Source organism: Dendrobates tinctorius, unplaced genomic scaffold (assembly GCF_039654945.1).
Source record: "Dendrobates tinctorius isolate UK_male_01 unplaced genomic scaffold, ASM3965494v1 ptg000129l, whole genome shotgun sequence".
Taxonomy (NCBI): Eukaryota; Metazoa; Chordata; class Amphibia; order Anura; family Dendrobatidae; genus Dendrobates; species Dendrobates tinctorius.
The window spans coordinates 34,891,532-35,035,710 of NW_027361797.1; the positions used below are offsets into that span (position 1 = coordinate 34,891,532).

The 144,179-nt window shown below is 45.6% G+C and overlaps 3 protein-coding genes across 3 annotated transcripts; 1 reads left to right on the plus strand and 2 right to left on the minus strand.

The window, feature by feature from the left end:
* Positions 1-13,086: 13,086 nt before the first annotated feature.
* Positions 13,087-25,262, minus strand: COQ7 (coenzyme Q7, hydroxylase). Its single transcript, XM_073542952.1, has 6 exons — positions 25,076-25,262; positions 17,874-18,070; positions 17,078-17,192; positions 15,824-15,963; positions 15,580-15,648; positions 13,087-13,503 (listed from the first exon to the last, which is right to left on the minus strand). The coding sequence occupies exons 1-6, from the start codon at positions 25,137-25,139 to the stop codon at positions 13,426-13,428; spliced, it is 663 nt and encodes a 220-aa protein (XP_073399053.1). The 5' UTR covers positions 25,140-25,262; the 3' UTR covers positions 13,087-13,425.
* A 158-nt stretch (positions 25,263-25,420) lies between these two features.
* Positions 25,421-60,390, plus strand: LOC141047855 (uncharacterized). Its single transcript, XM_073543183.1, has 13 exons — positions 25,421-25,473; positions 25,706-25,796; positions 27,165-27,347; positions 31,087-31,139; positions 38,527-38,635; positions 40,519-40,558; positions 41,090-41,244; positions 47,492-47,570; positions 48,480-48,626; positions 49,676-50,814; positions 55,966-56,114; positions 56,726-56,795; positions 60,055-60,390. Exons 1-13 carry the CDS (start codon positions 25,421-25,423, stop codon positions 60,253-60,255), a joined length of 2,469 nt encoding a protein of 822 aa, XP_073399284.1. The 3' UTR covers positions 60,256-60,390.
* Positions 60,391-61,239: 849 nt separating this feature from the next.
* TMC7 (transmembrane channel like 7) lies at positions 61,240-116,260 on the minus strand. Its single transcript, XM_073542953.1, has 16 exons — positions 116,090-116,260; positions 95,859-96,096; positions 82,653-82,801; positions 81,615-81,776; positions 80,115-80,197; positions 77,709-77,854; positions 75,957-76,104; positions 74,854-75,027; positions 70,600-70,754; positions 69,890-70,007; positions 68,912-69,009; positions 66,912-67,095; positions 65,567-65,697; positions 65,316-65,471; positions 64,722-64,800; positions 61,240-64,170 (listed from the first exon to the last, which is right to left on the minus strand). Exons 1-16 carry the CDS (start codon positions 116,232-116,234, stop codon positions 64,090-64,092), a joined length of 2,247 nt encoding a protein of 748 aa, XP_073399054.1. The 5' UTR covers positions 116,235-116,260; the 3' UTR covers positions 61,240-64,089.
* Between the last annotated feature and the right edge of the window lie 27,919 nt (positions 116,261-144,179).

Below are 144,179 nucleotides of genomic sequence, written 5' to 3' on the forward strand. Positions count from 1 at the left end.
CTTGATACATTCCTTGAGGGGTCTATGTCACGCCGCGCTCACCTGGGGGCGGGACCTCGGTCCCGACGTCATCTCTTCCGGAGCCACGGTCACTCCGGGGGTCCCGCCGGGTGTGCACGCGCACCTCTCGTACCTAGGTCCCTGTCTCCTCCATGTTATGTCTGCGCTTGCGCGCTTTTCTCAGTTCGGTCTCCAGGTCAGTCCTCTCTATGGTACTGGAGGACTTGACCCAGGAAGCTCTCGTGATCATGTGCTATATCAGGCTACCTCTTCCTAGGGGAGGTGCCTGATTATTGTTGTGCTTCCTGGCTTGGTCTGCCGTGTCCCTGCCTGGCTGTGCGCTGTATTCAGGTCCCCTGCCTTGCACTCTGTTGTGCCTCTTGGCACACACTCTGAACCTGCACTCTGCCTTGTACTTGGTTGTGCCTCCTGGCACATGCTCTGACCCTGTAATCTGTCGCATACTCAGTTGTGCCTCCTGGCACACACTCTGATTCCGTGCTCTGTCTTATACTCAGTTGTGCATCCTGGCACACACTCTAATTCCGTGCTCTGTCTTATACTCAGTTGTGCCTCCTGGCACACACTCGGACCCTGTGCTTTGTCTCATACTCAGTTGTGCCTCCTGGCACATGCTCTGATCCTGTACTCAGTCTCTTACTCTGTTGTGCCTCCTGGCACACGTACCAATCCTGCGCTCTGTCTTATGCTCAGTTGTGCCCTCTGGCACACACCCTGCTCCTGTACTCTGTTACACCTCCTGGCACACCTGCTGCCTGACTCAGTGCTCTGACGTGCTCCTTGCACGCATCCTGCTTCACTCACACCCGGACGAACGAAGTCTCTGTATACCACGTGTTCCCGTGTCCACGCTTTACACGTTCCTGCAGACACACTCACCCACTCGTGTCTCCTGTGAGCCGGCCGCCTGGTGCCAGCAGTCGTGGTGCCTCACCCCCTGGGGCTTGCCCTTGACACTCCCTGTATAGGGGGTGGTCTTCACTAGGTCAGCTCGCCCTGGGAGGGTTGGTGTCACGACCCAGAGGGTCCACTCCAGGAGTCGTCACAGTCTAGTTTCGAAAATGGGGTCAATTGTGGGGGGTTCCATTTGTTTCGGTACATCAGGGGCTCTCCAAACATGACATGGTGTCCGCTAATGATTACGGCCAATTTTGCGCTCCAAAAGTCAAATGGAGGTCCTTCCTTCCGAGCCCTGCAATGTGCCCAAACAGCAGTTTTCTCCCATATTTGGGGCATTTGCATACTAAGGAGAAATTGCACAACAAAGTTTGGAGTCCATTTACTCCTGTTACATTTGTGAAAAAAATAAATTGGGGCTAAAAGAACATTTTTATGGGACCCTTATAAACTTCTGTGAAGCACATTGGAGTTCAAAATGCTAACCACACATCTAGATACATTCCTTAAGTTTCCAAAATGGGGTAAATTGTGAGGGGTTTCCACTGTTTAGGCACATCATGGGCTCTCCAAACAAAACATGGTGTCCGCTCTTGATTCCAGCCATTTTGCATTCAAAAAGTCAAACGATTCTCCTTCCCTTCTGAGCCTTGCCATGCACCCAAACAGTAGTTTTTCCCCACATATTGGGTATCAGCATACTCAGGTGATATTGCACAACAAATTTTAGGGTCTATTTGTTCCTGTTGCACTTGTCAAAATCAACAATTGTGGGCTAAAAATACATTTTTGTGGGAAAATGTGATTCTTTTTTTTTTGCACCTTTTTCTGTGAAGCACCTAGAGGTTCAAGGTGCTCACCACACATCTTGATACATTCCTTGAGGGGTCTATGTCACGCCGCGCTCACCTGGGGGCGGGACCTCGGTCCCGACGTCATCTCTTCCGGAGCCACGGTCACTCCGGGGGTCCCGCCGGGTGTGCACGCGCACCTCTCGTACCTAGGTCCCTGTCTCCTCCATGTTATGTCTGCGCTTGCGCGCTTTTCTCAGTTCGGTCTCCAGGTCAGTCCTCTCTATGGTACTGGAGGACTTGACCCAGGAAGCTCTCGTGATCATGTGCTATATCAGGCTACCTCTTCCTAGGGGAGGTGCCTGATTATTGTTGTGCTTCCTGGCTTGGTCTGCCGTGTCCCTGCCTGGCTGTGCGCTGTATTCAGGTCCCCTGCCTTGCACTCTGTTGTGCCTCTTGGCACACACTCTGAACCTGCACTCTGCCTTGTACTTGGTTGTGCCTCCTGGCACATGCTCTGACCCTGTAATCTGTCTCATACTCAGTTGTGCCTCCTGGCACACACTCTGATTCCGTGCTCTGTCTTATACTCAGTTGTGCATCCTGGCACACACTCTAATTCCGTGCTCTGTCTTATACTCAGTTGTGCCTCCTGGCACACACTCAGACCCTGTGCTTTGTCTCATACTCAGTTGTGCCTCCTGGCACATGCTCTGATCCTGTACTCAGTCTCTTACTCTGTTGTGCCTCCTGGCACACGTACCAATCCTGCACTCTGTCTTATGCTCAGTTGTGCCCTCTGGCACACACCCTGCTCCTGTACTCTGTTACACCTCCTGGCACACCTGCTGCCTGACTCAGTGCTCTGACGTGCTCCTTGCACGCATCCTGCTTCACTCACACCCGGACGAACGAAGTCTCTGTATACCACGTGTTCCCGTGTCCACGCTTTACACGTTCCTGCAGACACACTCACCCACTCGTGTCTCCTGTGAGCCGGCCGCCTGGTGCCAGCAGTCGTGGTGCCTCACCCCCTGGGGCTTGCCCTTGACACTCCCTGTATAGGGGGTGGTCTTCACTAGGTCAGCTCGCCCTGGGAGGGTTGGTGTCACGACCCAGAGGGTCCACTCCAGGAGTCGTCACAGTCTAGTTTCGAAAATGGGGTCAATTGTGGGGGGTTCCATTTGTTTAGGTACATCAGGGGCTCTCCAAACATGACATGGTGTCCGCTAATGATTACGGCCAATTTTGCGCTCCAAAAGTCAAATGGAGGTCCTTCCTTCCGAGCCCTTCAATGTGCCCAAACAGCAGTTTTCTCCCATATTTGGGGCATTTGCATACTAAGGAGAAATTGCACAACAAAGTTTGGAGTCCATTTACTCCTGTTACATTTGTGAAAAAAATAAATTGGGGCTAAAAGAACATTTTTATGGGACCCTTATAAACTTCTGTGAAGCACATTGGAGTTCAAAATGCTAACCACACATCGAGATACATTCCTTAAGTTTCCAAAATGGGGTAAATTGTGAGGGGTTTCCACTGTTTAGACACATCAGGGGCTCTCCAAGTGCGACATGGCGTCCACTCACGTTTCCAGTCATTTTTGCATTCAAAAAGTCAAATGGCGCTCCTTCCCTTCCAAGTTCTGCTGTGCGCCCAAACAGTGGTTTTCCCCCACATATGTGGTATCAGCATACTCAGAAGAAATTGCAAAACAAATTTTGAGGTTCATTTGCTCTTGCTACCCTTGTGAAAATAAAAAAAAAAATTGAGGGCTAAAGTAAAATTTTTGTGAAAAAAATAAAACTGTTCATTTTTTTCCTTCCACATTGCATTAATTCCTGTGAAGCATCTGAAGGGTTAGAATTAAACTTTTTGAATGTGGTTTTGAGAACTTTTAAGGGTGCATTTTTTAGAATGGTGTCACTTTTGGGTATTTTCTGTCACGTAGGACCCCTGGGGTGCATGGGAGGGGGGTTATGGTATAACGAAAGGCTTTCTTCCAGGCACCATATGCCCCAGAGCCTGGAAGAAATCATTAGCATAAAGAAATAAAAGTCTATTTCTCGACAGCAACTATGAGGCATACAGGTAAGACTAGATTAACAATTCTATTACCTGTATGCCCATAGTAATAGCTGAAAGTGTCCCAGGGGGTGATAGATTCCCTTTAACCTACTAAATTGGCTTGTTTCTTAAGGGGTTAGTAGACCTTTAACTATCTAAACACATTTCAAATAGTGAGAAAGATGAAAGTAGAATCTGGAGCCGTTCTGTACCTATATAAAACATAAAAGGCATGTTCCTTTGTACCATACACTCTCGCTTGCTGATACATCTGCTGTAATGGATACATTCACATCAAAGTGCTCTTTGTAAATCTTTTTCGCAATCCAGGTAATCTTCAACTTATACCGTGAATGTGTTTGATGCTTGGCAGCCGGATCACTTGTATTGTAAACAAATGGGCAGACAACTGGCACATTCTTCCGCCATTATAATGATCACTTCAAGGGAGTCTATTTATAAAATGATAGCGGCCGTGCATGAGAACACAGCGGGGTAGGGCTAAAATACAGAAACAAGTGCAATGGCTTCATCGTGACATGTATGTGGCTGGTGAATGTGGCTGACGCTGTAAAGCTGTCATCGCTGCGATAATCTGACTTTCAACTGTGATATCGGGATTTTCACCTCTACTGGAAGGCTTGACAACATGCTAAATGTTTCTCATTGCAGAATCCACTACAAAGTGCTAAGTGCAGCGCCGGTCAGGTCCGTAAACAGACTGCAGGTGATGATCATTTTAAGTGGATATTTTACAACTATATACAGTCATGGTCGAAAGTGTTGTGCAATATAGCGTGGCACTACTGTAGGGTGCACAAGTACAGTTGTGGCCAAAAGTATTGACACCCCTGCAATTCTGTCACATAATACTCAATTTCTTCCTGAAAATGATTGCAAACACAAATTCTTTGGTATTATTATCTTCATTTAATTTGTCTTAAATGAAAAAAACACAAAAGAGAATGAAGCAAAAAATTGATCATTTCACACAAAACTCCAAAAATGGGCCAGACAAAAGTATTGGCACCCTCAGCCTAATACTTGGTGGCACAACCTTTAGGCAAAATAACTGCGACCAACCGCTTCCGGTAACCATCAATGAGTTTCTTACAATGTTCTGCTGGAATTTTAGACCATTCTTCTTTGGCAAACTACTCCAGGTCCCTGATATTTGAAGGGTGCCTTCTCCAAACTGCCATTTTTAGATCTCTCCACAGGTGTTCTATGGGATTCAGGTCTGGACTCATTGCTGGCCACCTTAGAAGTCTCCAGTGCTTTCTCTCAAACCATTTTCTAGTGCTTTTTGAAGTGTGTTTTGGGTCATTGTCCTGCTGGAAGACCCATGACCTCTGAGGGAGACCCAGCTTTCTCACACTGGGCCCTACATTATGCTGCAAAATTTGTTGGTAGTCTTCAGACTTCATAATGCCATGCACATGGTCAAGCAGTCCAGTGCCAGAGGCAGCAAAGCAACCCCAAAACATCAGGGAACCTCCGCCATGTTTGACTGTAGGGACCGTGTTCTTTTCTTTGAATGCCTCTTTTTTTCTCCTGTAAACTCTATGTTGATGCCTTTGCCCAAAAAGCTCTACTTTTGTCTCATCTGACCAGAGAACATTCTTCCAAAACGTTTTAGGCTTTTTCAGGTAAGTTTTGGCAAACTCCAGCCTGGCTTTTTTATGTCTCGGGGTAAGAAGTGGGGTCTTCCTGGGTCTCCTATCATAGTCCCTTTTCATTCAGACGCCGACAGATAGTACGGGTTGACACTGTTGTACCCTCGGACTGCAGGGCAGCTTGAACTTCTTTGGATGTTAGTCAAGGTTCTTTATCCAACATCCGCCCAATCTTGCGTTGAAATCTCTTGTCAATTTTTCTTTTCCGTCCACATCTAGGGAGGTTAGCCACAGTGCCATGGGCTTTAAACTTCTTGATGACACTGCGCACGGTAGACACAGGAACATTCTGGTCTTTGGAGATGGACTTGTAGCCTTGAGATTGCTCATGCTTCCTCACAATTTGGTTTCTCAAGTCCTCAGACAGTTCTTTGGTCTTCTTTCTTTTCTCCATGCTCAATGTGGTACACACAAGGACACAGGACATAGGATGAGTCAACTTTAATCCATGTCAACTGGCTGCAAGTGTGATTTAGTTATTGCCAACACCTGTTAGGTGCCACAGGTAAGTTACAGGTGCTGATAATTACACAAATTAGAGAAGCATCACATGATTTTTCGAAAAGTGCCAATACTTTTGTCCACCCTCTTTTTTAAGTTTGGTGTGGAATTATATCCAATTTGGCTTTAGGACAATTCTTTTTGTGTTTTTTCATTTAAGACAAATTAAATGAAGATAATAATAACAAAGAATTTGTGTTTGCAATCATTTTCAGGAAGAAACTGAGTATTATCTGACAGAATTGCAGGGGTGTCAATACTTTTGGCCACAACTGTAGGTTACCCAAACCATTGTGAATCAATAAAGAAACTTGGCACTCAACTTATAGGGTCCTTATTCAGGTGAAATTTATTATGGCAGTCTGTAAATGTTTCGGTCCATTTAGGGACCTTCATCAGTCCGACTTTTGTAGGTGTGGTGGAAATGTAGAGAATAAAAGCACTACTTAGGCGCCTATTGTAATGCTGTTTCCAAACAATAATAATGGAAGGACTGTGTAGTATAGCTCCTTAACAGGTGAATCTGTTATTAATGGTCCCAGAGCCCATATGATAGGGTCCAATTAAGGCATTGGGACCACTAATAATATGGGGTTAATCTGCAGGTTAATAGCGTTACTAACCTGTCCTGCGCAGGCACTTAGCTGAACACTGAGAGGAGAAAAGTAGCTTTATTCCCCCTGGCAGCATTCAGGTTTCAGTCACCCGGGCGGCGTGGGTTTAGTCATTACTCTGAGAATACAACTGCGCCCCCAACCCTGACTGACAGCAGAGCCCCAGTGAAAACAGAACGCTGAGGGAGAAGTAAAGTTCATTTTCTTCCTGCAGCGTTCGGGTAAGTGCAGGTGACGGGAAGGTTAGTAAGGCTATTAACCTGCAGATTAACCTCATAACTACAAGTTAAGAGCGTTTTTTCTAGTGACTTGTTCTGTTTAAATAGCAAAAGGGGAATGATATAAACATTTATATTTTTTCAAAACTTTTAAAAAATAAAGGAAAAATAATTTTAATTCCCCTTTAAGCTGCGACTGTCTTAACAGTTTATACTATTGTAGTGCATTAAATAGCTAAACTGCCATGAAACCCAGCCATAGACTAAACATTCAAAAGGGGGATCCCCCCCCCCTGAGTGCCATGGTAACCTATCGGTGCCCTCATGTATGGTAGAGGGTGTTGGTGCATGCGCAAACTGGCATGTTAACCATTTCAACATCAGTTATCAGAAGCGATAGGAGCAAGCGCTGGTCACTGCTGTTGAAGACAGATGCAGGCTGTGTAACAGTCATCATCATCATTATTATTATTATACATTTTTATTCCATGGCGCTTTACATGTGAAAGGGGCAAATATAGACAAGTACAATAAACATGGGCAAAACAGGCACACACAAGTACAGGAGAGAGGACCCTACCCTCGAGGGCTCAGTCTACAGGGGAGGGGTGAGGATACACTAGGAGAGGGTAGAGTTGGTCGTGCGGCGGTTCAGCAGACTGAGGATCACTGCAGGTTGTAGGCTTGTCGAAAGAGATGGGTCTTCAGGTTCCTTTTGAAGTTTTCCGTGGTAGGTGAAAGTCTGATGTGTTGGGGTAGAGAGTTCCAGAGTATAGGGGAAGCACAGGAGAGGTCCTGTATGCGGTTGTGGGAAGAAGAGGTAAGAGGGGAGTAGAGAAGGAAGTCTTGAGAGAATCGAAGGTTGCGTGTAGGTAAGTATCGGGAGACCATGTCACAGAAGTATGGAGGAGACAGGTTGTGGATGGCTTTGTATGTCATAGTTAGGGTTTTGAACTGGAGTCTCTGGACATTAGGAAGCCAGTGAAGGGCCTGGCAGAGAGTAGAGGCTAGGGAATAACGGGGAGACAGGTGGATTAGTCGGGCAGAGTGTAGGATGGATTGGAGTAGGGCAAGAGTGCTAGAGGGGAAGCCAGAGAGTAGAAGGTTGCAATAGTCGAGGCAGGAGATGATGAGGGCATGCACTAGTGTTTTTGCGGTTTCTTGGTCAAGGAATGCACGGATCCAGGAAATATTTTTGAGTTGGAGTCGGCAGGAGGAGGCAAGGGCTTGGATATGTGGCTTGAAAGAAAGGGCAGAGTCAAGGATCACCCAGAGGAACCGAGCATGCGGGACTGGGGAAAATGAGCAGCCATTGACATTGATGGATAGGTCTGGTGGAGGGGTAGAGTGAGATGGGGGAAAGATGATGAATTGTTTTGTCCATGTTCAGTTTTAGAAAGAGAGCAGAAAAGAAAGCTGAAATAGCAGGCAGACATTTTGGGATTTTGATCAGTAGGGAGGTGAAGTCAGGTCCAGATAGGTAGATCTGTGTGTCATCGTTGTAGAGAGGATATTGGAAACCGTGGGATTCTATGAGTTGTCCCAGGCCGAAGGTGTAGATAGAGAAGAGTAGTAGTCCTAGAACTGAGCCTTGGGGAACATCGACAGACAGGGGGTGAGGTGAGGAGGTGGTGTGGAAGAGGGAGACACTGAATGTTCGGTCTGTTAGATAAGACAAGATCCAAGATAGGGTCAAGTCTGTGATGCCAAGAGATGAGAGAATCTGTAAAGGAGGGAATGGTCCACAGTTTCAAAGGCAGAAGACAGGTCCAGGAGAAGGACAGAGTAGTGTTGCTTGCTCTTGGTGGTTAGTAGATCATTGGTGACTTTAGTTAGGGCAGTTTCAGTTGAGTGATGCGGTCCGAAGCCAGATTGTAACCGGTCAAAGAGGAGCAGGAGGAGAGGTGGGAGGACAGTTCAAGATGGACATGCTGATCCAGTAGTTTTGAGGCATAGGGGAGAAGTGATATCGGGCAATAGCTAGACACAGAGGATGGGTCGAGGGAGGGTTTTTTGAGGATGAGTGTGATTCAGGCATGTTTGAAGGATGAGGGGAAGGCACCATTTGTGAGATTGAAGAGGTGTGTTAAGGTTGGGATGAAGACTGTGGTGGGGTTAGGGATGAGGTGGGATGGGAGCGGGCCAAGCGTGCAAGTGGTAAGATGTGATCTTGACAGGAGGGTGGTGAGCTGATCTTCTGTCATGGTGGAAGCTGGGTTTGGAAGAACAGGGCAGAGCAGTTCAGAGGAGGGGCATTTGGGGCTGCGGGCCAAAGCTTCCTCTGATCTTATCGATCTTGAACTTAAAGAAAGAGGCAAATCTCCGTTCGGCAACCCTGGAAGCCCGTCTCAGTTCTTTGGTCAGGCTGGTTGGCCAGGGTTGCCTGTTGATTGTACGAGTTTTGCTGTGCATGAGGGGGGCAGCCGAATCAAGTGTTGCTGTTATTGTGGTGTTATAAAAAGTGGCAGCAGCATCTGTGTCATGAAGGGTAGCTATGTCTGTAAGAGGTAGAAGCGACTCAGAGTGAGTGTAAATTGATGTTTGAGATTCCTGCGAGGGTGAGTTTTTGGAGTGGGAGTTGCACACTAGGAGAGGGAAGAGAATGTCAGTAGGTTGTGGTGAGACAAGGGGAGGGGTTAGTGAAATAAGGGAACAGAGGCGGGTGAAGACGAGGTCCAACATATGGCCATCTTTGTGACTGGCCGCGGAGGACCATTGAATGAGGCCAAAGGAGGCAGTCAGCGATAAAAGTTTAGAGGCAGCTGAGCTGGGAGTGTCAATGGGGATGTTGAAGTCACCCATGATGATAGTGGGGATGTCAGCAGAAAGGAAATGAAGTAGCCAGGTGGTGAAGTGGTCGAGAAAAAAAAGTAGGGATGACTAGTACTGGGGGGCGGTAGATGACAGTCAGCTGGAGGTTGGAGGGGGTGTAGATGCGGACGGAGCGCACCTCAAACAAGGGAAGAGTAGCGGAGGGTGGTAGCGGAATTGGGGTAAAGGAGCAGGTATTGGACAGGAGCAAGTAAACTCCTCCACCACGTTTGATGCTGGGGCGAGGGGTGTGAGAGAGATTGAGTCCACCATAAGAAAGTGCAGCTGGAGAGGCTGAGTCATAGGGGGTGAGCCAGGTTTCAGTGATGCCAAGGAAGGAGAGTTTGTTGGTGATAAAGAGGTCATGGATAAATGACAGCTTGTTGCAGACAGAGCGTGCTTTCCATAGTGCTCCAGTTAGGGGGACCAGGGGGGTGGTGGCTGGTTGAATGGGTATGAGGTTATCATGGTTGCAAAAACGTGTAGAGTATCATGGCAGGGTGTTAAAAATGTGTGGGAATGTGTTGAGAGCCAGGATTTGGGGATATGTTGCCAGCAATGAGGAGTAGCAGACAGAGCATTAGCAGGTGGGAGCCGGATAGGACATGATGCGACCATGTGTGTTTGGAGAAAAAGGAATGTATGTGGAGGAACAGTTCTGAGGAGGTGGTGAGATGGCTGGGGAGGATGGAGGGACAAATTACTACTTTCTTACTAGGTGAAGGGATTACAGGAGTTAGGAAGAAAGTAGCATGGGGGTGAAAGTGAAAAGAAACAAACATTGTAGTTGTTTTCTATCCTATTACCTTACAGTCAATTCCAGTCCAATTCTAGTCTAATTCAAAGTAGTGTAATTAGGAGTCTGTAATTTGAAAAATGGAATTTGAAAGATGCCTGGATCAGACAACATCTGGTCAGACTCATGGCCCTGAATATATCTGCAACAGTCAGTCAGGTGTGAGTGAGAGGTGTCATCTGCCAGGTATGGTGCTGGTTGTTTTGAGCCGGCTTCATAATTCCCCTGCGACAATAGATGTAATTTATATAGTTTGGAAGAACTTACTTTGGCATGTGCTGCAATGCCAAGTGTCCAGTGGGTGTTTCCCAGCAGTAAAATGTCCAGGACTCTTTGCTGTTGAGTGGCAGCTGCAGCATCCACCCAGCAGACCCCTAAAACTGGACCTTTTCCTGTCCTGGTAATGCTAAGACCATCCATAGTTATGTTCACACAGGTCAGTGCCATGGACATTCATACACTTTGTACACACTGGACCAAGTCTAATGTGTGAGCTTAAATGCTGACCGGGCCCCCTGGGTACTGGGTATCGGGCACCATTTCTTATAGGACTGCCAATACCATATACTCTGTGTCCTGACCATGTAAAGTCCTGCAGTTAGTCTGTCCTATAAGTCAAATCGCATTATACATAGAGAAACATGTAGCCGAATTCGAGTGGTGGGAGAAGACGTCCAGTCTGATCACTCACGTGTTTCTGCTGCTTAAAACCGGAAGAATCTATTTACATCCTTCCTTATGATAAGTTATTTCCACAGGGCACAGAACATTCCCGAAAGTCGTTTACATGTCTGTCTAATGCTCCTGATGTGGATATGACACGGCACAGGGACGTCCCGAGGACATAAATCATACATGGCCTCCCTGAATGTAGCATCACACAACCCTTCCATTATGCCCTCTGTAGGAGCTGGACTGCTTTTAGTCTTTCCCCATATAATAAATGCTATTTGGTTGGTACAGGTTCTCATAATTTTTCTTGCTGTGGTAATGGTCAGCCGATCACTGATGAGCACAGGTCATCCTGGGGGTGACTGGATCGAGTTAATACGAAAGAATTGCCTACATGTCCTAATCACACATTAGATCTCAGGCTGCCGACCTGCTGAGTTCGGCCAACTATCTTATGTGTATGGCGGCCTCCCGACTCTCTCCTGCCAGGAGATATAGAAGGAAAGATATAAAGACACACATGTATGGGGAGTCTTTATCAATCGGCTCCCAGAATGCTGATACGCAATGTGCTACATTGTCACCTTAAAAAGAAAAAAAAAAAATTATATATAATTGTTAAACTGCTCTGAGTGAAAGAATAAGTGATGGTGAAAATCCATTTGAAACTTAAACTCCCGATATGGCTGTGGTGCGCGTGCGCTCACTTGCTCCCCGGCCTCATCGCGTCCTCGGCACCCAACTGGGAGCTATCGCAACTGCCTCGCATGCGCTTGGATACCCCTGCCGGGTCATGTGTGAGTGGTGCGGCTGGCCGTGAGCGCATGCGCCAATCTAACTCAGCCAGAGAGAAATACGATCATGTGATCCTCAGTGACCGGTTGCTCGGGGTACAAAAGGTCCTGTTTGGGAGCACTACATCACCTCCCTCTTGAAAAAGCATGGTGCATTAACAAGCAAAACGCGCGTCGGGGGTTGTTAAAAGGTGATCTGTCCTAAGCATTTGGTAAGATGATTTATGTCTATATTGCTATGATAACTCTGTCTAGAATAAAATGTTTGACTCTTCTAACGTTTAACCATGTGACTAGGCCGCTGTACATTACTGCAAACATTTAATGAGAGGCATTGCTTCACATTGTGTTTAAAATGTATATGGCACATCTTACCAGTATAATTAATTATGCACTGTAATAAGTGAGGATTACAAACCTATATATTGCCGGGCGTCACTACTGTGTGTCCTTATCTGCACTTTTTATGTATGTTATATTGTCTGTTGTCCAATTGCGTTAATAAAATGTTGTACAAAAAAAACTCCATTCTTCTCCTTTTTTTAATATACTATTTTTGGAGTGGTTTTGTCTTTGTGGCCAAGAGAACTTTTTGTACTTCGCTCACAAATTACTATGAGACTAGGTTTTAGTTTAATCGATGGTATACACTCATATAGACTCGCATCGCCTACGTGAGATGTGTCTGCGCTGAATCATAACATTTTATTGGCCGTCACATTCCTTGCACCTTCCGGGGAATGTGATGCCATCTTTTTTTTCTTCTGTCCCTTATCCGATGTAGCGAGAGTAAAAGTTAAAGTCCCAGGATGCGACCTCAAAGATGGCTCTGAGCCTGAAGAAGCCGAAAGGGAACCTCTCATTCCATTCAGGTTGCCCGACTCACAGCCTTCCTGCACCAAGGAGCCACATCGGTTTCACACTGAAAGTGGGAAGAAGAAATGATCTGTTCAGTTATGGCAAAGGTGCTTGGTTTGAACAGTTATATGTGCAGATAAGATTCCTTTAGAGAAAGAGTGCAAGTATAAAATCAGATTATTCATTCGATACACTGACCGTCACTGCAAACTTCACCATTACTGGTTGTACCATAGCATCTGGTGCACGTTCTTTCTGTGGGTTCCCTCCAACACTACCAAGACATGGCTGACTAGATAGATACGAGTGGTACAGCGCTGTGGAATATGTCGGTGTTATATAACCAATAACTAATAATGAAACCAATAACTTAAGTAGGATATTTTAATGGCACCATAAGGATTAAATACGTTCATATTAAAACACGACGTGCCTCGTTGTCCTCTAATAAACTGAGAAGCTCCAGTATATTCCGATGAATCCTCCAGAAGTGGTCGCCTCTATCATGAGGAGGTCGGGATCCTCCGGAATACGACGTGTTTTCTGGATCTCTCGCTTATATCCAGAAAGCCACACTGCCACCTAGTGGCCATTTAGAAAATACTATGGCGTTTCATCTCGAGAAAGCGGTATAAACCGGCTCTCCCGTTATAAGACAGTAAAAATCCTTCTTACATTTAAGGAAAAAAAAAATAAAAATCTGCTTTCCTTATATTCGTTCTGATAAATACACCGCGGCTCGACATCCCATTTGTATGGCGTTCTTCAGCAGGAAATAAGCGGGAGCCTGCAAACAAGACAGACGCGTTTTACTACTCCAGATTAATACTCGCTGGGCCATCAAGAGCTCGCTGATAGACCTTGACTCATCCAGAAAAAAAGCAGTTGTGTTACGGCCATGTTTCTGGCTACCAATCTGGCGGCACTTACAGACCTCACATGGGTCGTACACGGCTTTTCGAACACTGTACAATTTTTTTAACCCCTTCCCAAACGGGCGATTTCCTGGTTTTTGTTTTTCTGCGCTTTTTTTTCCCCCGCCCTTTCATTTCTCCAGAGAGCCAGAACTTTTTTTTTATCTTTTCGTTGACGTCACCGTATGAGGGCTTATTTTTACATGATTCTCCAGGTCAGCCTCTTATTGCATTTTATCATTTTTTGTAAAGTTGGGGCTGACCAACCCCCCGCCCCCCCCCCCACCCACCCCCCAATTTCTAGAGTTTTGATTCTAGTTTTCTGTTACGGTATTTGGTGGCCAGGTTAAACAATTTAATTTTTTGATAGACTGAATTTTTATAGACTCAGCGATACCAACTGTGTTATATTGTATTCACCTATGGAAGGTCCGGTCCGATGGGCATCTCTGGTCTTGATTCGACGCCTCCTCTCTCCTTGGTTCATGTGGATGACGTGTCCTACATCATCCACACAATGTCCTCCATTGAGTCCTTGTGCAAGCATACTCCTCTCTGTCATGTCGAGGGCAGAGAAAAAGCACTGCAGTGCGCATGCGCAGGAAAAGGTCAAAGAGCATCGACGCATGCGCACTGCAGTACTTTACTCTGCGCCCTCGACAGGGAAGAGAGAAGTACGCCTGCGCAGGGGATCGATGGAGGACACGGTGTGGATGATGTAGGACACGTCATCCACACGATGCAAGAAGGAGGACAGCGACTGCAAGAAGCTTTAGAGGCGCCAGATCGAGACCAGAGATGCCCATCAGACCAGACCGCCCAGTAGGCAAGTATAGTAAAAGGTATTTTTCTTGTCTTGTGGCCGTATCTCATATGGGACAAGCCTGGTGACAGGTTCCCTTTAAGAAAAAAAAAAAAAGCAAAACTCATATAGACCCATATGTTTTTATAGTAACAGACTACAAGCAAAGTCTAAACCCAACAACAAAAAAAAAAAACCGCGCATGTACACTGTTGTAAGTACTGATGTTGTAAGTTTGCCCACTGACAAAGACATGAACAGTCTATAATTTTAAGGGGAGGTTAATTTTAATATTGAGCTAGAATATCAAAAATAAAATCCAGAAAATCACATTGTATAAATTTTATACATTTATTTGCATTTTGCAGTGAGAAATAAGTATTTGATCCCTCTGGCAAACAAGACTTAATACTTGGTGGCAAAACCCTTGTTGGCAAGCACAGTAGTCAGACGCTGGTGGCAAAACCCTTGTTGGCAAGCACAGCAGTCAGATGTTTTTGTAGATACTTAGTAAACTTGATCAACACTGATTTTGATCAAAAAAGTGTAAAGCCATCCCACAGCAAAAAGGTGACCCAATCGGGACGGGCCTAACCTCTAGCATTAAAACCTCAAGGTGTGTCAGCCGACCTTAATATAAGGGCACGGCAGGACAGGGGCTGACTGTTCAGACACCTGCCCATGGGAAGCTACATAGATGACTAATGCCTAGCTCAAAATGGGGGCCACACCCCTGTTTATACAAAGTACAAGAAACTACAGCAAAACCCGAAAAAAAAATGAGCCGGAGCATAAGTTGGTATACATGCAATGTGTAAGAGCACGTTCACACTGTGGCCAATTCACAGACAAAACCCAAGTCTGTAGTCAAATATCTCCATATGTGTCCCCAAATTCCAGCTAAGCTACCAGATAGCCAAAAAAAATAGACAGGTGATGACAAGTTTAACTTTTAGACTACACGGGATTTGTTTGTGGTCTGTAACCATGGAAACGCATGGGTCTGTTCGGAAGCTGTGGACATGAAAGGGGATTTTTACTGAATATTCTGTGTGTAGCTTCTTCACTGAAACAATTAGATGTATCAGGGAAAAAAAACGGGGAAGATTTCAACAAAACGTTTCAGCTCCTGTTTCCAGTGTTTTACCTTTTCGGCATCATGCTCCAGTCCTGTATCGTGGTGCTCCATCTCATCGTCCCGAAATGTCTTTATTGTCTATAGAGAAAAGGACTACGAGTTACATACGGGAGGATATTCTATATATATATATATATATATATATATATATATATATTCTACATTACACTTTATCCCGAAGTGGAGAACAATAGAAAACAGGTTACAATGTGGGGATTTCCATGGAGCCCCGGCCGGACGTCTGTAGGGATACCTGCATTAACTCCTTGTGCTTTTCAGGATCCGTCTCCATCAGGGTTCTGATCTGGTTGTTGTAATGATTAGATATGGTCTCTTCTACAGCCACAGTACAGGCCATGGCAGCTTTTCTTCCCAGTAGCGCAGTCCCAAAACCTGTGGGAAAAAAAAAGCGCATTGTCTGGGTTAAAGGTTAGTAATGAGCGGACGTGCTGGGATAAGGTGTTATCTGAGCATGCTCCGGTGCTAACCGAGTGACTTCTGCATGCTCGGATAATATGGTCGAGGCCCCGCAACTGCTCGACAGCAGAAACACATGCAGGGATTGCCTGTTTGTTAGACAATCCATACATGTGTTGCAGCTCCGGGGACTCAAACATATTATTTAAGCACACAGAAGGCACTCGGTTAGCACCGGAGCATGCTCAGATAACACCTTATCCCAACAAGGTTGCTCATCACCATTAAAGGTCTAAACCTGACAAAGAAGCAAAAATCAGCCTCAACCATAAAGGGAAAAATTCCTTCCTGCGCCTACTGCTATTCATATGGATCCCTGGACAGGGAGAGTCTTGTCACCATGCTGAGCTGGGCACAAGGATGCCGCCCAGACACATCTCCCTGTTATAATACCTAGAACTTATCTAAAAAGAGTAAAAAATATAGTTCAATAGAATCAGGGCACTGCAGTTAGGGCATCGTGGTCCTACTAACTGTTTTCCAGTAAAGTCCCACTAAAGGCCTCATTTAAAGGGCATCTGAGAGCAGGTTTTTGCTATGTAATCTGAGAGCAGCAGGAGGCAGGGGCTGAGATGCCGATTCCAGTGATGTGTCACTTATTAGGCTGTGCGTTCCTGTTTCAATAAAATCAGTGTTTTATCAGCAGGAGATCATCACTACAGAGGACTAGGTGTCTTGTGCCTCCTGGTCCAACCCCGCCCCCAGCACTGCACACAGGAAGCTGCCAAACAGTGGTGTGGGCGGAGTTATACACATCTTGGTATTTGAGCACTGCTAGAGCTGCAGCAGGGAAAACAGGGATTGTATCAAAAAGACAGGAAGCAGCCCAGTAAGTGATACATCGCCGGAATGAGGGTCTCTGCTCCTACATCATACTGCGCTCAGATTACAAAGCAAAAACCCGCTGACAGATTCCCTTTAAGAAATGGCATTAGATTAGCTGCCTTTCCCTGTACTTTCACCAGCTATATGATGTCCTTTTTAGAAACGAGGCGATACCTGGGCCTTATAAGGTGGCAACAGAGCTCACCCAAAGCAAATCCAGCCACGTTCCAGAAGGGCAGCAGAGCCGTGGGCCGCACTCTGTTCGATATCATTAACTCATTAAACTTCTTCAAATGATCCTTCTCCTGATCCCACATGTGCTGCAACAAGAAGGCACAAGTATCATCATACAAGGGAAGTTGGAACGTCGTTTTATTTTTAAAAAAAATGACATTTTTTCAAGCAGAAATCAAATTGGGAAACGCTCTGTCGCTGTGGACTATTTGGACAAGTTTTTCCTTTTCCTGAAGACATTTTTTAAGTATTTCGGAAGCTTTCCCCCCCCTCCTTGAAGTGTTCTTTGCAGAATATTAATTGGACAGTGCCCAGTTAAAAGAGGCTTCTTTCAGGATCCGCTTCAAAAGAAGCCTTAAGAAAAAAAAAAAAAAAAAAATCACTCCAAAGTGCTGCCACTAGGTGTCTCCCTTCTATCTACCCACTGTTACCAAAGTGGGAAGAAAGTGATTGGTGAATGGCAGTAGTGAAGGATTGTGTCAAGAAAGGAGGAATGCTCCAGCACATATAGTGCTGGCAGAATGCTGACGAAGAGGAACTGACCCTTAAAACAAAAGAGTCATTGGCAGGTTTCAACTACTTGAATCTATTAAATAAGATTTTTTTTATACAAATATGGGTTTCATCTTCAGCCCCAATACATAACTATATGATTCCATGCTTACTAACCAGCGTCAGTAAAGTAATAGAACATCCAGAAATATAAAGCATTGGGATATGTGACTCTCATCATCAACTAATATTAAAAAAGGAAAGGAACGAGTTACCTGAATGATGGGTCCTACTGACGTTCTACCCAACACGACCATCTGTCCAGCATAAATACGATTTGCCCCATATTCTCCGGCGTGGTCCACTCGTATTATTCTACCCAACAAGGCTTTCTCTTCATCTGAGTAAAGCCCTGAGCTGTGATGTCTGACGGCACCGGCATAGACCGTGGCGCAGCACCGTCCCCTTATTCCTGATAATGAGGAGAGAATGCACAATGTACGTATTATAAGGTGTAAAAAGAAAAGAAGGCTACGTACCGCGTGAGCGGCCGTAAGGAGACTGACAAAGAGGGTGATCATCTACTAGGCCCCCCTCCCACAAATATCACTTTTTCATTATTTGCATCATAAAAAAAATAATCGTTATCAATTCCACAGTAAGTGAATGGAGTTCCCAAAAGGCCTCCACTAAATCGTACCCTCCCCGACACCACACCGCATGGAGCCGCGTCATGGCAAAAACATAACAGTTATGGCTCCTGAAATGGAGAGAGAAAAATAAGAGGTCGGGTCGTTAAGGCCTCTTTAGAATTGGGTCATTAAAAGGTTAAAGGGTTTGTACCAAAGTTTATCAGTTGTACATAGAAGAGATCTGAAAAGAACAGGAGCAGAGCTGCAGCAGTGAGTGTGAAGCTCTACTACGAGGGGCGAAGCTGCAATAATGGGAGCTGAGCTGCACTATGGCGAGCAGCAGTAGTGGGTACGGAGCTGCACAAGCAGGTGTGGAGTTGCACTAAGGAGAGCTGCAGTAGTGGGTATGGAGCTGCACAAATGGGTTTGTAGCTAAGCTGCACTATGGGGAGCTGCAGAAGCGGGTGTGGAGTTGCAGTAGCGAAGCTGCACTATGGCAAGCTACATTAGTGGGTGTGGAGCTGCAGTACATCTGCTCACTCTTTCTATCCTCCTTCTCCTAGTCGCAGGAGACATTGCTCCCAACCCTGGTCCCCCATGTTATAGAAAGTCAAACCCCCCAACTGCTACACTCAGAAACCCCTCTAATCTTATTAATATTCCCTGCATGCCATCTGTCAACCTCCTGGCTCTTACTGAAACCTGGATCCAGCAGTCAGACGCTACGGCTGCTGCTGCTCTTTCATACGGGGGACTACACTTCTCTCATACCCCAAGATCAGACAATAGAGCAGGTGGAGGCGTTGGTCTGCCCCTATCACCAAAATGTACCTTTCAGGTTATCCCTGAACTACCCTCACTAGTCTTCCCTTCTATTGAGGTCCATGCCGTCAGACTCTACACCCCCTTCTCCATGGAGTGGCGGTGGTGTATCGTCCTCCCGGTCCCTCCCATCTGTTCCTGGATCATTTTACCATTTGGCTTCCACATTTTCTCTCCTGTGACATCCCTACCCTCATCATGGGAGATTTCAACATCCCCATTACTCTTCCCATCTGCTACTCACCTTTTATCTCTAACCTCCTCGTTTGGCCTTTCGCAGCTCACTAATTCTCCAATGCATGAAGACGGAAACTCCCTCGACTTGGTCTTCTCTCGGCTTTGTGAAGTGGATGATTTTGCAAACTCAACTCTCCCGCTCTCTGACCACAATCTTCTTTCATTCTATATCAAGAACTGCCAGGCTGCTCAGGTCACCCCCACTGTCCAGACTTATAGAAACATACAGGCCATTAACACCCAGAAACTTATGAAGAACTTGCAGTCTTCATTGGCCCCTATCTCCTCCCTCTCATGTCCTGATTCTGCATTGAAGCATTACAATGAAACACTTCAAACTGCCCTGGATGAATTTGCACCCGCTATAAATAGAACACCACAACGCAGACGGCGACAACCCTGGCACACGGTGCAAACACGTTTCCTGCAGCGGTGCTCCGGGTGCGCCAAACGTCTGTGGAGAAAATCCAACCTACCCGAAGATTTCATCCATTATAAGTTTATGCTTAGAACATACAACACTGTCCTTCACCTCTCCAAACAAACCTTTCAACATCCCATCACTTCACTGTCCAATAACTCGATACGTCTCTTTGACACTTTTCATTCTCTACTCAACCCAAGAGTGCAGGCCCCAACCACGGAGCTCCGAGCTGACGATCTGGCCCATTACTTCAAAGAAAAAATTGACCAGATCCGACAGGAAATTATCTCCCAATCACCTCATACCATGCACTGTCCTCCCTCCCCCACTGCATCTAGCTCACTCTCTGATTTTGAACAAGTCACAGAAGAAGTAAGCAGGCTCCTTGCATCTTCTCGCCCAACCACTTGCACCAGTGACCCATTTCCGTCACATCTCCTCCAGTCCCTTTCCCCTGCTGTCACCACTCACCTAACTAAAATATTTAACCTCTCTCTTCTGGTATCTTTCCCTCCTCATTTAAGCATGCGTCATACATCCACTACTTAAAAAACCATCCCTCGACCAAAACTGTGCCGCTAACTATAGACCTGTCTCTAATCTTCCCTTCATCTCTAAACTCCTGGAACGCCTGGTCCACTCCCGTCTTATCCGCTATCTCTTTGATAACTCTCTTCTCGACCCTCTCCAATCCGGTTTCCGCTCTCTACACTCTACTGAAACTGCCCTCACTAAAGTCTCTAATGATCTACTAACAGCTAAATCAAATGGTCATTACTCCATGCTAATTCTCTTGGATCTCTCTGCAGCATTCAACACTGTGGATCATCAACTCCTCCTCACTATGCTCCGTTCCATTGGCCTCAAGGACACCGTTCTCTCCTGGTTCTCCTCCTATCTCTCTGACGGCTCCTTTACTGTATCTTTTGCCGGTTCCTCCTCTTCTCATCTTCCCCGTACTGTTGGGGTTCCTCAAGGATCAGTCCTAGGCCCCCTCCACTTCTTTGTTTACTGCCCTATTGGTCAAACAATCAGTAGATTTGGTTTCCAGAACCATATCTATGCTGATGACACCCAATTATACGCTTCTTCTCCTGACATCACGCCAGCCTTTCTAGAAAACACCGGCGATTGTCTAAACGCTGTGTCTAATATCATGTCCTCACTATATCTGAAACTGAACCTGTCAAAGACTGAACTCCTTGTGTTTCCTCCCTCTACTAATGTACCTATACCCGACTTTGCCATTTCCGTGTGTGGTTCCACTATTACTCCCCAGCAACAGGCCCGCTGTCTTGGAGTCATACTTGACTCTGAGCTTTCATTCACCCCCCACATCCGATCACTGGCTCGCTCTTGTTATCTGCACCTCAAAAACATTTCTAGAATTCGACCTTTTTTTTGACACCGCAAAAATTCTTACTGTTTCTCTTATTCATTCTCGTCTCGACTATTGTAACTCCCTTCTAATCGGTCTCCCTCTTACCAAACTTTCCCCCCTCCAATCTGTCTTGAATGCTGCAGCCAGGATCATATTCCTCGCCAATCGTTACACCGATGCCTATACCTTGTGCCAGTCATTACACTGGCTACCCATCCACTCCAGAATCCAGTACAAACTTATTGCCCTCACCCACAAAGCCCTCCATGGCTCAGCACCACCCTACATCTCCTCCCTTGTTTCAATATACCATCCTACCCGCGCCCTCCGTTCTGCTGATGACCTGAGGTTAGCATCCTCAATAATCAGAACCTCCCACTCCCGTCTCCAAGACTATACACGTGCTGCGCCAATTCTTTGGAATGCACTTCCCAGGTCAATACGATTTGTCCCCAATTCCCACAATTTTAAGCGTGCCCTGAAAACGCATTTATTCAGACTGGCCTGCTGCCTCAACACATTAACCTAATCTATCCCTGTGTGGCAGAGCCAAAAGTTTTTACCAAAACCAGGTTCCCCGCATCATGTTCCCACATGCTTTATGCATCCATTATCCCTCTGTGTCTGTACTGTTACACACTTAACATTATGGCTGGTCCATACAATCAGGGCAACTGTTACCACCCACCTTTCGTGTCTACCTCTTTCCTCATAGACTGTAAGCTTGCGAGCAGGGCCCTCATTCCTCTTGGTATCTGTTATGATCTATGTGATTATTGTTATGCTGTAATGTCTATTGTCTGTACAAATCCCCTCTGAAATGTAAAGTGCTGCGGAATATGTCGGCGCTATAAAAATAAAATGTATTATTATTATTGCAGTAGTGAAGCTGCACTATGGGGAGCTGCAGAAGCGGGTGGGGAGCTGCAGAAGCAGAGCTGCACTCCGGCAAACTGAGCTTCAGTAACGGAGCTGCACTATGGGGAGCTGCAGTAGTGGGTGTGGAGCTACAGTAGCGAAGCTGCACTATGGGGAGCTGCGGTAGTGGGTGTGGAGCTGCAGTAGCGAAGCTGCACTACGGCAAGCTGAGCTGCAGTAACGGAGATGCACCATGGGGAGCTGCACTAGTGGGTACGAAGCTGCAGAAATGGGTGTGGAGCTGCAGTAGTGGGAGCTGAGCTGCACTATTGGGAGCTGCAGTAGTGGGTGTGGAGCTGCAGTAGCGGGTGTGGAGCTGCAGTAGCGGGTGTGGAGCTGCAGTAGCGGAGCTGCACTGTGGCGAGCTGAGGGGAGCTGCAGAAGCAGGTGTGGAGCTGCAGTAGCAGAGCTGCACTATGGCGAGCAGAGCTGCAGTAGCGGGAGCTGCACTATGGCGAGCTGCAGTAGTTGGAGCTGCACTGTGGGGAGCTGCATAGGTGGGAGGAGCTGCAGTAGTGTGTGCAGAGCTGCACTATGGGGACCTGTAGTGGGTGCGGAGCTGCAGTAGCGGGGCAGAGATGCACTATGGGGAGCTGCAGTAGTGGGTGTGGAGCTGCAGTAGTGGGTACGGAGCTGCACTATGGGGAGCTGCAGTAGCAGAGCTACACTATGGCGTGCTGAACTGGAGTAATGGAAGCTGCACTATGGGAGCTGCAGTAGTGAGAACTGAGCTGCAGTAGCAGAGCTGCACTATGGGGAGCTGCAGTAGTTGGAGAGGAGCTGCAGTAGTGGGTGCGGAGCTGCACTATGGGGACCTGCAGTAGTTGGAGCTGCACTGTGGAGAGCTGCAGTAGTTGGAGCTGCAGTAGTGGGTGCGGAGCTGCAGTAGCGGGTGCGGAGCTGCAGTAGCGCGAGTGGAGCTGCAGTAGTGGGTGCGGAGCTGCAGTAGCGGGAGTGGAGCTGCAGTAGCGGGAGCGGAGCTGCAGTAGCGGGAGCGGAGCTGCAGTAGCGGGTGCGGAGATGCAGTAGCGTGAGTGGAGCTGCAGTAGTGGGTGCGGAGCTGCAGTAGCGGGAGCGGAGCTGCAGTAGCGGGAGCGGAGCTGCAGTAGCGGGTGCGGAGCTGCAGTAGCGGGTGCGGAGCTGCAGTAGCGGGTGCGGAGCTGCAGTAGTGGGAGTGGAGCTGCAGTAGCGGGAGTGGAGCTGCAGTAGCGGGAGCGGAGCTGCAGTAGCGGGTGCAGAGCTGCAGTAGCGGAGCTGCAGTAGCGGGTGCGGAGCTGCAGTAGCGGAGCTGCAGTAGTGGGAGTGGAGCTGCAGTAGTGGGAGCGGAGCTGCAGTAGCGGGTGCGGAGCTGCAGTAGCGGGTGCGGAGCTGCAGTAGCGGGTGCGGAGCTGCAGTAGCGGGTGCGGAGCTGCAGTAGCGGGTGCGGAGCTGCAGTAGCGGGTGCGGAGCTGCAGTAGCGGGTGCGGAGCTGCAGTAGCGGGTGCGGAGCTGCAGTAGCGGGTGCGGAGCTGCAGTAGCGGGTGCGGAGCTGCAGTAGCGGAGCTGCAGTAGCGGAGCTGCAGTAGCGGGTGCGGAGCTGCAGTAGCGGAGCTGCAGTAGTGGGAGCGGAGCTGCAGTAGTGGGAGTGGAGCTGCAGTAGCGGGAGCGGAGCTGCAGTAGCGGGTGCGGAGCTGCAGTAGCGGGTGCGGAGCTGCAGTAGCGGGTGCGGAGCTGCAGTAGCGGGTGCGGAGCTGCAGTAGCGGGTGCGGAGCTGCAGTAGCGGGTGCGGAGCTGCAGTAGCGGGTGCGGAGCTGCAGTAGCGGGTGCGGAGCTGCAGTAGCGGGAGTGGAGCTGCAGTAGCGGGTGCGGAGCTGCTTTAGCGGAGCTGCAGTAGCGGGTGCGGAGCTGCAGTAGCGGGTGCGGAGCTGCAGTAGCGGAGCTGCAGTAGTGGGAGTGGAGCTGCAGTAGTGGGAGTGGAGCTGCAGTAGCGGGAGCGGAGCTGCAGTAGCGGGTGCGGAGCTGCAGTAGCGGGTGCGGAGCTGCAGTAGCGGGAGTGGAGCTGCAGTAGCGGGTGCGGAGCTGCAGTAGCGGGTGCGGAGCTGCAGTAGCGGGAGTGGAGCTGCAGTAGCGGGTGCGGAGCTGCAGTAGCGGGTGCGGAGCTGCAGTAGCGGGTGCGGAGCTGCAGTAGCGGGTGCGGAGCTGCTTTAGCGGAGCTGCAGTAGCGGGTGCGGAGCTGCAGTAGCGGGTGCGGAGCTGCAGTAGCGGAGCTGCAGTAGTGGGAGTGGAGCTGCAGTAGTGGGAGTGGAGCTGCAGTAGCGGGAGCGGAGCTGCAGTAGCGGGTGCGGAGCTGCAGTAGCGGGTGCGGAGCTGCAGTAGCGGGTGCGGAGCTGCAGTAGCGGGAGTGGAGCTGCAGTAGCGGGTGCGGAGCTGCAGTAGCGGAGCTGCAGTAGCGGGTGCGGAGCTGCAGTAGCGGGTGCGGAGCTGCAGTAGCGGAGCTGCAGTAGTGGGAGTGGAGCTGCAGTAGTGGGAGTGGAGCTGCAGTAGCGGGTGCGGAGCTGCAGTAGCGGAGCTGCAGTAGTGGGAGTGGAGCTGCAGTAGTGGGAGTGGAGCTGCAGTAGCGGGTGCGGAGCTGCAGTAGCGGGTGCGGAGCTGCAGTAGCGGGAGTGGCCACTCCGCGGTGTATGGAGCTGAGCGGCCCCTCCAGTGTTTACTGCTGGTCAGCGCCGGGTGTCAGATCTCCACTAACCATGATGATCTGTGTGAAGGATCGTTACCACAGTGTCGGGGACAAGCCTTCTAATATCAGTGCCCCCTCCCTGGTCTTGGGGAGCACAGATATGGGGCGGGCAGGGTCTGCTACTTGCAATGCTCATAAACACGTGTGTGAACACCGCCCTGCACCGCCTCATTTTCCAGGAATCAGAAGCACTACAATGCCCAGAAGACCCAGTCACCTGTCCCCACATACTCGTCCTTACACCCATCTTCCCCTGCTGAGAAACTACAATTTCCACCAAACACTTGGAGTCTGAGGATAGTGGGGGTCGTGATCAGAGCCGTGAAGCCGCACGGGCGGGGAGTTACCTGTCCTCCCGGAGAGGCCGCAGTACAGAGGCCGCAGCCTCCACAGCCCCGCAGCCTTCTCCATTCCACTTTCTGACCTTCTTGCTGTCACAGTCACAGATCTGTCGCTCTCACATAAAATTCGCCGCTCCCTTCTGACGTCATCAGATCTGCGGCCGTTGCTAGGAAACCGCCGACGCTTGTCGCTGTGTTTTAAATTGTAGAGATAAAATAGTGCTGAATATAAATGTCCGCAGTACAGGCGCCATTTTGTCGAAGAGTAACAGCTTCATGGTCCACACCCTGTGTTGCTATGACTACAGACAACATCCATGTGCAGAGAACTGGAGGCAGCGAGTGAGGAGCATGGACTGCACTGTCCCCAGTAGTGTCATCATCCCGGCAGTGGCTGCAAGGCTGTGAGTGCGGCTGAGATGGATGGATGGATGATAGATAGATAGATAGATAGATAGATAGATAGATAGATAGATAGACTCCCACATATGAGCTAATAAGGTCCGCTCTGTTCTGGAGCGCTGTCTGCTTTCAGATTGTAGACAGATGTGCAGATTTTGCAGATTTCTGATCTTTGTAACTTTATCAGATTTTACATGATTGTAATTGGTGACACATTACTGTATTTAATTGCAGGAAATATTATCTTGATGTAGAGAGAAAAGAAGCCGGCTTTGATTTATCTTTGAATGAACAAGACTCCCATGAAAAGCATCGCTTGTATCAGGTAAGTGGAGCGACACTGTAATAACGGGGAATCTCAGTACCCTACTGTACATCACTCAATGTCAGGTTGGGATTTTTTAAATCTGTTTTTTAACTCTTTCTTTCATGGTGAAGTCCAGGTGCTCCATGGTGCCCCCACAGTTTCCGGCAGGAGGGAGACTGTGATTGACAACCCTACGCTACTGACACCCAACCATGTAGTTTCCTAAATGTACATTAAGGAGGTTCCTCATAAGCAGACATTGGACCTGTCACTTTTACTAGGAACGGCAAACTGAGTTTTTAGCTGCCCAAGGATGCAGGAGCAATGGTGCAAAGCAAGAGGTGCTAGTCAGTCTATAAATGATGCAATGCTTGACCCGCTCCTGCAGTAAGTCACTGAGTAGGTTTAGTAAGATTTGTTACGTAGTTGGATGTATGATCATGGTCGGTCTGCCCTAGTGTGAGCCGCTGCACCCGTAGAGAGTCTCTCCATTTTAACAAGCCTTGGGTATTGGCCCTCCTCGGTCAGTGCAAACCATGAGATCTGATTGCATTGCATGGCCTATAAGTCTCCTTACCCTGGCATGTCACTCCCCACGAGAAATGTTATCCCTTAGACTCCAATCAGAGGCCAAATCAGGTCTCGTGCTTTGCACTTAGGAGTGGTAACACCCTGAAACATGTCTGCATTTCGAGATTCTGGTTTGTGCTTTTATTCTAAGTCATGTGACAAGGCTCGGTAAAGGGTCAATATTGACTCTCAGGATTCCTGCTTCCAATAGGTGGCGCTAGAGTTCAAGTCCAATCTGTCTCCTTACTCTGGCATGTCAGGCATGTCATTCTCCACAAGGGAAACGTTAGCCCTTAAATCCTAGCTTCATTACACTACATCTCTTTGCATTACCGGGGGAGTCCATGTAAATGTATGAGATCTGAACAATTCTGACATTGCTTTTTTTATTATTATTATTATTATTTAGTTTTTTACATCTTTCATTTTTCTTAATGATGTCCTGACATTGTGATTCTTCAGGTCAGTACAATTATGGCGATGCCAAAACTTATAAGAATTTTCATATATTTTACTGGTTAAAAAAAAATTTTGAACAACCTTTTTATTACTATTTAGTGAAATTGCCCGTTTCTTGTGGTTGGTAGGAGGATAGGAGCACCAAGATGGCGCTGGCTGTGCTGATACAGACTCACCCTATTAATTATGGAGATGATGGGGCACACTTATCAGTTTCCATGAGGATTTACAGGGGAATGTCCTATACATAGAGGGGGATATGGTTATTATCACTGCTTTTCCTATTATTTTATGGGGGAAGCCTGTAGTTACTGAAGCAGACGTGTCAGGAGAGATGACAGCTTCTCTTTCTTTCAGTTTGCAGAGCGTCACAAACGATCTCAGAGACAGAAGGAAAACTTCTTGGATAATAAATTGGAAGCTTCCCTCAGATCGTACACGAGGGAATCTGGATGGAACAGGAAAGTGGAAATAAATCCGGATCACAAGCAGCAAGTGCAGAGGAGAATCAGAGAGAACATGTCGTCGTTCACCGTCCCTGTAGGTCACAGCCCCATACGCTTCATACAGTAATTAACAGGAGATTCCGTAGCAAATACTAGTAACGGTTCAATATATCACAGTCCTGAGGCTGCGCTCAGGATTTACCCCACCAGACTCATCACTCACAATATTAGCTCTGGGGGTATCATAGAACAAGATTCATTTTTACTTAACGGCCTTCGGCTCGATCTCGAGCCATGGTGACTTGATAGATGAACGCTCTGTAGGAAGATCGATCTTGTGCAAGTCTATATAGATCCACCATGGTCTTATCTTGATTGAATCAAGCCATCGGGTCCTGGTCTTTCTCTTCACCTTGTTCCTTCTATTCGTCTGACCTTGATGTCCTTCTCTAGTGATTTCTCTCTTCGTATTATATGCCCAAAGTAGGCAAGTCGTAGCTTGGTGGTCCTTGCTTCGAGTGACATGGTTGGCTTGATTAATTCCAAGATAGATTTGTCTGTTCTTCTTCTCATCCATGGTATTGATGGTATTGATAGCATCCATTTCCAGCACCACATTTCGAAGATGTCGATTCTTCTTCTGTCTTGTTTCTTTATTGTTCAGGTTTCGCATCCATATGTTACTAGATATAATGAAAAAATGAAAAAGCAGCACAAAAGAAAAAAGTGGGTGCGCGCTTCCAGGCATATACCAAACCTCAGAAATATCCATCAGAAATGAAAGCAGCACGCCTTGGAGGATTCAGTTTGATTTTTATTAGCCCATCCGGCTGTGTGCCCATATAGTGCGACGTTTCGGTCCAAAAAGGGTGCTTGAGAAAGGTCTGCACAGTCACTTTATGTATTGAGGGATATTACCCTCATACAGGGATCTACCTCTGGGTCATTTACTTGCGGTCAGCCACATTCAGTACCCCTTTTATGGGCCCCTTTGCTCTATATTTGCCCCTTATCCCTGATTCATACCAGAATTTAGCTGATGTATTACTTGAATATATCTGCAGGGTGAGGGTTTGACTATGAGCAATAGTACATTTAGGCTTGTGGTTTGCGGTATTACATACATTTTTCTCCCTTTGGAGGTCTTTTCTGCGGTGCACATTACTGTATCTAAGCTCTGATTGGTTCCGGGGAATTCTGTTTGTTTCCTATAACCAACCATTGCATCTATTACTATGTTTATTGTGTTTTTATGCAATGTTGAATAAAAAATATTTTTAGCACTATATATTTTTGTGCTATGGCTTATGTAGGGCTGGATGCTCCTTACATGTGTGAATTTTTACTCACCAGATAGAGCCCAAACACAGGCTCATAGAAATATTAGCTGCTGCAGATCCACTGGTCTCCTCGTGACCAGCCAGAGTAAAAAAAAATGGGATAAAAAGGTGGATTAACTCCGCGCTGCTTGAAAGATAGAAGTCCAAATGGAAATTCAAATAAATAAAGCCACTTTTTCATCTGAATTTCCATTTGGACTTCTATCTTTCAAGCAGCGTGGAGTTAATCCACCTTTTTATCCCTTTTTTTTTTTTTCGATTTGTCCGGCAAGCAGACAGAGCGGTTGTTTCTGCAGAGCACTCCCTGTGTAAGGCAACACAGGGCCAAGTGGAGCCAAAGGGTCTGGCACCCCTGCATACACGACAGCGCGGTCGCTCACGGCAACTGGTCCCGGACTGTTTTGTGTTTTTTCCCGTCGGTGATCCGGAGGATACAGCGGTCGCTCACGGCAACTGGTCCCGGACTGTTTTGTGTTTCTTCCCGTCGGTGATCCGGAGGATACAGCGGTCTCTCTCGGCAACTAGTCCCGGACTGTCTTGTGTTTTTTCCCGGCGGCGATCCGGAGGATACAGCGGTCGCTCGCGGCAACTAGTCCCGGACTGTTTTGTGTTTTTTCCCGGCGGCGATCCGGAGTGTACAGCGGTCGCTCACGGCAACTAGTCCCGGACTATCTTGTGTTTTTTCCCGGCGGCGATCCGGAGTGTACAGCGGTCGCTCATGACAACTAGTCCCGGACTGTCTTGTGTTTTTTCCCGGCGGCGATCCGGAGTGTACAGCGGTCACTCAGGACAACTAGTCCCGGACTGTTTTGTGTTTTTTCCCGGCGGCGATCCGGAGTGTACAGCGGTCGCTCACGGCAACTAGTCCCGGACTGTCTTGTGTTTTTTCCCGGCGGCGATCCGGAGTGTACAGCGGTCGCTCACGACAACTAGTCCCGGACTGTCTTGTGTTTTTTCCCGGCGGCGATCCGGAGGATACAGCGGTCGCTCACGGCAACTAGTCCCGGACTGTCTTGTGTTTTTTCCCGGCGGCGATCCGGAGGATACAGCGGTCGCTCGCGGCAACTAGTCCCGGACTGTTTTGTGTTTTTTCCCGGCGGCGATCCGGAGTGTACAGCGGTCGCTCATGACAACTAGTCCCGGACTGTCTTGTGTTTTTCCCGGCGGCGATCCGGAGTGTACAGCGGTCACTCATGACAACTAGTCCCGGACTGTCTTGTGTTTTTCCCGGCGGCGATCCGGAGTGTACAGCGGTCACTCATGACAACTAGTCCCGGACTGTTTTGTGATTTTTCCCGGCGGCGATCCGGAGTGTACAGCGGTCGCTCACGGCAACTAGTCCCGGACTGTCTTGTGTTTTTTCCCGGCGGCGATCCGGAGTGTACAGCGGTCGCTCATGACAACTAGTCCCGGACTGTCTTGTGTTTTTTCCCGGCGGCGATCCGGAGTGTACAGCGGTCACTCAGGACAACTAGTCCCGGACTGTTTTGTGTTTTTTCCCGGCGGCGATCCGGAGTGTACAGCGGTCGCTCACGGCAACTAGTCCCGGACTGTCTTGTGTTTTTTCCCGGCGGCGATCCGGAGTGTACAGCGGTCGCTCATGACAACTAGTCCCGGACTGTCTTGTGTTTTTTCCCGGCGGCGATCCGGAGTGTACAGCGGTCGCTCATGACAACTAGTCCCGGACTGTCTTGTGTTTTTTCCCGGCGGCGATCCGGAGGATACAGCGTGCCGAACACTGTGTGAGTTTTGGACATTAAACCCGTTTTGTTTTGAACTTGCTTGGGTCACTGCCTCATAACTGCACAGCGTGGACACCGCTGCACTACAATATATATATATATACACACACACATATAGAACTAAACATGACAGATGATCTCAGCAGGTGGCCACTGCTTATAGTTACAAGCTCGGCCGTCTATAGCAGAGCCAGATACCAAAGATGTGCGCTGCCTTATAAAATATAAGGAGTAGCTCCAACATGGACATCATGGTGCTCCTTAGAAATCCCTTCCCTCTGCTCTTAATTGACAGCTTTGCTATCATCCAACATGGCAGCCACCTGAAAATGAAGTTAAAGGGATTGTCTGCTGAGCAACTTACTGATGGTTATACGGCCACTGGGACCCGTACCGATCGGTAGATCAGTGAATTTGTATCACAAAGGAGAACTTATATGACCGTTAAAAAAAAAAAAAAATGCTGCAGGTCCGACACCTGACCACAGGTTCAGTCATTCTCTATAGGGCTGGCGTTAAACGCCAAGCAAAGCGCTCATCCGCCCCATAGGGAGTGAACAGAGCGGAGGTCAAGCATGCGCATTATTACAATAGCAAACATGGAGATATAAGATCTTGTTTTTCTAAGACCTGCTGAACGGTCGTAAGAGCTTATATGGGGGAGGAATCTAGTGACAGATTGTTAGATCTCTCTAGAACTGTTGTTTTCTTATGATATTTACAATATATGTTTATAATCTATTTTTTACAGAAGCGTTTTGATAGAAATTATGTTTTCCTGAGAGGCCTAAACTGGAAAGACAGGTAGATAAAATCCCTTCTAGATATCGGTCTTCTTGTTGTTCTGTGGAGATTGAAATGTAATGTCTTAATAAAGGTAAACTCTCTTTTATATACTTTTTATCAGGAATATTTTGACCTTTGGATCCATATTAGTCCGGTCTTTTGCACATTGTAGAAGGGGTTGTCCGACCTCGCGATATTGATGACCTATAATATAAGTCATCGGTATCAGATAGGGGAGCAGGAGCAGAGCTGCAGTTTTCGGCAATGGCCATTGCACTGTGATCGGAGCTCTGTTCACGGATTATATCCCACCGGAGCTTAAAAGAGCTGATTGGTCTCTGTGCCGGGTGGAATAGTGGCAGTGACGGAATAATGAAGGATCCAAGTATACTTTTGGACAATTTATCATTGTAAAGTTCTGTTTTATCCCCATGTAACACTTGCTCTTCCATGTTAATGAATATCTCAATTTCTGCTCATTTTGGGAAAAAATTAGAAATCGGATAGTCCAATATTACCAGCGTCCAAGGATAGGATCCCCGTGTATATTAGATCTATGAGGAATCATGAGGTCAGTGGTTACATGAGAGATTAGCCGTTCATATATAAATGATGATCTTTAGACAGAATATTATAGGATGGCGCATGGTCTGGTTCATTTAATCCTGAATGCTATCTATGTGTTTTCAACTATGCAAGCATAGTCTGGTTCATGAATGGAGACACAGGAGTGGATTCAGAGCAGAGATTGGAAAAGCTGGTTACCAGATATAAGCTTGCATAGTTGAAAACACATAGCTAGCATTCAGGATTAACTGCTTGCTGACATTGAATGGAGACACAGGAGTGGATTCAGAGCAGAGATTGACCACATGGTCTGGTTCAGTTAATCCTGAATGCTATCTATGTGTTTTCAACTATGCAAGCTTATATCTGGTAACCAGCTTTTCCAATCTCTGCTCTGAATCCACTCCTGTGTCTCCATTCAATGTCAGCAAGCAGTTAATCCTGAATGCTATCTATGTGTTTTCAACTATGCAAGCCTATATCTGGTATATAGTTTTTTTTTAAACTTACTCGGCTTGTCCCCTTATGTTGTGAGGTCAAGAAACTTTTCAAAGTGCTTTATGATCCATGTAGTGCAGGACATGTGTTTATTTGACCACAACACTTTATTGAGTCCTGGTGTCTCAATTTAGTGTGATTGATTAACGAGAAGAGAGAGAGCAAAAAAAAAAAATCTTAGCCTTAACCTCCTATATATTCAGACCTAGCTAGGGGGAGCATTTATGCACATGTAATCGAAGTACATGTGTCAAAGTACTACTGGCAGTTATAACATGGCAGTTAGACAGGGCAGGTAAGACATTTATATACATCTACTCCCTGTACATTAGGAGTACAACAAATACAGTCATATGTTAAAGTTTGGGCACCCCTATTAATGTTAACCTTTTTTCTTTATAACAATTTTGGTTTTTGCAATAGCTATTTCAGTTTCATATATCTAATAACTGATGGACTCAGTTATATTTCTGGATTCAAATGAGGTTTATTGTACTAACAGAAAATGTGCAATCTGCATTTAAACAAAATTTGACCGGTGCAAAAGTATGGGCACCCTTATCATTTTCTTGATTTGAACACTCCTAACTACTTTTTACTGACTTCCTGAAGCACTAAATTGGCTTTGTAACCTCATTGAGCTTTGAACTTCATAGCCAGGTGTATCAAATCATGAGAAAAGGTATTTAAGGTGGCCACTTGCAAGGAGTTCTCCTATTTGATTCTCCTATGAAGAGTGGCATCATGGGCTCCTCAAAACAACTCTCAAATGATCTGAAAACAAAGATTATTCAACATAGCTTTTCAGGGGAAGGATACAAAAAGTTGTCTCAGAGATTTAACCTGTCAGTTTCCACTGTGATCCAGGAAGTATCATTTCTCCTTGCGGAGAATAACATGCTAAGCATGTCGAGGTGAGGAGACTTAAAGCCGCAATGCTCCTCTGGGAAATATGCTAATTATGCAAATTGTCTCTTCAGAGAGGAAGAGGACTAGAACTCTAGTTCTGGCTTGGCTTTTATCCTAAGTCATGTAACTAGGCTCGTTAAAGGGTCAACATTGACTTTTAGGATTGCTACCTCCAATAGGTGGCACTAGAGTTCTAGTCCTCTTCCTCTCTGAAGAGACAATTTCCACTGTGAGGAACATAGTAAGGAAATGGAAGAACACAGGTACAGTTCTTATTAAGCCCAGAAGTGGCAGGCCAAGAAAAATATCAGAAAGGCAGAGAAGAATCATAGAATCATAGAATCGTAGAGTTGGAAGGGACCTCCTGGGCCATCTGGTCCAACCCCCTGCTCAAAGCAGGATTCGCTAAATCATCCCAGTCAGATGTCTGTCCAGCCTCTGTTTGAAGACTTCCATTGAAGGAGAACTCACCACTTCTCGTGGCAGCCTGTTCCACTCATTGATCACTCTAACTGTCAAAAAGTTTTTTCTAATATCTAATCTGTGTCTCCTCCCATTCAGTTTCATCCCATTGCTTCTAGTCTTTCCTTGTGCAAATGAGAATAAAGTTGATCCTTCTACAATGTGACAGAAGAAGAATGGTGAGAACAGTCAAGGACAATCCACAGACCACCTCCAAAGACCTGCAGCATCATCTTGCTGCAGATGGTGTCACTGTGCATCGGTCAACAATACAGCACACTTTGCACAAGGAGAAGCTGTATGGGAGAGTGATGCGAAAGAAGCCGTTTCTGCAAGCACGCCACAAACAGAGTCGCCTGAGGTATGCAAAAGCACATTTGGACAAACCAGTTACATTTCGGAAGAAGGTCCTGTCGACTGATGAAACAAAGATTTAGTTGTTTGGTCATACAAAAAGGCGTTATGCATGGAGGCTAAAAAACACAGTATTCCAAGAAAAACACTTGCTACCCACAGTAAAATTTGGTGGAGGTTCCATCATGCTTTGGGGCTGTGTGGCCAATGCTGGCACCAGGAATCTTGTTAAAGTTGAGGGTCGCATGGATTCAACTCAGTATCAGCAGATTCTTGACAATAATGTGCAAGAATCAGTGACGAAGTTGAAGTTACGCAGGGGATGGATATTTCAGCAAGACAATGATCCAAAACACTGCTCAAAATATACTCAGGCATTCATGCAGAGGAACAACTGCAATGTTCTGGAATGGCCATCCCAGTCCCCAGACCTGAATATCATTGAACATCTGTGGGATGATTTGAAGCGGGCTGTCCATGCTCGGCGACCATCAAACTTAACTGGACTGGAATTGTTTTGTAAACAGGAATGGTCACAAATACCTTCATCCAGGATCCAGGAACTAATTAATAGCTACAGGAAGCGACTAGAGGCTGTTATTTTTGCAAAAGGAGGATCTACGAAATATTAATGTCACTTTTATGTTGAGGTGCCCATACTTTTGCACCGGTCAAATTTTGTTTAAATGCAGATTGCACATTTTCTGTTAGTACAATAAACCTCATTTGAATCCAGAAATATAACTGAGTCCATCAGTTATTAGATATATGAAACTGAAATAGCTGTTGCAAAAACCAAAATTGTTATAAAGAAAAAAGGTTAACATTAATAGGGGTGCCCAAACTTTAACATATGACTGTATATACCATATGCATTTGTGTAATTTTTATTCTGGCCGCTGCATTCACACACGTCCACCGCCCTGGCATTAACTCTCTACACTCCATCCATATCGGCCCCTCGCTCCTTTCCTGTCCTATGTATAGCACTCACGCTCTTTTCACATTGTTAAATTGCACAGATCCAGGCAGTCCCACCATTCAACATCAGAGACGCTCTCACAAATCACTTAACCATCTGCTCACTCTTTCTATCCTCCTCCTCCTAGTCGCAGGAGACATTGCTCCCAACCCTGGTCCCCCATGTTATAGAAAGTCAACCCCCCCGACTGCTACACTTAGAAACCCCTCTAATCTTATTAATATTTCCTGCATGCCATCCGTCTCTCTTAATTGTGCACTTTGGAATTCTCGCTCAGTGTGTAACAAACTCTCCTTCATCCATGACTTCTTCCTTTCTAATTCTCTTAACCTCCTGGCTCTTACTGAATCCTGGATCCAGCAGTCAGACACTACTGCTGCTGCTGCTCTTTCATACGGGGGGCTACACTTCTCTCATACCCCAAGATCAGACAATAGAGCAGGTGGAGGCGTTGGTCTGCTCCTATCACCAAAATGTACCTTTCAGGTTATCCCTCAAGTACCCTCACTTATCTTCCCTTCTTTTGAGGTCCATGCCGTCAGACTCTACACCCCCTTCTCCATGCGAGTGGCGGTGGTGTATCGTCCTCCCGGCCCCTCCCATCAGTTCCTGGATCATTTTGCCACTTGGCTTCCACATTTTCTCTCCTGTGACATCCCTACCCTCATCATGGGAGATTTCAACATCCCCATTGCTCTTCCCCTCTTCCCATCTGCTACTCACCTTTTATCTCTAACCTCCTCATTTTGGCCTTTCGCAGCTTACTAATTCTCCAACGCATGAAGACGGTAACTCCCTCGACTTGGTCTTCTCTCGGCTTTGTGAAGTGGATGATTTTGCAAACTCCCCTCTCCCGCTCTCTGACCACAATCTTCTTTCATTCTCTATCAAGAACTGCCAGGCTGCTCAGGTCACCCCCACTGTCCAGACTTATAGAAACATACAGGCCATTAACACCCAGAAACTTAAGAAGAACTTAGTCTTCATTGGCCCCTATCTCCTCCCTCTCATGTCCTGATTCTGCATTGAAGCATTACAATGAAACACTTCCCTGGATGAATTTGCACCCCCTATAAATAGAACACCACAACGCAGACGGCGACAACCCTGGCACACGGTGCAAACACGTTTCCTGCAGCGGTGCTCCAGGTGCGCCGAACGTCTGTGGAGAAAATCCAATCTACACGAAGATTTCATCCAATATAAGTTTATGCTTAGAACATACAACACTGCCCTTCACCTCTCCAAACAAACCTATTTCAACACCCTCATCACCTCACTGTCCAATAACCCGAAACGTCTCTTTGACACTTTTAATTCTCTACTCAACCCAAGAGTACAGGCCCCAACCACGGAGCTCCGAGCTGACGATCTGGCCAATTACTTCAAAGAAAAAATTGACCAGATCCAACAGGAAATTATCTCCCAATCACCTCATACCATGCACTATCCTCCCTCCCCCACTGCATCTAGCTCACTCTCTGATTTTGAACCAGTCACAGAAGAAGAAGTAAGCAGGCTCCTTGCATCTTCTCGCCCAACTACTTGCACCAGTGACCCATTTCCGTCACATCTCCTCCAGTCCCTTTCCCCTGCTGTCACCCCTCACCTAACTAAAATATTTAACCTCTCTCTCTCTTCTGGCATCTTTCCCTCCTCATTTAAGCATGTCATCATACATCCACTACTTAAAAAACCATCCCTCGACCAAAACTGTGCTGCTAACTATAGACCTGTCTCTAATCTTCCCTTCATCTCTAAACTCCTGGAACGCCTGGTCCACTCCCGTCTTATCCACTATCTCTCAGAAAACTCTGTTCTCGACCCTCTCCAATCCGGTTTCTGCTCTTTACACTCCACTGAAACTGCCCTCACTAAAGTCTCTAATGATCTGCTAACAGCTAAATCAAATGGTCATTACTCCATGCTAATTCTCTTGGCTCTCTCTGCAGCATTCGACACTGTGAATCATCAGCTCCTCCTCACTATGCTCCGTTCCATTGGCCTCAAGGACACCGTTCTCTCCTGGTTCTCCTCCTATCTCTCCGACCGCTCCTTTACTGTATCTTTTGCCGGTTCCTCCTCCTCTCACCTTCCCCTTACTGTTGGGGTCCCCCAAGGATCGGTTCTAGGCCCCCTCCTCTTCTCCTTGTACACTGCCCCTATTGGTCAAACTATCAGTAGATTTGGTTTCCAGTACCATCTCTATGCTGATGACACCCAATTATTCGCTTCTTCTCCTGACATCACGCCAGCCTTTCTAGAAAACACCGGAGATTGTCTAAACGCTGTGTCTAATATCATGTCCTCACTATATCTGAAACTGAACCTGTCAAAGACTGAACTCCTGGTGTTTCCTCCCGCTACTAATGTACCTATACCCGACATTGCCATTTCCATGTGTGGTTCCACTATTACTCCCCAGCTACATGCCCGCTGTCTTGGGGTCATACTTGATTCCGAGCTTTCCTTTGCCCCCCACATTCGATCACTGGCTCGCTCTTGTCATCTGCACCTCAAAAACATTTCTAGAATTCGACCTTTTCTTACTTTTGACTCTGCAAAAACTCTTACTGTTTCTCTTATTCATTCTCGTCTCGACTATTGTAACTCTCTTCTAATCGGTCTCCCTCTTACCAAACTCTCCCCCCTCCAATCTGTCTTGAATGCTGCAGCCAGGATCATATTCCTCACCAATCGTTACACTGATGCCTCTACCTTGTGCCAGTCATTACACTGGCTACCCATCCACTCCAGAATCCAGTACAAACTTATTACCCTCACCCACAAAGCCCTCCATGGCTCAGCACCACCCTACATCTCCTCCCTTGTTTCAGTATACCACCCTACCCGCTTCCTCCGTTCTGCTGATGACCTGAGGTTAGCATCCTCAATAGTCAGAACCTCCCACTCCCGTCTCCAAGACTTTACACGTGCCGCGCCAATATTTTGGAATGCACTTCCCAGGTCAATACGATTAGTCCCCAATCCCCACAATTTTAAGCGTGCCCTGAAAACGCTTTTATTCAGACTGGCCTACCGCCTCAACACATTAACCTAATCTATCCCTGTGTGGCACAGCCAAAAGTTTTACCATAACCAGATTTCCCGCATCATGTTCCCACATGCTTTATGCATCCATTAGCCCTCTGTGTCCGTACTGTTACACACCTAACATTATGGCTGGTCCATACAATCAGGGCAACTGTTACCACCCACCTTTCGTGTCTACCTCTTTTTTCATAGACTGTAAGCTTGCGAGCAGGGCCCTCACTCCTCTTGGTATTTGTTATAATCTACTGTATGTGATTATTGTTATGCTGTAATGTCTATTGTCTGTACAAGTCCCCTCCGAAATGTAAAGTGCTGCGGAATATGTCGGCGCTATAAAAATAAAATGTATTATTATTATTATTATGGTAGTTGTATAGGGTCCATCCAGCAGGTCAGTCTATGGGATAGACTGGATCCATAGCTGTGGGCTCATTCACCACATTCATGATAGCTCGGAGTCATCTGCTAAATGTTATTTGATTATATGCAGTATTTCAGTTATCTGCTGAAAGTGTCTGGTGTAGCTGAAGAAAACAAAAGTCTGTGCTCCTTTTTTTTTTTTTTTTTTTTTTTTTTTAGTGACTGGACAGTCCATTCTTCCGGCATCGGCCAAAGCTCCAGACAAGACGTGTCGCACAGGGAATTCAAAAGGCTCATATCATCTGCTGCAAACTTAATTGTGGCCACTGTAAGAAACAAATAGTTCCTCAGGGGCGGGGCTATTTATGAAAATGTGTCATTGCAGATACCGTATTGGTGAAGTAACGGGGGACGGGAATCTTCCATTTTGGACCCTTATCTCTTAGCAATGTTCCTAGCTACGGAGGATTCAACATAGATAGCGATGGACTTTATGGAACGGTGCTTCTCTTCTGTTGTGGTAGTGCAGTCAAAATGATCACTTAATTTTAGATACCTGCAAAAATGACAGTACAGCTGATCAGTGGGACTGTATGGTCACTTTAATGGGATTTCAAGCTTCAGAAAACCCTTGTTCCCCGGCTGCAGTTTGTTGTTAAATAAAAGAAGAAAAAAAACATGCTGTGCTTTACTCACTCTTCCCTGGTCCAGCACCAAGTCTCCATTGTTCCTTTCAGTGTCGATAGAGCCGACATCACATTGACAGTGCTGCAGTCAATATCTGAGCTCAGTGGCTCTTCCTGAGTTGATGGCGCAAGGTGCTCAAAGCCACCTAGCTCATTGATTGGCTGCAGCGCCATAGATGTGACATCTGCACTGGGCAGACAATAGCACGCAGTGGCAGAAACTCAGCGCTGGACCTGGGGAGGATGAGTAAAGCTCTTTTTTTTTTTTTTTTTTTTTTTTTTTTTACAACACACTGCAGTCATGGGTCAGTGATTTTCCAAAATCTTACAGAAACTAATATTAGAAACAGATCAGCCAAAATTAATAACATAAGAGATAAGATTTTCTAAGTTTCCCATTGTATGTATTAATTTCTTCAGGTTTGCTAGATATTATTGTTAGTAACTGCAAGCAACATAGTGACAAACCTTATCAAAAAGACTTCACCCTGTGACCAGAAGTAACCACCCATGATCGGCATGTCACGGGCACCATTACTTTTAGATTTTTCAGGAGAGGATGACTGCTCGCCCCCAGGTGTGGTACCTGGAGTAATAGAGGGGGTCTGTTCATACAGGTAGACGATGCAATCAGTTCTGTAGGGAATGCAAGTCACGTTCATTTTCCTAAATCAGTAGGCCAGCGTGATGTAGTTGGCTACACAGTTCCCTATAGAAATCTCTATTTGTTAGCTGCAGGGGGCGCCTCTCTATGACTCTATTTGAGCTATTTACAAGGATTGGCTGATGAAATAGCCCCTTTTAAAGGGGTTTTCCATCACTAAACCAGCTCATGTTATTAGGTCCAGAGCAGTGTAAGAAAACAAAAATCCTGTATTCACCTCCAACATCTGGTGGAAGGGCCATTACTTGGCTGTAGTGGCCACAATATAGAAGATGGAGAAGCAGCACCATTCCAGGCGGTGAGATGTCTGGCTTCCTTACACCACCCTGGGCCCCTTAAAGGGAATCAATCAGCAGGTTTTTGCTATGTAATCTGAAGACAGCAGAAGATGAGGTTTAAACACAGATTTCAGGGATGCCTCCCTTATCGAGCTCCTAGGTTTCGTTTGCTTGCTAGGATTGTTTTAGCACCGGGAAGTTATTATTGCTGGGACACAGCAGCAGGTGACTCCTGGTCTGGCCACACCCCCTGCTGTGATGAGCAGCTGAGAGTCTATGGATTTTTTTGCATAGAGAGCGTGGTGTGGGCGGGGTTATCTTCCACAGCTCTGCTGTATTGCTAAATCTAAAAACTCTGATTGTGTCACAATGGCTGCACCCAGTAAACTAAGTGATACATCGCTGGAATCAGGGTCTCTGTCCCTATATTATGTTGCTCTCAGACGAGGTAGCAGAAACCTGTTGACAGATTCCCTTTAAGATTAACTTATTTAGTAGTGGAGAATCCCTTTTTCGAATCCCTGTGTATCATTGCCATAGGTAATATATAATAGATTGTGTTTTTGTTTTTTTTAAATCATAGACTTCAGAACATCATACACATCGTCTTCATCTACACAAAAGTAAGTATCTCTGGAGAAACAGTAACCGGATATAAAAAGACATAAAATATCAGGGCAGATTTATCCAGACTGGCGTGGCTTTTAATAAACTTGGCACAGTTTTACATTGTCTTAGCGTCTGAAAATTAAATCTGATGTATCCGTCTAAGGCCACGTTCACACTATCAGTATTTGATCAGTATTTTACTTTAGTATTTGTGAAGCAAAGCCAGGAGTGGGTGATAAATACAGAAGTGGGGACGTGTTTCTTTTATACTTTTCCTCTGATTGTTCCTCTCCTGGCTTTGGCTTACAGATACTAATGTAAAATACTGACCAAATACTGAACATGAGAACGTGGTCTAAAGATTGTTGTGTGTCCCCTCCTGCGTAATCCACTTTACTTTTTTTTAACTTTTGGAAAAATTTGAAAAATGTGAGACATTTGCAATTTTTTAAAAAGTTTGTATGATATTATTTGTAACTTTTTGAGACCCCCAAACTGTTTTGTAAGCTAATAAATGTGGCCTAATGTATTCCTCCTCTTTATAGGAGAAGCAGCTTTGAAATCAAGTGGGAGGCGATCACCTATCTCAGTAAGTGTGACTATTCCAACAGCTTGTGAGGAACCTTCCCCTAATACAAAGACGTCAAGTCTGGATGAAGACGGTCAAAGTGTGAATCTGGACTTACGGAAGAATCAAACAGTATGTTACTGCTGTCTGTATGTCACTGCATAGTGTAAATGTGCCAGCCGCCAACATGACAGAGATAGTGAAGTGTGCTGCACTCTCTGTGTAGAATGGACTGAGATCGAACCCACTGAGCTGAACTTATATAGCTCATTTGCTTGAAAGGGTTGTCCGGCCTTAGAGTACAAATCTGCAGTCACTGCAGACTTGTGATTCCTCACATCACGTGTTCTACATATTGTGAGGAGTCTCAGGTGCCAGTCATGTGACTTCAAGTATGCTTCCGGTCACATTCCAACTAGATGTGTCGTGTGCACGTCTAGTCTTCACATAACTGCATGTATGCAAATCACATACTTTCACGTCCCTGCCTCTTCAAGTGCCGGCACTAGAGGATCCTCACAGTGTGCAGTGCGTGCGCTGTGAGGATTCACAAGTCTGCAGTCACATAGTGCAGACTTGTACCTTAAGGCCGGACAACACCTTTAATGCAAAGGTGGTGACTGATGGTAAAAGACAACTGATCATCCATTGTGTATGGGGTGTCCTATCTTTTCCCTGAATGGTCGGGCTTGTTGGATTTTAAGGTATTTGGCAAAAGTTTACTCCTTCCTCCCTGTTGAGAACATATGGGGGGAGTCCAAAGGAAATAGCTGCCGAATGAGCGTGCAGCCGACAGTGATCTAACCTGTGTGGCCACCTTTAGAAGTGCTAAGGCCCATTGTCTATTAGCCAGTGTGGAGAGTGGCCACAGAAAATGTCCCCATCTCTGGAGGAGGATTCCACATCCAATTCTAAAGATGGCCATATGCAATAAATCTTGAACCTCTTTGTATAAAATGTCTTTCGCAACCATAAAGAGATTGAAAAAAAAAATCTTTTTTTTCCCAGAATCGGCACCACTTTTGTTCATGGCTGTGGCTGATATTACATATTACAGCACAACTTCATTTACCGTAACTGAATGAGAAGGAAATAAAAAGTAGACCCCCTAATATTTCCTGCAACCCCTCTTTAACTGTGAATCTGTCTACAAATTGACCAAAAATTAACTTATATTAGGGAATTTCATAATCTGTAATTTTAGGCCAGAAAAAAAAATCAGACGATTAGGCATGGAATCAATGAGTACCTGCTATTAAGTCAGCCAAGCCATATACATACATAGTATATGGTGTATATACGTATATAAATGCACAGCATTCTGCAAAAGTTTTAGGCAGGTGTGGAAAAACGCTGAAGAGTAAAAATGCTTTAAAAAAAAAAAAATAGAAGGGTTAATCCATTAACAAAATGCAAAGTGAATGAACAAATGAAATACCTAAATCAAATCAATATTTGGTGTGACCAACCTTTGCCTTCAAAACAGCATCAATTCTTCTAGATACATTTATATAACGTTTTTGAAGGAACTCGGCCTAGAGGTTGTTCCAAACATCTTGGAGAACTAACCACAGATCTTCTATGGATGCCGCTTGTGCAAATCCTTCTGTCTCTTAGCCCCAGACAGATTTGATGATATTGAGATCAGGGCCCTGTTGGGGCTGTATCTTCACTTCCAGGACTACTTGTTCTTCTTATCGTGAAAATAGCTCTTAGTGGCGTTGTCTGTATGTTTGGGGTCATTTTCCAGGTACAGAATAAATTTGGGGTCATTAAGAACCAACCCTGATGGTTAAGCATCTTCCTGTTTTTCTCAGTTTCGAGGACACCATTATTCCAGGCTGAATTCTCAACTCCGTTTGCTGAAAGACAGCCACAAACTTGTAGGAGCCTCCACCATACTTCACTATTACGTGCACACCCTCATTATTGTACTGCTTTCCAGAACAAATTTCCTTCTGTTACAGCCAATTATTTTACATTTTGACTCATCAGTCCAGAGCACCTGCTGCCATTTTTCTGCACCCCAGTTCCTATGTTTTCATGCATAGTTGACTTAGTGTGCATTGTTTCCATGTTCCTTAAAGATCTGTAGCTTTGTCCCACTTGTTGCTGCCAGTTCTGAGCTGATGGCACTGCTGGACATCTTCTGATTTTGAAGGGAAGTAAACACCAAGTTTCATTGGTCGACCACTGCATCTATGATCCTCTACATTGCCCATTTTTGTTGGTACTTCTTCAAAAGAGCTAAACCAGCACTCACTGAAACCCAAATCTGTTTTGAAAACTTTGTTCCAGAGAGACCTTGCTGATTTAACATAACTACCGTACATTGTGTCTTGTTGCTCTGCTCAATCTTGCCATGGTGTATGATCCTGTGACATGAAACTGTCCTCCACAACCTCACCTTTGTAGCATAGCTTGGCTTTTCCTTCTCACCCAGATTTAAGCCTCCTACACCGCTGTTTTTTTTTAATGACTGTGTTTCAACCTAAATATGAAATGCTGCTTCTTTATCACCTGTTTGATATAATTGTTTACTCATACACCTGACTGTAATCCTACTGTGCGTCTTTGGCTTTCTGCAAGTGTACCTAGAAGAATTTATGCTATTTTTGAAGGCAAAAGGTGGTCACACCAAATATTGATTTGATGTAGCTTTCTCTTTTCTTCATTCACTTTACAGTTTGTTTATTTTTATCAATTAACTATTAACATTTCTAAGTAGGCAGTGTACAGCTTGTATAACAGTAAATTTGGCATCCCCTCTAAATAACTCAATACACAGCCATTAATGTCTAAATCGCTGGCACCAAAAGTGAGTACACCCCTAAGTGAAAATGGCCAACTGGTTCCCAATTATCCATCTCCTCCCCGGTGTCATGTGACTTATTAGTGCTACAAGGTCTCAGGTGTGAAGGTGGAGCAATTGTGTTACATTTGATGTTATCATGCTCACACTCTCTCATACTGTTCACTGGAAGTTCAATATGGCGCCTCATGGCAAAAATCTCTCTGAGATTCTGAAAAACAAAAGTATTGCTTTACATAAAGATGACCTAGGCTATAAGAAGATTGCCAACACCTGACACTGACCTGAAGCGCAGTGGCCAAGACCATACAGCGGTTTAACATGACAGGTTTCACTCAGAACAGGCCTCGCCATGGTCGACCACAAAAGTTGAGTACAAGTGCTCAGGGTCATATCCAGAGGTTGTCTTTTCAAAATAGCTGCATGAGTGCTGCCAACTTTGCTTCAGAGGTTAAAGGTGTAGGGAGTCAGCCTGTCAGTGCTGAGATCATACGCCCCACACTGCATCAAAGTGGTCTGCATGGCTGTCATCCCAGAAGGAAGCTTCTTCTAAAGATGATGCACAAGAAAGCCAGCAAACACTTTGTGAAAACAAGCAGACTAAGGACATTATGGATTACTGAAACTCATGTCCTATAATGTAATGAGACCAAGATAAACTTATTTGGTTCAGATGGTGTCAAGCACGTATGGCGGCAGCCAGGAGTTCAAAGACAAGTGCGTCTTGCCTACAGTCAAGCATGGTGGTGGAGTTGCTGTCGGATGTGGGGAGCTACAGTTCAGTGAAAACAACGAATGCCAACGTGTACTGTGACATACTGAAGCAGAGCATGATCCCCTCCCTTCAAAAACTGGGCCGCATGGCAGTTTTGCAACTTGATAACAGCCCCAAACACACCTTCAAAATGACCACTGCCTTGCTAAAGAAACTGAGGGTAAAAGGTGCTGGACTGGCCAAGCAAGTCTCCAGTCCTAAACCCTATTGATGGGGCATCGTCAAACGGAAGGTGGAGGAGCGCAGTCTCCAACATCCACCAGCTGAGTGATCTCATCATGGAAGAGGATTCCAGTGGTCACCTGTGAAGCCCTAGTGATCGGCATGCCCAAAAGAGTTAAGGCAGTGCTTGAAACTAATAGTGGCCACACAAAATATTGACACTTTGGGCAAAATTTGGCCATTTTCAATTAAGGGTGTACTCACTTTTTCTGCCAGCGATTTAGACATTAATGGCTGTGTGTTGAGTTATTTAGAGGACACACCAAATTTACACTGTTATACAAGAGGCACACTGGTTACTTTACATTGTATCAAAGAGTCAGATCTTCAGTGTTGTCTCATGAAAAGATATAGTAAAATATTTACAAAACTGTAAGGGGTGTACTCACTTTTATATAGAACCTTCCTCAATACATTTTTGGAGTCTCCGAGATGTCTTTTGGCAAACTCAAAACAAGCCTTACAATTTTTGTGTGCAAGTAAAAGCTTTTTTTCTGCCCACTCTTCCATAAAGGCCACCTCCTAAGGAGTGTACGGCATGATCGTATGGACAGATACTCCAGTCTCTGCTTGGGAACTCTGCAGCTCCTTCAGGGCTACCTTTGGTCTCTGTGCTGCCTCTCTGATTACTGCCCTCCTTGCCTGGGCTGATAGTTTTGGTGGGTGACCCTCTCTAGGCAGGATTGTTGTGGTACTATGTTCTTTCCATTTGATGATAATAGATTTGATGGTGCTCCAGGGGATTATCAAAGATTGGGATTTTTGTTATAACCCAACCATGACTTGTTCTGCTCAACAACTTTGTCCCTGACTTGTTTGGAGATCTCCTTGGTCTTCATGGTGTTTGGTTAGTGATGCCTCCTTAATGGTGCTGCAGCTTCTGTGGCCTTTCAGAAAAGGTAAAGTGTATATACCGACCGACATGTGACACTTAGATTGGGTGGACTTCCCTTCACTAAGCTTGTTACTTGTGAAGATAATTGCATGGACCAGAAATTTTTAGGGGCTTCGTAGCAAAAGGGGTGAATACATATGCACATGCCAATTTTTAGTTATTTGATCCCATAAATTTAATTCATGCCTATATGTTTCTTACATCACTTAGACTATTTAGTGCTGATGCGTCACACACACACGTCGGATTACAGAAATATTTACACAGATTGTAATGTAACAAAATAGGTAAAAAGCCAAGGGGTGAATACTTTCGCAAGCCACTCTATATACACATGCACAGTATACATACATACTTGTATGTATACTATCAACAGGCGTGTACTTAGCACACGGCAGGAAATTTGTGAAGCTTGGTATAGTACGCCATTGACTTGTGAATGAAAATTAACTTGTTTTTATGAGACAAATAAATCTCTCTGGCATTGATAGCATGGTGTTATCGTCACCATAATAAAGTATGTCACCTTTGTGGTTGAGGATTTACAATCGCACTTTTGAGATTTGCATCCATGGATACATGTACGGTCTCTGTGTAAACTGCAGGTCCCAACAACAAGTGAGAACATAGATTATGAAATCGCTGTTTACACCACAGTCAGCGTTCAAGAAAAAACACCCTCCATGTTTACACGACTATATGGAAAAAGCGAGAGAACACACACACTTTCCCTTCAAAATCCATTGGTCAACACCATTACATCCAGTGCGGAACAGGTAAGAGCTGGGCTCTCCTTGTGTTCTCATGGTCAATGAAATCAGTTTAAGGACTCGTTCAGACCGCCCATGAGGAGCACACATGCCCATTCTAGCCAATCTACCATTGCACATGGCCGACTGACAATACGGACCAATGGTTTGTGTGCCAAAAAAAGAAAAAAATCGCAGAATGCACGATTCCAGTTTACGGACCAGGCTAGTGCTTGTAAATAGCAAGTGGCTCCTGCACTGGTCCACTCTGCAAACGAGCACATGGAATCGGTCACATCCACAATTTGCCAACATGACTGGTCAGAGTTTTAGTACAGCCGTCTGAACCCAGTCTTAAGGGTTGTGTCACAATGACTCATTTTAATACTCAAGCCATCCATGGGATCAACTGATCACCTTTTTCCCACCTGATCCAGGTTTAGAAAACTTGGCAATCAGATTTTACTGCTACACTTAGCCATAGATTTCCTCAACGCTAAAGGCGAAACGTACGTCAGAGATTAGGATTTTCTGGTCAATTACTCTTCTGACATATTGTGTGTTTGCATCTGACAGTTCTATTTAATTATTTTCACTTTACACCACTGTGGTATACTATAAAGTATTATATATGTATGATTGTATTACTCTGTCTATACTTTGTCCTATGCTCATCAACTTTATTTTTGACCATGTATTTTATACCCATTTATATGATACAATTTTCCTGTGTATGATTCTCCCTATTTTTAGTATTGTCTTTTGTCATTTTTTGCATGTACTAAATAAACTGAATTCATAGTATATTCTTTATGTGTTTTACAATTGAATTCATTACCAAAGTTACTAGATACTCCGTCACAGACACTGGAAACCCTTCTTAGAAAATCGTGGCCCGCTACTGTAAACTTTTTATTCTCTTACAGGCTTTTACTTTTCATGTCAAGGCTAAAGATGTTGGAGAAGTGACTGATTTATCCGTAAGAATTAACAAAAAAGATAAAGGTAGGTCTGTAGGATGGCACCAACCTTCTGTGAAATTCTGCCATAAATAATTTAGGGCACCTAGCCTGTATGATCAGTTTTTGAGTAATACAGACAAGTGTTCTTGGTGCAGTCAGAGCAAAGGAACAGTGGAGTAAAGTTGGGACAGGACGCTACCAGCCTTAAATGGGTTGTCCAGGCTTATAGTTCAGTTTAGCACTCTATGTGACTGCAGACTTGTGAGTCCTAACAGCGTGCAGTGTATGAGCTGGCAGGATTCTCCAGTGCTGTGTGACTGCAAGTATACGATTTGCATACATGTGGTCACATGCCAACTAGATGTGCACAGCGTCACTCAGCACAAGTGAATTGTGCAAGGCAGGACTAGTCGGAATGTGACGGAAGTACACCAATCGCACTCTTGCGGTCACATGATCTCCCGGCATCAGCAAATCCTGACCGTGCGCCTTGTGCATGCTTTGAGGATTCACAAGCCTACGGTCATATGGAATAACTGCGGGCTGAGCCCCAAGCCTGAAAACCTCTTTTAATACTCCCACACGCACCATTCTGCTGCCTGATCTGGGCTTACATAATCCAGGCTTGTGGCGTCATTGGAGCGACACAGAAGAGATGGGACTGTCCGGCAACTCTCAGCACTGGGACAGGTGAATAGCTGTATGGAAAACTTTAGCAAACTGTTCAATTCCATATATCAGTGATATCCATAGTATATACTATGCGGTTGTAAATTTTTTCAATGGGGCCACGTGGCTGTCATATCCCACTGTGCCTATAGTGATACATCACAACCCTACCTCAGAAGTGTACGCCAGCCTTGTTCTGTCGTCTGATCAATCCAAATTCGATAATTTTGAATAATTTATACTAACTTGAGCTAACACACATATATTCCTTTTTTTTTACAAGCCACCATTTGGTACTGCAAGAAGATCACTGTAAAGAAGGGAACAAAAAAGTATGTGTTTCCATATGACGATTGGCTATCACCATGTAAAAATATGAAGGCATCGGGCATGCCCGCAACCACCAGAGCACGAACAGCAACGGATAGAGGTAACCGATAGTTATAGGAAAGTCATCTGGCTTTAAATCGAGTCATTGCCTAAAGGGTCAAAACAGGTGAAAATAATTTCTAGACAAAATAAATGGGTACGGTATATAGTTTTGCCCAGATACTCTATGGCCCCAATTCTTCAAGACTACTGTTGTTCATGCCGATCTTGATGAAGGGTGTGGTGGAGTGAGAGGTGCCCGATTCAATAAGAGAGGAATCCCTCTTATTGAATCAGGAGCATCTGATGAGTGGTCTGCACCTCTGTGTGCCTCGCCACAAATCTTACTCTTGTCAAGGACTGGAGTAAGATTATTGGTATAAGGAACGCCACAGCTCATCATGAATTAGACGAGTTGTGGAGTCATGCCACTGCTCTGGCCATGTGGTAGAGCTGGGTAAAATGTGTGAAAAGGCAAAAATTTGCAATATTTTTGTTCAATTTCAAGTTGTGCAAATATTTTTCAACTTATCAAAGTGTTTTATAAATCGGGGCCTATATGTCTTTCACCCATTTACAAGATCTCGCTTTCCCGAGCTGCAATAGTATAGGGATCCTGGAGTTTACGCTCCGTGTTCCCATCAGCTTAAAGGCAATGTATAATCATATGGTGTTTTTATCACCATAAAATAAATACTTGGAGAATGGTAATTTCATGTTTTTATTTCCTGATTATATATTTTATATATTTAATTCTGTACTTTCCCTACATGATTTTGTGGGCAGCGATCTTACCTGATCTGCTGCACGGTAGAACCAAAGATTTGATTAACTTTAAGCACCGGGGCATAAAAAATCAACTCATGGGTTTCTATGAAGGAGTGTAGGGGGCATGTTTTGTGACCTGATATCACTTTGCAAGAAGGGGGAGAGGTGAGCTGTACGTTCACCTACAGTCACCTTGGTTTATGAGCTTACCTGAGGCCTTGGGCATAAGGCAAAAGCCACATTTGTGCGAAATGCAGGCCCGGACATTAGCCAAAACCCTCATCTTCCAGAACATCTATTGCCTGTATAAACGTTTTATAATGTTTTTTTCTGTATTTTCAGATACTAAAAACGTTCAGCTGAAAAAAGATAAGCATAGGCCAACCACACCCAAACCTCAGAGCTGCAAGACCGATTCTTGTCTGGTACCGTCTGGGAAACTGGAGTTTCCACGCACGCATGATGGAAAAGTAGAGACTGCTAAGGAAGTGAACAACAGTGATTTAGATGGTTCTAAGATAAGTATCAAGAAGTCAAACCAGTCTCCAGGAACTGCTGAAGGAACCCAATCGCTAAAAACAAAAACATTGATAAGACGATATGGTCCAGTAAGAAGACCTCCAGGCAATGCTAGCTCTAAAAAAGCCAAAGTTTTTGTATCTTCCGGAAAGATTAATGCAAGTAAAGAGACATCTTCTCAGGTCCCTTCGATGGTGGTTAAACCTTCTACCACTATAAAATCAGACGATAGCAAGGGCCAACCTCTACTTAGTGAGTGCAGCATGGATAATGTGACACCTGGCAATACAAGTACAGACATAGATATGACAATGCAGAATAAAATACCGTCTCCGAAATATAGCAGAGCCTGCAGTCCGCCCAGCTATGTGTTCTTCGCTCTCGAAAACAAAGAGTCATCAATCATTCTTGAAGTGGATGGCTCTACAAAGAGATGTACACAACTTGATCCTACTAGTGCAAAGTCAAGAATCATACGGAGACTATCCTCTGAGTGTGCAAACACCAAGTCACAGTATTCTGGTGAAAACAAAGAACACATAAGTTTTGATAAAGGATCTTCAGAACTTCCTTTACTACAAGACATTCTCGCAGACTTTGCGAATAATGTGACCTCAGGCTCAGTTGACTCTTGGACCTTTTCCAGCTTTGAGAATAGTCAAGAAACAAGAGTTCAACATGGAGAACATGACGACATCAGTGAAGTTCCTGGAGCCTTTGCAGACATTAAGGATTATAACAAGTTGGGCTCCACGCTAGATCGTGAGGCCATAATGACCACTGGTTACAGCTGTTCAACTGGAGAGCACAGCAGCTACGAGACAGATTCTTCGTTAGACGAGGAATACATCTTTTCAGATACATCACTCGATCTGAGTCTTTCAGAAAATGACGATACTGACTCCTCTTCCAAATTGGATGCTTTAGACGAAGGCCGAGAAGAACATAATGTTGAAGTTATGGTAAGTCCCGAGGCTATCCAAAACATCTAGGATTAAATGACATTAACATACATGTGGGAGGCCTTGTGTGCCTGCATGGTTTAGAAGTGCTTATATAACCCTACAGTAATTCTCCTTAAAGGGAACCTGTCACATCATTTTTAGCATCTAAACCAGTGAGTTGTTAGTGATGCAATGTGCATCAATAGCACTTTTTTTTTTAATTAAAAATGGTGTTGTAATCATTTTAAAAAAAGGTACATAAGATCGTACCTGCCTATTTAGTCACAGGGGTGTGCTTCATTTCTTATAGTCGCGGTTGATGCTTCCCACGCAATTTGAATGAAGTCGAAGTCACTCAAATCTGCTTTGAAAATCTGAGCTTGCGCAGTGTGCACCGTGGAGCCGCTCTTGCGCAGTGTGCACCGTGAAGCCGCTCTTGCGCAGTGTGCACCGTGGAGCCGCTCTTGCGCAGTGTGCATCGTAGAGCCGAGCTTGTGCGGTGTTAAGTGTCTTCCTGCACTTGCGACGTGATGAGCTGATGCACACATAGTCAGTGAAGCTGTGTACTACACACCTTTTCAGTGGGGAACCACTCATCAAGTCGCATGAGTGGCTCCCCGCTTGACATTGTGCAAGTACGGCTCCATGATACACACTGCGCAAGCATGGGATTTCGGGATTTGCATCACTAACAATGCACTGGGGACAATTTAGATGCTAAAAATGATGTGACAAGTTCCCTTTAAGCTCTTCAGTGGACAACCTGTCAATTCTGGTATTCCTGTCCACTGAAGATCACAATATAAACAATTTTCACAGATATTGTATACAACAAAACCTGCTTGAGATGACCACCCAAAATTGCATTGAAAAGTGACCTTCTAGGGATTAATCTTCTCAAAGAAGATGGCTACTATGCCCAATACACGACTCTGAAAATTGTTTTTCAAAAAGAGATGGTCTTTTGGAGAGGTTTAATATATTTTGCAGCAATTAGTGTAAAACAGGCCCATTTTCATATAAGTCAATTTTAGAATTTCAGAGAAACCTAAAAGTCTATTTCAGGTGGATTCTGGAACCCACTTGAAAAAGTTCTCAATAAGCATTAATAACAATGAACATATGCCCAGCAATGTAAAAATAGCTTGCTGTTCCTATCTTCCATCACTTCGAAAAGCACGAAGCAGCTAAAAGAAAGGAGCGGTCGATTCTTCAGGTAGCTACTACTCGGATGCCTTAACTATTTTACATATAGAATTAAACAGACTCTGTCGGCAAAGAATGACTGTTCAAACTAAGTCCCTCCGCTCGGTGTTTCACAGCAGGGCCATTCATTTATATTATTATATACACCTTCTTACCTGCTTGTTTTCCCCTCTATCTCCACCCAACTTCTTTCATTGACAACTCTGGCTTCATAGAGTCATACAAGGGTTATTAATTATAGAGGGAAACTACATCATTTTTATTGGGGTCCCCAATTTTAATAGCCAGTAAAGACTAAGTATACAGTTGTGAGCTGATATAGCCTGGGAAGCTCCATTGGTATTACCCCCTCCCAGGCTATAAACATCGGACCCTAGCTGTCAGCTTTACTAGTTACGAAAATTATGCGGGACGCCAAAACTTTTTTCCATAAAAATAATCATTTAATAATTAAATACATGTAAAGTAAACTGCACATGCACTGTACTAATTGTACATATCACTGACATATATCTACCTATTCTATGTGTATAAACTGTATGTAATCCATCTCTTCTATCCTGTCGGCTCCTGCAGTGATTTTTATGACTGTGCACGGCACATGAATTGCTGGCTTTTATTCTATGTAATATATATCACTGACATATACAGTAGGAAAAAAAAAGTATTTAGTCAGCCACCAATTGTGCAAATTCTCCCACTTAAAAAGATGAGAGAGGTCTGTAATTGACATCATAGGTAGACCACAACTAAGAGTCAGAATGAGAAAACAAATACAGAAAATCACTGTCTGATTTCGCAACATTTATTTTGCAAATTATAGTGGAAAATAAGTATTTGGTCAATTAAAAACATGCAAGATTTATGGCTCTCAAAGACCTGTAACTTCTTCTTTAAGAGGCTCCTCTGTCCTCCACTCATTAACTGTAGTAATGGCGCCTGTTTGAACTTGGTATCAGTATAAAAGACACCTGTCCACAACCTCAAACAGTCACACTCCAAATTCCACAATGGTGAAGACCAAAGAGCTGTCCTTCGACAGCAGATGAACATGGCTCCCCAAACCATCACTGACTGTGGAAACTTCATACTAGACCACGAGACCTCAAGCCTGTTGGACAATGTTCACACCACCATGACTGAAACACAAACAAAGAGCACAGAATGACAAATGTGCAAAAATACCTTGCAGTAAGACATATGACAGTAGTCAGCAAGTGCTGATGAAAGGTAATAACAAATACAGGGTATTTAGTTGATACGTTTTTTTGCAAAAAAATGTATGCCAAGCTGCTCCATCTCGTCAAGGTAACCCGTATCGAAGCAGTCCCTATCTTATGTATTTAAAACTTGAACATATAAACAGTGTCTAAATGAGCAGGATTAAGACAGGCGCTTTCTAGTATGGGCACGTGGTGCAAGACAGCTCCTTATTTGCATGTCACACAAGAGAGGGGTGGGGTCTCTCAAATCATGCATAAGCACGAAAAAAACTGGATTAAAAACACATGTGACATGCACACATGTGAACAAGTCTGTTGGACAATGTTCACACCACCCTGACTGAAACACAAACAAAGAGCACAGAATTACAAATGTGCAAAAATACCTTGCAGTAAGACATATGACAGTAGTCAGCAAGTGCTGATAAAAGGTAATATCAAATATAGGGTATTTAGTCGATACGTTTTTTTTGCAAAAAAATGTATGCCAAGCTGCTCCACCTCGTCAAGGTTTTTTTGCTAAAAAAAGTATCGACTAAATACCCTGTATTTGTTATTACCTTTTATCAGCACTTGCTGACTACTGTCATATGTCTTGCTGCAAGGTATTTTTGCACATTTGTCATTCTGTGCTCTTTGTTTGTGTACACTAGACCTCAAGCAGCTTGCATTGTGTGCCTCTCCACTCTTCCTCCAGAATCTGGGACCTTGATTTAGAAGAATCCACAATCAGTGATGGTTTGGGGAGCCATGTCATCTGCTGGTGTAGGTCCGCTGTGTTTTATCAAGACCAAAGTCAGCGCAGCCGTCTAACAGGAAATTTTAGAGCACTTCATGCTTCCCTCTGCGGACAAGCTTTTTGGAGATGGAAATGTCATTCTCCAGCAGGACTTGGCACCTGTCCACACTGCCAAAACTACCAATACCTGGTTTACAAACAGTATCACTGTGCTTGATTGGCCAGCAAACTCGTCTGACCTTAACCCCATAGAGAATCTATGGGGTATTGTCAACAGGAAGATGAGACACCCGACCCAACAATGCAGACGAGCTGAAGGCTGCTATCAAAGCAACCTGGGCTTCCATAACCCCTCAGCAGTGCCACAGGCTGATCTCCTTCATGCCACACCACATTGATGCAGTAATTGATGCAAAAGGAGCCGTGACCAAGTACTGAGTGCATTTACTGAATATACATTTCAGTAGAGCAACATTTCGGATTTTAAAAATATTTCAAGCTGGTGTTATAAAGTATTCTAATTTAGGCTAGTTTCACACTATCGTTTTTGCCCGCAGTGCACACCGCCGCTAAGCCCCGCCCCCTCCGGTCATCTCCGCCTAGTATCGCACATCGCTGCATGCGATCTGCACATCCTATCTTCAGCATAGGGTGCGCAGACCGTGTGCTAGTAGGATTTTGCGTGCGCTGCGCCCTTTTGACGGTGCGCCGAACGCACCATGTTGCATTTTGGTGCGCTCTGAGCACCGTCAAAAGGGCGCAGCGCACGCAAAATACTGCTAGCGCACGGTCTGCGCACCCTATGCTAAAGAAAGGGTGTGCAGATCGTATGCAGTGATGTGCGATACTAGGCAGAGATGACCGGAGGGGGCGCGGCAGGGGGTGGGGCTTAGCGGCGACATGCGCTGCGGGCAAAAACGCTAGTGTGAAACTAGCCTTACTGAGATAATGACTTTTGGGTTACATTGGCTGTAAGCTATAATCATCAACATTAACAGAAATAAACACATGAAATAGATCACTCTGTGTGTAATGACTCTATATAATATCAGTTTCACTGTATTGAAGAATTGAAATAAATTGGCTTTTTGATGATATTCTAATTTTGTGAGATGCACCTGCATTTATGTTTTCTGTGTGTTTATATCTATTCTAACCTATCAGTGTGATTTTACTGTACGCAGCTGATGAATTGCCGGCTTTTCAAAGGACATCGGTGTGTAAAAATCGGACAGCACTTGCATGGTCCATGTGCTGTGAGATTTTTTTTTTTTTCTCGCACCCATTAGCTTCTATTGCTAAATGCGATCTGATTTCTGATTACAATCACAGAATAATGCTGAATTTTCCAGTACGATCCGAGCTGGAAAAAAAATTGCAGATGAACACACTGATTGAATAACATTGCAATCCGATTTTTAATCAGATTGCATTCTTCCGATTTCATCGCAAGTGGAAATGAGCCCTTAAGCTGTTTTTTTTTTCCTCCAGAGTGGATGGCAAATTTATAATGCAGGGGAGGAGGGGAAGAAGTGGCATATAAGTGGAGAAAGAAGCAGAATTCTCTAAGACATAACGTTTTATATTCACATTTACTAATGATTTGTGCAAAGTTTGCTGAAAATTCAGTTCCTTTTTAAAACTCAGTAAAATATTAAGATATCAGAACTTGTGCCTAGACCGAGCCAGAATACGAGAGTGAAAAATTAAGAACACCTAACCGGTTGCCTTAGGAAAGGAAGCCAGTGGAGGACCAGTGAGGAGTAGGGTAGCAGGGACAGAAGAGGTGATTTTTTTTTTTTTTTTTTGCCATTTTGCTGGATTTTATTTTCCAAAAATTTAGATTTGCTTTATTTGGCAAAATTTGGGAAATTTTAAATGAATTTTACTCATTTAGAATCGATGCTCTCATGCTTAAAAATTCCTCCCTTAAACACATTCCATCTATTAAACTTAAGAATATTTTTTGTAACCAATTTTTCTTCTTTTTTTGCATTTTAGAAACGTTCTAAGTATCCGATCCAAAGACAGAGAAGAGTGGAATCGTGCAATGAAAATTCAAAGATTTTTCAGCGCTCACTAGCTGCAATACGCAACCGAGACGACGCAACACTTAGAATTTTGTGCCAGTCCTTTTTCTTTTTACCCAGGTATAAGAGACCCCTTACTAAAAGTAAAAATCTAATAGGTCATGTCAAATGTACCATCAGTGATCTCATGATTTCCATTTTGGGTAGCGTCACACAACGGATTTCTTCACATACGAGAAAAACGGACCGATTATTCTGATCAGAGTTTGATCAGAGTGGCATCAGTTTTTCTTGCATGTGTGGAGAAAATAAAAGTTTTTTACCTTGTCCTTTCAAGCAGTCCATGAAAATCGGACTCAGAGTGAGGTCTGATTTTTTTTTTTTTTTTTCACGGACCCATAGACTTACATTGTCGATTTTGATCCGACCCCTCAGATTAAAATCTGACATGTTTTTTTTCCCCAGACCACTTGCTATAAGGAAAATATCAGATATGTGCACAGCCCCATAGAATATCATACTCGTATGTATGAGTGCAAGCATTCATATGAGAAAATCGGTCATGTGCAGGAGCCCCTTGAGTAAATGCCGCTGAGGAACCCCCCATTGTATCCATGTTACGATAGCTTGCCAACAAGAAACATGATCAAAACCTTGCAGAATTATTGAAAGTGTTGGCTGTATTACTTTTTTATATTATCTATAAATATATCTGATTTATGTATTCTCAGTGTAACAGATGAAGACGGCAAAACACTTTTACATCATGCAGCCGCGCAGGAGAATCCAAGTATTTGCCAGGTATAGAAAATTGTGGGTTTCATCAAGAGACGGCAAATCAGTAGGCTATGCCACCAATTTCCAGACAGTGGGGTGCTGACCACAGTGAATGCACATTAGTACCTACTCAGGGGTAAGTGGTCCGTGTTATTGAGGTACACAGACCATAGGTTATAGCTGCTACTAGGAGGTGGACACTAAATATGTGTTTGTTCCTCGCACCAGCTATACCCCTCCTGCAGGCACTGAGCTCAGAAGGTGGCAGACCCCCTTACTCTCCGACTTTATTACTTTAACTTTTTATTTTTCCTTCTTTCGCAACAATTTGGAAAAATCGGGAGGACACAATCTCTCTGCTTAACCCAAAGGAGGAGGGAAAACTGTGATGAATTATCACACTGCTCCTCACTCCTTCATGAAGGCAAAGAGGAACAGGATACCCATGACTCGCCTGCTTCCTGCCAGCCATAGGGTCACCTGACGTTCCTACCTGCCCCCAGTACTCTCTTGACCGAGGGAGAGTTGCTGAAGGGGAAGACCCTGCTAAGCAACCAGGAAAGCTGAAGCTAAGTAGATGAAGATGAGGTTAGTAAAACAATAGTTGAGTATTCCGCACTCTGTCCAAGTATTTGCGCCCTCTCCACCCCACTTTTTTAACTTCATAACTGCCACTTCCCTGTTTAATAAACTACCTCAACATCTGCATAGAATCTCTAAGTTTAGCCCATCAAGGCAACAACTACATAGATTTACTAAATTGTTTGCAGGAAAGCAACATAGTGTAGAACCGTTATGTTGCTTTGGTGGGAAGAACAGCACCTTCCCAGGAGTTTGTTTCATCCACACATTGAAGCCCTTTTTTAAAGGTGGAGCTCTTCAACCTGAACATCCTTTGTATGATGAGGACAGACAGACCCTGTTCCTGGCTTACTGTGTCGGATGAGGTCTCATCCTACCAAAAATCTTCCTTGTGGGCAGCCAGATATGTTCTGCAGCAGTGTTTCTCTGCCTTTACCTCAGTCGACATAGTCACAGAGGTTAGTCAACCTCATGAGACCAATGTGTTGTCTTGCCCTTTGAGGAGCTAGGGTACTGCCTAAACAACATCATGCTCCACTGCAAGCCACAGATGTTACAAATTCCTGATTCATTCCCGTAAATCTCTCCACTTCTGGGCAAGTTTTGTCCAATTTACCTTGAGCTCTTTTCTGCCTGGGCCATGTTCATATAACAACCTCAAGAAGCAATGGATTGCAGTTCTCACCCATCGCATCCCCTGTAGGGTAAGGCCCAATAAGATTACCCAGAAACCTTCCTTCAGACCACACATTTTCATTGTATAGCTTCCTCAGGCTCTGGAAGCTACATACTTGGGGACTCACTTTTCTAACAGAGTACCTCCTGACTCAGGTTTTTCTTATATTCCGTAGTCCTTTTTATACTGGCTATCCATTCCAGGCTTTATACCAGGATTTGCATCCTGTTCTAGAAGCTTCATTTTGTTGTACCTCAAGGCTTGATAGTTCTGGTCTTCTTATCCTATCCAAATGGACTAGCATCACATCCTATCCTGTTCGAGGCCTCTTATACTGATCATAAGTTTACTGACGTTGCCTTCCTATTTGCATTGTCTGCAGTACCATGGGCAAGTCCAAGAGTGCATACCATCTTTTTCCATACCTTGGTTTAATGACAAGGATGGTTTCCAAAGCCACCAATCCAGGGAGTCTGTTATTAACGTGTACACATTAACACATGTGAAGCACCACACCTACACCCAAACTGATGTATGTACAGACTAGAAAGGCCCTAGCTGTACAGTTAAAAACACCTCGAACCTAACGACCTAAAAGGCCCTTGAGGGATTTCTCGTACCTCCTGATGAACCAGAGGGGAGGCCCCAGCACACTGCCAAGAAGGGTAAAGGATAGTGTGAAGAGAGACACAAACACCCAAGGTTGGAAACTAAGACACATTCATAAAAGGTAGAGGGGGGAAAGTTAAGGATAACCAAAAATGAAGGAACAAGTATAACCTCCCAAAACCTAACAATGGTAAAAGGAAAATGTGCTGGGAGGAAAAGCAAACAGACTAACTGCAAGAATACAACTGGAGTTTACCAAACAAGGTAAACCCGTTTGCTGAAGAGCTGGAACTCCTGAACACACAACCACCAAGAGGTGATGCCAGCTAGGACGTGCAGTGAAGGGTGAACATTTAAAACCCCACCCAGAATTTGACTGGGAAAACCAAAAACGGTAAAATGAGAAACACCTGGAGAGGAGCAAACCAAGAAAAGAAAACAAAGACAATAGGAACCATCAGCATTTGGACAGGGAAGAAAGGGCAACAGAGGAGGAACCGACCATGCAGCAACAGGTCACCAGATGGAATACCCAAACAGAGTTATGACAAAGTCTTTAGATGACCCTGCTCAAGTTGTCAGTCATCAGCTATTCTGGCTTACAGTGACTATCCAGCATATGGGGTCTAAGGGGTAATGTTTCTCCTTGTGGAGAGTGACATACCAGCTCTGGCATGTCTAGGTAAAGAGGCTTATTCGCCGTGCAATGATCCTCTGGGAAATTTAATATGCAAATTGCCTTTTCGGAGAGAGAGGATTTGAACTCTATAGCGCCACCTGTTGGAAGCAGCGATCCTACAAGTCACAATCGACTGTTTAACGAGTCTTGCGATATGACTTCGGATAAAAGCTAATTCGGAATCTCAATTTGCAGACGGTGTTTCAAGCTATTGGCCCTCATCAGTGCAAAGTATGAGAACTGACCTGGCTAGGTGAGAGGCTGTGGACTGGGGTCTAAGGGGTAATGTTTCTCCTTGTGGAGAGTGACAAACCAGCTCTGGCTTGTCAAGTTAAGGAGATTTATTTGCCGTGCAATGCTCCTCTGGAAAATTTAATAAGCAAATTGCTTCTCTCTGAAGAGGCAATTTGCATATCCAGCATATGGCCCTATAGCATGGCACACACCAGTAAGGAAACCGAGGGCAGACAAAATTAGTGGGCAGAATGGTGCAATCAGCCGCTTGGCTTCACCAAGGGTGCGTGAAACACCCTAATTAGCATATGCGATCAAACTTACGGTAAGTTTCTGATTATCTGAGACAAAGGTGTGATTTTAATAGAGGCTACATCCCCTACAAGGCTATGTGCTTAGTTTATACTGGCAGTTTGGGCTGAATTACTTCTTTAAACTTTAGTGACAATGCGTAGTTTTCCAATGAATCTGAAATACTTTATGTTTTCCACTTTTTAAAATAGGTGCTGTTAGACACAAATATTGGACTGGTGAACATAGACCAGCAGGACAAGTGTGGGAAGACGGCTTTACATTACGCTGTACAAAAAGATAATCCTAAAACGATAAAGGTACTACTGGATAATGGCGCAAAAATGGAAATTCCTGATAAAAAGTCCAAGACCGTGTTGGATGTTGCACTTTTGAAGGTTCAGGCCAAGTAAAAGGACGAAATACAGTAAACTGGTAAATTATGATACACATAGCATTTATGCTCATGTTTCAGTGTACCAAGGTATATTTATTACTTCTCACTTCTTCATTAAATGTTTTAGTGCACCCTTTTTATGTTGCCGAAATAAAAATTTATTTTACAAATTCCAGCTATGTTTGCATTTTGCATCACTCTTATTGGAACATCATACTTACCAACTGTAATATCATACAAGAAGCGGTGAAAGATCAGCTTAAGAGAAGTAGCTAAAACATTGTAAGGTTACGTGAGTTTCTTTAGGATATGTGCCAATACCAATACAGAGTCCGCCTTGAACTTGCCTGAAAAAATAAAAAGCACAAAAAAATGCCTAAAATAATCAACTGCAATGTCAAAATGACTTGCTGTGCATATGTTCCATCTTTCTGTAACTGCTTCAGGTTTCAAAAGCCGTGAAATGGCCAAAAGTGACCGGTCCATTCTTCAGGCAGCTTCTGCATGGAAGCCGGCACGATCTTTCCTAAGACCTTTTTAAAAAAAACAAACAAAAAAAAACCCGGAAAAATGGTGCAAATTGAATCAAAGACAACGCTTCAGGAAAAAACACAGTAGGTGATTGCCTGTATGATGCAGGTACACTGCCAGAGTTAAAGCGAACCTGTCGGCAGGATTTTGCTAAGTAAAGTACAGGCATTGTCAGGCTGGCAGTGTTAAACTGATAAAAGTGATACCTGGGATGAAGAAATCAGTCTGGTGGTTCTTGTGTAATTAGTGTTAGAAGTTTGAAAGACAGTGGTTATAGTAGTCAGATTTGCAGTAATCAGTGACAATTTAAGTCAGTGGGTGACTAAGTAGAGAAAGCATGGTGGGGCAAAATCTCCAAAACATGAGCTCTCTGCAGCAGTGCTCTCAAGGTCAAAGTATTCATATGATTTGAGAACCCTCTTGCAATAATTTTATGGATTATTGATCACTTTACATAAGAAACAGCACGGACAATATCAAATACATTTTATTTCATTACCTTAACAATAATATTCTTTGGCAGACATTGTTTAGTGTTTTTCCCTTACGCATTTTACTGACATGTAACAATGTAAAAAGAAGAAATAAAGAATAAAACAATAGTAAACTACAACACAACAAGTGCTTTAGATCATCAACCACCTCCCGGTGAGAAAACCAGTAATAATGACTTCTTTGTGTCTTCCAGTGTTCATTATACTATACAAATAAGTAATTGACCAGTGTTGCTTTATTGTAATACATGGACCAGAAACATAGAAAACACAGAATACACTACATAAAGTGCAAAGAATTCACAAACATCTACACAAATGTACAGTAAAATAGTAAAAACCAGACTGCTGGCCAAAGGTCAGTGAACTAAATCTAAGGCTTCCACCCCACCCCTCATACACATTGGCTAGCTGTTGGCCGAATGATCGTTTAGTTGACGTCTTTCTCTCCTGGCTTCCCCACAGACAGGACCATTTGGCTCGGCCCAGCCTTCTCCCGTGTTCTCAATGAGAGAGCCATTACCAGACCTTATCTCTGGGGAGGGCAAATGAATCGGCTATTGGAAACCCAATGTGCTGGTCCTTCTCTCACTCAACATCTGTCGGAGGCATGAACAGGATGCCGCCATACACAGTGTGGGTTCGGGAAGCCTTAGTGTAGTCTAATGTGTGTGGGAGGGGCCTTAACATTCCTCTTTTCACAAAATCACTTAATTTCTTACATTTTCCTGTTGAACTGGTTTAGATTCAAGTTATGGAAAAATTGTGTAACAGTCTACACTTTGAGCAGCGGGTCACCGGCAGCTTGGCTATGGAATGACAGTACTGTAATGCAGAGACCTCAAGTAAGACAGTGTTCATTCAATCCCCTACAAAAATACAAGCAAAGAGATCTAAAAGTGAAAAAACAATCAAACCCTTATCTATTTGTCTCAGGAGGCATCAATCATTTTACATCCTTTTTTTTCCAATGCTTGTTTATGTGAGACAATAAATTTGGGAAATGCCCAGAAATAAAGCAACTTTGTCAAGACCCTTCTAAGCGGAGCTCCACTCCTCCCAGCTAGAAGATGATGGAGTCATGTTGTCTATACTCATACAAGATGGCCAGGAATCCACAGAAAGTGTTTCTGTTCCCCGCCATTTATTTTTAGATTTGTTATCATCTATGACAAGAGTTTATCAGTTGTGTAAGAGAACAAACGTTGCTGGTCTTGTATCTGACTCCTGGACTGTAAGGCTGGTTTTACACTTACTGCATTTTTTGCGGTCCGTTATTGCGGGCCCTATCACCGCATTTTTTGTGGTGTACCGCAATGACGGGCAGAAAAAAAATGTTTGCGGATAGCGGTTTTTCCCCCTATAATATGTAAATAGTATTGGAGAAAACTGGAAGTAACGGCGCGCCGCAAAAACAAATTTCCGGTTTGTTTTTGCGGCCTCATTGATGTAAATGGGCGCCGTATCTGTACGCCGTGAAAAATATCAAGCAAGCTCGATATTTTTTCACGCCGTACAGCACACGGTGCCCCATTGAATTTTTGCATGCCGATTTTGCGGCCCCATAGAAAGCTATTGGGGTTGCAAAATCGGCCCGCAAAAATACGGTAAGTGTAAAACCACCCTAATGCTGGCTGACCAGCAGCCATCATTAACATATGAAGGGTGGCCATACACCAGAGGAATGCTGGCCGACCTTGCTTAGTTCGATGGGGTCGGTCGACCATGTCACATGTAAGCTGCTGTCACAACTCTCCCAAATGGTATAGATTTCAGTGTATAGAATGGTCAGAAAGGTTCGATTTCGACATGCTTCCTCCTTTCAGTCTTATAGGAGATAAGTTGTTGCCAGCGGTCTCAGGCACTAGATTCTTATTCTCTCCCCATCAGGTATGCTCAGCTAAGCATTCATATATGTGGTGGAGGAATGAGACGGCTAACCATCAGCTGAGCAAGCATTTGGCTGGCATCTACCGAAGGTGTAAGGTCCCCCTTAAAGCAAGTTCTAGGAGGACTTATTTCACTTACAGCTTCATCTGCCCGTCCTCAGATCCCCTCATCCAGACATCTTGCTTGTGTATAAAAATGATAGAAAAAATCCATGTATAAAAAGTTCACAAAATAACACTCCTCCAAACATGGGCCAACTATGGAATTAGGCAGTGTATAGCCAACTTAATGGCCTCCTTGGAGAAAACTGACACATCTGAATCGGTACATATATCCAAGAACTGGAGCTAAATGCACTGACTGAGCAGCAGGGGAAAGGGCTCCCCTTTCTAACTTATTAGACAAAGTCCAGCGTGGCGATAAAGCGTGTCCCTTGCTCTTGAAAACCTCGACAAGTCCATGCCTCTTGCCACTCATAGCCATTGTCAGAGGGTCAAAAGTAGCCAGATTTTGCTTTTGCTCCTCCCCGGACTTTTTTTTAAAATCCACCATAGGGTTCCAGGAATATCGTTTTTTTTTCCATGACAATTTTTATTGTCTTTACAAGGGAGAGTTCCTCACATGTCTAAAAGCTGGTCTATATTAATATCCTGGGCCCTGCCTCCTTGGTAAAAACTATATTTCAAAAAACCCAAAACATTTCTTAGAAAGTTTGGTGGATTTAAACTAAAAAATGGCAAAGCGGAGCAGCGGGAATAAAATAAGAGCAACTACTGGCCGCTCTTCATCTGGGGACGGTTTACTTTAAATACGTAAACGGTGTACACCATGACAATATGTGATTCAGCTTTCACCTGCAATTAATAAAGTGCACCCTTATGTTCAGCCACTGAGTATCATGGCCTCTCGTACCAGTAGTAACAGGTTTGTTGGGTTCACTGCCCATAATGATGTAGGATATGGATGCTGTGAGCTTCCGCCAGGCGTCGGATTAGGAACATTTTGTCTCTGCTTTCCTAAAAGACGAAACACAGACACTTACAGCACACAGGTAATAAGGTGACAACATTATCATTTAACACATTAGGCCAAGTCTGGCATGTCAGAGTGAGGAGACTTATAAGCCATGTATGCTCCTCTGGGAAATTATTAATATATTATTATTATTAATTATGCAAATTGTCTCTTCAAAGAAGAAGAGGACTAAAGCTCTAGTGCCACCTATTGGAAGTAGCAATCCTAAAAGTCAATATCGACTCTTTTACAAAGCTTGGGATAAAAGTCAAACCACAATCTCAATTTGCAGACACTGTGTTCCAGAGTGTTACCTCTTATCAGTGCAAAGTATGAGACCTGATTTGGCTAGGCGAGAAGCTCTGGACTGGGGTCTAAGGAGTAACATTTCTCCTTGTGGAGAGTGACAAACCAAGCCTGGCATGTCAGAGTGAGGAGACTTATAAGCCATGCGTGCTCCTCTTGGAAATTAAATATGCAAGTTACCTCTTCAGAGAGGAAGAGGACTAGAACCTTAGTGAAGTGGAAATGAACGAGGATAACCAGTTCTTACCATGGCCAGCTGTTCCTGCAACTGTTCCACCACTTTCTTATGGGCACCGGCCAGCGCAATGAAATAAAACATGACCAAGCTGCAGAGAGAGAACACAACGTATATGGAGCTTTCACAGAAATCAGTATAGTAGACAAGATTTTCTATGTCTTATGAGCTGTCTTTATTCTGTGACCATTATCAGGATGTAGAATTGGTCATGTCTGTCCATAGTAATGTAATATACCATGGCCACCACCATGGAGAAGAGGCCACTGCGAGCTCGTCATCACACTGGACTATGGGATACCAGCAAAGGGACAGATGACAGACAGGGTGGAGGGAAGAGCAAGACGCTTATTTAGGGGATGCAGGATAGTAAAGCTGGTGGATTCACCCCACTGAATGAGCAATTAATCCTTGCACATATGTGCAAACATGTCACTGTCAATCTTGGATTTCTGCCACAGGTCATGTATTAAGTGTCAGATCTGCATGAGGCAAATCAGAAATGTGAGCAGACCCCTAATCTTCTGCCCAAACAAACAAACAAAAAAAAAAAGATGTATTGGATACCAGTACCCTAAAGTAAAAAACGCAAATGAAAAGACTCACCACGACATCATGAAAAACGGAACGGCAAAAGATTCAGATGAAAGGACATAAATGAACTTCTTCAGGCCTTCTGGAAACGTTTCCACAGTATCTGGTATCACTTGCCAGGAGGTGTTGTAATTAATGAAGGGGCCACAAGCTTTAGATGCATTTATCCTGCAGTTTGGAGGAAAGGATGAAATGTGGGCTTTGGGTCTGTCTGATATGTCTTTTGCAGCAGATGTGAAAGTCTAAAGGAAGCTCCAACTTACTGCGCTATGCCAATACCCACAGGGATGCAGGCAAGGATGAGGCCGATCAGTAATATCACCAGGAAAAAGAATTTGGAACTGGAAGCACGGAAAGGTCTCGTTGGTGGTCTGCAGTTTTCCATTAAAGTAGTCTGTGGTAGAGAGGGGATCGATAATAAAGCACAAAAAGACATGGAAAAAATCTAGCAGTGTAAAGGAATCGTCTGCTTTAGCTATTCTCTGGTCATGACTGCAGGACCCCAGTCTATTGGCCGCCCCGTAATGCCGATGAGCTGCTATGGAAGTAGAGGGTCTGCTGAAGACCCCTGTGCCTGCCATCACGGAGGTGCAGTGAAACCCGGCCTGTGGCTGGACTTCACAGCAGACCGTGATGTTTGCTATACAGAAATTCTGTGATATTGCTGTATAAAGTAGAAGTGATCAAATGTTCACAAGTTCTAGACCCCTAATAAGAAGACTAACAATTCAGAAAAAAAAATGGATCTATCAAAATGCCAAAAGTACCCAGACTGGTAAACAAGATAAACAATAAAAAAGGTCAAAACGCTAAAATGGCATATCAATGACATCATTCCAACGTACAACCGTTCCTGCAAAAAATAAGCCCTCATACATCTGTGTGGACAGAAATGTAAGAAAATTATGGCTCGTGGAAAAAGGGGAAGGAATAAAACAAAGACACAAAAATGGAAAATGGCCGTGAAGGGAAGGCGTCAATCAGGGTTTTGTGTTACCCGCAAAAAATATTTAAAATATATATATATTTTCCTGATAACACAAACTGAATTAAAAAAAAATACGAGATCTTGCAATTTTCACACTGGGGATTTTTTTTTTTAGAATCATGCTAACTTGAGTTTCAGAAAATGTACATGTACATTAGCCACAATATCCCGAACCCGATCTTTTGTACTGAAGCATCTAAGAAGTGTGTGCAAAGGTCACTGTGAAGAAGCGGGAGCAGGGTCAGCTGTGACTTCACATATTGTGATTGGTGGATCCTGTGTTAGCAGCTGTGTATAGAGGCGTTATCTGTCATCATAATTCTGTCTTTGATAATAAGGAAAATGCTGCAAAACTATTCTAAAAAGACAGGAAATATGAAACCTAAAAACCACCATTGGCCAGTTTGAAAATCAGAAGATGACTTATTTACTTAAAAAGAAACATTGCCAGTTTTAAAAAAAATACATGTAAGATACAAACTGGTTTTAATAAACAATAGGTTATTTTCTGATAACAGCTTCCCTATGGGCATGGGACAAGTCCCTATGGGCATGGGACAGTCCCTAATGGTACACCACTATATGCAGCCCTCGTGTCCGCTATGGCTTTGATCACTTACCTTTTTAACATAAAAGATGATGAAATACTTTATGGTTGCTATAGCAGGAAGAAGAGGGGAATAGAAAGCTCCGATCCAGCAGATTGTCTGCCCGTACACAAGCTCTAGTACGTTCTGTGGGATCTCGAATTCCTGCTGACCCCACCACTGCAGGGGTTTCCATGACAAATTCGTTACCAGCAACCTAAAAGATACAGAATGCCAGCTATGACCCCGTCAGCACAGGAAGATGTAGAGGTTGGCATTATTTTGTAAGTTTGCGACACTATCCTAATCTGTCCCTTTCTGCCATCAAGGTACACCGGCCAGTATGGCTCATTCATCCAAAGCTTATTCCAGGCAGCATTCCCTTGTGTTTTGCATGGTGAAAGAGCAGAACTAGATGATAAAATTGTCTTTTGTGATTTGTATTATGCAGTGTGAAAAAAAAGCTTTTTTTTTTTTAAAAGGAACCTGTCATCAGGATTAAGCATGTTAAACTAAAGGAATGGGCACAATGGTGCTGTCATACTGATTTAATAGGTACATGCAGTGTAGAAATTCCCCCACTGTGTGCTGCAAATATTCGTCGGTTTCTGAGCTGGGACTGATGGGTATGTATGAATTATACATAGTCCCAGCCAGAACCCGACAAATGGGCGTGGCCTCGCTCCCGACAAATGGGCGTGGCCTCGCTCCATACACTTGTATAGAGCGAGGCTGCGCCCACTAGTCAGCCACGCCCACTGTAAGTCTGAGTCACTAGAGGGGTGCAGCCTGGCTCCATATAAGTGTATGGAGCGAGGCCCCTTTAAGATTTCGGCCATGGCCCCTCATCTACCTCTGGTGTTGGTATCTTGATACTTTTTGAAATTTCATGCGGACGCCATCCCAGTTGCAAGTGGTGTTTGCTCAGATTGATCTGTTTGCGGGCATCAGTACAATGGCGCCGATGTCAGCACATGAGGAAATTGACCTACCGGCGGTAAAATGGCGAAGGTGGCGGCGCATGTGCAGATTGAGATCTTGGCTTGTCATTAAGCCGAAATCTAAACCTGCGCGTGCACAGACACCAATATCCTGAAAGCCCATGGCAAGAAGATTGTGCGCATGCACCACCCATGGTTAGGACGGTGAAAAATCTTAAACAGAATGAAGATACGAACACCAGAGGCAGCTGAGGGGCGTTGTGGCAGAGAAGACCGTACCCAGAGTCTCGCCCCGAAGAACAAACACCTTCTTGCATCCAAACATCTAATGATCATTAAAGAGCAAGTAGGCAGAAAAATCTGCACTGAAGGTATCTATTAAATCAGTAGAAGAGCGCCTGGTGACAGGTTCTCTTTAAATCTGCCATACAGTTCCAGAGATCTGGGCCTTTTTATGGTGCACCTAGGATGCCAATTTTCAGGTCTTTTCCAAGGGGGCGTGGCTCACAGGGTAATAATGACGCACATAGACACGCCCCCATACATAATACCATCCCCTTGGTAAGCACCATAAAAATTTGCACCAAATAAAAAGGCCCTTATCTCTACAATAATAAGGAAGATTAAGAAAACGCAACAAAGCTGAATACTTGGAAGATCAGCGTGACAGCCCGGAGCTGAGCTGTACCCACTGTTATTTATCATTTTAATGTCGATATCAATCGCTGAGAATCATACGGAAAGGTAATTTCTACATTAAAATGAATGCCGCAAAAACAGAATCCAATACTTGCACCATACTCGGATCTTTATTTTTCAATTTTTCTAGTAAATAGTAAAACGAATGATCTCACTAAAAAAAAAACAACCTACAACTCGCAAAAAAAGAAGCCCTCATACGGCCATGTGATGGAAAGATCACAAAAGATATGGATCTTGGAAGAAAGCGAGAAAGAAAAGTAAGCGCAAAAATTGCAAAAAATAAAAAATAAACTAAAATTGTGAATGGGTTACATAAAAGCTTTCGTGAATAAACAGATCAATGTATTGACTGAACGATAAAGGAAACAAACGAAAAAAGAAACCCCTTACTTTCTTGGAAACTCTACCAATATGGTTACTGCCAGAATAATTAAGAAGTCAAAGATCATAAGCTTGTACATTTCTTGTCCAACCCTGGTTTCCCAACACTGTAGAAAAAGAGAATAATACAGAATTGAAGATTTGATAAGAGTTTTTAACATTAGTACATGCTCACAATCTTTCCAAAGATCAAACATAAAAAGGAAAGAAAAAAAATTCTATAATATATATGGCGCACACACTATAGGGTTAAGACTTAAAGGGCAATGCAGACCTTCGATATTGATAACCCATGGTTAGGAAAGGTCAATCGGGATGATGGGGGTCTGACACCCGGCACCCCCACCGATCAGCTGCTTGTAGCTGCAGGAGTAGCTGGAGTAACCAGTGTGTGGAGTCTGTATACTGTGTAGTGGCCGCTCCCAGGTGCTGCAGCTCACTTCAATAAGTGTATAGTCCCCACTCCATACACTACTCTCGGAAGCCACAGGACCTGCTAATGGCCGATTGTGGGGCCGCCAAGTGTCGGCATCACGCCAATCTGATATTGCTGATCTATCCTACGCATAGGCCATCAACATCTAACTACTCTAGAATGGAGATACGTTTTTGCATACCAAGGACAGCATCAGTGTAAGGACAGGCGAGGAACTTACAGGAGAGAAAATTGGAAATGAAAAAAAGGGACTGACATTTTTTTGAGCTAGCTACAGGATATACTATTACGCTGATAGCATAACCCTAGAATATCCCTTTAATGAGTGGTCAGTGAAGCCGTGACCCCCAATACTACGCACTGATCACCTCTCTTCCATATATAGGGGCTGGTTTTGCATCTCAGCACAACTTACGTGAACGGAGCAGAACAGCGATCCGCACGAAGCTGTGCTATGTCTGTAATCCCAGAAGTTAGCCCCCAAGGATCACACATGGAGGGCATATGTCAGCAAACCTATATACACATTATATAGTTGACACACCACTTACCGGATAGTCTATGTAGTTGTAGCCACAGGTTGGACAAGCCCTAACTGAGCAGGTAGTAATTTTATTCCATAAGGAGATGAGCAGTACAGCAATGCTGGCCAAGCGGACAAACACGCACCTGAATTGGGAAGACCAAGGGACAACCATTGGAGGAACTGGGAACAACTTTACTTTTCAGATCTCCACCAACATGTGCATGATCTTGCTAATGTGACTTGTATATTCTCGGTGAATATGTGAAGGTCTCAGCAGTCTGCCGCCTACTGATCAGAAAGTGTATAGCCTGTGTCGAGTATATGACAATATGCCAATGCAGTCAGATTCTTATAGTCGGGATCCTCTCGGCTGGAGGATTTTCTGCTGTCCTGCAAGGTGTTAGTTATTTGCTCAATGAAGCAGGAACACAAACAAAACCTGAAGCAAAGGACTGATAAGGAACATGACTAATATAAGCCGTCATAGGCCTGTGTACAGAGACCATGAAAAATGTACAGAGGTCAGAGCTATACAGGGTGACGGAAGCAGGAGCTCCGGTGTCATGGGATGGGCACTGATGGCCTTTGTGACCATTAAATGCCTATGAACACCATCCCGTAAAGAATTTATATGGAACTGAAGATGGTGCAGCGTGGGAAGATACCGTCATGTAGGCACATCAGAAAAAAAATAAATTATATGACTGGCCTCATCACAAGGAGAGGGTTACTTACCTTATAAGAGTAAAACGGATCTCAAAACCAGGAGAGTAGTCTTCGTAGCGTACTATATTCTCGAAGATGATGGGAGTGATAAAGTTGGCAATAGTGATTACAATGGATGGAAGATACTCCACCAGCAGGCTCAGCCGGTCATTCTGAGTGCTCATCTGGAAACGGGGCAAGGAGAACTATAGGCATTAATGGATTCTTATCCGGGTAACCCTGCATGTTACTAATACTCCTAGCGGACATGGTTATGAGACTATTCTTGTACGAGGCTTCTGACAATATGGCTTTGAAATTAAGTTGTATTTTATACATTGGTAAGTTGCTGTCACTTTCAAGGGGGTTGTTCAGGCTTCGGGCTCATAAATAATGCTGTCATATGCAGACTAGACGTGCAAGGCATCGCTCAATACAAGTGTATTGAGCAAAGCCAGGCACGTCTAGTCGGAATGTGGCCGGAAGCATACTTGTGGTCACATGACCGCCTACTTCCAGTCATAGAGTGACTGCAGACTTGAACCTCAAGCCTGGACAAACTCTCTAAGTACAGTTGTGCCCAAAAGTTTACATACCCTGGCACAATTTTTGCTTTCTTGGCATTTTTTCAGAGAATATGATAGATAACACCAAAACTTTTTCTCCACTAATGGTTAAATGACTTCACCCAATCACAAATTCACTGATCAAAGCAAGCACAGTCGATCAATGGACCTGTAACATGGCCGAACAGTTCAATGCAGCACATTCCCATCTATTTACTTCATCCTCTTGCTTAATTGTCACTTCTGACTTTACTGGAACCAGGGGAGGGTGTAGATAGATATAAAATGAGTAGGCGAGAAGGTGCCATGCCAAGGGTGCACACTGTGCCGCTACTTTGGTTTGAACATCATTTTGTCCTGACAGATTTGCATTTAAGATGACCAATGTGACCCCTGAAGATCAGACAAGGTAACATTGTCTAGAAATAGACTACAAATTCTTGAGATGATTCAATCCCTTTAGGAAAAATATTAGGTCTAGTGACAGCTGTTCCCACTGCTGACGACCCTGTCGATCTGATCTAATACTGCAGATACCGAGTTGTGAGGTAAGACGAGGCCACTCACACTGGTGCCCACCCAGTCTTTCAGATCTAATACTACTAATAATAATCTTTATTTTTATATAGCGCTAACATATTCCGCAGCGCTTTACAGTTTGCACATATTATCATCACTGTCCCCCAAATGGGGCTCACAATCTAAATTCCCTATCAGTATGTCTTTGGAATACTCGAGATATCAGGAGTGCTGAGGTAAGAGAGGCTGCTCACACTGCTGTCCACCATGTCTACCTGTTCTAATACTGGAGATATCAGGAGTGCTGAGGTAAGAAGATGCTGCTCACACTGCTGTCCACCATGTCTACCTGTTATAATACTGAAGCTATCAGGAGTGCTGATGTAAGAATAGGCTGCTCAGACTGCTGTATACCCTGTCTTTCTGATATAATACTATAAATACCAGGGTGCTGTAGTAAGAAGAGGCTGCTCACACTGCTGTCCATCACGTCTACCTGATCTAATACTGGAGATACCAGGAGTGCTGAGGTAAGAAGAATCTGCTTACACTGCTGTCTACCCTGTCTTTCTGATATAACACTGGAAATACCAGGGTGCTGACGTAAGAAGAGGCTGCTCACACTACTGTCCACCATGTCTTTCAGAATTCTAAGCGGCTGCTGTGACATGGAGACAGCTTGACACTATGTGGTATAGTTTAGTTCCAAGTCACAGCCGCAGAGCTTCCTATGACACATGCTCACAGGCACCTGTCCTAATAACATTTAAGGTCAACTTTTTGTAATTATAATAGGAGTGCAGCCATTTTTTGTACTATAGTGATTACCTCTCTAGACAAAACAAGTGTGATTTGTAATTTCCTAATTATTTTTAATTAGCAACGACATTTCCTTTAGTTACTTTACTTTATCTTTTTCTACCCCTGGAGAACTCATTTAACTACAACAATACGGAGTACTACGCTGTTGTGGACCTCTTGGAAAATGTTATGTAGATCATCTAAGGATGTGTGCACATGTTGCACATTTGGTGCGTTTTTTCCTTGCAGATTCTCTACATAACCCTGAAGAGTTCCTGATGCCAGCAAAGTGAATGAAATACCTGAAGTGTCATGCACACGCTAAGTATTTTTGACGTGCAGAAACTAGTCTACAGCATATGAATTTTCTGTGCGTTTTTGCAATGCGTTTTTCACCAATGACTTCAGTCCAATCAGATGCATTTTTACTGCAAGAGATGCAGAAATGGTGCAGACATTTTACTCTACGTGTGCACATATCCTAAAATTCTAGATCTTCAAACTCCTACCCCATTAGTTCAACAGTATAACATGGATTAGTCAATCGACAAGTGAACAGGGGCTACATAAATAGGACTGAACTTGGTGTTACTAATGAGACCCCTACAGTTAGGTCCATATATATTTGGACAGAGACAACATTTTTCTAATTTTAGTTCTAGACGTTACCACAATGAATTTTAAACAAAACAATTCAGATGCAGTTGAAGTTCAGACTTTCAGCTTTCATTTGAGGGTATCCACATTAAAACTGGATGAAGGGTTTAGGAGTTTCCGCTCCTTAACATGTGCCACCCTGTTTTTAAAGGGACCAAAAGTAATTGGACAATTGACTCCAAGGCTATTTCATGGACAGGTGTGGGCAATCCCTTCGTTATGTCATTCCCAATTAAGCAGATAAAAGGCCTGGAGTTGATTTGAGGTGTGGTGCTTGCATTTGGAAGGTTTTGCTGTGAAGGAAACATGCAGTCAAAGGAGCTCTCCATGCAGGTGAAACAAGCCATCCTTAAGCTGCAAAAACAGAAAAAACCCATCCGAGAAATTGCTACAACATTAGGAGTGGCAAAATCTACAGTTTGGTACATCCTGAGAAAGAAAGAAAGCACTGGTGAACTTATCAATGCAAAAAGACCAGGGTGCCCACGGAAGACAACAGTGGTGGATGATCGCAGAATAATCTCCATGGAGAAGAGAAACCCCTTCACAACAGCCAACCAAGTGAACAACACTCTCCAGGAGGTAGGCGTATCAATATCCAAATCTACCATAAAGAGGAGACTGCATGAAAGTAAATACAGAGGGTTCACTGCACGGTGCAAGCCACTCATAAGCATCAAGAATCAAAAGGCTAGACTGGACTTTGCTAAAAAAACATCTAAAAAAGCCAGCACAGTTCTGGAAGAACATTCTTTGGACAGATGAAACCAAGATCAACCTCTACCAGAATGATGGAAAGAGAAAAGTATGGTGAAGGCGTGGTACAGCTCATGATCCAAAGCATACCACTTCATCTGTAAAACACGGCGGAGGCAGTGTGATGGCTTGGGCATGCATGGCTGCCAGTGGCACTCGGTCACTAGTGTTTATTGATGATGTGACACAGGACAGAAGCAGCCGGATGAATTCTGAGGTATTCAGAGCCATACTGTGTGCTCAGATCCAGCCAAATGCAGCCAAACTGATTGGTCGTCGTTTCATACTACAGATGGACAATGACCCAAAACATAAAGCCAAAGCAACCCAGGAGTTTATTAAAGCAAAGAAGTGGAATATTCTTGAATGGCCAAGTCAGTCACCTGATCTCAACCCAACTGAGCATGCATTTCACTTGTTAAAGACTAAACTTCAGACAGAAAGGCCCACAAACAAACAGCAACTGAAAACCACCGCAGTGAAGGCCTGGCAGAGCATCAAAAAGGAGGAAACACATCATCTGGTGATGTCCATGAGTTCAAGACTTCAGGCAGTTATTGCCAACAAAGGGTTTTCAACCAAGTACTAGAAATTAACATTTTATTTACAATTCTTTAATCTGCCCAATTACTTTTGGTCCCTTTAAAAACAGGGTGGCACATGTTAAGGAGCTGAAACGCCTAAACCCTTCATCCAATTTTAATGTGGATACCCTCAAATGAAAGCTGAAAGTCTGAGCTTCAACTGCATCTGAATTGTTTTGTTTAAAATTCATTGTGGTAATGTCTAGAACCAAAATTAGAAAAATGTTGTCTCTGTCCAACTATATATGGCCCTAACTGTATATAACCAGAAAAGGAAAGCTGACTTCCTATAGTTCTGGATATGCACCCCTGTAAGCATGGTATAATGGTGCCACCTCCCTGACAATCTCTTGGCCTCTTATCTTACCGGCGGCACCTGGTGCGCACAGATGGATACTCACAGCATTGCTATTCTCTTGTGAATAGGCCGTGGCCAAGTAGACGGCATAGAAGCAGCCACACAACACTGCAATGACGATAATGTTCAGGAAAATTCTCAAGGAGTAGATTTTAATTGTTTCTCGCTGCGTTCGCTTCTGCTTTCTGTGCCGCAATCTTTCTTCTGCTAAATCGGTCTGCGAGGAAAAACAATGAACTGAGTTAATAATAATAGAGTTGCCATATTTATTTTAATCATGAAATAAAGGATTTGATTTTATGGATTGAAGCTGGATTCAGTTCCTTCACAAACAGCACACTGAACCCCTTATTTAACGCCGGGGTCACACTTGCGAGCGTGATGCGAGTCTCTCGTATCGATACCCGGCACTGCTGCTGGCACTCGGGACCGGAGTGTGCGGCTGCGTGTATTTCTATGCAGCCGCACACTCCGGTCCCCAGTGCCGGGTATTGATGCACGAGTTTCTCACATCACACTCGCAAGTCTGACCCCGGCTTTAGGCGCACTTTTATACCAAAATTTTATTATTTTTACTACATTTGCACTATAATTTTTTTTTTTTTTTTTTGCGGGATGAGTTGGTGTTAGTTTGATTTACATACGACTGATTGCTTTACATTCAGTATTTTCACAAGATGGTGTGAACAATAAACAGCAAATTTTGGCTTTTTTTTAGCACTCATTGTAGAAGTTAAAGAATGTGATCCTTTTATCGGGTTGTTAAAGATGCGCTGATGCCATTTATGTGGAGTTTTTTTTTAGCTATTTTTGAAGTACCACTCCAGAGGGTTTTTTTTACATTATCAAGACAGAATACATATAGTAAGATGGCAGCCAGAAAGTGTCATTGTTAGGCCCTCAGCTACCATAAAAATGCATTGGCACCCCACAATCGCATCACAGGGGGCTATGAGATGGCAGGGTGCGCTCGCTCCCTCGGTCTAGCCACTTACATTTGCAATCCTGGAAATTGCAGAGGGGTGTCAGCTGTATGATACCGGATAAAGGTGAGGATGAAGACTTTTCCATTGTCTTTTAAGGCAGAATAAGAAACGAATTCATGACATAGCAAACAAAAAGAGTCCTTGGCTACGTGTCACTCGCCTGTAACTCGTGCAGCAGAGTGCTGTGCTTCAGACGAGCATAGTACTGGTCTTTAATACAGAAATCCCAGCCGGCAAATATTTTATTGCAGAAGCTCTGAAATCTGTCTTCGTCATGTACAAGGCTGCGTTTAAAGCCTTCCACTGCCCTGGAGAGAACATGCAAAAACAAAACGTCAAGTTCTTAGTAGTCATTTCTGGTGACGAGCGAACGTGCTTGAGCATTTAAGCGTGCTCGAAAAATATGCTCGAGTCCTCGCGGCTGCATGTCTCGCGACTGTCCGACAGCTGCAACACATGCGGGGATTGTCTAACAACAGGAAATCCTTGCATGTGTTGCGGTTCTAAACATGCAGTTGCGGCGACTTGAGCCTATTTTTCGAGCCCGCCGAAAATACTCAATTAAGACATGAGCGTGCTCGGATAACACCTTATCCGAGCACGCTCGCTCATCACTAGTCATTTCTTCTTCTCTCTGCGTTCGCTGCAATCATAGCATATTTAGGACTGTGACACCCACCCAGACTGGAAAGTCTTTGGCCACACTTAAAATTTTCACCCGATAGCTGCTAATCCAAGAAGGATCTTTGTAGGAAAGCACAGAGCTAGATTTATCATTTGCCACCATCTGGCATTATGAAAATTGCATCGCCAAGGCTGAGCGACCATCATCCAACATGGACTAAAATATGTATGGTGGTGGCGGCATAAAGATCGCTCACCAGGTGATCATGGGTGTTTAATCATCAACCTCATCCTGGATCTTGGGTATAACACAGCCTATGAGTTTTCTTCAAATATTTTTTTTAAAAGATGATTTTATTGTTTCAATTATTTCTCACGCATGTATACTTGAAATTTAGTATCAGCCTGTAGTTTTCCCAATACATGGATTTCCTTGACTAACCATTATCAGAACATATGAAACCAATATTATCGTGATTGCTATTTTTGCAATATCGCTTCAAATGTAAATTTAATAAGTACTAATTAGATACGAGTGGATCAATTCGCAGGAAATCTGGTCTAGCCTCACGTCGCACAGATGACGAGGCGCCAGCACTGCTGCATTGGGGTTGCCGAAAGTTAGATTCTTGGGCCTCCTGTCTAACGGCCAGGTACCACTGATCTCAACACTGGACCGGTCTCGCGATTTAATCGGCTCATCTCTAGTGTTAATAGAATATACCTAAATTGAACACCAAAGGCAACCTAAAGTATACCCAAATGGGATAATAGAGGACAAGGGGTCAAGCACAGAAATACAATTATGGATCATATACAAAAAAAATAGTGCAAGCGAGACCATGAATGAGGATAAAATGCAAAAGTTTACGGAATAATAATTATTAAAATAAGTTATAAAAAAATTGACCAGCTGAAGCAATGCAGCAGAACACAACACAGAAGATAAGCTTGGGATACTGTAAATTGCAATGCAACCTCCAAAAATTGCATAAAGTACAAAGGACAATAAGAGAGAGTAAACAGCTTAAACGTGCCAATATATGAGACAATACATAGTAAATAGCACCAGAAAGCCGGAGGGGAAGGTGTAAATCCTAGTCCATATATGTACTGAGCATAAAAATAAGGTAAAGTGCAAAGAGCAGAAGGAGGTAGATAAAGTTTTTAGAGAAATAATTACCCAAGCATAAGTGTGTGACTGGGTCCCCTACACGCGTTTCGACGCTGTGCCTTGTTAATAGAATGTAACTTATATACAAAATGTCATAGAAAACGACAACATTACCTCTTCACAATCCAGAAGATGCTTAATAACAGGTAGACGATTGTGACTAGTACATAGGCTAGTGGAAGACGGTACTTGAAATTGTAAACGGTGACTGAGTCTATGGTGTAGAATCCATAGAACAGATAAGTAACTTCAAGAAAACCCTGAAAGAGAAGCACATTTTCAGAATGATATCAACACTAATATCTAAAGGTTCATTCTAGAGAGGTTTTCCACTACTTTGCTATTGCTGACTTATGCTTAGAGTAGGTCATCAATATCAGTTTGGTGGATGTCCAACACTCCGCAGTCCCACCGATCAGCTTTTTTAGTGGCCAGATGTATGCAGTTCAGGAAGGAACACCAGAGCTCAATTCATACTGTGTAGTTGTCGCTACCAGTTACTGCAGATCAGCAACTAATATTTTAGGAGCTGATCACCTTACTGAGCAGCGACCACTGAACAGTGTGATGGAACGGCGATGTTCCGATCCACACATTGTTTACATCTGGCCTCGGCCGTCTCTGCAAGGAGCTGAATTGCCAGTGTGTTGTGTGTCCGACCCTCACCAATCTGATATTGATGACCTAGCCATTCACAGTAATGTGGTGGAAAACACTATTAAAAGAGTTATGTCCATAGTCACGACCCCCAAATGTGGACTTACAAAAACAGCTGCGCTATAGGTTTTATTTAACTCCCCTACAAATGAATGGGAGTTATGCACTCCGCATACTACAATGAGCTCTGCCGTTTCCACAACTCAGCAGTTATGTACAGCTCATTTTGCTATGCAGTTTCCTCACTTTCAATTTATTTCTAAGAGAGCTATATAAACAACATAGCGCAGCTGCACTTGGCGATTTTTCATAAGCCCACCTCTTCCCGCTGGGACCTAGAAGCAGCGATTTCTGTCTCAGCCATAAATGCAAACTGTCTCTTTAGAGAGGAAAAGGACTTGAACTCTAGCGCCACCTATTGAAAGTATCAATCCTACAAGTCAATATCGACCCCTTAATGAGCCTTGCCATATGACTTAGGATAAAAGCACAAACCAGAATCTAAATTTGCGGACACGTGTTTCGGGTTATTGCCTCCTCGTCGGTGCAAAGAATGAGATCTCATTTGGCTAGGTGAGAGGCGATGACTGGGATCTAAGGGGTAACGATTCTCCTTGTGGAAAGTGACACGCCAGTATGAGGGGACTTAAACATCTTGCGTAAAGGGTCGATATTGACGGTTAAGATTGCTACTTCCAATATGTGGCACTAGAGCTCAAATCCTCATCCTCTCTGCACAAGCGTTTAAGTCTCCTCATACGGTCACGCTCTACAGGGAGAAACCTTACCCCTTAGATCTCTCTCAGCCATGACATTCAATCCACACGTCCTTCCAGTTGGTACTCTTAAGACAGCCATGTCAACGGATGACGACACACTTGCATATAGTAATACAAAGACCGAGACTCACGTCTGATGAAATTATTTTCCAAGATTTCATCCATTAAATCAGATCATAAACGACGCGTTTTGGCTGTTCTATAGTCTTTCTATAACTATAGCCATGAAAATCCGAGATGGGAATAACCCTGTAAACTATCATCTATAAAGACTCACTTATTGCGGCAGTGTCACTTTCACCTTTTTCTTAAGAACTATATCATCAATGGTAGGGAGATCATTCATGTAACATAACGTGATGGCTGAACTAAAGACAAGCTCAAAGATTTAACATTAGTCCACTGGATAAGTGATAGATATTAAGCTGGTGAAGGCACAACCACTCGGACCCCAACGATTCCCCCCAGCTATTCAAATACTAAAACAAGTCTGCAGACTGACGCTATAGTTATAGCAGGGCTGGAAACAACCAAGTGCTGTGAAGCAATGATACGTCAGGGCTTTCCAAGGGGTGGCATGGAACAAGTTGCCAGGCTATAACTCATGGGGGCAAACACACCTGACATTAGAACCTGCCGTTCAGATGTATAGCTAACATCAGGTTCACCATGTCAGAAAGTGGTTCCCCAAGAATGGAGTTTATCACTAGAAAAGGTTACACATGCCTAATCACTGGGATCCCCACTGATCTCTAGGAGGGGGGTCCCGAGCTCCTGCATCTCCGGACTGAATGGCATGGTTCGGCATGTGCACTGCTGCTCCTTTTATCATCTATAGGACTGACGGAGAAAGCCACTTGGATGGAGAACTGGGGCTCGAGACCCTCATTTTCGTGATCAGTGGGGGTCTAAGGCATGAGACGTTTATCAATATCATTGCTGTAACACCTCTGTACGTAGTAGGTACTGGAAAGCTTCTGAGCTTCTTGTACTACAGTTTCACGGACATCTCCATTTCTTATTGAATCAAAACGGAAAAAAGAGAAAGGAGGTCTTCCAATAACCAAGGCGGCCGGACACCTACCGTTCCAGACAGCAGATCCACAATATTAGTGTAGAAATATTTTAGTACTCGGCTAGGTGGGGAGTAGTTTGAACATTCAGTCTCTGAAAACGGGAAAATAAATATTAGGCAAAATTCCATATCCGTAAAAAGCAGAGCAAACAATTGGGGCAATCTCTGTAACTGAGTGTTTACTTCTTTAAATCACCGTCCAGAAGATCGTGATCAGGTATATAAGGCACACAGAATATTCAGGATCAGGATTATGTACCTAGGGGCCTGCAGCATGGTATTAGAAAACATACCATATACTTACATTGGGCACGACTCATTAAAGCTGTTACACCACAATTTTGGCGTAAAAGCTTTGAAAAGTCTCAAAATGTTGGGGCATTTCCAAGTTATGCGACTTTTGACATTTCCACACCAGCGGGATGCCACAGCTCATTTAATTCATGGCAGGTTGTAGCATTTCCTACTCCAGAAAATCTCACTCCAATCCCCAACTGGAGTAAGGCCTGTTTCACACTTCCGTTTTTGACCATCAGTCAAAACCCGCCGTTTTTGCAAAAAAACGGATCCGCCATTTTTTTTGGCGGATCCGTTTTTTTCCCCATTGACTTGCATTACCGGCGGATCTTGACGGATGGCCATCCGTTGGATCCGTTTTTTTGCGGATCCGTCAATTTTTTTGCGTCCGCCGAGATGCCTGGATGGACCATGTAACGTTTTTTGTAGTGAAGGATCCGCATTTTTATTCAGCGCATGCCCGGAGGAATGAAGTCAGGAGGAAATTTGAAATCATTTCTGGCGGCCAGAGAAGAGGAAACAAAAATCTCTCTCTCTCTCTAAAACTGAAGTGTGAAACAGGCCTAAGATTTGTGGCGAGGAGCACGGATGAGCACACCACTAGTCAGACGCTCCTGACTTATGAAAAGGCGTGAATTAGGAGCATCTGACTCCAGTACGTCCACGCATCATGACCAGCGTGAACGACGCCGGTGTTGATGAATCAAACCTAATGTGTCTATACTTTGGATTAGATTGAGTCATAATACCATGGTTCTGATTTGTTCTAATGATAGAACTTCATGAGCGCACCGTTCCACCGCCTTCAGGCTCCCTGCTTGATGGGGAGCGATGTGCTCCTGCATGATGAACCACCAACATCATCACATCACTGGTTTGAATTGTGCCTTTTCCCACGCTGCACGTAGGAGGCAGCTTTGCCTGGGCAGCATCGAAGGAACCCAGGGGGACTGAAGCTGGCCAGATCCAGTGATCAGCAAGCTCCATATCAAAGAGCTTGTAAGTGCTTTATTCCTTATTTAGGGGCACGTCCACTTCTGATTGCGACGGTGGCTGGTGACCTAGGAACTGAGCAACGCACAAAACTAAACATCCCTCAGTTTGAGGACGGAGAGGATTTTTAGTAAGTAGTAACTTGTAAAGTTGCTTGTTTCTACAATTTATAATGAAGACACAACCTCCTATATAACAAAAAGAAAACATGTTCCTTACCAACACTGGAGGACACTATTTGGGTGCTGTTGAAAACTTCCATTTTAGAAATGATAAGTGGCAGGGTGGTAAAACAGAACATCAAAAGGAAAATGACAAAATTCAGCAGCACCACAAATCTCAGAAACGAGAAGTAAGATCCAATGCCGGTACCAAATTTCCCTAAAAGTAACGATAAACGATGGTTAGAAGGGATAAAACTTCTTTACATAGATTTTATCAAGCTAGATTAGAGCATGTGAGCGCGTTACAGATACAATATCTTTTAAGGCTACATTAAAATCACTATCCAAAAACTAAAACTTATCACAAAGCTGATGAGGGGATAGCGGTCATAGTCCAAATACCAGGTCAATATTCTATATAGATTATTTCTGCTGCATGTGGATGGGAATTAAACACCATATTCACTTGCACTGGATGCTGACCATCAGCCGATTTGATGTGAATTCGGCACAGAATCCGGACCGAAATCCATATCAATACCTGAGCGAGTGAACTTAGCATGAAACATAAGTATATAACATAGGTACTCTAAGTAGAATAAGTTGAATTTGGGGGCAGGGGAAGGAAATAAGACTGCTGGGACCACACTGATTGATAGAACAGGGGTCTCATATTTGCACTGACGCTGTATACGGTGTATGGGCTCAGGTATAAAAGTCAATGATTGCTAAGCCGCTGTAGAGTGATGTAACAGAATGAACCATTCCTACGGTCAATTTAGTACAAGCAAATCCCTTTATTTTCTAATCATGGACTAGCCCTTTAAAGCCGAGCTGTCAGCCGAGGACCATGCCGCCAGCACCTTGGCAAAGGAAGAGAGGATGGGCACACAGCTTTATGGTGTATGATGCAGTTCTAGTCTTGCATTTCACCCGCTTACTCTCCGGTTGCCCGGCTATGAACCGTCACCGACTGAGGGGTAGGAGTCTCAACTTGCGAAAGTCATTCTTTACAAATAGCCGGTGTGTTGTTACCAGAGGAAATAGTCCAAGGTCCGCTCACATGATTGATCGAGTCGCCTCTTACACTTACCCTCAATATCGTGAATATTGGACCGCCAGAGCCACAGTTGCTTTAGAAAGGCTAAAGAATCATAGTGGAATTTTTTGCTAAAGTTTCTAGTGTTGTCTTTCCAAAGAGTCCAGCCTCTGGTTTGCTGGGAATACATCACTTGTTCATCCCTGAAAAAAAAAAAAAATGAACACAAATAAAGAGAAATTTTCATAAGATAGTAATTACTATTTTCCTATAAAACAAGCTGCAAAAATCATATTAACGTCATTGCCTGACCTGCAAGCGGAAAACGCCATCTGGTCCCGTCATTAGAAGAGCGGTTCCCATGTTGCAACGTCAAGGCGCATTACTAGGATCTGATCAGTACACCGCAGCGCTGCCGATCACCCGCTCCAGCGCTCCATGTAAGTGAATGAGACTGTTGTAGCCCCCAGCACAGTAGGTGGTGGGGGGACGCAGATGGGCAAGGAAAAGCTGCCAAGAGACCACAGCACTGTACCGGGATTGTGGCACCTTCAATTTGGAGATCCTGCCATTCCTAGAGATAGACTATGGCCGGGGTCAGACTTGCGATAAACTCGCACGAGTCTCGAATCTCAATACCCGGCACTGCCGCCGGCAACCGGGAGCGGAGCGTGCGGCTCCATAGAAAGACATGCGGCCGCACACTTCGGTCCCGAGTGCCGGCGGCAGTGCCGGGTATTGACATGCGAGACTCGTGCGCAAGTCTGACCCCGGCCTAATGGTGGGAAAGAACGCCCCTTAACTCCTTCATCACATGGCAATTTTTCACTTTGTACCTTTGTTTTTTTTTCTCTCCATTCTTCCAAAAGCCATAGCCCTTTCTACTTTTCTTTCGACATGGCCGTATAAGAGCTTGCATTTCTTTTTTTTGGAGGGACAGGTTGTAGTTTGGAATTTAAACGTTTGTCTTATAATATACGGGAAAAAAAAGCGGCAATCATTGTGTAATAACAATGACATGGCTACATGAGTCTTCAGGACGATACCAAAATTAAATACCGGTAGCTTATTTTTTTTAGGTTTTAGTGGTTAAAAAATAAATATACAAATACGGTTATGCGCACATGTTGCGCTTTTTATGCATATTTTCAGCTGTGTTTTACACCACCAGTAAAGTCTATGAGATTTCAGAACTCTCACGCACACAGCTTGTTTTTTTTGTCCTCAGCATTATGAACAAAACCTTGTTTTTTGCAAAATACAGCATGTCACTTCTTTCAGTGTTTTTCACCCACTGAAAGCAATGGGTGGAGCAAAAAACGCTGCAAAAATGCAGGTATCAGTTTTTGCTGCGCTTTTGGAGCCAAAACATAGAATCAGAATTTATTTTTATGCACTAAACTTTTATCAGCATGCACAAGAGACAAATGCAGAATGACAAACACACTGCAAAAACTAAGCCGAACTTTCTTTTTTGAAGCAAGTTGCTTTCTGCAGGAGAAAAAAAAACGCATAAAAAATGCAAATTGTGAACACAGCCTATACTTCAGTTCGGGTTGCCATATTCAAAGACTTCTTCCGTTGATGGAACCGGGTGAGAGCTCATTGTTTTGAGTGGAGAGCTTTCATTTTTAATGGTACCATATACTGGTAAGTCTATTGGTCCCAGAATAAGCCCTAGTATGGTTTTCCAGGATTAATGGAATATGCTTGAAATATAAACCCTACTCCAAAAATAAGCCCTAATTATAGTCAGGGTTGGCGTTAGGTGGTGGTGGGGGAGGCGTAACTGGGCAACTTCTAAGGGCCCCCAGCATTTCTAGCATGATGTCATCAACGGTCCTTTAACTGTGGGAGTCTAGAGGAATCGAAGACGAGACAGGCTGGTATGCATCTTGTGTGCAGTGTGTGTGTGTGTATATAAGTATGGATATATGGGTATATGTGGATGTGTGTGTACGTGTATGTATGTGTGCGCGCGCATGTATATATATATATATATATATATATATATATATATATATATATATATACACATACAACATACATACATATCTTCTATATACCGTATATAAAAATGAGTGTGTGTGTGTATCAAGCCCCGTCCACTCCACATAGCCACACTCACTCCACACGCAAAGCCCCGTATAAGCACTGGACTATGAGATGGAGGATAATCATTATCATTTGTTATAACTAACCACAGTTAGTTACTATGCCCGAGCAATGCCGGGCTCTTCAGCTAGTATATATATATGTGTGTGTGTGTGATATATACACACACACACATATATAGCAAAAAACAGGGAAACAGCACATGAAGTAAAAAAGGTGAACTGAAATGCCCAATGGCGTGGCAACGTTTCGGATGTGAAATCCTTTTTCACATTTCACATCAGAAACGTTGCCACGCCACTGGACATTACAGTTCACCTTTTTACTTCATGTGCTGTTTCCCTGTTTTTGCTACTTATCCTGCTATGCCAATTGAACACTGGTTGGGGAAGCGTGTACTTCAATAAGGTATTGCTTTGGTGCTGTTCCAGTTTTTTTTGCTTATATATATATATATATATATATATATATATATATATATATATATATATAGTGGTGTAGTAACCACTGTGTCCGCTAGGGGACGCTGTGTGGAGGTCCCAGGGGAAAGGATGAATGGCAGAGTATTGAGTGGCCGTTGTGTATCTCAAAGTGGGTGGCTTTGAGATGGAGACTTAGGTATGCGTATTGATCAGCAATGCTATTGCTGAGGTGTTGTTTCAAAGTGTAAGGGAGAAGTCTCCAGGTAACTAGAGAGTTGGGTGGATCTGGTTACCTACAAACCCACCCAGGGGTGGGTCTGAAAACACCTGTAGTAAAAGGCTATGTGAGTGTGTGAAGGACCTATGATGAGGTCATAGTCATGTGACCCTGTGGGCGTGGCTATAGACCATATAATGTGGCCAGGGTAGGTCACATGTGGTGAATGCTTGGACCCGGTTGGTCCAGTCTGGAAGGTCCTGCTGAGATGGGGCTTCCTGCCTGACAGCACGTGTGGACGCTGTGAGTAGTGGTGATGTGTGCCTGAGAGTTCCCTGGAGGGAATGAATGTCGGCTGCATGATAAAGGAACCATGAGGAGCCCTGACGTGGGTGAGATAATTGTGAGGCTAAGAGAGCCTGCGTACTGGACATTGATAACCAGAGTGAAGCATTATAATGGACGCTATGCAGTTGTTATGAAGCTATGCTGCTTCTATGGGTTTATGCTACTGAATAAACCGCATGGACTATGTTTGGTTTATGAAAACCTGGTGCCGGATGTGTTTTATTCGCTGCCTAGCGAGGATCCCCTAACTTAGATGACAGCGCTACCTCACTATATATATATATATATATATATATATATACACAGTGCCTACAAGTAGTATTCAACCCCTTGCAGATTTAGCAGGTTTGATAAGATGCAAATAAGTTAGAGCCTTCAAACTTCACACAAGAGCAGGATTTATTAACAGATGCATAAATCTTACAAACCAAAAAGTTATGTTGCTCAGTTAAATGTTAAAAAATTTTAAACATAAAAGTGTGGGTCAATTATTATTCAACCCCTAGGTTTAATATTTTGTGGAATAACCCTTGTTTGCAATTACAGCTAATAATCGTCTTTTATAAGACCTGATCAGGCCGGCACAGGTCTCTGGAGTTATCTTGGCCCACTCCTCCATGCAGATCTTCTCCAAGTTATCTAGGTTCTTTGGGTGTCTCATGTGGACTTTAATCTTGAGCTCCTTCCACAAGTTTTTAATTGGGTTAAGGTCAGGAGACTGACTAGGCCACTCCAACACCTTGATTTTTTGCCTCTTGAACCAGGCCTTGGTTTTCTTGGCTGTGTGCTTTGGGTCGTTGTCTTGTTGGAAGATGAAATGACGACCCATCTTAAGATCCTTGATGGAGGAGCGGAGGTTCTTGGCCAAAATCTCCAGGTAGGCCGTGCTATCCATCTTCCCATGGATGCGGACCAGATGGCCAGGCCCCTTGGCTGAGAAACAGCCCCACAGCATGATGCTGCCACCACCATGCTTGACTGTAGGGATGGTATTCTTGGGGTCGTATGCAGTGCCATCCAGTCTCCAAACGTCACGTGTGTGGTTGGCACCAAAGATCTCGATCTTGGTCTCATCAGACCAGAGAACCTTGAACCAGTCTGTCTCAGAGTCCTCCAAGTGATCATGAGCAAACTGTAGACGAGCCTTGACATGACGCTTTGAATGTAAAGGTACCTTACGGGCTCGTCTGAAACGGAGACCATTGCGGTGGAGTACGTTACTTATGGTATTGACTGAAACCAATGTCCCCACTGCCATGAGATCTTTCCGGAGCTCCTTCCTTGTTGTCCTTGGGTTAGCCTTGACTAGAGTTGAGCGATACCGTCCGATACTTCAAAGTATCGTATCGGATGGTATCGGCCGATCTTTAAAAAAAGTATCGGTATCGCCGATTCCGATACCGGAAGTCCCATTCAAGTCTATGGGACTTCCGGTATCGGAATAAGAAAAACCCTTTCCTGCCCTTGTACAGCCTCTCTGGGGTCTGTACGGGCCTTTCGGGGGGCTGTGCCGGCCTGCCAGGGGGTCTGTGCAGGCTCCGGTGGTCTGTGCCGGCCTGCCGGTGGTCTGTGCAGGCTCCGGGGGGCTGTGCCGGCCTGCCGGGGGGCTGTGCCGGCCTGCCGGGGGGCTGTGCCGGCTCCGGGGGGCTGTGCCGGCCTGCCGGGGGGCTGTGCCGGCCTGCCGGGGGGCTGTGCAGGCTCCGGGGGTCTGTGCAGGCATCGTCCGATGGGACTACAAGTCCCATCTGGCGATGCCTGCTACCATGACAGTGATTGACACATTAGCCAATGATGGGACAGTAGTAGTCCCATCATCCGGCTAATGTGTTAAATGTAAAAAAAAAAAAATAAAAAAAAATTACATGCTACATACATACAACATGCATACTACATACATGCTACATTCATACTACATACTACATACATGCTACATTCATACTACATGCAACATACATACTACATATATACTACATGCATGCTACATACATACTGCATGCTACATACATACTACATATATACTACATACATACTACATGCATCATACATAACACATATATACTACATGCATGCTACATATATACTACATGCTACATACTACATATATACTACATGCATGCTACATACTACATGCTACATACATACTACATATATACTACATGCATGCTACATACATACTGCATGCTACATGCATGCTACATACATACTACATACATACTACATGCTACATACATACTACATATATACTACATACATACTACATGCATGCTACATACATGCTACATACATACCACATACATAACACATATATACTACATGCATGCTACATACATACTACATGCATGCTACATATATACTACATGCATGCTACATACATACTACATGCTACATACATACTACATATATACTACATGCATGCTACATACATACTACATGCTACATACATACTACATATATACTACATGCATGCTACATACATACTACATATATACTACATGCATGCTACATGCATGCTACATACATACCACATATATACTACATACATACAATACATTCATACAATACATACATAGACATACAGTACATATAACATAGAGTAACATACTTACCAATACTTGTCACATTGTTCCCCGAAGCCATTGTCTTTCCGGAATAAATATTAACATAACAAACCACAAAAATACTCACCCACGATCCGAAGCAGTCCACGAGTGTGTCCCACGACGATCTTGGGTAGAGAACTGCAGCATCAGCTGTTGCTGCCGTTCTCTACTGGCTGCAGGAATCCAATGACGGAAGGTAGGTATCCTTCCGCACTGTATTCCTCCGCCACTTAAAAAAAAAAAAAGTCCCTAGTCTCACTTTATGCCATTGCTGTGTGGGAAATTCCCACGCAGCAATGGCATAAAGTGAGACTAGGGACTTTTTTTTTTTTAAGTGGCGGAGGAATACAGTGCGGAAGGATACCTACCTTCCGTCATTGGATTCCTGCAGCCCGTAGAGAACGGCAGCATCATCTGATGCTGCAGTTCTCTACCCAAGATCGTCGTGGGACACACTCGTGGACTGCTTCGGATCGTGGGTGAGTATTTTTGTGGTTTGTTATGTTAATATTTATTCCGGAAAGACAATGGCTTCGGGGAACAATGTGACAAGTATTGGTAAGTATGTTACTCTATGTTATATGTACTGTATGTCTATGTATGTATTGTATGTATGTAGTATATATGTGGTATGTATGTAGTATGTATGTAGCATGCATGTAGTATATATGTAGTATGTATGTAGCATGCATGTAGTATATATGTAGCATGTATGTAGTATGTATGTGGTATGTATGTAGCATGTAGTATGTATGTAGCATGCATGTAGTATGTATGTGGTATGTATGTAGCATGTAGTATGTATGTAGCATGCATGTAGTATGTATGTAGTATGTATGTAGTATGTATGTAGCATGCAGTATGTATGTAGCATGTATGTAGTATGTATGTAGTATATATGTAGTATGCATGTAGTATGTATGTAGCATGTAGTATGTATGTAGCATGCATGTAGTATGTATGTAGCATGCATGTAGTATGTATGTAGTATGTATGTAGTATGTATGTAGCATGCATGTAGTATGTATGTAGCATGTAGTATGTATGTAGCATGCATGTAGTATGTATGTAGTATATATGTAGTATGTAAGTAGTATTTTTTTTTTTTTTTTTTTTTAACATTTAACACATTAGCCGGATGATGGGACTACTACTGTCCCATCATTGGCTAATGTGTCAATCACTGTCATGGTAGCAGGCATCGCCCGATGGGACTTGTAGTCCCATCGGACGATGCTTGCACAGACCCCCGGACATCAGCACAGCCCCCCGGCAGGCCGGTACAGACCCCCACAGGGTGCACAGCCCCCCGGCAGGCCGGCACAGCCCCCCGGCAGGCCGGCAGAGACCCCGGGCAGTCCACACAGCCCCCGGCAGGCCGGCACAGCCCCCCGGCAGGCCGGCAGAGACCCCCGGAAGGCCCGAAATGACGGCGCATCATGATGCGCACACACCGCGCATCATGATGACGTCAGGCCGTCAATCAACTGAACTTCCGATTCCGATGCCGAATTCCGATATTGAAAAAATATCGGAAGTCGGTATCGGAATTCCGATACAGCAAGTATCGGCCGATACCCGATACTTGCGGTATCGGAATGCTCAACACTAGCCTTGACTCTTCGGACAAGCCTGGCCTCGGCACGGGAGGAAACTTTCAAAGGCTGTCCAGGCCGTGGAAGGCTAACAGTAGTTCCATAAGCCTTCCACTTCCGGATGATGCTCCCAACAGTGGAGACAGGTAGGCCCAACTCCTTGGAAAGGGTTTTGTACCCCTTGCCAGCCTTGTGACCCTCCACGATCTTGTCTCTGTTGGCCTTGGAATGCTCCTTTGTGTTTCCCATATTGACCATGTATGAGTGCTGTTCACAAGTTTGGGGAGGGTCTTAAATAGTCAGAAAAGGCTGGAAAAAGAGATAATTAATCCAAACATGTGAAGCTCATTGTTCTTTGTGCCTGAAATACTTCTTAATACTTTAGGGAACCAAACAGAATTCTGGTGGTTTGAGGGGTTGAATAATAAATGACCCTCTGAATAAACTTTTCACAATTTAAAAAAAAATTAAACAAAGAAAAACATTCTTTTTTGCTGCAGTGCATTTCACACTTCCAGGCTGATCTACAGTCCAAATGTCACAATGCCAAGTTAATTCCGAATGTGTAAACCTGCTAAATCTGCAGGGGGTTGAATACTACTTGTAGGCACTGTATATATATATATATATTCTATATATACACACATACATATATATACACATACACCATATATACTCGTGTATAAGCCAAGATTTTCAGCCCATTTTTTTTAGGCTGAAAGTGCCCCTCTCGGCTTATACACGAGTCATTGTCCCAGGGGGTCGGCGGGGAGGGGGAGAGGCAGGAGTCGGCGGCTGTCACATCATACTCTCCCCCTCCTGGCGTGGTCTCTGCACTTCCCTGCTTCTCCAATGGTCTCCGGCAACAGCAGCTTCTTCCTGTATTCAGCGGTCACGTGGTACCGCTCATTAAAGTAATATGCAAGCGACTCCACTCCCATAGGCGTGGAGCGCATATTCATTAACTTAATGAGCGGTACCACGTGACCGCTGAATACAGGAAGAAGCAGCTGGCGCTGGAGACTGAAGCAGGGAAGTGCAGAGACCGCGCCAGGAGGGGGCGAGTATGACGGGGAGGACAGGGGGAGGACGCCGAGCCATACATACAGCAGGGGGGAAGATGGAGGAGCCATGCATACAACAAGGGGAGGGAGGAGGAGCCATGCATACAACAGGGGAAGGACGGAGGAGCCATGCATAAAAAAGGGGAGGACGGAGGAGCAATGCATACAACAGGAGGAGGACGGAGAAGCCATCCATACAAAAGGGGGAGCCACACATACCAGGACAGGGATGAGGGGACAATGCATACCCAGCTTATACTAGAGTCAATAAGCTTACCCAGTTTTCCGTGGCAAAATTAGGTGCCTCGACTTATACTCGGGTCAGCTTATACTCGAGTATATACGGTATATATATATTATATATATATACACACACACACACTACATATACACACACACACACATACACGTGTATGTGTGTGAAGTACTTTTGTAGATATGTGTGGATGTGATAAACTTTCATTCAAATCTGATCATGTTATTTTTTTTACTCAAGAATAAATGTGTATTGTTGTTCATGGAGAAAAAATGAGACATCCCCTGAAATTAAGACCTAACCCAGCTTTCAGAGCAAAAATAATGTAAGACCTTTTTCCCATTTTCAGGAAAACCCGATATATCTCTATCTATCTAGATTCACACACACAAAGAAAAGATCTGCAAACTTTGCTGCAGTCATGACTCCATTGTTCTCTGTGTCATAAAGACACACTGTAGTACACAGAGCTTTCATTTCTGGCTCGGCTACAAATCAGAAAACAATGGAATACAAGGGCATTTTGGAATAATAGACGTCTGTTCTAATGAAAATGAGCCACTTACATATCATGTAGCATAAGATCTACTCGCATTGAAAGCCATTGCTTATTAATTCACACTGTGGTGACAACCACTAAATAATCTAACTTGGAAGGATCAGTCAGCATCAATGTAAAGTTCATGGCCATTGGAATCCCATCCATCGGCAACTACCTGCATAATGAATTCACTAAATTCACCTATGCAGCAACACAGGGTAGCGGTAGTGTTATCAACTGCAGAACTCCACAGCGCCATCAACTGTATAGTGGCTGCGGATGGGTACTGCAGATCCATGCATATTTCAATGAAGTACCCCGCTGCAGCCACTATACAAGTTTTTTTCCCCACTTCTTCAGTAGAACAATAGGAAATTTATTTTTCCATTGATATACACTTAGGAGGGCTAATTTTTTGTGGGACAAGTTGCATTTTTAAGCGACACCATTCATTTGACCATATAAAGTACTGAGAAACTAAAAAAAAAATCAAAGCATACTAAAATGAGGAATAAACCCAGATTTTTGGGGGGCTTCATTTTTTTACTATGTAAAACTGAACTGATATTTAACAGAGACATTAATTATACTAAACTTATCCAATATACAGTGGGTACTGAAAGTATTCAGACCCCTTTAAATTTTTCACTCTTTGTTTCATTGCAGCCAATTGGTAAATTCAAAAAAGTTCATTTTTTTTCTCATTAATGTACACTCTGCACCCCATCTTGACTGAAAACCCCCCAGAAATGTAGACATTTGTTAAAAAATAAAAAACTAAATATCACATGGTCATAAGTATGTTTAATTTAACTGATAGGATTTGATTTGTAAAGGCACACACCTGTCTATATAAGACCTCACAGCTCACAGTGCATGTCAGACCAAATGAGAATCATGAGGTCAAAGGAACTGGCCAAGGAGCTCAGAGACAGAATTGTGGCAAGGCACAGATCTGGCCAAGGTTACAAAAGAGTTTATGCAGTGCTCAAGGGTCCTAAGAGCACATTGGCCTCCATAATGCTTAAATGGAAGAAGTTTGGGACCACCAGAAGTCTTCCTAGACTTGGCCGTCAGGCCAGTCTGAGCAATCATGGGAGAAGAGCCTTGGTGAGAGAGGTAAAGAAGAACCCCAAGATCACTGTGGCTGAGCTCCACAGATGCAGTAGGGAGATGGGAGAAAGTTCCACAAAGTCAACTATCACTGCAGCCCTCCACCACTCGGGCCTTTATGGCAGAGTTGCCCGATGGAAGCCTCTCCACAGTGCTAGACATATGAAAGCCCGCATAGAGTTTGCTAAAAAGCACATGAAAGACTCCCAGACTATGAGAAATAAGATTCTCTGGTCTGATGAGACGAAGATAGAATGTTTTGGTGATAATTCTAAGCAGTATGTGTGGAGAAAACCAGGCACTGCTCATCACCTGCCCAATACAATCCCAACAGTGAAACATAGTGGTGGCACATTATGCTATGGAGGTGTTTTTCAGCTGCAGGGACAGGACGACTGGTTGCAGTTGAAGAAAACATGAATGCGGCCAAGTACAGAGATATCCTGGATGAAAACCTCTTCCAGAGTGCTCTGGACCTCAGACTTGGCCGAAGGTTCACCTTCCAACAAGACAATGACCCTAAGCACACAGCCAAAGAACAACTCTGTAACCATTCTTGACTGACCCAGCCAGAGCCCTGACCTAAACCCAATTGAGCATCTCTGGAGAGACCTGAAAATGGCTGTCCACCAACGTTCACCATCCAACCCGATGGAACTGAAGATGATCTGCAAGGAAGAATGGCAGAGGATCCCCAAATCCAGGTGTGAAAATCTTTTTCCATCATTCCCAAGAAGACTCATGGCTGTACTAGCGCAAAAGGTGCTTCTACTCAATACTGAGCAAAGGGTCTGAATACTTATGACCATGTGATATTTCAACTTTTCTTCTTTGAAAAAATTTCTACATTTCAGTTTTTTTTCAGTCAAGATGGCGTGCAGAGTGTACATTAATGAGAAAAAAAATGAACTTTTTTGAATATACCAAATGGCTGCAATGAAACAAAGAGTGAAAAATTTAAAGGGGTCTGAATACTTTCCGTACCAATTGTACAAGCAGCAGCTATAACCCCCACACACACTTTTCATTTTATAAATGCAACCAAAACCTTAATCCCGAGATATTGGAAAGGCGACAGAACACCGTATATTAGGGAATGGATTAACGAAACACGTGCAATTGATTGAATGTGCAAAAGATTTTTTTTTTTTTTAAATGGGAAATTAAAATATATTTTTGATATCTGCATGACTGCCCTTTCCCTCAAGACAAAATGTGATAGTAACATCTCATCAGGAACACCACTTTATTTTGACCACAAGCAATGACAATATGGCCAATGCGACTTAATCTTTCCTTTTAATTTAGTTACTGCTTAAGTGCTTACAGATAAATGTTGAGGAAAACGTTAAATGTTATACGTACGTTGCTCTTAGGCTATGTGCACACGTTGCGGATTCTGCTGCGTTTCCGCAGCGTTTTTGGCCCTGCGGAAATGCAGCAGTTCCGCAGACCAAGTACAGTACCATGTAAGCCTATGGCATTTCAAATCCGCTGTGCTCACGCTGCGTTTTTTTCCGCGCATTTTTGCTGCGGTTTACATGTCAATTGTTTGTGCGGATTCCGCAGCGGTTTCACACCTTTAACATAGTAGAGGTGTGAAACCGCAGGGCAAAACCGCAGGTCACTTTACCTGCGGTTTTACCTGCGGATCCGCGCGGAAAAACCCGCAGGTGAATCCGCAGCGTGTTCACATAGCCTTAGTTTTTATATAATAAAGAAAAAAAAATACAAAAAAAAAATGACCTGACGAGTCTCCATGTCAGTTTGATTACACTGATATTACTTTTCACCATTTAATTGGCTTAAAAAATTAATAATTTTGCAAAAAAAAAAAATAAATAAAATAAATAGTTAGTGTTGCCATTTTTCTAAAACCCGCACTTTTCTGTCTATGTAAGTCGATCAGGGCTTGTATTTTGAGTGCCAAGCTTTAGTTTTCGATGGTACCATTTTGCAGTACATATGAGCTGTTAATCATTTATATATTTATGGGAGGCAAAGCGACCAAATTCATCAATTTTGGCTTTTTGATTTTTATTTATTCCTTTACAATGCTTACCCTGTGGGTGAAACCATTTTATATGTTGATAGATCAAACGTTTAGGAACGTGGCAATGCCAAATATGTTTTTTGTCATCATTTCTTTATTTTTAAAGGGAATCTGTCACCCCTTTTTTCAACTATGAGCTGCTGGCACTGACATCAGGGGCTCATCTACAGCATTCTGTAATGCTGTAGATGAGCCCCCACTGTAACCTGAAAGATAAGAAAAACTAGTTAGATTATACTCACCGGGGGGGGGCGGTCCGGTCCGACGGGTGTCGCGGTCCGGTGCCTCCCATCTTCACACAATGCCGTCCTCTTCTTCCTTCCCATCGCGGCTCCTGAGCAGGCGCACTGCTCTGCCCTGTTGAGGGTAGAGCAGAGTCCTGAGGTGCGAAGGTGGCGGGATCGTATGAAGATGGGAGGCGTCGGACGGCGACACCCATCGGACCAGACCGCCCCCCCCAGGGGGTATAATATAACTCTTTTTTCTTCTCTTTCAGGTTACATTGGGGGCTTATCTACAGCATTACAGAATGCTGTAGATAAGCCCCTGAAGTCAGTGCCGGCAGCTCATATTCGAAAAAGGGGTGACAGATTCCCTTTAACTGGGGAAAAGAAAAGCAGAGTGTTTTTTTTTTAATCTTTAGACAATGTTCACATGTTGAATATTTGGCAAGTGTTTTACTTGAGTATTTCCAAGCGAAAACCAGGAGTGGGAGAAAAATGCAGAAGTGGTGACGTGTTTCTATTAATGGATTCCTCTAAATGTTCCTCTCCTGGTTTTGGCTTACAGATACTGATGTAAAATACTGAACGTGTGAACGAGGACTAAATAATTTTTAAAACTTTTTGTTTTTAAACTTCTTCATAGGGGAGCACAATTAATCATTTTCCTGGAAATACAGCCATGCATGTAGCCATAAGCATCAGCAATAATAACCTCAATCTTCTTTTTTCCTGCATGCTGAGGGCAAACTCTCGTGGCGGAGTACTGAGCTCGGCCTCCGTAGCCTCTATATGACTTAGCCCCCGAGCCAGTGAAATTTTCGGCCGCGTGCTTCTCCTCGATTCCATCGTTCCATAATTGGATGGTTTTCTTCGCACCAGGGTCTGGTAACTTGGTAACTCGTGTAAGAATTGGTTAGGAGTGACCGCGCTTCCTTCCGGGAGAAAGACATCTGAAATACAAAAAGCTATACTTCATTGCTGAACTTACAGGTTATGTTACCAATTATCTCGCAGCAGTGACCTTTATATACTTTATGTATTGATCGTAGCCACTCTAGACGTCATTGCCCGACCCATGCAACATAACCAGCCTTAGCCAACACGTACACAATCTGCACATGGCTGTTTCAGGGTATTTGCCCCTCATCAGTAAAAAGCAAATTTTTTTACTAGACAAATAAAACACTCTTGATGCTGGGTCCTGGCTCTCGTTAATGGGGTTGTTTCAATATGGAGTTTCGCTCCTGACTTCCTACTTGATGGGGGTGGTGTGCTTCTGAAAAATCGACAGTGGCATGGTCGCACCGCTGGTCCGATCTGTGCCCTCTCCCAGAGAAAGATCTGCAGCATGGAAGAGGCGCAGAGGACCGAAGCTTCCCGGAACCAGCCAGATTCAGAGAGGTGTGAGCAAGCTGCACTCTCCATGCCTAGATAACCGTCTAAGCATGAACTGTAGGGTGGCCGCTAATCTAGGCATCAAGCTGTACATTATCAAATTAAAAACCTCTCGGTCTTTAAAAACGGAGAGGATTTTTAATAATAAGTACAGTTGTGGCCAAAAGTATTGACACCCCTGCAATTCTGTCAGATACTACTCAGTTTCTTCCTGAAATTGATTGCAAACACAAATTCTTTGTTATTATTATCTTCATTTAATTTGTCTTAAATGAAAAAACACAAAAAGAATTGTCCTAAAGCCAAATTGGATATAATTCCACACCAAACATAAAAAAGAGACAAAAGTATTGGCACTGTTCGAAAAATCATGTGATGCTTCTCTAATTTGTGTAATTAACAGCACCTGTAACTTACCTGTGGCACCTAACAGGTGTTGGCAATAACTAAATCACACTTGCAGCCAGTTGACATGGATTAAAGTTGACTCAACCTCTGTCCTGTGTCCTTGTGTGTACCACATTGAGCATGGAGAAAAGAAAGAAGACCAAAGAACTGTCTGAGGACTTGAGAAACCAAATTGTGAGGAAGCATGAGCAATCTCAAGGCTACAAGTTCATCTCCAAAGACCTGAATGTTCCTGTGTCTACCGTGCGCAGTGTCATCAAGAAGTCAAAAGCCCATGGCACTGTGGCTAACCTCCCTAGATGTGGACGGAAAAGAAAAATTGACAAGAGATTTCAACGCAAGATTGTGCGGATGTTGGATAAAGAACCTCGACTAACATCCAAACAAGTTCAAGCTGCCCTGCAGTCCGAGGGTACAACAGTGTCAACCCGTACTATCCGTCGGCATCTGAAGGAAAAGGGACTGTATGGTAGGAGACCCAGGAAGACCCCACTTCTTACCCCGAGACATAAAAAAGCCAGGCTGGAGTTTGCCAAAACTTACCTGAAAAAGCCTAAAACGTTTTGGAAGAATGTTCTCTGGTCAGATGAGACAAAAGTAGAGCTTTTTGGGCAAAGGCATCAACACAGAGTTTACAGGAGAAAAAAAGAGGCATTCAAAGAAAAGAACACGGTCCCTACAGTCAAACATGGCGGAGGTTCCCTGATGTTTTGGGGTTGCTTTGCTGCCTCTGGCACTGGACTGCTTGACCGTGTGCATGGCATTATGAAGTCAGAAGACTACCAACAAATTTTGCAGTATAATGTAGGGCCCAGTGTGAGAAAGCTGGGTCTCCCTCAGAGGTCATGGGTCTTCCAGTAGGACAATGACCCAAAACACACTTCAAAAAGCACTAGAAAATGGTTTGAGAGAAAGCACTGGAGACTGGTGGCCAGCAATGAGTCCAGACCTGAATCCCATAGAACACCTGTGGAGAGATCTAAAAATGGCAGTTTGGAGAAGGCACCCTTCAAATATCAGGGACCTGGAGCAGTTTGCCAAAGAAGAAAGGTCTAAAATTCCAGCAGAGCATTGTAAGAAACTCATTGATGGTTACCGGAAGCGGTTGGTCGCAGTTATTTTGGCTAAAGGTTGTGCAACCAAGTATTAGGCTGAGGGTGCCAATACTTTTGTCTGGCCCATTTTTGGAGTTTTGTGTGAAATGATCAATGTTTTGCTTTTTGCTTCATTCTCTTTTGTGTTTTTTCATTTAAGACACATTAATTGAAGATAATAATACCAAAGAATTTGTGTTTGCAATCATTTTCAGGAAGAAACTGAGTATTATGTGACAGAATTGCAGGGGTGTCAATACTTTTGGCCACAACTTTACAATCACTTTACAAATTGTACCCACTGATGAATTTGAGATAACCTTTTTAAGGAGACCAGCTGCGTATGAAGTCTAGGAGCGAGCCAGCTTGCATTTTTATTTCTCATGGGGCACTGTCAATAAGACTCCGTACATGGCCGATCTCTCTAATGAGAGAGGTCCTTCCCTCAACGATACTTTTAAGCAAGCTAAGCCAGCTGTACCTACTGTGGTAGACGGGCTCCCTTGGCTGCTTAACGAGGTAGTTAGAAAAATGCTTTTCATTTAAATCTTCAACTGGTTTATGCAAATAACACGCTTTGTAAACCAGTTCAACATAAAGTAGGTATATTTTGTCTTAATGGCATAAAGAAACAGCGCTCAATACGGTCCGTACAACTGTAGGGTCCGCCTGCTCAGAAAACAGAATACAGCTCTGGTTACCAAGAGCACAGCTCTGGAGGTAGGCTCATCTTCATCGCAACACAATGAATGAGTTCAGGACTAAACGTCTACCTCCTGGACCACACTCTAGGGTGGCGATATGGTGAACTGCCATCCCACCAAACTCTGCAGCTGCTCACAATAAACCAGGCCCTGTCATGGCCGATTAACCCCTCTCTGCACTTAGCATGCTGGACCAAACTTCCAGGTTCATATCACTGAAGCTAATAACCTCAATGAAACATATCACCCTACAAGTGCATCACCAGTGACCCTCTTACACCACATATGGAAACAGTGTACTGGATGGTCGTGGACTACACGGCAGAGGGACAACAAAACTGGTTCCAGACTTGATGTGTTCCAGCAAACGCTTGGCTCCGTGCAGTGTTCTTTAGGAGGAAATCTTATAAGATACTGTGGCTTTTTAAATACATAGAAGGGTACACACTTCTGTTATGTCCATATGCCCTGATAAGGCATAGAAAGAGGGTCAGAAATCCAGAGACGACCCCTTTAATTTTCATCATTCTGCACATTTTTGCATCTGTTGTAAGTAGCAATGTTAGTGACATCCTATTGAATCAGAAAGTAGTAACGTGGATGGAGACTTGCCGCAACTTGTCAGTGAGCCCTAGAGACAGTGACAGAGATCGGTAGTGAGCACTTTACTATGGCTCATTCTTGTTACACGCATACAGATCCAGTTACAGCACCAGGAGGCATATACCGCTACACAGACGCAGCAGAGATGAAACAGCACTTTTCCTGATAAGCACGGAGCAAGTTTTAGAACCTTTTTAACATGAATAATAATAATAAACTGGTGGAAAACAAATACAAGTGTGAACTACATACAACAATAAAAGTGAAGTATAAAACAACTTTTCTGATCTGGAAAATAAAAGAAAAAGACATGGGTCCAGTTACAGCTGTGGTAGTAAAGTGATACGTTGAGAAAACGATGACATTTTGTTGCCACTGCTTATTCATCATCCTGATCCACAATATAACTTTTGTATGAAGTCTTTTTCCCATTGGGAAACAATTCACTTTAATGTTAAAACAACAGAACGGAATTCTGACTTAAAGGGGCATTTCGCTGCTATGATATTGATGACTGATACTCAGGACAGGTCATCAATATCAGATCGGTGGAGGGTCTGACTCCTAGCTGTTCATGTCCCTGGCAGAATGTGATCAGTTATAGAGCTGATCGGTTCGGCCCTGTGTCCCGTGATGGCGGATAACGGGCCCTGCAGATCAGCTCCTATTCAAGTCCAGCTAAACTTGGCTGGGGTCTGTGGTCATAAATCAGCTGAAATAAAGCTCAGAAAAAGACAGACCTCACTAACCAATATTTTCAGGACACTTTTGACATGGAGACTGACTTTCACTTATATCATTGGCTATTGTTAGGGCAATAAATTTAGTGTAATTTTATTAACTCATTCATTCAATCTTAATTCCTTTACTCGTTATCACACTCCCTCATGTGCAGTTTGCAGCCTGACCAAGTGTCAGATATTTCTGTTATAGGAGTGTCTCTACCAGTAATACAGGTTGGATGTGAGCTGTGTGTGAATCCAGAGTCCTGCTGTCTTCACATGCTTTCTTGTAGAAGCATAGCTCTTAGGCTGGAGTCACACGAGTGTATAACATAGCCGACTGCTACTCTGAGATGTTTTATCGGATAGCACTCTATGGGGCAGCTCAGATCTGTGATTTTTTCTTATCATGCCGATGTGGCATGAGCAAACAATCTCAGCACGCTGTGATTGCATCTGATTGCATTCACCCATACAAGTCAATGTGTGCAACATCGGACTGCACTCTGATGTCATCCCAGTGCAGTCAGATTACCATACACGCCGGCAATGGAGGAGATGGAGAAATGACTTTCTCTGTCTACTCCGCACATGTGCAGCGATTCTCTCATGCGTGAGGACCGGAGCACGGAGCTGGGGCCGAGTGTCATTAGTATATCACATCTGATGCTATACGCTAATGTGACCCCGATCTTAGACTTATTACCACTTCTTGTGCTTTTCTTCTTCACTACAGCCTGTGGATCACTTTCTTTTTCGCATTATCGGTTTGATAATCTGGATTTTCTAATAAACTTTCCCTTGCCATTCCAGTGATGAGCTATTCATACACTTTTCATTTACACAGCAGCCTGAACAAATGGTAAAACAGGGATATGCCGCAGACTAGTGCAAAAATGCTGGGGAGAGAAGATGGCGCTAAAATAGGGTCATTATCCACACCGATGATACACGGTGGCCTCACTAAACCTTATATAAAGTATTTAGAGAAAAATTATTTATTGCATTACAGCTAAGAAATTTTGTAAAAGTACAGGACTTACTGCCTAAAACTTAGACCTCTATAATAACGGTTATAAAGGCTGGTGATAAGAGGTGAATGTTTGCTCTACCACATCACCTACCATCTGGACTGCCAACCCGTGGACCACAATTACTGGAGCGTCCAGTCCTCTAAGCTTTTATTGAGTTTATAATGTAATTGTGTGAAGATGGTTTGTGGATGTCATTCTGGGTTAATAGGACATTGGTTTTCAATAGTGCTCATACAGAGATAACAGTCAAGTACTGGTGAACAAAAATAAAAATAAAAACACCCTCTTGATTTGCCAAGTTGCACATGTTCAGAAGCAGCAGCACGGAGGACATTATACAGCTGTAGAGAGCAGTGTAGCTGTGAATCCAGCATTTAGGTGACTCAGTGTCATGATCCAGACCAGGGTTTTGAGTCCTGTCTTTCCATGTTCCCGGTCTGGTCATTTCAGGGGTTAACTTTTCTCAGCCTCAGTCTGGTCTCAGGTTTGCTATTTAGCTCTGCTGCATCCTGCAGATGGTGTCAGCTATAGTTCTGCCTTTGGCTTGTGTACCTGACTCTGGTATATCCTGATTTGTCCTGCTGTGATCCCTGACTTGCTCCGTGTCTGTCTATTCCCTTTGTCTGTCCTGACTCAGTGTTTCCCTTTAGTGTGCTGACTCCCTGGTTTTGACTTGGCTTGCATTCGGACCTGCTTCTGTCTTTGTCTTATCCGCGTCAGACCGTGGCTGACCCCCACTGGCTTGTTTCTGACCACGTGTACTTCTGTCAGTGGCGTAGCAACTGTTTGTGGCGCCCGGGGCAGTCGAAAAATTTGCCGCCCCTTTGGTCGTTGATAATTCGGAAGCATCCGAAGAGCCCACACTACACTCAAAGATCTAATTTTTAGTCTGCTACTAACTCTGCTATTATTTCTAAATTTCTAGACTTTCAACTTCTTGCAGTTCTCTATATATATGTATGTATTAGCTTGATGATGCTGGATGAAGACCTAATGGCTTTTTTTAATAATAATTTTTAATAATGTGACAGAAAAAAAAACAGAAAGTACAAATTATTTTGGCGGACAGGGGGCGGACACTGACAGCTTGGGGTCCCTGTGCAAGAAATGTGTCCGGGCCCCCCTCCTTTTATGGCGTCAAAGCTACGTGTGTGTGTATATATATATATATAGATAGATAGATTATTGATATTATATAGCCACACACACACATACAGGTATATATTACATAGTCTCCTTTATTATGTATATTGCTGTCCCATACACAGTGCCTTCTCTTGTTATGTACAGTTCCGTCCCTTACATATTGGATTATATAGAGCCCTGTTTTTTATTACATACCGTCCTGTCTTGTTGGCTGTATAATGCAATGATGGCTGATGGAGCATGGGAAAGCTTCCTTTCTAATGGAGGAGCTGATGGACTGGTCGTCTGGTCACCGGCTCCTCGATCAGCAGTCATTTTATATCTAACAAGAGAGGGGACCATGTAATAAAAGAGGGCGCTGTGAATAACAAAAATAACAAAAATACACTATGTAAGAGACAGCACTATACATAACAGCAGAGGAAGCTATATAATAAGGGACGGCACCATATATAACTAGAGAGGATGGTAGGTAATAAGGGGCGGTGTTATACATAATAAAAGAGGAAACTATGTAACTAAGGATGGTGTTATACAGAATTAGTGAGTACACTATATACTAAGGGACTGTGTTAGACATAATAAACGATAATGTCTTCCTCCACCTCCCCCTGTTCCTAAGGCCATTATAAGTCCCCCTTCCTCCCATCCCAATCCCCCACACCCCTCATTGTCCTCCTCCCCTCGCATCCCATTATTGTCCTCTCCCCCACCTCCATCATTTTCTTCTCCACCACTATCTTTGCTTTCTCCCCCACCACTCCCATCATTGCCCATTCCACCACCTCCATCATTTCCTCCTCCTCCACCACCCCCATTTATTGCCCTTTCCACCACCGCCATCATTGCATTCTCACCCACCACCCCATCATTGCCCTCTCGACCATCACCCCATCATTGTCTTCTCCCCATCACTGCCTTCTCCATCACCCCATCACTGTGCCTTCTCCCCATCACTCCCATCATTGCCTGCTCCATCACCCCATCACTCCCATCATTGTCTGCTCCATCACCCCATCATTGCCTGCTCCATCACCCCCATCATTGCCTGCTCCATCACCCCATCACTGCCTTCTCCATCACCCCATCACTGCCTGCTCCATCACCCCATCACTGTCTGCTCCATCACCCCATCACTGCCTGCTCCATCACTCCCATAATTGTCTGCTCCATCACCCCATCATTGCCTGCTCCATCACCCCCATCACTCCCCTCATTGCCTGCTCCATCACCCCATCATTGCCTGCTCCATCACCCCCATCATTGCCTGCTCCATCACCCTATCACTGCCTTCTCCATCACCCCATCACTGCCTGCTCCATCACCCCATCACTCCCCTCATTGCCTGCTCCATCACCCCCATCATTGCCTGCTCCATCACCCCCATCACTCCCCTCATTGCCTGCTTCATCACCCCATCATTGCCTGCTCCATCACCCTATCACTGCCTTCTCCATCACCCCATCACTGCCTGCTCCATCACCCCCATCACTCCCCTCATTGCCTGCTCCATCACCCCATCACTGCCTGCTCCATCACCCCCATCATTGTCTGCTCCATCACCCCATAATTGCCTGCTCCATCACCCCATCATTGTCTGCTCAATCACTCCCCTCATTGCCTGCTCCATCACCCCATCATTGCCTGCTCCATCACCCCATCATTGCCTGCTCCATCACCCCCATCATTGCCTGCTCCATCACCCTATCATTGCCTGCTCCATCACTGCCTGCTCCATCACCCCATCATTGCCTGCTCCATCACCCCATCATTGCCTGCTCCATCACCCCATCATTGTCTGCTCCATCACCCCATCATTGCCTGCTCCATCACCCCATCATTGCCTGCTCCATCACCCCATCATTGTCTGCTCCATCACCCCATCATTGCCTTCTAGACCATCACTCCCATCATTGCCTGCTCCATCATACACACAGACACACACACACAGACATACATACATACACACAAGACACCACCTCTCTCCTCTCACCTGTCCGCAGCATCGCCCGCGCTTCCTCCCTCACACAGCAGCGGCCGCTGAATGATGACGTCATTCAGCGGCGCTCCTCTGTGTGAAACAGGAAGCGCGGCCTCCGGGCAGGAAGCAGGACGGACCCTTGCCGCTCCGCTCCTGCTATTCACTCTTGCAGGCAGCGGAGCTGCCGTGATCGCATCGCTCCCTGCCCGCCGCTGCACTGCACTGCAGGGTGGAATTGCTGCTGCCGCGCCGCCCCCACACACATGCCGCCTGGGGCGGACCGCCCCCCCCGCCCCCCCCACGCTACGCCAGTGACTTCTGTGACCTCTGGTACTTCTGCTTCTGTTTTAGACTCGGCTCGTCTGACCACTCTTTCGCCACCTGGTGGTACTTGGGCTTCTGCTCAGTGTTGCTACGCTGTGTGAGCAACCTCTCTTCCCTCACCAGCACCCCCTGGTGGAGGTTGCGCTATACTGCGCTGCAGTAGCATGACACTCAGCCTCTCTCTCGCTCTGCTCATCTCCCCTACACCTTCAAAAACTTCAATAAGCAGCTGTAATCGGATTCCTCAGAGAGCTGATGGTCTCCTGTGTTAACAATGTTGGATTTTAGCTGTAGAGGTGAGCTCAGGAGGTGAGGAGGAGGAGAAGCAGCTGATATAGAGAAAACAAAGAATATTTCTCTGATTAGAAATAAGCCGGATTACTTACCGGTAATGCTCTTTTAAGGAGTCCACGACAGCACCCACTGGAGGTATCGTATTCGATTTGGAACAGGAAACCCTACAGAAAGATAAAAGGGGCGATCCGCCTTTCCGCCTCAGTTTTGCATTTCAGAGTACCAGGAGGACCGCCAAGGATTAGGCAATGTTTTTGCATTTCTAAACTTCACTTATCCATTCTTAGCAGATATACTCTATTATTGATATCTTTAGCAGGGAGGTAAGTGAGCGGGTGCTCTCGTGGACTCATTAAAAGAGCATTACCGGTAAGTAATCCGGCTTTTTACCCTTCGCCACGAAAGCACCCACTGGAGAGATTCCAGAGACCATCACCTTGGTGGGACCACCGTGCCAAGGACAGTCCTGCCAAAGCTTAGGTCAGAAGTTGATGAAAGGTCAAGTCTATAGTGATTATAGAAGGTAGAAGGAGATGACCAAATTGCCGCCTTACATATGGTTTCAATTGGAACGTCTCCCCTCTCGGCCCAGGTGGTTGCCACTGCTCTGGTGGAATGTGCTCTGATGCTCTCCGGAGGATCATTTTTCGCGGAGTAGGCTAAGCGAATGGCATCCCTGATCCATCGGGAAATGGTGCTCTTCGTGACGCCGTACCCTTTTTTACAGCCCTGAAAAGATATGAACAGAGCTCTACACTGCCTCCAGCTCCTGGACCTCTCAATATATTTTAGGACAGTTCTTCTAACATCCAAGGTGTGGAATTTCCGCTCCTCTGGAGTGGAGGCATCTCCAAAGAAGGTCTGGAGGAGTATCTCTTGAGATCTATGGAATTTTGTTGATACCTTAGGCAGGTATGAGGGGTCTGGTTTTAATATTAACCTATCTTAGTATATCTGAAAAAAAGGGTGGGTCTATGGATAGGGCCTGGATATCACTCTCCTAGCAGATGTCAGTGCTACTAAGAGGGTCGTCTTGAGTGACAAGCATTTGAGGGATATCGTGTCTATCGGCTCAAAGGGTTCTTCCGTCAGGGCGTCTAAAACCAGATTTAAGTCCCATGCAGGGATTGCAGGTATGTGAACCGGAGTTATCCTTTCGCAAGCTGTAATAAATCGTGAAATCCACTTATTCCCTGCTATATTATGGCCGTATAGTGCCCCTAATGCGGACACCTGGACTTTCAGTGTGTTTACTGCCAGGCCCAAGTCCTTTCCTCTCTGTAGAAATTCTAAGATAGGAACTATCGGGACTTCTGTGGTATGAGGCGCTGTATGAAACTACAGGAATTTTTTCCATATCCTTGTATAAATCTGGGTAGTGGACTGCTTCCTGCTCTGTAAGAGCGTAGCAATTAGTGTTTCAGAAAAGCCTCTTGATCTTAGTAGCTGCCTTTCAAATTCCACGCCGTCAAGTGTAAGCTGTCCACTTGGGGGTGGAAAAAAGGGCCCTGGGAGAGTAGGTTGGGAATCGAAGGGAGGACCCAAGGATCTGTCACCGACAAAATTCGTAGCCATGAGAACCACGGTCTCTTGGGCCAGAAAGATGCTATCAAAATCACTCTCGCCTTGTCCTCTCTGATCTTCCGAATGACCTGTGGCAGGAGAATTATCGGAGGGAAGGCATATGCCAGGTTGAACTTCCATGAGGCCTTGAGGGCATCTAGTATGTCTGGGTGATCTGACGGAGACAGGGAAGCAAACACCTTTGTCTGTTCTCTTTCGTGGCAAAGAGGTCCACCTGAGGTTGCCCCCATAAAGCTACTAAGTCCTTGAAGACTCGGCGATTGAGGCACCACTCCCCTAGCCGAAGTGTGTGTCGGCTTAAGAAGTCCGCCTCTTGGTTGTTCTCTCCCCTGATATGAAGAGCCGAGAGGGACAACAAATAACTTTTGGCGAAGTTTAAGATTCTTGCCGCGGAAGACATCAGAGTCTCTGATCAAGTACCTCCCTGTCTGTTTATGTAGGCCACTGTAGTGGTGTTGTCCGACAAGATCCTGACATGTTTCTGTTGGAGCTGTGGAAGAAAATAGTGCAGAGCATAATATACTGCCGTCAGCTCTTTTAAATTAGACGAGTATCCCCATTCATCTCTATTCCACCTTCCTTGACAAAAGCTACTCCCCATATGGGCTCCCCAGCCGTGGGGGCTAGCATCGGTGGTTAGGATACGAGATGGTACTATAACCCATGGGACTACTGAGGATAGATGGTTATCATCTAGCCACCATTCTAGAGAAGTCAAGACCTCCTGTGATAAGGTTATCTTGCTCTTGAGGTGACCACCATGTCGCCTGTCCTCTTGGAGGATCTGATGCTGCAGTGAGCGGACGTGATACTGGGCCCACCGGACTGCCGGGGCACAAGAATTGAGCGACCCCAATAACGACATTGCCCGTCTCAGAGACATGCGTGGTCTACTTATGGTTGCCTCCGCTTTCTCTTTTGTGAGTGCAATTTTTACCTGAGGGAGTAGACATCTCTGGGTTGTGGAGTCTAACTGGAACCCTTAGAACATCTGAAGGGAATGCGGAACGAGTCTGGACTTCTGTACATTGATGATCCAGCCTAAATCCTGCAAAGATGAGATCGCGTCAGCCACACGTCTGGTACACTGGGTGACCGAGTTCCCAATAATTAGGAAGTCATCTAGGTAAGGCACGATTAGAGTGTCTTTTTGACGAAGATAGGCCATCACCTCTGCCATCACCTTGGTGAAGATTCTTGGCACTGTAGAGAGGCCGAAAGGCATGGCTGTATACTGAAAATGACGGATCTTGCCTTCGAATACCACCGCGACCCTTAGGTACTTTTGGTATCTATCATGAATAGGAAGATGATAGTAAGCATCCTTCAAGTCAATCCCAGCCATTACACAGTTTGGAAAGAGAAGCTTTATGGTGGATCTGATTGATTCCATCTTAAACTTATAATTTTTTATAAACGTCTTGAGCTTCCTTAAATTTATAATTGTCCTAAACGTACCATCTGGTTTGGAAATTAAAAATAAAGGAGAGTAGAATCCTCTACCTTCCTGTCCCTCTGGGACTTCTACTAAAACCCCCTTGGATAGTAGGCTCCGAATTTCCTCTTCGAGGGCCTTTTGTTGAACTATAGAGTTAAGGCGGGTTATGATAAAGAAATCATAAGGGATTTGAAGGAATTCTATTTTCATTCCTTCTTTAATTATACTTAGAATCCATGGGCTCGAAGTTATTTGTTCCCATTTTGAATAAAAAAATTTTAATCTACCCCCTACTGGTGGGTCTAATTTTTTAATATTTATTTTCCTTCCGGAATGTTGAGCCCCTGAACATGCTACCCTTTTGCTTTTCCTCCTTCGTGGGCCATCTATTTGGTCTATCCGTTTGTCTCCTTCCAAACGGTCGCCTTTTAAAGGTTTTCCTGTAGAAAGGGATAGAAGAATCAGGGAAGGCCTACTTCCTTTCTTTTGCTTTGGCGAGTATGTCATCTAGGGCTTTCCCAAAGAGAAACTCACCCTTGCACGGGGTGGCGCAAATCTTAGATTTTGATTGCACATCCCCCTTCCAGCTCTTCATCCGCAGTGCCCGCCTGGCGTTGTTTACAAGAGCCGCCGATCTTGGTGCCAGCCGCAGAGTATCTCCCGATGCATCGGCCATGAAGGCTGCTGCCCCCCTGATTAATGGAATAGCGGCCCGTAATTTTTTCCTAGACACGTTCTGCTTGATTTGTTGATCCAATTGGTCCAACCATAGATCTGGCGGTGCATGTGCTGGCTACTGCTGGCTTAAAAATTCCCGTGGTTGATTCCCAAGACCTTTTCAATGACGACTCTGCCAACAAGCCTGCGTCTCTGCCGGAATGGTGGACTGTTTCGAGGTAGAGGCTACAACGGCATCAACCTTTGGCACTTTGGTCCATTTTAATAGCTCGTCATCGCTAAATGGATATTTTCTCTTTGAGGCCGATGGGAGAAAACCTCTTTGATCGTGTTTTTCCCACTCTCTCTTTATTAGGGCCTTAACTGCCGGTATCACTGGCTCTCCTTTTCTTTTCCGCCAACCCCGCAAACATAATTTCTTGTGCGGTTTGGGCACCCCTTGCTTCCTCACACCCCATAGTGTTCCTCACGGATTTCACCAGGTTATCCACACTATCCAGGGGAAAACATGACCGTCCCTCCATGTCTGATGATGATGACGAGGATGTGAGTGAGGAATCGGAGATTAACCCCTGTTCTTCCTCTGACTCTGAGCTGAGGGTCACCTGATTTTTTGCTCCTAGCCTCTGAGGGAGTACTGGCACTGGTGATAGCCTGTATTTCCTCCCTAATTATGGCCCGAATGTCCTTTGATGACACTGCCGGCCCTTGCCTAGTCTCCTTGGTGCACTGTTTACAGAGCTTTTTGGGGTAGGAGTCAGGGAGAGGTTCAGCGCATAAAGCGCATTCTTTATGCTTGGATTTTTGTTTTTTCTTCGCCTGGAGAGGGGAGACATGGCGAAAGGATCCCGTCCTAGGTCTTGACTCTCCCACCTCGTTCCTGCGGGCGGTGTCTGTCCTGGTGGTGCGGTCCCTGGAGGATCTGCCCCCCGCAGAGTCTCCTGCTGGAGCGTGCGCTTCTGTTGGGGATGACATGGTTCCTGCCGCTCAGCTGCGGCGCTTGTTTAAATAGATTGCTCTTTTTTTTCCCGTGCCCCCGGAAGTCGCTCCTCTTCCCCGGGTTCCCGCACATGCGCCGTCGGGCTCCTCAGCCATCCTGCCCCGGAAGTTCACTCATTACTTCCGGGGCTCAGGAGCCTCTGTGCTGGCTGGCTACCGCGCCACCGCTTCTGTATGTGGCCAGCGCTTCTCCCCACGCTACCGCCACCGCTGCTCTTCTCTCTTTTTTTTTATTCTCTTCGCGCCACTGGCGCACTTACCGCTCCCTGCAGCGGCAGCTCCTGCGCGTTTGGTGCCCCCGGGTGCGCTCCTAGGTGAGACCGGGCGCCCCCCCCCCGGACCCGGTCATCACCTCTCCGCCATCAGACGAGGGGGGAGCCGTCTAACGGAGTCTCCCCCGACGCTGCTTCCGGATCGCAGCCCCTGCCGTTCTCATGGACACTGCGAAGGCGGCGTGCAAACCCAGGTACGTCTTCCTGAAGGATTAGTCCTGAGGTTCCCTGGAAACAGGAAACCAAAACGGAGGAGGAAAGGCAGATCGCCCCTTTTATCTTTCTGTAGGGTTTCCTGTTCCAAATGGGGCAGATCCAATACCTCCAGTGGGTGCTGTCGTGGCGAAGGGTAAAATTAGAATCTTGAATACTTGGGCGATTGATTTATGCAAAGTTCGTTTTAAATAATTTAACTTTTCCTGCATCTTGTACAACACAAGTATCTATCAATTAGCTGAACTCCAACTCTACTACATGCCGACTGCAGCTCGGACTTCAGCTTCCCTCATTGCTGGCCAATGGGTATACAAAAAGTGGTAGTAATGGGCAGAAAAACACAAAAAAAGTTAGTCCTGATAGCTGGTGCAGGAGCAGGTACAAGGAAGGGAATGTGTTGCCAATACGTTCCATTTTGCATTCCTTCCACCTTTACACCTGATGTCTTTTCTATTCACTTTAATTAGGTGGGCCGAATCGAAAATAGCTGGAAAGAAGGTGAAACGGAGTCCAGTCTCTTCAGTGGGACGCAATGGAGCAGTCTACCTCGCTTCTGTGTCTCACAAGAATTACGGTTAGACCCAAATGACCGTTACAACCTTTGATTGGCTGCAGCGACAACAAGAGACTGCATGTCACTATAGGGGGCAAAAAGAATAAAAAGATACACAACAATGTCACAACGACTTCCTATACACAGGTTTTGCCTTTTGTGGCTTCTTTTAACGGCTTTCAGGTTACGAAGGCCACGAAGCAAAGTAACTTGGGTCCTGTAAAGACGGCTTATGCTTGGAGGATGCAACTCTTTCACATAATGAATCTACAAAAAAAAAAAAAAAAAAGCAAAATGGCGCCATGTACAAATACCCAGAATTTTTTGTGACTTTTGCAGCAAATTTTGCTTAAAAATCCACATCAGAATAAACATGACAGGTTCACAAACTCCAAAAACTGATAATTGTGAGCCCCAATGGGGACAGTGGCACTGTCTGCAAAGAGCGGTGGAAAGTAATGGCGCTATAGAAGTAAAGTAAACGTGTCCCTTTTGCTGCAGGTTTTACATGGTGCATAAAATACCCCTATTATGCATAAATGCATATGGACAAACAGACTGTGACTATTCAGACTGCCAAACCCAGGCAAGTGATGGGGCACACTAGCCTCGCCTGCGCTGCAAGTATGGAGCGGGCTCAGGATGCCAGCACCTGCCTCTAACAACAGAGTTTAATGCCTTAGATGCCCTATTAATATGGACAGAGGCATTTAAAAGAAATCTGTCAGTAAGATATGGACAGAGGCATTTAAAAGAAATCTGTCAGTAAGATCAACCACCTCCAAACCTCATCTATGGACAAGCAAGGCTCTGAAATGCAAATCCATTGACACCTTTATATATCTTCTATCTGTTGCTGCCTTCCTGAGAAATTAGCATTTTCATTCACATGCAAATGAAGTCCTGAACTTTCTGACAGATGGAAGGAAATGGGAGCATTGATGGTGCTGTCACAGGGGGATCAGGACTGCCTCCATCAGGTCATATACCTTCTTTCCCTATCTATATCTATTTTTTCTTTCTATACTGATTTATACCACATAAGCTATTTAGATTTTACAAATATTTACCCCTATTATAAATCTGGATCCACTTTGTGGATACGATTTCCTGTGTTTGTAAGGCTTCCAAGTGCCCCCTACTGATTTTTCTGTTACATTTTGGGTAGAGGTATATCTCCTTGGAGAGAGTTTTTTGTATTTGGGTCTCTATTTTTACTCTTTCTACTTTTTAGAATTATTTGTGAATAAAGATTTGTACATTTTATTTAGCATATGCTTCCTTGCTCTGTTTTTTGGTGTTTGTATTTTGGAAGTGACGCATACCTAGCCATCCCTCTGTAGGTTATCTAATTAAAGAATGATCAGAAAGTCATATGGACCCCAATGATACAACCTACAGCGGGTACCGGAAAATACCCAGCCCTGGACACAACTTTGTCCACCGAAAAGTGCAAAGTTACAGCAGCCGAGGAGGAAAAACAAAAAACAACAACATTATTATTATTATTATTATTTATTTATTTATATAGCGCTATTAATTCCATGGTGCTGTACATGAGAAGGGGGTTTACATACAAAGTTATAGATATCGTTAACAGTAAACAAGTTTACAATGACAGACTGGTGCAGAGGGGAGAGGACCCTGTCCTTGCGGACTTACATTCTACGGGATAGTGGGGAAGAGACAGAAGGTCGGGGGTGCAGCAGCTCTGGTGGTGATGAGGCGGCAGCTCAGGCGGTGGTGAGGCGGCAGGATGGTCATTGCAGGCTGTAAGCTTTCCTGAAAAGATGGGTTTTCAGGTTCCGTTTGAAGGATCCGAGGGTGGTGGATAATCGGACGTGTTGAGGCATGGAATTCCAGAGGATAGGGGATATTCGGGAGAAATCTTGGAGGCGGTTGTATGAGGATCGAATAAGTGTGGAGGAGAGTAGGAGGTCTTGGGAGGACCGGAGATTACGTGAGGGAAGATATTGGGAGATTAGTTCAGAGATATAGGGAGGGGAAAGGTTGTGGATGGCTTTGTAGGTCAGTGTTTGTAGTTTGAACTGGATGCGTTGGTGAATTGGGAGCCAGTGGAGGGATTTGCAGAGGGGAGAGACAGGGGAGTAGCGAGGAGAGAGGTGGATTAGTCGGGCAGCAGAGTTGAGGACAGACTGGAGTGGTGCAAGAGAGTTAGCAGGGAGGCCACAGAGGAGAGTGTTGCAGTAGTCAAGGCGGGAGGTAATGAGGGCATGTACAAGAACCAGTATGGTCCCGGACATGGCTCCATAGGGAAACGGACATGGTCCCGTATGGTCCCATTCATGGCCAAGTATGGACACGGACATGGCCCCGTAGGGAAACGGACATAGCGCCTTATGGACACGGACATGGCCCCGTATGGTCCCGGACAAGGCTCCGTAAGGAAACGGACATGGCACCTTATGGACATGGCCCCATAAGGACACGGACATGGCCCCGTATGGTCCTGGACATGGCCCCGTAGGAAAACGGACATGGCACCTTATGGACATGGCCCCATAAGGACAGGAACATAGCCCCGTATGGACACGGACATGGCCCAGTATGAACACGGACATGGCCCAGTATGCACACGGACATGGCCCAGTATGAACACGGACATGGCCCAGTTTGAACACGGACATGGCCCAGTTTGAACACGGACATGGCCCAGTTTGAACACGGACATGGCCCAGTTTGAACACGGACATGGCCCAGTTTGAACACGGACATGGCCCAGTATGAACACGGACATGGCCCCGTATGGACACGGACATGGCCCAGTATGGACACGGACAAGGCCCAGTATGGACACGGACATGGCCACGTAAGGACACGGACATGGCAGCGTACGGACTCAGACATGGCCCCGTATGGTCCCGTATGGTCCTGGACATGGATGTTATGAATGGGTCACCGAGGAGGAGAGTGCAATAGGCTATGCCACCAGAACACCAGAGAGGTTGGTCGTTCAGCGGATTGCAGACCCCTGATCTTAACAACACAACTAGCAGTAGCCGTGGAGCGTTCCTACGTTGCCCTAGACGCCTCGTCACAGCCAGAGGACTAACTAAGCCTAAAGACAGGTGAAATCTAAACTGCCCCGGAGCAGATCCCCAAAGGAATAGATAGCCCCCAAACATATATTCTCGGTGAGACAAGATGAAGCACAAACACAGACAGAAAATAGACTGAGCAAATGATGGGGCCCACACTGACTAGGTAGGACAGGACAGAAAAGGCACTGTCTGCAATTACACAAAAACCCTAATAATTCCAATACGACTGATGTACAAAAATACTGAAGTTTGAACAACCTCGCCCCCACTATATCAGCACTCAGGTGTGAACTGGCAGCTAGCAACAGGCTAATACAGAAGGGGACTGGGCAAACAAACACAAGATACAAAAATACAGGGCAGGAGCCAGCAGCCCCAGGAGGAGCAAGCTGACCTCTGACCGCAAGGCAAAAACAGATGCAAAGGGTTTAGCAAATGACACTTAGCTGAAAAAATGCAGGATCAGGCAGGAGACAGAAATCCTCAGTAAGCAAAGAAAAGAGTATCACCGGCAGTCACTGAGAGAAGTCTGCTCGCTTATGTAGTCCCAGTCACTACCACCACGCCTCCAATTATCTTCTGCAGCTGTTGGGTTAACATCATGTTGACCAGCAACACTACCAGCAGTATCCACCAGAGGGAGCATTGCCTCAAAAGTCGGATCAAGATTGCTCACAACACATGGCCCCGTATGGTCCTGGACATGGCCCTGTATGGACACGGACATGGCCCCGTATGAACACGGACATGGCCCCGTATGGACACGGACATAGCCCCGTATGGACACGGACATGGCCCCCGTATGGACACGGACATGGCCCCCGTATGGACACGGACACGGCCCCGTATGAACACGGACACGGCCCCGTATGAACACGGACACGGTCCCGTATGAACACGGACATGGCCCGGTATGGACACGGACATGGCCCGGTATGAACACGGACATGGCCCCGTATGAACACGAACATGGCCCAGTATGAACACGGACATGGCCCAGTATGAACACGGACATGGCCCCGTATGGACACGGACATGGCCCCGTATGGACACGGACATGGCCCCGTAAGGACACGGACATGGCCCCTTATGGACCCGGACATGGCCCCGTATGGACCCGGACATGGCCCCGTATGGATGGCCCAGTATGAACACGGATATGGCCCCGTATGGACACGGACATGGCCCCGTATGGACACGGACATGGCCCCTTATGGACCCGGACATGGCCCCTTATGGACCCAGACATGGTCCAGTATGGACACGGACATGGCCCCGTATGGACCCGGACATGGCCCCGTAAGGACACGGACATGGCTCCGTAAGGACACGGCCCCGTATGGACACGGACATGGCTCCGTAAGGACACGGACATGGCCCCGTAAGGGCAAGGACATGGCCCCGTATGGACACGGACATGGCCCCGTAAGGACCCGGAAATGGCCCCTTATGGACCCGGACATGGTTCAGTACGGACACGAACATGGCCCCGTATGGACCCAGACACGGCTCCGTAAGGACACGGACACGGCTCCGTAAGGACACGGACACGGCCCCGTAAGGTCACGGACACGGCCCTGTAAGGACAAGGATATGGCCCCGTATGGACACGGACATGGCCCCGTAAGGACCCGGACATGGCCCCTTATGGACCCGGACATGGCCCCTTATGGACGCGGACATGGCCCCGTATGGACACGGACACGGCTCCGTAAGGACACGGACATGGCCCTGTAAGGTCATGGACATGGCCCCGTAAGGACAAGGATATGACCCCGTATGGACACGGACATGGCCCCGTAAGGACCCGGACATGGTCCAGTATGGACACGGACATGGCCCCGTATGGACACGGCTCCGTAAGGACACGGACACGGCTCCGTAAGGACACGGACATGGCCCCGTAAGGTCACGGACATGGCCCCGTAAGGACAAGGATATGGCCCCATATGGACACGGACATGGCCCCGTAAGGACACGGACATGGCCCCTTATGGACCCGGACATGGTCCAGTATGGACACGGCTCCGTAAGGACACGGACACGGCCCCGTAAGGACACGGACACGGCCCCGTAAGGACACGGACATGGTCCCGTATGGACACGGACATGGCCCCGTAAGGTCACGGACCTGGCCCCGTATGGACCCGGACATGGCCCCTTATGGACCCGGACATGGCCCCGTATGGACCTGGACAACAGTGGACATGGTCCTGTTTAAAAACTTCATTGAACTCAATGGGGTCATTAATAAAACTTTTACCCCTGTAGAAAGAAACCCCCCAGTGTAGCCTGCTCAGCACCATCTGTGGGGTGCTTGGACCCTGTCTCCTAATGTCCCAGTACACAAGGTGGTCCTTCTGCATTACGTCACTCTTACTCCTCGGGACGTCACGGAGCGCGTGTGACTGACTCACTACAGGCCGGGCCACTTACCGTTATCAGCCTCAGTGTCCATCTCCCCCGGGCTGCGCTCGGTCACACAGACTTGTCCCGGGACACCTCCACTTGTGCCAGGCTGGGCGGGACTACGCCAACCCCTCCCGAGCTCCGCTGCCCCCTCCTCACACCAAGTTGCCATGACGATCGATGAGGAGGGTCTTCGTATCCCGGAGCAGTCTGATTGGTTGGGAGGTCTAAAGTGGGCGCGTCTTAGTCCAGGTGTTACACACAGGAGGGGGCGGAGTTCGCCGCAGTGAATGAGGTGTGCGAACACGTGACCTCACCTGAGAGGAGAGGGGCGGATGTGATGACACGTGACTTGCTGGTCACTAGTTTGGAGGAAAATTGCGTGACGAGCAATTCCATAACACCTGCCGCAATGACAACGCAGATGTGAACGGAGGCTAAGCAGGGATAGCCAGAAAGTGCGTCAATATACAATTCCCCCACGGACTCCCAGACAATCCAATAAACGCTGCCTTCCACGAATTTTCCTAGTATTTTCCTGGACGTGTCCCAGTGCCAAGGAGGCCTTTGTAAGTTGCACCTTCTGGAGAGAGGCGCCATGAACAGCGCAAAGTAGAAACAGTGCTGCAAATATTACTACTAGGGGTGTCTCCGGGTGTGAACGTGACCCTCTAGAGGGTTTATTCCATTCCGGTAAAAGGACAAGTAATCCGTGCATTACTGGTTGCCTGGCATTGGTTGAGACATTGACATCACAGCAGCCAGTCAGTGAGCTCACGGGAACCAGTCAGTGAGCTCACGGGAACCAGTCAGTGAGCTCAGCGGCTCTGATCGGGGCGCTGTGTTTACACTGGCAGAGCCGCTGTGCTCACTGTCTATCGACGTGACGTCAGCGCCTCATCCTATGCCACACACCGGGAGCAGTGGTGGATAACCGCCGGTGGACCTGAGGAAGCTGAGTACAGACAGGGACAGGGACATTCAATGTGACCACCTTCTTCTCACTTTCTAAAAATAAAAAAAAAGACTTTCTCATCCCCGTCCACCTCACCTGCCCCCCATGTCCGCCAACTAGCGCACCCCCGCAGAAACATCGCACACCTAGACAGTCACACACTCTCTGACTCTCTTCTGCCGCTGTCCTCCATATCTTCACGACACATCGCCACCTTTTCCTACAATGCCACAATCGCATCAGCTGTTGATCCGGTCACCCTTCTCGTACACGAATGCAACAAATCAATAGACAACCCTGGCACAACAACCTCACTAAAAAGCTTCAGCGAGTGTCCAGGGTTGCAGAAAGAAAACACGATCACAAGGAGACTTCACTTCAATCAAAAAAGCAGCTATCACATTCAAGTCGGCCCTGACCTCTGCTAAACAGGACGACTTCACCACCCTTGTGTCTTCTCTATCCCACAACCCTAAACAGCTATTCAACACTTTTAACTCTTTCCACCGCCCCTTCCGACCTCCCCATCTCTGCAGAAGACTTTGACGCACATTTCAAAAACAAGATCGACTAAACCAAGCAAGTCTATTGCTCAACCAGCAAAACCCCTATGTATAACAGTCCACTACCCCTCCCTCATAACCTTCCTCCCCACCATCACTGAACAAGACCTTACTCATCTTCTCTCCATATCACACCTCACCACTTATGCACTTGATGCCATCCCATCCAACCTCCTCCCCAACTTCACCACCCTGCTTAACCCGGCCCCTACACTCCATCAACCTAGCGTTAACTTCTGGTACCTTCCCTTCTGCTTTCAAACACACCCATCCTGAAGAAGCAATCCCTCATCCCGACCTCTGCGTCCAGCTATCATCCCATATCTCTGCTCCCCTTCGCCTCCAAACTCCTCAAACAGCATGTCCTCCCACCTCTCATCTAACTTACTCTTTGACAATCTACAAACAATTTTCCGTCCCCAACACTCCACCGAAACTGCCCTGACAAAAACTACTTACTTTCCGCCAAAACTAGCAGACAATTCTCTATACTCCTCTTCCTAGACCAGTCCTTCGACTTCAACATAGTCAACCATTTGTTGCTACTTCAGATCTTCTCTTCCCTTGGCATCAAAGACCTTCCCCTATCCTGGATCTCCTCATACCTTTGTAACCGCACATTTAGCATTTCCTATTTCCATGCTGCCTCCTCATCCCGTCCTCTGTCTGTTGGAGTCCATCAAGGCTCCGTCTTCAGACCCCTGCTCTGCTCCATCTATACCCTTGGCGTGGGACAACTCCTAAAGTCCCATGGCTTCCAGGATCACCTAAAAACTAATGACACTCAGATCTACCTCTCTGGCCCAAGTGTCACCTCTCTGCTGTCCAGGATCCCAGAGTGTCTATCAGCCATATCCTCCTTCTCCTCTCTCTTCCTAAATCTCAATGTGGATAAAACGGAACTCACCACCTTCTACCACCTCCAACTCAAAAACATTTCCAGTATCCCATCCTTTTCTCAACCCTGAATCTACTAAAATATTAGTACATGCCCTCATCATCTCCCGCCTCATCTACTACGTGGCCTCCCTGCTAACAGCCTCACACCTTTCCAGTCTGTCCTAACTCTGCTGTCTGACTAATCCACCTCTCTCTTTGCAACCCCTCCACTTCTGCTCTTTGCAACTCCCTTAATTGGCTCTCAATTCCCCAACTTATCCAGTTCAAACTACTAACATTGAGCTACAATGTCATCCATAAACTGTCTCCACTATATATCTTTGAACAAATCTCCCAATATGTTCCCTCATGTTTTTTAGATGTTGTTTTCACAGTGACCACTACATGGTATAAATGCCATGGTAAAATTATTTGGCATATCAACACAAGTAGGGAAATACCACATTGATATACACACTCTTCAGCATTGAAATTATATCACCAAGATGGTAGAGTCATGGAATTATGGAAATCACAGGATGAATACACAATAATGATATAAAACTTATGAAAAAAATGGAAACAAAATTTTCAAAACGATATCGAGTATGACCGCCACACACAGAAATCCTCGCACTTACACACTCCTTTTACTGCTACCAGTGATGTTGTTAATCGCTGTCTGAGGATTGTTTTGTTACTAAATCCACTTGGGCAAATCATCAAAATGCTCTGCTGGCAACTCCTATTGCAACTGCCGACCATTGCCATCCCAGATGTGCTCAAAGGAAGACAAGTCTGGAGACGCTGCAGGCCAGGGCAAATTTTAGCCATGCAAACTGATCACAATAGCAGGAGCAGTATGTGGCTTGGTGTCATGCTGAAACAACGACAGGCCTTTTCACGGCATTGCCTAATTGGTCTCCAGATCAATCTCTGGCTATCGTTTCATCCAAGTCAAAAGTGAGACTCTGTAGCGTCTCCAGACACGTTTTCCATTGAGCACATCTGGGACATCATTGGCTTGCAATTACTCAGGAAGCTGCCAGCAGGGAATCTTGATGATTTGTCTGAGGATTCCTCAGACATCCATTAATAACCTTATTAATAGCATCCAAGTCGTGTAAGTGCTGGGATTCCTGCATACTGTATACTGTAAAATTAGTCTAATTCACTGCACACTCAAACAGATTTCATGCAAATGGGTGTTCATTTTATTACATGTGGGAGCCAAACAAGAATATATAGCACACAGTAGAAGCGATATAAACAAGACGTTTGGGCTCAGCCCGAGCCTTTATCACTTTATCGCTGAAATACAAAAAACATATATCAGATATACGAACGAAATACAGAGAAACGATAACAAAAAATCATTAAAACACAAAGATCATCCCAGTGGATCAAAGTGGTGGAGATAAATACATATACACATATATACAATATATACAATATGATAATCCATAGTTAAACAAGGATGTGTCAATCAAATAGCCTAGTCGACTAGCACCAAATAGAGCTGAAATATGAAGGGAGGTATTACCTTAGTCCAGTGTTGGAAATTTCCATAAGGTGCAGAAGGAGAAGAAAATCTCTCAAGAAGACAGCCCAAGATAAGAGGCTGAAAGGAATTATCAAAATCAAGGTTAGTCACTTTAAATATGTAATGGCCACACACTATGTCAATGTTGTGTTGTTTATTCAGTGGGAAAGGATGATATAATTAAAACACCCAGATGGATATGGCAGCAGGAGCTTACTACATACCCTATTTCCTTTGGCATTATACACAAGGGGTTAACGTCCTCACATCTCCTGTCAGGAGGCTCCACAAACTAGTAAGACACAGCCCTACAGCCTACATTAGGTTTGTAATGTAGTGTTATCTCCAGCAGCATTCCACCAGATGGCAGTGATCTGTAACCCTTTATGTGCAGACCCTGCTCCATAATTTTTTAGATATAACACATATGGCACTGATTTGTGACACTTCATATTTACATTCTGGCATCCTACATTTTATATTGCCCGCTACAGGAATAGCTATAAATATATATATGTATACAGTTGTGGCCAAAAGTATTGACACCCCTGCAATTCTGTCAGATAATACTCAGTTTCTTCCTGAAAATGATTGCAATCACAAATTCTTTGGTATTATCTTCATTTAATTTGTCTTAAATGAAAAAAACACAAAAGAGAATGAAGCAAAAAGCAAAACATTGATCATTTCACACAAAACTCCAAAAATGGGCCAGACAAAAGTATTGGCACCCTCAGCCTAATACTTGGTTGCACAACCTTTAGCCAAAATAACTGCGACCAACCGCTTCCGGTAACCATCAATGAGTTTCTTACAATGCTCTGCTGGAATTTTAGACCATTCTTCTTTGGCAAACTGCTCCAGGTCCCTGATATTTGAAGGGTGCCTTCTCCAAACTGCCATTTTTAGATCTCTCCACAGGTGTTCTATGGGATTCAGGTCTGGACTCATTGCTGGCCACCTTAGAAGTCTCCAGTGCTTTCTCTCAAACCATTTTCTAGTGCTTTTTGAAGTGTGTTTTGGATCATTGTCCTGCTGGAAGACCCATGACCTCTGAGGGAGACCCAGCTTTCTCACACTGGGCCCTACATTATGCTGCAAAATTTGTTGGTAGTCTTCAGACTTCATAATGCCATGCACACGGTCAAGCATTCCAGTGCCAGAGGCAGCAAAGCAACCCCAAAACATCTGGGAACCCCCGCCATGTTTGACTGTAGGGACCATGTTCTTTTCTTTGAATGCCTTTTTTTCTCCAGTAAACTCTATGTTGATGCCTTTGCCCAAAAAGCTCTACCTTTGTCTCATCTGACCAGAAAACATTCTTCCAAAACGTTTTAGGCTTTTTCAGGTAAGTTTTGGCAAACTCCAGCCTGGCTTTTTTATGTCTCGGTGTAAGAATTGGGGTCTTCCTGGGTCTCCTACCATACAGTCAGTTTTCATTCAGACGCCGACGGATAGTACGGGTTGACACTGTTGTACCCTCGGACTGCAGGGCAGCTTGAACTTGTTTGGATGTTAGTCGAGATTCTTTATCCAACATCCGCACAATATTGCATTGAAATCTCTTGTCAATTTTTCTTTTCCGTCCACATCTAGGGAGGTTAGCTACAGTGCCATAGGCTTTAAACTTCTTGATGACACTGCGCACGGTAGACACAGGAACATTCAGGTCTTTGGAGATGGACTTGTAGTCTTGACATTGCTCATGCTTCCTCACAATTTGGTTTCTCAAGTCCTCAGACAGTTCTTTGGTCTTCTTTCTTTTCTCCATGCTCAATGTGGTACACACAAGGACACAGGACAGAGGTTGAGTCAACTTTAATCCATGTCAACTGGCTGCAAGTGTGATTTAGTTATTGCCAACACAAGTTAGGTGCCACAGGTAAGTTTCAGGTGCTGTTAATTACACAAATTAGAGAAGCATCACATGATTTTTCAAACAGTGCCAATACTTTTGTCCACCCTCTTTTTTATGTTTGGTGTGGAATTATATCCAATTTGGCTTTAGGACAATTCTTTTTGTGTTTTTTCATTTAAGACAAATTAAAAGAAGATAATAATACCAAAGAATTTGTGTTTGCAATCGTTTTCAGGAAGAAACTGAGCATTATCTGACAGAATTGCAGGGGTGTCAATACTTTTGGCCACAACTGTATCATCCTTTCCCACTAAACAAACAACATACCTCATACCTTTCCAACCGCACATTCAGCGTCTCCCACTCCCTCACCACCTCCTCATCCCACCCTCTCTCTGTTGGAGTCCCCCAAGGCTCTTGTCACACCACCTCCGCATACTCACCCGACCTCCGCTCCCACGCCGCAGCCCCCCGCCGCCCAGCAGCCACAGCGGTCCCTTCTGACAGGCTCGCGGCCGACGGGGTCTCTGCATGCAATGCGCATGCGCCATAGGCTGCGGCCGCGCCTCCCTCCTGTTACTTGTGCTCCGGCAATGCCCTGACCCGGAAGCACCTATGGACCAATGGCAGACCTGACAGGGCCATATCAGGCTGCTCCCCCCTGAGGGAGGCGCCTGATCGTTGTGTTTGCTAGCACACTGGGCCCTGTTTCCTCGTGTGCTCTCTGCAGTAGCTCCGCAGCCCGGTGCTCCGTGGGTCCAGTTATCTACACTCCAGTCCTGCCTCCGGTGTTCCTGCTCCATCCTGCTATCCACACTCCAGTCCTTCAGTCCTACTCCAGTCCTGCCTCCGGTGTTCCTGCTCCACCCTGCTATCTACACTTCAGTCCTTCAGTCCTACTCCAGTCCTGCCTCCGGTGTTCCTGCTCCATTCAGCTATCCACACGCCAGTCCTTCAGTCCTACTCCAGTCCTGCCTCCGGTGTTCCTGCTCCATTCTGCTATCCACACTCCAGTCTTACTCCAGTCCTGCCTCCCGTGTTCCTGCTCCGTCCTGTTGTCTATGCTCCAGTCCTGCAGTCCTACTCCGGTCTAGTCTCCAGTGATCCTGCTCTGTTGTCTACGCTTCAGTCCCGCACTCCTACTTCAGTCCGTCCTGAGCCGCCCCTTTCAGGACCGGCTATCATGGTACCAGAACCCTTGGGCCTGCTCCTATCGATCCCAGTATAGGGGTCGGCTCCATCTGGCAGCTTGCCCGGGGCCCCTCGGTGCCACGGTCCAGAGGGTCCACTCCTGGAGATTTGTCTCCTGACCAGCTGTGGTAACAGCTCTGTTTTAGGACCCCTACTCTTCTCAATCTATGCACTTGGTTTGGGGCAACTCATAAAGTCCCAGTTCCAGTACCATCTTTATGCTGATGACACTCAGATCTACCTCTCTGGCCCAGACGTCACCTCTCTGCTGTCCTCCTTCTTCTCATCTCGCTTTCTCAAGCTCAATATGGACAAATCTGAACTCATCATCTTTCCTCCATCTCACAGATCTTCCTTACCCGACCTAGCTATAACAATTGACGACATCACGCTTTCCCCAGTACCGGAAGTCCGCTGCCTCAGAGTATCCTTTGATTCTGCCCTGTTCTTCAAACCGCACATCCAAGCTCTTTCTACCTCCTGTCACCTCCAGCTCAAAAATATTTCCAGAATCCGTCCTTTCCTCAACCTTCAATCTACTAAAATGCTCGTGCATGCCCTCATCATCTCCCGCCTCGACTACTGCAACATCCTTTCCTGTGGTCTCCCTGCTAACACCCTCGCACCTCTCCAGTCCATCCTTAACTCTGCTGCCCGACTAATTCATCTCTCTCCTCGCTACTCCTCCGCTTCTCCCCTCTGCAAATCTCTTCACTGGCTTCCATTCCCTCAGCACATCCAGTTCAAATTACTAATACTGACCTACAAGGCCATCTATAACCTGTCTCCCCCATATGTCTCTGAACTAATTTCCCGAAACCTTCCCTCATGTAATCTCCGGTCCTCCCAAGACCTCCTCCTCTCCTCCACACTTATTCACTCCTCACCCAACCGCCTCCAAGACTTCACCCGAATAGCCCCTATCCTCTGGAATTCTTTGCCCCAACAAGTCCGACTATCAACCACATTAGAAACCTTCAGATGGAACCTGAAAACCCACCTCTTCAAGAAAGCCTGCAATGACCCCACTACCTCCTTCTCTCTTACCACTACCGGTGATGTCACCTCAACCAACACCGGAACTGCTGCAACCCCCCAACCTACTGTCTCCTTCCCCACCATCCTGTAGAATGTAAGCCCGAAAGGGCAGGGTTCTCTCCCCTCTGTATCAGTCTGTTATTGTTAGTTTGTTCACTGTAAGTGATATCTGTAATTTGTATGTTACCCCTTCTCATGTACAGCACCATGGAATCAATGGTGCTATATAAATAAATAATAATAAAAAATAATAATAATAATCCATACTGAATAAATTGAGATGTTTTGATAATATCGTTTCCATTTTTCATCATTTGCACATCAATAACATGCCCATCCATCCTGTGATTTCCATAACTCCATTAATTTTCTTTCTTGGTGATGCGAATTACATAGTTGAGTGTAGTTTCTTTCAAATATATATATATATATATATATATATATATATATATATATATAGTGATAAAACACTCCGGGATCGCCTTTGCTGGGGTCAAAGGTCATGTGCGTTCAGCATGAAACTCAGGCACAGAGCTGGGATTCGGGTGTAACTGACCCTGGGTCAGGTTTATTAATGGTGAAAGCAATGCAAAAGGAAATAAAACATAAAACAAATACTTGCCTGTCCGGCACTAACTAAACAATGGACAACCTAACTACCAATTGGCGGGCTTCTCCCATCCATCCAAACCACAGTTGCAGTGGGCACTGCTTCCACTCACGTGTGTCTCTCACACAGACAGGCTCTCTGTGTTCCCAGGCTGAGACACTCACACAACCACCTGGCATCCTTTTATATCCACCTCCCATTATTCATTAGTAAGCAGGTGCGATACTGACCAGACTAGGCCACATAGGAAAGGAATCTGGGCGAGATATACCTGCCCTCATCCACTATTCCCAGATGATTCTCACATATCCCCCCCCTCTGCTCAGACCACTCCGGTCGAGCAATGACACCCACCAAACAGTGCACTCGGGACAGGGCATCTGCATTTCCCATCTGTACCCCTGGGCGGTGCTCCACCGTAAAAGTGTAGGCCTGCAGGGCAAGGAACCACCGGGTCACCCGGCTATTCCGTTCCTTGTTCAAGTGCATCCACTTGAGAGGGGCATGGTCAGTGATCAGCCTGAACTTTCGGCCCACCAGGTAATATTTGAGGGCCTCTAGAGCCCACTTAATGGCGAGGCACTCTTTTTCTACGACTGCATACCTTTGCCCGTGTTTATTCAGCTTCCTGCTGAGATAGAGGACTGGGTGTTCCACTCCGTCCCCCACTTGTGAGAGTACAGCCCCGATACCGGTATCAGAGGCATCCGTTTGTACCACAAACTCACTGCGGAAGTCCGGAGTCACCAGTACCGGCTGAGAGCAAAGTGCCCGTTTTAGGCTATGGAAGGCTTCTTCAGCCGCTAAACTCCATTTAATCATGACGGAGTCTTTCCCTTTTGTAAGATCCGTCAGGGGGGTAGCGATGGCTGCAAAATTGGGTATGAACCGTGTGATGTTGTCACATCTCCTGTTGTTTGTGGGCTGTTGCCCTTGTTTGCATTCTTTGCCTAGTAACAGTGATGTAGGGGAGAGGAGGAGTCGGGGGGAGGGACATAGAGAGGAAGGAGGAAGTAAGGAATAAAGAAAAGCACGGCCTGTGCAGCCAAGCACCAGCACATCAGCGTACGTCTCTGAATTCTTTATCGCCGACATCACGACACTACAACTGGCGACGAGGAAGCGTTCATTCATCAGCCACAGGTATTTCAGTCCCACGAGCAGTCTACAAGGCTATCAGCACTCACTATGGCTTGTCTACCCGCATTTCCCGCTTTTGATGTGCATCAGTCCCAAGCAAACCTGGCAGTATCTTGGGATAAATGGCTAAAGCGATTCGAAATATTTCTGCATATCATGAATGTCTCTGATGATACCCGAAAAAAAGCCATGCTGTTACACTACGCAGGGGAGCAGGTTTACGATATATTCATTACTCTGCCGAATACAGGGGAGGACAAGGACTATGAGCTCAGCAAAGCTGCGTTAAGCAAGCACTTCTCCCCTCACAGAAATCCGGCATTTGAAATTTTTAAGTTCAGGCAGTCAAAGCAGTCGCCAACAGAAAGCATGGCTGAGTATCATGTCCGGCTACGACACCTTGCAGCGCACTGTGAATTTGCGGAAGTAGACAAAGAAATCCAAATGCAGATCGTACAAGGATGTATTTCCTCCAAGTTAAGGAGACAAGCACTCAGAGACCCCACCATGACGTTAGCGAAGTTGCTAGATACAGCGCGTATAAATGATGCTGCAGACAAACAAGCTAAACTGATAGAGAACATCGAGCATGAGCCAGACGCGACATCTTCTATAGCAAAGCTTACACAGAAACCAAATGTGCCTCGCACGCAGGCAGCCACATGTTACAACTGCGGTGGATCGTATCCTCACCAGAATGTCTGCCCAGCAAAGGGAGGAACTTGTCATAATTGCGGAAAGCAAAATCATTTTGCAAAGGTGTGTAGATCCAAGCCACAACCTCCTCATACCACCGCACAACCTAGGCCACCAAAGATCCAAACACTGCAGATTAATGACGAGTCCCACAGCACCTATTTATTCTCCGTGACGGAAGAGGGATCTAATACTGTGCACGCAGTTACTAATCCAAAACGAGTAATCCTAGTGAATGGCAATCCAATAGAAGCCCTGGTAGACACGGGGGCATCAGTCAACGTCATCAGTCATACTGTCTACAACCAGCTCCTAAACAAACCTACTCTACAAAGTACTAATATAAAGATTTTTCCTTATGGCTCAGCAGCTGCACTGCCCCTGTGCAGAAAATTTCAGTCAGAAGTTGCAGCTGAAGGAAAGTCCATCACTGACACCTTTTATGTGGTAGAATGCTCTGCGGACACACTTCTCAGCTGTACCAGTGCAATATCTCTGGGCCTTGTGAACCTTGTCAACAGCATTACAGGTCCTTCGGCCCACCACATTATGCAGAAGTACCCAAATCTCTTTAAAGGCCTAGGTAAGCTAAAGCAGGGGTCCCCAACCGCCGGTCCGCGGCCCAGCACCGGGCCGCTGCAGTGCCCTTGCCGGTCCGCGGACACAAGGGGAGCCAGGGGCGGTCAGTGGCGTAGCGGGGGCTGGGGCGGCACGCAGCAGTTCTTAGCGGCGGCCAGGGAGCGATCCAAGCAGCTCCGCTGCCTGCAAGAGGGAATAGCAGGAGCGGAGCTGCAAGGACCCGTCCAGCTTCCTGCCCGCCGCCCGCGCTTCCTGTCTCTGACTGACACAGAGAGGAGCTCGCGGCCGCTGCTGTGTCAGAGCGAGGAAGCGCGGGCGGCGGGCAGGTGAGAGGAGAGAGGTGGTGTGTGTATGTCTGTCTGTCTGTGTCTGTGTGTGTGTGTGTGTGTGTCTGTGTGTGTGTTGGTCTGTGTTTGTGTAGCCTGGCCCTGGAGGAGATGGGGACATGAGGAGAAGGCCATGAGGGGAGTGATGGAGAGACGGCAGTGATGGGATGCAGGCAATGATGGGGAGAGGGGAGTGATGGGGTGAAGGCAATGATGCATTGATGGGGTGAAGGCAATGATGGGGAGAAGGGAGTGATGGGGTGAAGGCAATGATGGGGAGAAGGGAGTGATGGGGTGAAGGCAATGATGGGGTGAAGGCAATGATGGGGAGAAGGGGGTGATGGAGCACTTATTCAAAACCTATGGTGAGTTGAGTCACATTATAAATGTTATTTAATTATAAGTATGCACTGCTACACTACAACCGTGTCCATAGCCCCGCCCCCTTATGACCAAAGCCCCGCCCCTGCCACACCTCCATCCCCGCCCTGCCGGGCCATGGAAGAATGGTCTTGCTTGAAACCGGTCCCTGGTGTAAAAAAGGTTGGGGACCACTGAGCTAAAGGATGTTCAAATAAAATTGCATATAGATCCGTCAGTACAGCCCTCTATTCAGCCCCACAGGCGCATTCCATTCCATGTCCGCAAGCTTGTGGAGCAAGAACTGCAAGACCTGGAGGCGTCCGATGTCGTCGAACGCGTTGAAGGCCCGACCCCCTGGGTTTCACCAATCGTTGTTGCACCTAAACCGAAGCAGCCAGGTAAAATCCGACTATGTGTGGATATGCGCCACGCCAATCGGGCGATCCAAAGAGAAAGGCACATCACGCCCACTATTGATGACATTCTCGCAGACCTGAATGGTGCGAAGGTATTTTCAAAAATTGACCTAAACTCGGGCTATCATCAACTTGAATTGCATCCAGACTCCAGGTACATTACAACTTTTAGCACGCATGTGGGCCTGCGCAGATTTAAGAGATTGAACTTTGGCATCTCATCGGCCGCAGAAATCTTTCAGAATATCGTCAGCCAGGTTCTGTCTGGCATTGCAGGAGTCCTCAACGTCAGTGATGATATTCTCATTTATGGCACAACCCAAGAGGAACATGACAATCGCCTAGAACAAGTGTTTCAAAGACTCCAAGCCTGCAATCTCACTGTCAATCCGTCAAAATGTGAATTTAACCAAAAATCATTAACTTTTTTTGGATAAATCTTTTCTGAACAAGGAGTTTCAGCTGACCCACAGAAAGTGGCTGCCATAAAATCGGCTAGCCCACCGCAAAATGTGTCAGATGTTCGCAGCTTCCTAGGACTGGTCACATACTGTGGGCGATTTATACCTGACCTAGCCACTGTTTCTGAACCTCTGCGAAAGCTCACAAAGAAAGACTCTCCGTGGACATGGGGTACTGAGCAGCAAGCAGCTTTTGACGCATTGAAAACCAACCTAACCAGCGACACTGTCATGGCCTATTTTGACCCGTCAAAACCCACACAGCTACTGGTGGATGCTAGTCCAGTAGGCCTAGGGGCAATACTCACACAAGTGTCTAGCGCAGGCGACATATCCACAATCTCATATGCCAGCAAGACACTAACGGATACAGAGCAGCGATATTCACAAACTGAGAGAGAAGCCCTGGCAGTTGTGTGGGGGTGCCTTCATTTCCATTTATACCTTTTTGGACATCAATTCACAGTGATAACTGACCACAAGCCACTCGTTCCAATTTTCAATAAGCCCTCGTCAAAGCCTCCCCCGCGTCTTGAACGCTGGTTGCTCCACTTACAGAACTATCATCTCCAGTTGAGATACGAGGCGGGAGCTGGAAATCCCGCAGACTATTTCTCGAGACACCCAGCACCACAGCCCACCACAGGCGACATCCCCGCGACGATTCTGGTGGAGGAGCATGTCAACTTTGTTGTCGCCCATTCGGTACCGAAAGCTATGACCATACAGGAAATTAAGCAAGCGCTGGATGCCGATCACCAACTTCAATTTGTGATAGAGACGGTTCGGTCCAAGAACTGGAGCAGTTTTCTCCCTGAGGCCCGCCTTCACCCTCCTGATCAGGCTGGGTACCTGGAGGTTTTCTTTAACGCGAGACATTCACTATCAGTATCAGACTCAAATATGCTCTTAAGAGATAATCGCCTGGTGATACCTCAGAAACTTCAGAGCAGGGTACTGGATCTGGCGCATGAAGCTCATCAAGGGGTCGTGAAAACGAAGCAGCTACTTCGGGAGAAAGTGTGGTTTCCCGGACTTGACAAAAAGGTAGAGGCACTCGTTGAAACATGCATACCGTGCCAAGCCACTACAGTTGCCCATAGACGTGCACCATTACAAATGACACCCCTGCCAGCCGGCCCATGGATAGCTGTTAGCATCGATTTCTGCAGTCTACCAGATAGCTCCTATCTGCTGGTGATCATGGATGACTTTTCAAGGTTTCCAGTCACCGAACATGTTTCTACAACCTCGGCCAAGGCTGTTTTACCAAAATTAGACAAGATCTTCTCGGCATATGGCATACCTGAGATCGTGAAATCTGACAATGGACCGCCTTTTAATAGCACAGACTTTCAGTCCTTCGCAACATACCTGGGTTTCACTCACCGGAAAATAACTCCTTGCTGGCCTCAGGCCAACGGAGAAGTCGAACGATTCATGCAATCGCTCAACAAGACCCTAAGGATTGCTACCATGGAGCACAAGGACTTACAGCAAGAGTTGAACGCATTCCTCAGACAGTACAGGGCTACACCCCACTCTACAACGGGAATACCACCTGCAACGGCACTGTTCAACAGGCCCTTATGGGTCAAACTTCCAAGCATTCCAGCAATCTCCGTCCAGACCCCGATTTCTATTAATGACTCCATATCAAAGGAAAAGATGAAACGGTACGCAGATAAGCGCAACCATCGAGGCAGACAGCCGGCAATACAGGTGGGCGATTGGGTCCTGGCACAAAGGTTAAAAGCGACTAGCAAGTTTGCATCACCGTACTATCCGGAACCCTTTCAAGTTATAGACGTTAAGGGCACCATGGTTACTGCCCGGAATCAAAGTCGTCAGGTCACACGAAATGTGTCCCACTTTAAAAAACTCCGGGGCCACGTCCCAAAAACCACGCCTATTGAGGAAGCGGATAGCGACGACTTCCTGCCAGAGACTGGGGATGCCGTAAGCCTAACAGGGGATGTCTCCGGGGATACTCAGGGCTCATCTGGTGATGGGCTGTCTCACCGCTATCCGACTAGGACCTATCGAAGACCACCTGCCCACTTTACAGACTATGTTCTGCAGTGAGACTTAATGTTTGAACGACAATATTCTTCAAATGTTTCAGTTTTTTTTTGTTGTGAGAAAAGAAGAGGTGTGATGTTGTCACATCTCCTGTTGTTTGTGGGCTGTTGCCCTTGTTTGCATTCTTTGCCTAGTAACAGTGATGTAGGGGAGAGGAGGAGTCGGGGGAGGGACGTAGAGAGGAAGGAGGAAGTAAGGAATAAAGAAAAGCACGGCCTGCAGCCAAGCACCAGCACATCAGCGTACGTCTCTGAATTCTTTATCGCCGACATCACGACACTACAAACCGGCGATAATAACCGGCGATCCCCAGGAAGGCTTGCACCTGCTTCTTGTTGACAGGTTGTGGCCAGTCCTGAACCGCCTGAATCTTATCAACCTGGGGTTTAACAACACCCCTCCCAATTACATACCCCAAATACCGGGCTTCTTCTAGCCTGATGTAACATTTCTTGGGGTTCGCGGTTAGACCTGCCTCCCACAGGTCGTCAATCACAGCTTGTACTTTCTGGAGATGAGTCTCCCAGTCCAAGCTGTAAATGACAATGTCATCCAAATAGGCCGAAGCATACCGCCTATGTGGCCTCAAGACTCAATCCATCAGTCTCTGGAAGGTCCCCGGTGCCCCGTGCAGTCCAAACGGCATATACACATACTGAAATAAACCTTCCGGCGTAGCAAATGCTGTCTTTTCTCTGGCAGCCTCCACCAGAGGGATCTGCCAATACCCCTTTGTTAGGTCTAGGGTCGTAATATACCGGGCTTTTCCTAACCGATCTATTAACTCGTCGACCCGGGGCATGGGGTAGGCATCAAATTTTGAGACCGCATTCAGTTTCCTGAAGTCATTGCAGAACCGGATGGTGTCGTCCGGTTTAGGAATTAGCACAATCGGGCTGGACCACGCACTGTGCGATTCCTCAATGACTCCTAACTCTAACATTGCCTTCACTTCTCGAGAAACGGCTTCACGGCGCGCTTCCGGGATTCGGTAGGGCTTTATGTGAACTGTGACACCAGGTTCCGTTACAATGTCATGTTTCATTAGCATAGTCTGCCCGGGTTTTTCTGAGAAAAACTTTTGGTTGTGAAGTAGAAACTGCCTGACCTCAGTCTTTTGCCGCTCCGAGAGAGTCTCTGCAACCCGTACCTCCGGTACGGTATGCGAGCAGACAGGACGGGCCAGCTCCGCTGACAAGGCAGACCGATCCTTCCAGGGCTTTATCAGATTTACATGATAAATCTGTTCAGGTTTCCGTTTACCTGCCTGGTATACTTTGTAGTTTACTTCACCAACTCTTTCCTTGATCTCAAATGGGCCCTGCCACTTTGCCAGGAACTTACTGTCCACCGTGGGGACCAGGATCAACACCCTATCTCCGGGTGCAATCGTACGGATCTTGGCGCCCCTATCATAGATTCTTTTTTGGGCTCCTTGAGCCTGTATCATGTGTTCTTTGACGATAGGCATAACAGCCGCAATACGGTCCTGCATTTGTGTGACGTGATCTATCACTGTTTTAAATGGAGTGACCGGACCCTCCCAGGTTTCTTTTGCAACGTCTAACAGTCCGCGAGGACGTCGGGCGTACAATAACTCGAAAGGCGAGAATCCCGTGGAAGACTGGGGTACTTCCCTGATGGCAATAAGCAAATACGGAAGTAAATAGTCCCACTTCTTCCCATCCTTGTCTATCACCTTTCTCAGCATCTGCTTCAGAGTTTTATTGAACCGTTCAACCAACCCGTCTGTTTGAGGGTGATACACGGATGTGCGTAACGGTTCGATTTGTAACAATCGGCAGAGCTCCTTCATTATCCTGGACATAAAGGGGGTCCCCTGGTCGGTGAGTATCTGTTTTGGTATACCGACCCGACTAAACACATGCACCAGTTCCTTGGCAATCGTCTTGGTGGCCGTGTTACGCAAAGGGATGGCCTCCGGGTAACGAGTGGCATAATCCAAGATGACCAGGATATGTTGGTGTCCACGTGCAGACCGTGGAAGGGGCCCAACTAAATCCATCCCAATCCTCTCAAACGGGACTTCAATAATAGGTAGGGGTACCAAAGGGCTACAGAACCGGGGCTTAGGTGCAGAGGCTTGGCAGTCAGGACAAGACTCACAATATACACGAATATCGTGATGCATGCCTGGCCAAACAAAACAGTGTAATATCCTTTCGGTGGTTTTCTGGACTCCCAGGTGACCTCCCATCACATGTCCATGGGCCAGGTCCAGCACCTGCCGCCGGTAGGGTTTTGGCACGACTAATAGTTGCACCGTATCTTCCCCCTTTTTCTCTATCTGATAGAGTAAATCATTCTCCAGAACCATGTAAGGATATGCCAGCCTAGAGCCAGGTTCAACGGGTACCCCATTTATCACTTTTACATTTGTCCTAGCCTGAGAAAGAGTAGGATCCTTTATTTGCTCGCTTTGGAAGTCATCTTTCTGAACTTCCAAATCCGGCAAACGGGGAGGTGGACGGCTGTCGGCCTCCTCCTCTTCCCCGGTCTCCTCCGTATCACCCGCCATGACTGAAAACGGGAACTGTAGGTCATTTCCAGCAGACTCTTCCCCCGAGTCTTCCGGGGAGACCTCTTCCAGGGGTTCGGGACCCACACGCGCCCTGGGAGAAGAATCATGTACACTATTACCCGAGGGCATCAACTGATTCTCCCACAATTGCCAGAAGTGGGGAAAATCCCGGCCCAGGATAACATCATGCAATAACGCCGGGACGAGTCCCACTTTATGTTGCACAGACCCATAGGAAGTAGTAATGCATATGACCGTGGTGAGGTATGAACAGGTGTCTCCATGCACACACGTTACAGAAAATTTGTCTGATGGTCCAGTCGGGGCTGACACCAGACTGGCCTTCACCAGAGTCACCACACTTCCCGAGTCTAACAATGCCACCACATTTTTGCCATCAACAGTTAAATCACACAAGTGTTTTTCCGCATCCTTTTGACCGGCATTCACACTCACTACCCGTGCAACCATAGACATGCGGTTTTTAGAGTCGGTGACGTCGCACTGCATGGGTTCAGTAGTGACCGGACAGTTCGCAGCAATATGTCCCATCTCTTGGCAGCGGAAACACCTAACGGGCCCCTTGCTTAGACCATAGTTCGTTACTCTCGGCCTCGCAGTGCGGGCAGTCCCGTTTTCCTCCCCCACTGTCTTAGGGATTTTTCCATCTCCCCTACTCCCTGGAACAGTCTTACCGGTTCCACGTGGAGATGATGAAGAACGAGGTGGGGTAGCGTCGTCTCGGAGTCCTTCCGCCACGGAGTAACGTTCAACCAGATCCACCAGTTGATCTGCTGTCGTAGGATTTCCATGGCTTACCCACTTCCTCAGGGCTGGCGGTAGAGCTCTCAGGTACTTGTCCATGACGACTCTCTGGATTATCTCAGGCGCTGTCAACACCTCGGGTTGTAGCCACTTCTTCGTCACGTGGATCAGGTCGAACATCTGTGAACGCGGTGGTTTATCCGGCTGATAAGTCCATTGATGCACTCTCTTTGCACGGACAGCGGTCGTCACTCCCAGCCGGGCCAAGATCTCGGCTTTCAGTTTGTCAAAGTCCTGCGCAGCTTCAGGCTCTAGGTCATAATAAGCCTTTTGGGCCTCACCGGAAAGAAACGGGGCAATCAGGCCGGCCCATCGTGCCTTCGGCCATTTTTCTCGCACCGCCGTCCGTTCAAACGTGGTCAGGTATGCCTCGACGTCATCTTCGGTCGTCATTTTCTGCCAGTACCGACTCACGTGAATCACTCTCGACTCGGCTTCCAGGTTAAGCTCAGGTAAGCTTGCCAAGCGCTGCGCCACCTGCTGGAGAAGCGAACGATCGGTAACTGTCATGTCCACCAACTCCTTCAGCTGGGCCATCATCACCCGATTAGCTTCTTGCTGGATGGCGGTGGACTGTACCAGCGCTTTCACCACGTCCTCCATGCTCATGCTTGCAACGTGATGCCCGCGTTCTCCACCACAATGTGATAAAACACTCCGGGATCGCCTTTGCTGGGGTCAAAGGTCACGTGCGTTCAGCATGAAACTCAGGCGCAGAGCTGGGATTCGGGTGTAACTGACCCTGGGTCAGGTTTATTAATGGTGAAAGCAATGCAAAAGGAAATAAAACATAAAACAAATCCTTGCCTGTCCGGCACTAACTAAACAATGGACAACCTAACTACCAACTGGCGGGCTTCTCCCATCCAGCCAAACCACAGTTGCAGTGGGCACTGCTTCCACTCACGTGTGTCTCTCACACAGACAGGCTCTCTGTGTTCCCAGGCTGAGACACTCACACAACCACCTTGCACCCTTTTATATCCACCTCCCATTATCCATTAGTAAGCAGGTGCGATACTGACCAGACTAGGCCACATAGGAAAGGAATCTGGGCGAGATATACCTGCCCTCATCCACTATTCCCACATGATTCTCACTATATATATATATATATATATATATATATATATATATATACTTTTTCTTTTTTAAAACATCATTTTTTGGGAGGTCTCCTTTTTCTGAAAGATATAACTTTTACATTTTTTCTACAGACACATTGGGGTACATAGGACTTTTTGATCGCCGATTATTAAATTCTTTTTGTGGTGGGATTAATAAAGAACTTTGATTTTTCCAATGTCTTTCATTTTATATTTTTATGGCATTCATTGTACGAGTTAAATGCCATGATCAATTTATAGCTCAGCTCATGATGAGCGCAGTCAGTTACACCAACTATGTGTGCCTTTTTTGCAAATTTGTATACATACTGTATATACTGCTCAAAAATATAAAGGGAACATTAAAATACCACTTCCCATGTTATAGTGTTCCCTTTATTTTTTTGAGCAGTATATATTAAAGCTATTTATAAAATGAAATACTTTTTTTGGGTAGTCTTATTTTTTTCCTATTTTTCTTTTCTTTCACCTTGCGACTTTAAGGCCCCCATGCATATTAAACTAATATTGGCTGAACTTGCCAATATCGGTGGGTTCAGACGTCAGTGGAAATGTGTCTGGGGGTCTTATCGAACAGCACAAGGATGGCATCAGTAGTGCTGCTGTGGCGCCCCTGAGGGTTCAGTCGCCACAGAGGTACTGCACCTCCTCCTGAGGTGTGGTACCCCACTATCCAGGTAAGGTGGAGACAACTGACCACACTCCAACACTCACATCCCACACGCACAATAGTAGTGTAGCAGAGCAACCTTGGTGGCTCCCTGCTTGGAACACGAAGAGTGCTGGGAGGTGGGTGGAGCTTATACTCCACAAGAGAGCAGAATATTAGGAAAGGGTCAGTCTGTGAGAGAAGATCCCCTGAGAGGGATGGAGTGAAGGAAGTGCTGCAGCAGACTCCTGTGACCTGGAGCTGCTGGCAGAGGAAAGAGCCATAGAAAGCCTGATTCTTCAGAAGGAAGATAGTTTAGTACGGAACGTAAGGAGAAGAAGAGAACTAAGGACTAGGGTCAGAGCAGAGCCCTTCCTTAAGTTTGACGCACATAGCCGGGGTCCGGTCCCCGAGGTTGTATGGATACTAATGGTCCTGCAGCAGAAACCGGAGGAATAGAAGTCGTCACCACTTTATTCCCATCTAAGACTTGGGGGCACAACAGCAACGTGGTTGAGCCGGGACATGATAGCAAGGAGTCCCCGAAGCAGGCTACAGCTGTCTGCCGTACAAGTAGAGTTCTAAGTAACATCAAAAAGGAGGAACTTGAGTTTAATACGCAACTACAAGTACTTCAGATTAGGCGCTAGTGTGGAGACGTTCAGAGAAGGCACATGTTGGAGGAGTGCTGGAAAGGTGTTCTTTACCTTGCCTGGGAGTTGGCTGAGCCCCTGACCTGGAGGACATGGCACCGAAGCGGCCATCTGTGTGCACCAGACTGTGAGTAAAGCCTTGGAACTACATGCCCTTGTGTCCTCCACTTATTCTTGCGCCTTACACCTGGCTCTGCTACATCTACTTCTTTACACCATCTCCCCACTTGCCAACCTCATCTACACTGCCCTGGGACTATAGCTCCACCTGTGGGGAGCTTCAACATCATTGTTGCACCACACCATCTGTCCCATAGAAGCAACCTTGCAGCGCTGGTCAAACTGACCAGAAACCACAGGTGGCGTCATGAATCATCTCAACATCTTTATCCCCATCACTCTACCTCTTTTACATTGACCGCCTGAGGCCACGGACCGTGTCCCTGCCACTGTGACATCTCCCATTGTAACCAACGGGCCCGGCAACGAGTACACCACGGCCTCTGGGGGCGAGTCAACTTTGGCGTCACGAACAGGATGACAAAGCCCAGTATTACAGGGTCCTGTGTGCTGAAGATTTATTGGACTTAAAATTGCTGAAAATGTGCAAAACAACCAAAATGATAGACTGTAAAATGGACTCTCAAAATGGCCGCCGGCGCAGTGAAGAAGGGCTTGACAACATGGGTGGCCCTAAGAAAAGACCGTGAACTGTCGTGGGTCTCCCCTGCCTGAACTTCTATGCAACAGCAACATGGCCCACCCCCAGAGGGGTTCATATACTGGCTTGGTATGGAGGCAGAGGAAGAAGAAGCCACCCCAGGAAGGAGGAGCAAAGCCCTGTGTCGGGAAAGGAGCCCAGAGAGAAGCGAGAACACCAGGACGCCATGATGGAAGAAGGACGGAGGCCTGAAGGGTGTGAGGAAGAGGAGCTTGCCTTCCCCGGCACAGTAATCGAAGGCTCCGGCCCTGCTTCTATGATGGACCGCCAGCAGCTGGAGGAAGAAATCGCCATGCTGAACCGCAGTCTGCGGCTGAAGCAGGAGGCTCTGCAGGCCTTGGATCGGTAGCGCACCCAGGAGGGGCCTGCAGAAACGGTACCTCCACCATCGGTACCCGCCGCCGCTGCACCAGTTCTCCCCCAGGCAGCACCTGTGAAACCCGCGGCCGCTGCTATGCCATCGGCAGCGCCCGTCACCACTTCCACGCTGATGCCGCCGATGGGCGCTGCCTGCCAGGTGGAGTTACCTGAGGACCCGGGAGCTGAATGTGAGGCAGAGACTGTGTTCCTGCCTGGACCTGGCGCTGCTGCACAGGTCCCACCGGAGGCCTCAGCAGACCCTGAACCAGCACTTGCTCCACTCCAGTCGCCGCCCGCTGACCACTCAGCTCCAGCAACCACCGCTGCCACCGGCTGCCGTCCAGTGCTTGCACCAGAGCCAGAACACCGTCTGGAAGCGTTAGGTATGACCGCTGCCCCTGCAGCTGGGGAGACCTCAGAGTTCCCGTCCGCTCCAACGTCCGGGCAGGTCATGCTGAACCTAGTCCGGGACCGGGATACTAGTCCCTGGGGGGAAGCACCCGAACCCCTGGCAGGGGTGCCCCAGTCCGCTGTGGGCAGAGGCCGATCCCGAGAGGAGGAGGAGAAGGAAGCCCGCTGCCAGCAGACTGTCCGCCAGCTGGCAGCAGAGCAGCGGAAGCAATGGAGACTAGCAGTGCTGGGCCCTGACCTCAACAGGAAGCAAAAGGCCCCCACCGGACACTATGGTCCCTGGGACTCGGCAGGATGGGGTCAGGTCCGGAACTTTAATTTGGAAAGGGGTTTGGTTTCATCTCGGACCCCCAGAGAAACTCTGACTTGTTTGTAAGCCGGAGGGATGTGGAGTCCCACCTCCGGAGGGGACACCCCGCTCGTGATCTATACCCGGGAGATTACGTCGCCTTCACCCGTCACGAGGGGTTACGTGGCTGGTATGCTCTGAATGTGCACCGCATCCCAGAGGAGTTCATAGCGGCATACAAAAAGGACAAGGCTTATGTTCCACCGGCAGAGGCAGTTCCCACCGTGGTATTTGTACCCACCAAGGCCAAGCAGGCCACATTCACGGAAGTAAAGCACCCCCTGGTACCAGTTGCTATGCCGGCTGTGCCACAGGCAGCAGTTCCACCAGCTGTCAGACCAAAAACCAGGGCAGCAGAGATACCACCTGAAGCTCCTATGCTACCCTCACAGGCAGCTACTGCTCAAAGACCAGCTGCCACCCCATCTGCACGGGCAGCCACCAATCTAACTCCTTGGGAGGAAGAGTACCTGCAATTCGTCAATCTGCCAGGAGGTGGACACCCTGACAGTCTTCCCTGGAAGCAGAAGAAGAAGCCTGCTTCCACCACCCCAGGGGGAGAAAAGCATTGAAAATGATTGCAACTAACTGAACTGTTACCCAGGAAGGTATGGGCACTGTTGTGCCCTCATTGTTTTCTGTTTTCTCGCTATTTTTCCAGTTTATCTGCCTAGTTGTTTTGGCACCCATTTTATTGAACTGAGCGATCATGAACTTGGAGTGATCCAAAAACGTTGTTATAAATAGTTTGCGCCTCTTAAGGTGCTCTCTCTTGGTTTTACATGAACAGTCTTCAACAAGGACTACCTCAGACCCGAGTTCTATTTCAGCTACAGAGACACTGCAAGAAATCCCGGCTGGGAGCGGTGTCCACCAATGCAAGAATTGCTGCTGTCTTACTGTGAAGTTTTTTATAATGTGCCTTTTGAAAATGTTGGTTGCAATGTTTAACTGCAGTATTAGAAATGGATGTTTTGCAGAAAGTAGTTTAGAAGTAATCTTTAATGAAAATGTGAAGCTTTGAATAAAAATTTTGAATTCAGGTGACGAACCAGGAGTCAGCGGTTGTCACCTATGGGTCTAGAAGAAACAGCAGAATATGAAAATGTGAATGATAAAGGAAAATATGTTGCAGCGGGGATAGTAGGCCCTGAACTGGTAGTGAACTTCTTAGCAACGGTTACTGCCAATAGCACTTTAAATTAGGTAAAATGTTAAATTATAGTTAGTCTGTTAACTTGTTCTGCAACGTTTAAGAATCAGTGCCTCCCATATTGGGAAGTTTAGTCTAAAAATTTTTCACCTGTTAAAATGCATTTTAAAAATTTTGTATGTTCCTTATGTAACACCTTTGTTTCACTTGCAGCCCGCGGACGTGCTGTGTTTAATGGGGGGTATGTGGCGCCCCTGAGGGTTCAGTCGCCACAGAGGTACTGCACCTCCTCCTGAGGTGTGGTACCCCACTATCCAGGTAAGGTGGAGACACCTGACCACACTCCAACACTCACAACCCACACGCACACCAGTAGTGTAGCAGAGCAACCTTGGTGGCTCCCTGCTTGGAACACAAAGAGTGCTGGGAGGTGGGTGGAGCTTAGGCTGCACAAGAGAGCGGGAGAATATTAGGAAAGGGTCAGTCTGTGAGAGAAGATCCACTGAGAGGGATGGAGTGAAGGAAGTGCTGCAGCAGACTCCTGTGACCTGGAGCTGCTGGCACAGCAAAGAGCCATAGAAAGTCTGATTCTGCAGAAGGAAGATAGTTTAGTATGGAACGTAAGGAGAAGAAGAGAACTAAGGACTAGTGTCAGAGCAGAGCCCTTCCTCCGTTTGAAGCGCATGGCCGGGGTCCGGTCCCCGAGGTTGTATGGATACTGATGTTCCTCCAGCAGAAACCGGAGGAATAGAAGTCGTCACTAGAGTTGAGCGACTTTTGGTTTTTTAGGGTCGCATTTCGTTTCGTGAAACCCGACTTTTCCAAAAGTCGGGTCGAGCAAGATCGTCCGATTATAGGGAAAAGTCGGGGTCGTCCCGAAACACGAAACCCAATGTAAGTCAATGGGGAATAAAAGTCGGCAGTGAGAGGAGGACAGGAAACACACCTACAGTGCCCATTTGAATGCCAAAAGCATCAATTCTTCTTACTTAAGCTTGTCAACCTTAATTAACTTCATAATACAAGTTACGCACTGAAAAATGGGGGTTATTTGGCTAAAGTTGTGGGGGGGGAGGGCTGGCTGCAGGTTTTCATGTGCCCTGGGCGAAAGAGCGCCCCTTTAACACATACCACAACTCATCATGCTCCGATACGGCAGATAAATAGCGGTATAGTACAATGAAAAATACCTCACTTTTTACATCTCATGACGAGGCCCATCTATTTCTCCATACAGAATCATTGGTCCCATATAATGTTTGAAACAGTATATGATGAGCTCCACATAATGCTACAGTATATGTTGGTCCCCATGGATGAAGCTCCACTGTCTTATGGGCCCATATAATGCTCCAAACATAATGGGCCCCATTTCTAATGCTCTAGTGTATAATGGGCCCTGTAAATGCTGCTCCAGTGTCTGATGTCCACCTTTGGAATGTTCCAGTGTATGGTGGGCCCCATCTATCATTCTCCAGAGTATAGTGCTCCCCAAAAATTGCTGTCCCAACATTGAAAACAATCAAATAAGTCTCCTCGCTAGGGAATCCCTGTACTTGTCTGGACAGGTGCTGTAGCTTGCTTAACAGCTCGCCAGCCGTTCTCACGCCCAGTATGGATTGCACGTGATTGCACAAAGGTTAGAAAGGGTACCGTATCCCTGGATAACATGTATGGATAGCGTACACATTCAAAATATATGTCTCAGGAGGCAGGCTCAGACGGTGTCAGGCCCAGTATGGATTGCACGTGATTGCACAAAGGTTAGAAAGGGTACCGTATCCCTGGATAACATGTATGGATAGCGTACACATTCAAAATATATGTCTCAGGAGGCAGGCTCAGACGGTGTCAGGCCCAGTATGGATTGCACGTGATTGCACAAAGGTTAGAAAGGGTACCGTATCCCTGGATAACGTATGGATAGCGTACACATTCAAAATATATGTCTCAGGAGGCAGGCTCAGACGGTGTCAGGCCCAGTATGGATTGCACGTGATTGCACAAAGGTTAGAAAGGGTACCGTATCCCTGGATAACATGTATGGATAGCGTACACATTCAAAATATATGTCTCAGGAGGCAGGCTCAGACAGTGTCAGGCAGTGTATGGATTGCACGTGATTGCATAAAGGTTAGAAAGGGTACCGTATCCCCGGATAACATGTATGGATAGCGTACACATTCAAAATATATGTCTCAGGAAGCAGGCTCAGACGGTGTTAGGCCCAGTATGGATTGCACGTGATTGCACAAAGGTTAGAAAGGGTACCGTATCCCCGGATAACATGTATGGATAGCGTACACATTCAAAATATATGTCTCAGGAGGCAGGCTCAGACGGTGTTAGGCCCAGTATGGATTGCACGTGATTGCACAAAGGTTAGAAAGGGTACCGTATCCCTGGATAACATGTATGGATAGCGTACACATTCAAAATATATGTCTCAGGAGGCAGGCTCAGACGGTGTCAGGCCCAGTATGGATTGCACATGATTGCACAAAGGTTAGAAAGGGTACCGTATCCCTGGATAACATGTATGGATAGCGTACACATTCAAAATATATGTCTCAGGAGGCAGGCTCAGACGGTGTCAGGCCCAGTATGGATTGCACGTGATTGCACAAAGGTTAGAAAGGGTACCGTATCCCTGGATAACATGTATGGATAGCGTACACATTCAAAATATATGTCTCAGGAGGCAGGCTCAGACGGTGTCAGGCCCAGTATGGATTGCACGTGATTGCACAAAGGTTAGAAAGGGTACCGTATCCCTGGATAACATGTATGGATAGCGTACACATTCAAAATATATGTCTCAGGAGGCAGGCTCAGACAGTGTCAGGCAGTGTATGGATTGCACGTGATTGCATAAAGGTTAGAAAGGGTACCGTATCCCCGGATAACATGTATGGATAGCGTACACATTCAAAATATATGTCTCAGGAAGCAGGCTCAGACGGTGTTAGGCCCAGTATGGATTGCACGTGATTGCACAAAGGTTAGAAAGGGTACCGTATCCCCGGATAACATGTATGGATAGCGTACACATTCAAAATATATGTCTCAGGAGGCAGGCTCAGACGGTGTTAGGCCCAGTATGGATTGCACGTGATTGCACAAAGGTTAGAAAGGGTACCGTATCCCTGGATAACATGTATGGATAGCGTACACATTCAAAATATATGTCTCAGGAGGCAGGCTCAGATGGTGTCAGGCACAGTATGGATTGCACGTGATTGCACAAAGGTTAGAAAGGGTACCGTATCCCCGGATAACATGTATGGATAGCGTACACATTCAAAATATATGTCTCAGGAGGCAGGCTCAGACGGTGTCAGGCACAGTATGGATTGCACGTGATTGCACAAAGGTTAGAAAGGGTACCGTATCCCCGGATAACATGTATGGATAGCGTACACATTCAAAATATATGTCTCAGGAGGCAGGCTCAGACGGTGTTAGGCCCAGTATGGATTGCACGTGATTGCACAAAGGTTAGAAAGGGTACCGTATCCCCGGATAACATGTATGGATAGCGTACACATTCAAAATATATGTCTCAGGAGGCAGGCTCAGACGGTGTTAGGCCCAGTATGGATTGCACGTGATTGCACAAAGGTTAGAAAGGGTACCGTATCCCTGGATAACATGTATGGATAGCGTACACATTCAAAATATATGTCTCAGGAGGCAGGCTCAGACAGTGTCAGGCACAGTATGGATTGCACGTGATTGCACAAAGGTTAGAAAGGGTACCGTATCCCTGGATAACATGTATGGATAGCGTACACATTCAAAATATATGTCTCAGGAGGCAGGCTCAGACAGTGTCAGGCACAGTATGGATTGCACGTGATTGCACAAAGGTTAGAAAGGGTACCGTATCCCTGGATAACATGTATGGATAGCGTACACATTCAAAATATATGTCTCAGGAGGCAGGCTCAGACGGTGTCAGGCAGAGTATGGATTTGACAGCCCAGATTACACAGTGGAGGAGCAGGGAGAGGTAAAGATTGCAAATGCTGGGGCCCTGCCCAAGCAAGGGGGCCCACTCGTGGGCGTCGGTACTGGCACTGGGCCCCTCATAGTACAGCGGTGTGTCTGACGGCGGGTGTGCACCACCACCGTCAGAGACACTTGATTGCACTATGAGGGACCCTGTGCCAGTGCCCGCGCCCAAGAGTCGGCCTACCCACCTGTCCAGGGCAACGGCACTCGCACGGTGTCGTGCGGTAGGTGGTGACCCCGGCCATGGGGGGGAGGCAGCACAGTTAGGGAGTTTTAGAAAGTGGCATATGTTGATGTTGGACATTCAGCTGATGCAAAAGGCGAAATAGGTGAAGTACCAGGAAGAGGTGGAGCAAAGCAAGCCATTTTTCTGTCACCCTATGTGTCATCAGGGGAAGGTGGGACAAAATCCTTGGAAACCCATGCGTGGTTCATTTTAATGAAGGTTAGATCATCCACATTTTGGGTTGACAGACGGGTCCTTTTTTCTGTCAGGATTGATCCAGCTGCACTGAAGACTCTTTCCGATAGCACACTTGCAGCTGGGCAAGCGAGCTCCTGTAAGGCATATTGGGCCAATTCAGGCCAGGTGTCCAGTTTAGCGGCCCAATAG

Coding starts and splice junctions, on each gene's coding strand:
- COQ7 (XM_073542952.1), bottom strand. CDS start 25,139: ATGGAGAAGGCTGCGGGGCTGTGGAGGCTGCGGCCTCTGTACTGCGGC. Junction 15,964..17,077: donor CGTGGCTGGATTTGCTTTGG/GTGAGCTCTGTT, acceptor TTTTTCCCACAG/GTTTTGGGACTGCGCTACTG. Junction 15,649..15,823: donor AGCACAAGGAGTTAATGCAG/GTATCCCTACAG, acceptor TTTTCTCTATAG/ACAATAAAGACATTTCGGGA.
- TMC7 (XM_073542953.1), bottom strand. CDS start 116,234: ATGGCAACTTGGTGTGAGGAGGGGGCAGCGGAGCTCGGGAGGGGTTGG. Junction 80,198..81,614: donor AATAGTGTCCTCCAGTGTTG/GTAAGGAACATG, acceptor TCCCGTTTTCAG/AGACTGAATGTTCAAACTAC. Junction 77,855..80,114: donor TGGATCTGCTGTCTGGAACG/GTAGGTGTCCGG, acceptor CTTCTCTTTCAG/GGTTTTCTTGAAGTTACTTA.
- LOC141047855 (XM_073543183.1), top strand. CDS start 25,421: ATGGACTGCACTGTCCCCAGTAGTGTCATCATCCCGGCAGTGGCTGCA. Junction 25,474..25,705: donor CCGGCAGTGGCTGCAAGGCT/GTGAGTGCGGCT, acceptor ATTTAATTGCAG/GAAATATTATCTTGATGTAG. Junction 41,245..47,491: donor ACTTACGGAAGAATCAAACA/GTATGTTACTGC, acceptor ATTCTCTTACAG/GCTTTTACTTTTCATGTCAA.